General features: G+C 36.1%; 1 protein-coding gene and 2 non-coding genes across 3 annotated transcripts; 2 read left to right on the top strand and 1 right to left on the bottom strand.

Moving 5' to 3' along the window:
- Positions 1 to 22,294: 22,294 nt before the first annotated feature.
- Znrf2 (zinc and ring finger 2) lies at positions 22,295 to 127,235 on the bottom strand. The gene is made up of 5 exons (XM_063240169.1): positions 126,264 to 127,235; positions 83,198 to 83,293; positions 41,042 to 41,147; positions 35,127 to 35,206; positions 22,295 to 32,886 (listed from the first exon to the last, which is right to left on the bottom strand). Exons 1-4 carry the CDS (start codon positions 126,715 to 126,717, stop codon positions 35,149 to 35,151), a joined length of 714 nt encoding a protein of 237 aa, XP_063096239.1. The 5' UTR covers positions 126,718 to 127,235; the 3' UTR covers positions 22,295 to 32,886; positions 35,127 to 35,148.
- On the top strand, positions 50,136 to 50,242 carry LOC111756242 (U6 spliceosomal RNA). Its single transcript, XR_002790721.1, has one exon. It is a non-coding gene; the product is annotated as a U6 spliceosomal RNA (small nuclear RNA).
- Positions 76,056 to 76,189, top strand: LOC111756265 (small nucleolar RNA SNORA2/SNORA34 family). Its single transcript, XR_002790743.1, has one exon. It is a non-coding gene; the product is annotated as a small nucleolar RNA SNORA2/SNORA34 family (small nucleolar RNA).
- Positions 127,236 to 142,044: the final 14,809 nt, after the last annotated feature.

Below are 142,044 nucleotides of genomic sequence, written 5' to 3'. Positions count from 1 at the left end.
GTGGATTATCTCACTATATTTTTTCTTGCTGTAACAATTGCTTGACCACTTTGTCCATCTTTTCAATTATGTCACCCAGAGAAAGATGAAGTTATTTGGGAAGTGTTTTACTCAAACACCATCATATCTAAGAGTCTCAGGAGAGCACATTCAAGGAAAAACATGAAGACTACTAACATAGTGGATCTGCCTACTTGATGGAGATGATAAGCCTTCAGGGCAGTCATATGTATATTAAAGGTATCTGGGTAGAGTATCTTTTATCTAAGAGATCTTCTGGCTCAGAACAAAACATAAGAGCCTGAGAAAAGAACCAGGCAACCTTTCTTGTAAGATGTATTTTCTAAAAGGAAAAAAAAATGCCTCTATTCTTGATTTATACTTTCTTCTGGGCATCTACCACAGGAGACTAGAAAACAGATTTTAACAATGTGTCCAGAAGAAAATGTGAATTCTAGAATTCTAGAATTATATTAATACTGTTTTTTTTGTTGTTGTTGTTGTTCCTTTTTAATTATTATAATGTCTCCAAGTCAAGTTACTTAGTAAGGAAAAAATGGCCTTGAAAAATAAAAATGAGGCAGGATATTAGAGTGTGCAAGCTGTCTGGGGGCGTGGCCATGAGCTGTCAATCACATGACAGCAATGTAAAGAGTCCCCACAGCCCTGCAGGAGGAACTAAACAAAAAGAGTTATCTTTGTCCTGTGAAAGCCCAATCAGGTTTTTTATGTGATGGCCTAGACCTGACATCAGCCTAAGGAGTAGGAGGAACAAAAGACAGCTGTCATTTTCCTTGTGACCACTCTTTCACAGTGGTCCACTCTCACCCTGTAACGTATACTTCTTTTTCTACTTTTTAGTTGGTCCAAACTCGCTCTGCAAAACATGATTCTATTCCTTTCATATCTTTAATAAAGGTAAAAGCTTACTACCTTTTTACCTCTTCTTGACCAATTCTTTGTTCAGGACTGAAACAACCTAGAAACCACTTCTAGAAGGAGACTGTAGCACCTCAAAACCTGATAAATACTGTGGTGATCCAGGCAGGAGGTAAGGTCTTTAGGCACCATTTTATTTCTCTGTAAAATTTATAGCTGAGGTAGTTTGCTTGTTTGTTTGTTTCCCCTTCCCCCTCTCTCTCCTAAGAGAAATTTCTAATCCCCTTCTTACCTCTTTTCTTCGTGCAAGGCTCAGATCCATTTTGGTTATTGAGGAGAGCAGGGAATTAGATGGTGGTAAAAATGGAAGCAGGGGAACTCGGGACGTTTTTCTCACAGCTCTGCGGCGTTTCCTAGTGTGTCCCACCATGTGGGATGGGGAGGAGAAGCTCATGGCCTCTGTGTTTTTCCTTCCCATTTTCAGTCATTCACTGTGTGCTCAAGTCAGTAATGAGCTGTCAGACAACCAGTTATTAACCCAGTCACAGAACAAACTGTTCGAGTTCCATATGTGCCACCTAGCAGTTAGTATGCCTTTTTGTCCTCCTGTTTCTGATTTCCCTCTGCTCAGAATTTTCACTATTTTGGTAAAAAATAGCTGTTGGTAACTTGGTCTCTTGTTTGAATGCTATCTATCCCAGTTTATCCCTTCTTGTGTTCAAATTCTCATCTGCTTTTCTCCTAGGAAGATTTGGGAGGCAGGGTTTAATCACACGTGAGTTGCTTGCTCAGGGCCTTGTTTCATCCCTGTCCAGCTTTCCATCATATTTGGCAGCCATTTTGGTTCATCATGTGAATTAGTCACATGGGTTGGCTGTGGCAGCTTGGCGTAACTAATGCCATTTGTGCCCTGTATTTGACCCAGAAGAGTGAAAAATTACTTAGGGTACAAGTCCTAGGAGAAAAGCAGAATGAGCTGCACCCACAAGAGAAAAATTTAACCTGCTCAACAAACAAGCAGGATATAGGTGTCAACTAAAAATTAAGGTAAGATTCTAGCTAAATTGTTTCCAACAGGATGTTTTTTGGGTTTGTTTGTTTGTTTGTTTTTGGTGGTTTTCTGTTTCAAACGCTCTGTAACTTCCCAGTCCTGTGCCTCTTGTTTGGACTCTACAATAGGGGCCCACGGGTGGTCGCTGAGCTCAGCTAATAAAATTCCAATTTTATCAGTTTGGCTCCTTGGATTCCTATGTTGTTAATGGACTCACTTCATTGGCCATTTTCATCCATCCTGTGGATCAGCCACTCAGATTCCTTATATGGTGGCCATTTTGATTCATTGTGTGGTGTATGTTGTGGGTCAGCCACATAAATTCTGCCATGTTTGTTGATGATTTTAACTGGTCATGTGGGTCAATTATGTGGTTCTGCATGTTTGTTCACCATTTTCTCTTTTCCTTTTTTTTTCCTTTTTTTATCAGTACTGGGGATTGAACTCACGACTGCCTGCTTGCAAGGCAGGTGCTTATGCCGCTAAGCTAAATCCCCAGCCCCCACTTTTCCTTCTTTTAAAACAATCTCATGGTCTTCAGGCAACCTCATCCTTGTAGGTAAAAGATAAACCTCTGAGTTTAGGGAGTATATAGTATCTCCTCCCTTCTTTTCTGAATTGGGTTAGATCCCTTCCCCATTTATTTTCTCTAAAAGAAATTCAGGTAATTTAAGAACATACCCCTGATGGCCTGAGTAAAACAAAGGAGCAGTCCGTAAAAATCAACTCATCTGGTTGTATGTAAAAGTAGAGCCATCATTACTCTTCAAACTCTTCAAACTTTGTAAATTTTTTTAAACTTTGTTTAAAAAGAGGCTTCTATTGTTGTACTCTACGAAAATAGCTTCGTTATATGTGTATTATAGCAAACCTGCAAACGTGGCTTACTAAATGTGTTTTTTTATCCTTTTTCCCTAACTGATATGTTAAGTGACCTAATTGATATGTTGAGCAATACTCTCCTCTGTAAAGAATTGCAAGAATCTCACCTAATTGATATGTTAACCATTGTTGCCCTCTACAAACTACAGAAGTTGTGCTAAAACAAGCTAACAAGGGTTGTTAATCACTGTTAGGCGCCTCTATTCTCCTCTAAATAGCTAAAGAAAACTAGGATGGCCCACTAATTTACACTTGTTTAAAGTAACCTGCTTGTGTGCAGAGAGATTTGCATATGAGTTTAACCCTTTACCTGACCTTGACACATAACCGCCGTTTTCTGTTCTGTATGGCGCCTTATTGCCTCCCTCTCCCCTCACCTATTTATCTAGGCCATAAAGAATTTGGGTTTCTGGTGACCTCTTCCCGACCTGGTGATGATCTGTCATAAAATGAGCCTGCCCCAAAATTTAAGAACTGTTTAGCTTCAAAGAAATTACCGGGAAATACTATGGCCCAAACCCCAATCAGTGCTTTCCTTTTGTTCTGTATGCATCAAATGAGTTAGATATCAGATCTTTGTAAAACTTAAGTTTCAGCTTCTTGTAACTCTTGACCCCTTCACACCCACTAGCAAAAACGAGCTGTCCTGGGATAATTAACTGTCCACTTTCTTCCCCAAATATTGCCGCAGATGTGCCACTCCAAGATAATGTCAGTCTGTAGGATGGGAGTAATTTGAGAAACACCAGGAACTCCCGAGATTGTCAGAACTAAGTGGACAGCAATACAGTTTCCAGACTTGGGTCAACAAGTTTGATGGCTCTGCAGGTTTCTTTGTTTCTCCCCCCCCCACACCCTTTTCCTCCAGCCTCTTTTTAAAGTCCTCCCTTCAGTCTCTGGGACACAGTCTCCAAATTGGCTCCTGGAGACTTGTCACCAGGCCTAGAAATAAAGCCTTTGCTACCTAAATTTTCGGTCTCTTGTTTCCTTGGATTTTATACCGGGGCACAAGTTATAACACTATCACTAATGCATTATAGAAAGTACCAAAGTTGTATAATCGGTGTAAATGCAAGGGATATTGTTTCCCAGGTGGCTAAGGGAGCCATCTAGATAGTGCTCCACCCTGATCTCTTAAGAATTCACTGTTTCTAAAAGAGCCCTAGAGTGGACTTCGCCCTGATCTCTGGGGCTCAAAAGGCTGTGGGAACTCACGCAGGGCTTCCATCTTGATCTCTTTTGAGTTTCTAAGGAAGTCCTAAGGGGTGCTCTTTTTCTCTAAGAACTCTCACTAGGGACTCCTTAGAAAAGGAGTTTGAGAGCTCCACCCTGATCTATTAAAAGTGTCTTGTTTCTCAATTAACAAGGGAGTCTCTAGTAGGGGGGCTCCACCCTGATATCATGAGAGTTTCCCGGTAGAGGCTCCACTCTTCTCCCTAAGGAGTTAGTGAACCACAGAATGGGGAGCCCTAAGCTAAAGGAGCCTAGAAGTCTCCACTCTTACAGTATCACTGGTGCTTCTGCCAGAGCTTTGAGCTTAGTAAGTAATTATGTCTCACAAGCAATACTTTTTAAACTCAGTGGGCTTCCTCGTGCTATATGGAATGCCATCTAAAGGATCCCAGACCTGCTTCTCTCACTTCATAGGCCCCAAGATGACCCATGGGAAAAACTATGAATAGTACTCCACAGATTCCAATGATTTTGCAACTAGACCATATCCTTGATCAGCGGGGATAGTCTGAACCTGCCAATATGAAAAAGGAATGACTTATGCTAGAGTTTGAATCCAGTATGAGCTAGGGAATGGTGAGAGATGGGTAGAGGATGGCAGTTTAAGTTATAAAACTATTTTTAAGTTCTCTTACTTCCACAGAAGACAAGGAAGTTGATGTGAAATCAGATTTTTACTGCTTTATCTCTAGAAAGACAACAAAGGTATGATATTTAGAGTAGCTCCTGAGGAAAAGGGGATGATATCATTGGTGATCCTGTCCTCACATTCCCAACTTTCTCTCAGCAGGATATGAGAGGTCTCCTCCTTGTAGTCCTCAGGCAGTAAATCAGTTCCCCTACCTTTACGTCGTGACTCAGGAACTCAACCAAAGCCTTGTGCCCCAGAGAAACTCAGTATTCCTCAGCCCCCTCAGACAGCTTTAAGCTCCCCTGGATGGACTCAGAATGATGCATCTTACTCCGCTAACTCAGCCCTTGTCCTGCCTCTTGAGAGAAGTCCCAGGAGCAGAGGGGACTACTTGAGTCCAGGTCCCTTTTTCAGGTGCAGATATCCAATAAGGCAAAGAATGATTAGACTGACTTTTCAGAGGATCCCTGGAGATTTGCAGATGCATTTCAAACTTTGATGCTCACTTTTGAGCTATTGTGGCAATGTGTCCCAATCATCCTGGCCACTTGCTGCACTCCAGATAAAAAACAAAGAATCTTAGAAGAGGCTAAGAGTTAGGAAAATAAACAATGTGTTTTTAAAAAGGGAAAAGGAAGTTGTTACCCCTTCAAAAGGAAAAAACCAGAACTATACATATTAGTGATGGACAAGGAATGCTGTCTAACATAATAATGCTCTTACCATGGGAATAAAAAATATGCATTAAGAAATCTGTTAAGGACTTCCAGGAGAACATGGTGGATAGATCACAGCAGCCATGGAGGCTCTCTGAGACAGGCAGCTTAGATTCCAGGAATGGTGTGGTTTGGGGAGTCCTAAGCAGGGAGAGATATAGCCTGTTCACCCAGGAATGAACTAAGCTGAAAGAAACCAACTGGAAATACAATCCCGGTGCCACAACTGGAACAGCTAAAGTCTCAGTGTCGAAGCTGGAATCCATGCTTCTGGAATTTTCAGCTTGAATTTTCTGCTGCCACTGCTGCATCTGAATCGGCACAGCAGAGATAGAGACACGAAATCTCTGAGAGTGGGAATCAGTGAATTGAATTGACAGCAGAGCTGGTGGGGAGCTCTGCATCAACCTGCAGTGAGTGAGAGGAATGGGGACCCTTCATTAGACTAGGAAGCTCCAACAGAGGAGATTCTGGGACCTGGCAGACTAGCCAGAACAGGAAGCTGCAGTGACTTCAGTCACATATTCCCCTCTCAAGCAAGACTGGTGGGGAGTGCTTGACCTGGGTGACACTGCGGACTAAGACCCAGTAGGCTAGCCCAAACCAGGTCCCTGCATCTGGCAGTGCGCCCTAATGCAGTGAAGCCTTCAGCAGGTTGACTGACCTGGAGGGGCAGGCCTAGCATAGGCTGCCCAGGTCTGTGTCTCCCTAGTACACTGCAGTGGGGGGAACACCCAGCCGGCAGGATTCAAACAAACTGTAACCCACAAAGAAAAAAACTGGGCCGCCTATATATGCTTTTATGGAAGGAACAAAAAGTATGGAAAGAGGGAACAACAAGAAAGGGTCGTCAGTCCTCAATCCTGAGAATACTGATCTAGGAAATGTAAATGCAAAGGAGAATGAAAACAGAAAGCATGCAATATCAGGCACAGCACCAATAAAGCATTATCTCTCAGACCTCATAGATGAGTTCAAAAGTGAAGTATTTAACCAAGTAAAGCAAGGTATAAGTAGGATAGTTAAAGAAATGCTAAGCACCTCTCAAGAAAAAACATATGGTGGAATAGAAGAAGAGAAAAAAGGGGAGAATTGTTTGATGGAGAAAATAGAGAAAGCGTAGAATACATGAAGCAGGTTCAAAGAGATTACCAGGAAACTAAAAACTCTATTGAAAGCTTCCATAACAGCTTGAAAGAAACTAAAGAGAGATTATCTGAACTGGAGGACAGATTTGTAATTTGGGAGCATGAAACAAACAAAAAAACTTGTTAAAAATAACAAGGAAACAAGCAGTAACAATACAAAGGCTAGAAGATGATAAGAGGAGCTATAACTTAAGAATTAAGAATGTAAAGGAAGAAGCAGGGATACAAACAAATGAACTGCAAAGGCTATTCACAGAAATAATCAAGGAGAACTTCCCTAATATGGGAAAAGCTAAAGACACTCAGATCTATGAGGCATACAGGACCCCAGCCACCTACAACCCAAACAGAACTACACCCAGGCATATAATAATCAAAATTCCAGAAATCCAATACAAGAACAGAATGTTAAAAGCTATCAGAGACAAGAAATAGATCACTTACAAGGGAACATCCATCAGAATTACTGCAGACTTCTTGGCACAAACCATCAAATCAAGAAGAATGTGGGGCAAAATAATTCAAGCTTTGAAAGACAATAATCTCCAGCCAAGATTGATATATCCTGCACAACTGTTTCTAGAAATTAATGGAGAAACAAAGTGCATTTGCAACCATCAATTCAACTTTACAAAGAATACTGCAGGATATTCTAAAACAAAAAAATACAAAGATTCCAGAAATAGTGGCAGAGAGGCCACAATGAAGGGAGCAAAAAACAAAATGAAGAAGACAAACTGACAACTAATGACCGAAAAAGAGCTCAACAGAAATGAGGCAGAGAAGATTGGATGATAGGAACAGCTATTTTGGAGAAAATGATGTCATAATAGGTAATGCTGATTTAATATCATCTTGCTTTGAAGTCCCATCAAGCTTTTATTCTTCTGTCTCCATAGGTCTTAACATGTTGTATCTTATGGGATTTTATTATATGTGATAGTATAAACAAAAACTTTTATAGACAAGGAGATTATACAGAAACCATTGTTCATTTTCTGTTAGTTGATTCTAAATATCCTGTAATACTGTCATTCTCTTGAATAGTTTTACATTTTGATATATTTGATGCTACAGTATACGAAGTTATACTCAAAGATTTCAAGGAAAGAGACAATATGGTAACTACTTTTATGTCGGGATTATCTTGTGGTGAAACACTTTTGCTTAAATGGTTATGTTTTGATCTGCGCTGTTTTGTTGTTATGCCCTCTTCTATCTCAATCTCCATTTTATTATTTACTTTTTTATTTTTATCCTTTTAATTAAGGGAAAAATAAAAAAAAGCAGGATATATTATAGTAACCCACTTTGATTTTCTATTAACTTGATTTGAAACCCTGTATTGCTCTCACCATCTAGTTTTGCCTGATTTTACTCTATTCTGTTTTGCTTGATAGTACCAAGTTTGAGAGTACAGGCAACAACTGTAAAGACAATAAGATTCATTTTGATGCCCATTCTGATTTGACAATATCTTCTTTTGAAGTCCTGCAATGTCTTCAATGTTTTGGTTTCATTGGTTTTGTTCTTTACTATTTTGTTCAATTTTATTATAACTGATGACATAGGCAATTCTTTTTAAGAAAGCAAGAGGCATTATGGTAACCATTGTTGATCACCCTGTATTCTGTTTTTACATTATGTACTATGTCCATCCTTTTGATTTGACTGACTCTGTTTTGTTATGTCACATTTAGTTTTATTCTCTTCAAAAAAAAAGTGATAAGAACTGTGGGAGTAATAAAACCCAAAATGTGTAATTCTCGTAAAAAAGAGAGGAAAAGAAAGTGCTCTAAAGGATATAACTGCATGTATATTTAAGCATATAATATAGATAACCATATTACTGAGTTTTTGTTGGATCATTGAACAGAGCTGTTTGTAGTCTCACTGTTTGAATGTCCACTTTATATGCTTTAATTTTGTAACTTGAACAACTATTTCTAAGACGTCAATATGTAATCTATTAACTAGTGATTTCCTACTGTTATTTTTTTAAAATTCTGTATAACTTGTACCCTTTTTCTGTTTTTTTTCTTTTTCTCCTTAAATAAAATTTAAAAAATAAAGAAATCTGTTAAGATTGAAAGTGTGAGAGAGATCACACAAGGGAAAGAGGAAAATCCAGCTGTCTCCAATAGAAACCTTTCACAAATATGTACTGCTTCTCCTGAGTTTGGCAGGGTCCATAAGAAGTGTACACAACTCAGGGAGCTGATGCACACAGTAACTTGACCTTTGCCTGAGATAATGTAGAGTTTCTTCCTGTTCCCTATAAAGCCACCAATGCATGCTGCTCTGCTAAAGATTTGATATTCTTCCTGTCCTAGATGCTACCCTCCCCCTAAATTCTCCATTAAACTTATTCATATGCTGATTGTATAAATAAACATGATGAAATTGCCAGGAAATTCCTTTCATCAGGAAAAATGGACTCCACTTGACCTCAGCTTTTGTGTACTGATTCATGTCTTCTTCATTCCTCTCTCCATATCCTCCCTCCAGAATTTCAAGAGCTGCATTAGATGTGACACCCTACCTGTTCAGAGAAAACTAAAGAGATAGTTGAAGTAATCCTCAAAGAAGTTATTACCTGGTTTGGACAACCCAATCCCTTCAGTGACAAGTCATCTTTTACCTCTCAAGTAATTCAGGGGATGGCAAAGGCTTTAGGAATAAAGTGCCATCTTCATTCTATCTGGAGATCTAAGTCTTCTGGAAAGGTTGAGAGAACCAACCAGACCCTAGAGTGAAATCTGGTAAAACTTTCCAAGAGACTTGGCTCCAATTATTGCCAATAGGAATCATTAAAGTTCAAAACATTCCTAAAACTGGGCTAATGTAAGTCTATTTGAGGTGTTACATAGGAGACCTTGTCATGCTATGGTAGTAATGCAGAGACCATCAGACTTTTAGCCTGTTTTACTAATTAAAACAGGCTATCCAACTGTATGGGAACAAAGTTTTGCCAGCTCCTGGCCCAGGAGTAACATCTAGTGCCTGCCCTAGACACCCAGTGCTCAGTAAAACTTAGAAAGACGAGATTGCTGCAGACCAATTAAAACCAAAATGGAAGTGCCCCCTTTCAATGATCCTGGCCATACCCTCTGCAGTAAAAGTGGAAGAGCAAACATGATAGCTGGATTCACCTTTCTAGGAGAAAGCCAGTCCAGTTGAAATTTCTGAAGAAAAAGACCATCCAAAAGAACCATCCAAAGGACCATCCAAGAGATGTTCTTCTTCAAAGAACAAAACTTCAGTTGTGCTCCAGGTGCACATAAAGAGAGTCATAATGACCCTAATTCATCACACCTTAAATGGGCACCTGCATTGAGACTCCTGGTTTTAATTAGATCCATAAGATGGCTAATCTTGCTAGGGCTATGGCTCCCAGGCTTGTGATAATTTATCTAGCATCCTCCTTGCCAGACTTTCTCCTCCACAGGAAGTGCGGGGATATGACTACTCCTAGAGGATATTTGGGCTCTGTATCCCTAACTTAATAATAAAGTAACTCGATAAATTCATCAAGCTGTCTTCCATCAAACAGGCAGCTCAACAGTCCTTTGTATATAGCCAGTAACCCCTTTCTTATGGTTTTCTGATAGGTTTTTTATTTCTTCAATCCAGCTGGTGAACCACAACAGTCTCAAGTAATTGAAAGAAACATAATCTCCAATAAGTAGAGCCCATTCCCTCTTTCAGTAGAAAGCAGCTACAGCAAGATGCAGATCTTCACTCTCTCAGGCAGGGAAAGAAGCATGATTAAGCGAACTGGCTGGGGGAGTGGGTATGAACCCTCAGTCCAAAGTTCCACAACACATGTGCACAACAGTTCCCAAAGCCCTGCATGGGGAACCAATCAGCAATTAAGACAATGTAGCAATGTTTGAGAGACAGATACCCAGATCAATGAACAGAACAGGGTGCCAAGAAACAGAGGCACACAGGCATAGTCAACAGATTTCAACAAAAGCAGGAAAGAAATTCAAAAGAATTTTTTTTTCACAAAAATTATTAGAGTAACTGTACATTCAGGCAAAAAATGAACCTACACCTAAATTTCACATTTGATATAAAAAGTAATTCAGAGTGAACATTTCCAAATGTGAACATTAAAACCATGAATCTTTTAAAAGCTAACACTGGAGAGAATCTTTGTGCCTCAGGCCCAGGTGGAGTTCTTGGAAATGATAACAAAGTCATGACCCTTCAGAGAAAACTATCAATAAATTGGACTTGTCAAAACTAAATCCTTTTTCCAAGAAAGATCCTGTTATGGGGATAAAATACAATGTACAGACTGGGAGAAAATATATGCAATTCATAGTCCTGGTGAGGAATTTACATTCAGAAAACAAAGATCTCTACAGCTTTAAGAAATTTAGGAATCCAATTAGAAAAACATACAAAAACACTTTATTCACCAGAGAAGTTATTCAAATGGCAAATGATATTCAATGTTAAGTACCTGAAAAGATGTTTAACATTATTGATCACTGGAAGAACACAAATCAAAGTCATAACATGCACTTACTGGAGTGATATAAAAAAATATAAGCACACACACACAATGCCAACTGCTAGTAAGAATGCAGAGTGATTGGATATCTTATACATCAATGGTGGGAAGGTAACATGGTACTCTAAGAGTCTGGCAATTTGTTATAAAGGCTTGCTGTAAGAGCCAGCAATTATAAGTATTTTCTCTACAGAAATGAAAATATGTTCACTCAAAAACCTCTATATGAATGTTTATAGCAACTTTTTTTTGAACAACTGGAAACAACAAAAATGTTCTTTAATAAAGGAATACAATGCTGTGGTTCAGCCACAAAATGGAATATTACTCAGCAATACACCAAACAAATCCTTATATATGTAACAGATTGAGGATGTCTGAAGGGCATTACCCTGAATAGTGGGGTGACACCAATCTCAAAATGTTCTATCTATACTGGTATGGTTCCATTTATGTAATGTCATTGAAATGACAAAATTATAGTGATAGATAACAAATCAGTGGTTGCCAAGAATCATATTTGTGGAGAGGGTATCATTTAAAATGGCAGCATGAGAGTTTCTTTGTGGAAATGGAATAGTTCTATATCATGATGCCATGTGTCTGTGTATATGAATAAATTTCATAGAACTACATATAAAAATGTATACAATTTATAAAGTTCAAATAGGTCCACAGGTAACAGTATTATACACATGTCAACTTCTTGGCATTGATAATGTACAATGATTATGTAAGACCTTACCACTGGGAAGCTGGAAAATTACGGGTAAGGATACGCAGGAATTCTTGGTTCTACTTTTACATAATTATTTTTAAAACCACCTTTAAAAACTGGTGTACAAAGAGGCTTCTAAGTACAATCCAAACTCCAAGCCCTTTCCTGGAAGACAGTTTTAACACAGCTCACAAAAACATGAAATGCTTAAATTGCCTCACTTGTGGGTCCTTCTGAATGCTGCTCCACACTTGCCTATGTGTATCTCTCCTTTCTCTTCATTCTTTCTCCATCTTCTAAACTATCCCCACTACTATGACTCCCTTAAAACTGCTGCCTACATGTAAAGAGGACTCTACTATTTCCTAATATGTCAACTTCTAATGCCGACTGTACTCAGACATGGTGCAGTTGGTAAGGACTCCTCACATCCTGTCCTGGATGTAAAGTCTTAAACCTTTATTCAATCAGCGTATTTTTTCCTGGTGCCTTTGAGTGGTTATAAAGGAACCCTAGAGAGACTGTAGCATCCAAATTCCAATGAGTGCCTTAACCCCAGGGGAATTTTCTTTAATGATGAAAGGATGAACTCTCACCAACTTGACAGGGCAGGACTATAAAATCCTACAGTGTTTCTATAATTATAAATTGCTTTTTTAAAGAATTATAAAATGATCAGGTGGTAGTTTAACTTTTGCTCTGCTTGGAACTCTCCTATTTCTTCATTTTTCCCCTTCTTCTTCCCTTACCTCCATTCTTGGAAGAACTTTTCCAATTAATTAGGATATTTACATACTCATGATGGATAAGTTGGATAAATGAAAAGGACTGGACAAATTGAAATGATTTTAGCTTTCAAATAGCTGTGCTGTCTCATTGATTTTTTATCATGATGTAAAAATATTAATACAAGTACTTGTTTGTATGAGATTGGATTTAATGTTTTTAGGATTTAAACTATCTAAAACTAGTTTATGGGTCAACATAATTTAATCATACAGAATTATTACGCTATCACTTTAAAGGCTTAATGTGTAAATTGTAGTTTGCATGGCCATGTTTAACATTAAGAATTCAGGCTCTTAACAAATACAGTTCATTAATAAATACTATTTGGATACCTTGACAGTTTCTAAGTTAAAAAAATTCACAGAACTAGTTATTAAACATTGTTTTACCTTTGCCTCCTATTTTTAAATATTATAGAATAAATAGTAACTGAAATGAAAGCCTTATTTTTTCACTTTAAAAAAAATCTATGAAAAGATATAAAAACATGCAGTCATGGAGTAAAAATTTAGGTAGTTTTAGATGTTTCCAATATATATATCCTACACAGCATGATTTTTTTTTTTTTTTTAGGCAGTGTTTCACTATATGGTTCACGCTGGCTTCAAGCTTGCAGCAATCCTCCTGCTGCAGGCTCCCGAACACTGGGAGTAGAGGCATGTGCCACTGTGCCTAGCTACACAGTTTGTTTTCAGCCAACATATGGCAGTTTGTAAGATGTAGCTAACATAATGCATAGAGGAAAACTTTTAATATTCTATATAAACTCAGAAAATAAAAGAGAATGGAACAAGTCTTTCACAGGCCTCAATTTCCCAAAGATATATAAAAACCCAAAGATATATCAAACCAAAAGAAAATTACAGACCACGTTCCCCATAGATGTAGATATAAAAAGTATTTAACTAAGCATTAGCAAATTGAATAAAAATATAGAAAAGGGTGCCTCAACATTAACACTACACTTATCTTCTTTACAATCCTATGTTATTTATCTTAAGTTATGTGCCAGGCAGTTGTTAGGTCACACACATGGACACAGCAGTGCTCAAGACTATTACAGTCCCTGATTTCATGATGCTTATATTTTGGAAAAAGAGCGAAACAGCAAATGTAAAATTTCTCAGGTAAGTGTTAAGGGTAAAGTCATACATGGTCTTATGCTGTATGGCTATGGAAGACTGTCTGATAAGGTAATACTTGTGCCAAAACAAGGAAATGAAAGAGGAAGCTTATGGATACCTGGAATCAGTGTGAGAGGGGAGGAAGGGACAAGTGCTAGGGTTCTGATATAGGCTTGCCTGGTGTACGTTAGGAAGCTTCAGGAGACCAAGAAAGGGAGAATGGAGAAACCGAGTTAAAGAGGAAGTAGAGAAGTTGGGGTAAAAGGGAAGTACAGAGTGGCATGTATAAGTCTATGTGCGTACACGTGCATACTCCAGATGTTAAAGAGTCTTTTAGCTCATGGTAAAGACCTTGAGAAGGATGAAAGCCTTTGTGGCATGTGGGAGAGGCTGTAAAGGAGGAACATGACAGGGAGCAGCTTTGGGTACATAAGAAGCCCTGATCAACACAGAATGAGAGAAAACATTCAGTCAGCACTTGCCAAGAAACAAGCAGTCTAACATGGAGAGGATCCAGGGCCTTTTGGAAGCTCTATTCAGTATTTTCTAAAAAGATCTTAGTTTTTGATGACTGTTGGACAAACCATCGCAATCTCAGCAGCATAAAATAATTGTGAAATCTTAACTCTCATAATTCTGGGGGCTGACTAGACTGCAAGCTTCTCATCCAAGATTTCTGGTCTGGTTGCAGTCAAGTGTAGTAGGGTCTGAGTCATCTAGGCTTCCCAACACAATGTCTGGCAGTTGATATGACCTGGGCTCTCTCGCAACACAGAAGTTGGTCCCAGAGAAGATTCACTAGAGACAGGTAGACACTTTTCTTAACTAAGCTGAGAAGTCACATAGCATCATGAATTCTGCTGTACTTTGTAGTTAGGACAGCGGGCACACAGCAAGTGCTCAGAAAGGAAAGCTGACACTACTTAGTATCACATCATTATTACCACAATGATAAAAGAGCTAATGCCAAAGGCTGACATCAACAGCTTCATCAATATTTATCACGACGAGGTGTGGCCAGCCTATTGTCAGACAGTAGGTGAAGCCAGCTTTATTTTATTTTACTTTGAATTTTCTTGTTGCTTTCTTTTAACCTTATAATTTCAGATATTGGTTGCTTTCATACAACACTTCAATGAAAGTTAACATGCTGGAAAAAAATACCACAATGATATACTCCTAAAAATTCAGCAGGAAGATCTTTTGCAAATGGGAAGGCGACCAAATTTGACTTTATTCTCTCCCCCCCCCCCAAAAAAAGTAATAAGAACTAAGGAGTAATAAAATCCAAAATGTGTAAATTTTGTTGTAAAAAAGAGAGGGGGAAAAAAAAGAGCTCTAACGGATATAACAGCAAGTGTGTTTAGGGGTGTTAAATAGCTGACTATATTAATGTTTTTGGATCATTGAACACAGCTGTTTGCAGTCTCTCTGTTTGAATGTCCACTTTGTATTCTTTGATACTGTGATTTGAGCAACTATTTCCAAGATGATAATATGTAATCTATTAACAGGTGATTTCTTACTGTTATGTTTTTTTTCTTTGTAGTTCTGTATTATGTGTACTCTTACACCGCTTTTTGTTTTGTTTTGTGTTTTTCTCTTTTTCCTCTTAAATAAAATTAAAAAAAAAAAAGCAGATATAAGAACTAAGATATGGGTCGAGGATTTAGCTTAGTGGCATAAGTGCCTGCCTTGCAAGTGCGAGGTTTGATTCCTGGTACCAAAAAAACTAAGATGTGTTATGTACATGTGAATCAATGTTAATTATTATCTACTGCGGCTCGCTCCTCTGCACTTGACAGTGTCTGGCCGCAGGCCGGCCTTCATAACTGGTGGCTGGCCCTGGCTACACATTGGGGGCACAGACAGTGGCTGCGGGCTGCCTTTGTGGGCCCGTGAGCCACCGCCTGTGGTCCACCGTGGAGCCTCCTCGCCACTCCCGCCTGCAAGCAAGATGATATGCGAGGTGATGCCCACTACCAGTGAAGCAGAAGTCCCTTCAGGAGGAAGTGGAAGCCATGGATCTGGCTCCCCTTCACAACCAGATGCAGATTCCCATTTTGAACAGCTAATGGTCTCCAGGCTAGAAGAAAGAGACTGTCTTCTGGACACATTAAGTGAGACTCAAGAAACATTGGTGTTGACCCAGGGGAAATTACACAAGGGTGGTTATGAGAGAGATTCGTTGAAGAGACAGCTCAATACTGCACTTCCACAGAACTTCCAGGAGAACATGGCGGATAGATAACAGCAGCTATGGAGGCTCTCTGAGTAAGCCACCTTAGATTCCAGGAATGGTGCGGAGTGGGGAGTCCTAAGCAGGGGAAGATATAGTTCCAGGAATGAACTAAGCTGAGAGAAACCAACTAGAAATGCAGTCCCGGTGCTACGACTGGAACAGCTAAAGTCTGAGTGCCTCTGGCTTGAATTTCCTGTAGCCGCTGCTGCATCTGAATCGGCACAGCAGGGAAAGAGATGCGAAAGCTATGAGAGCAGGAATCAGCAAACCAAATTGCAAGCAGAGCTCACGGGGAGCCATGAATTGATCTGCTGTGAGAGAGAGGAGCAGGACCCTTCCATAGACTAGGAGGCTCCAACAGGGGACATTCTGAGACCATGCAGACTAGCCGGAATAGGACGCTGCAATGACTTCAGTCACATATTCCCCTCTCAAGTGGGACTGGTGGGGAGCACTTGACCTCAGTGATGCCATGGACTAAGGCCCAGTAGGCTAGCCCAAACCAGGTCCCTGCACCTGGCAGTGCAACCTAATTCAGCAGGTTGACTGACCTGGAGGGGCGGGCCCAGCATAGGCTGCCCAGGTTGTGTCTCCCTAGTACACTGCAGTGGGTGGGAACACCTAGCCGGCAGGATTCAAACAAACAGTAACCCACAAAGAAAGAAACAGAGCCTCCTACATACACTTGTATGGAAGGAACAAAAAATATGGGAGGAGAGAGCAACAAGAAAGGGTCCTCAGTCCTCAATCCTGAGAACACTGATCCAGGAAAGGGAAATGCAAAGGAGAATGAGGACAGAAAACATGCAATATCAGGCACAGCACCAATAGACATAAAGCGTTATCTCTCAGACCTCATAGATGAGTTCAAAAGTGAAGTATTTAACCAAGTAAAGCAACGTATAAGTAGAATAGTTAAAGAAATGCTAAGCACCTCTCAAGAAAAAAACATATGGTGGAATAGAAGAACAGAAAAAAAGGGGAGAATTGTTTGATGGAGAAAGTAGAGAAAACGTAGAATACATGAAGCAGGTTCAAAGAGATTACCAGGAAACTAAAAACTCTATTGAAAGCTGCCATAACAGCTTGAAAGAAACTAAAGAGAGATTATCTGAACTGGAGGACAGATTTGTAATTTGGGAGCATGAAACGAAAAACTTGTTAAAAATAACAAGGAAACAAGCAGTAACAATACAAAGGCTAGAAGATGATAAGAGGAGCTATAACTTAAGAATTAAGAATGTAAAGGAAGAAGCAGGGATACAAACAAATGAACTGCAAAGGCTATTCACAGAAATAATCAAGGAGAACTTCCCTAATATGGGAAAAGCTAAAGATACTCAGATCTATGAGGCATACAGGACCCCAGCCACCTACAACCCAACCAGAACTACACCCAGACATATAATAATCAAAATTCCAGAAATCCAATACAAGAACAGAATATTAAAAGCTGTTGGAGACGAGAAACAGATCACTTACAAGGGAATACCCATCAGAATTACAGCAGACTTCTCGACACAAACCATCAAATCAAGGAGTGTGGGGCGAAATAATTCAAGCTTTGAAAGACAATAACCTCCAGCCAAGATTGATATATCCTGCACAACTGTCCCTAGAAATTAATGGAGAAAGAGGGTGCTTCCAGGATAAAGAACTAGGGGAATTTGCAACCACCAATTCAGCTCTACAGAGTACTTCAGGACATTCTAAAAGAGAAAAATACCAAGATTCCAGAAACAGTGTCAGAGAGGCCACAATGAATGCAGCAGAAAGCGAAATGAAGAAGACAAACTGACAACTAATGACCGAAAAAGAGCTCAACAGGAATGAGGCAGAGAAGGTTGGATGATATGAACAGCTATTTTGGAGAAAACAAGACATCATATAGCTAGTGCTGATTTAATATCATCTTGTTTTGAAGTCCCATCAAGCTTTTGTTCTTCTCCCTTAACATGTTGTATCTTACTGGATTTTATTATATAATATAAACAAAAACTTTAGACAAGGAGATAATACAGAAACCATTGTTCATTTTCTGTTAGGTGATTCTAAATACCCTGTAATCCTGTCATTCTCTTGAGTTTTACATTGTCTTGATATGTTCGATGCTACAGTATATAAAGTTATACTCAAAGATTTCAAGGAGACACTATGATAACTACTTTTATGTTGCAATATCTTGTGTTCAAACACTATTTTGCTTAAATGGTTAAGTTCAGACCTGTGCTGTTTTATTGTTATGTCTCCTTTTATCTCAATCTCCTTTTATTAATTTTTTTTATCTATTTAAGGGAAATGAATAAAAAATAGCAGGATATATTATAGTAACCCACTTTGATTTCCTATTAACTTGATTTGAAACCCTGTATTGCTCTCACCATCTTGTTTTGACTGATTTTATTCTATTGTTTGCTTGACAGTACCAAGTCTGAGAGTAGAGGCAACAACTGTGAAGACAATAAGATTCACTATGATGTCCATTTTGGTTTGTCTATTGTCTTCTTTTGAAGCCCGGTAATGTCTCCAATGTTTTGGTTTTATTGGTTTTGTTCTTTACTGTTTTGTTCAATTTTATTATCACTGATGATACAGGCAATTCTTTTTAAGATAGCAAGAGGCATTATGGTAACCATTGTTGATCACCTTGTATTCTGTTTTTACATTATGTATAATGTCCAGGCTTTTGATTTGACTGACTCTGTTTTGTTATGTCACATTTGGTTTTATTCTCTTCCATAAAAAATTATTAAGAGCTGTGGGAATAATAAAACCCCAAATGTGTAATTGCCATTGTAAAAAGTGCTCTAAAGGATATAACTGCATGTATATTTGAGCATATTAGATAACTATATTGAGATTTTGTTGGATCATTGAACAGAACTGTTTGCAGTCTCACTGTTTGAATGTCCACTTTATATCCTTTAATTTTGTAACTTGAACAACTATTTCTAAGATGACAATATGCAGTCTATTAACTAGTGATTTCCTGTTTATTTTTGAAATTCTGTATGACTTGTACCTTTTGTTTTCTCCTTAAATAAAATTTTTAAAAAATTATGTACTGCAAATGTATAATAAAAATTTAAAAAATAAAAATGCTGTGATTAGCTTACATGTTATAGATGGGTATCAAGGCTCAAGGAACATGAGATCAGTAAGACAGAAAAGACCTTTGCTTACATGGAGTGCACATTCTACCAGAAGCGAGGGAACAAGCAAATAAACATAAGGTGAGACAGTGAAAAGTGCCTAGAATAACACAAACAGGAACCAGGATGCAGAACAATGGAGGCAGTCTTCAGAAAGAATGATCAGAACATCTGTATAGACAGGGTGGCCAGGGAAAGTTTTTCTGAAGAGCTACTTATGTGGAGATCTCAACCAACACTGGGCGAACCCTGTACAGATTTGAAGGAAGTACGTAAGTAATGTATGTGTTTACAAAAAAAAAAAAAAAAAAAAAAATACCTGCATCTCACCATTTGGAATCCAGCACTGACTCGAAGTCAAAAGATTAAGTATTTGACTTCCAAAAATAAAGCAAAAAGGACTTAAGACATTTATTTTTTCAAATATATTGAAAGGTAGTTTCAGATATATTGTCAGTAGGCTGATACCTGAAGATGAGTATTACTGTGGTGTTATTTCACTGCAAGTGATAGTTATAGTAAAAATATGAGATCTCATGGCCTACTAAAGAGCTTCACAATCACCACTGGTCCCCTTGGGAGTCACCAGAATTGCTGGAGAACTCCTCTAAGTGGACAGCAAGAAAGACATGTTTGTTTACATCCAGTGGAAACAGAGAATCCAAGGATCAGCATGAGGTCTATCTTTCCTCCCATGCACAGCTCAATAGGCATCTAATTTGTTTTTTAACCTTTGCTATAGCAGGCTGTTTGTTGTTATTAAATGGCTATTTTTTTCCCTTCATGTTCAGTTTGCATTGCAGTCAATAAAACCTTTTAAACATTATACAGAAAACATTCTATAGTTTTAAGTTATAATAGATTAAATGTTTCTTCAAATGAACTTTCAGAAGTAGCAGGTGAAAAGCTATGTAAAGTTAAGATGGGTAAAATTTTGTAAAGAATGATCACAAAGGTCAAAAACAAAAGGAGCTTTCCAACCTGACTCTCCCACCAGAATGGCTCCCACCAGAGTGGTAGTGAGAGTAACACAAATCGTGCTGTTTTGTCATCAATAAGGTGGACACTCAACACCCCAACACTTACAGGTGCATCCTTGGAGCAGAATTCAAGAAGTGTGCTCCAGTATGTAGCTCAGTGATAGAACACTTGCATGCAAGAGGCTGAGACACACATAGGAAAACAAATATGGGGGAGAGAAGACAGACAGACTTCCAGAAATGTGCAAGACAGACAAATCTAGAAATACACAGTTGTGCACACCAATGTCTTTGGCTAGGGATATAGCTCAGCAGCACAGTGCCTGCCTAGCAAGAGGATGGCAATGTAACAAATACTGGTAAGGATGTGGGGATACTGCAACACTTCCATATTGCTGTTGGGAATGTAAAATGTTACAGCGAAAAGATTTGGCAGTTTTCACAAAATTAAACTATTTACCCGATGACTCAGCAATTCTACTGACAAATATATTATAGCAAATTAAAGACACATTCATGCATAGAGTTGTCCATTAATGCTCATGGCAGTAGTATTTTTTTTTTTTTTTTTTGTATTTTTACAGGTACCAGGGATTGAATTCACGACCACACGCTTGCAAGGCAGGCACTTATGCCGCTGAGCTAAATCCCCAGCTTTTTATTTGCATTTCCATAATGATTAATCCTTGTCTTTCAGATTTTTTGTTTTGGTTTTCTAATTTTGATAGCAGTTAAGTTTTTACCCACATTGATTATAGATTTTTGGAAGTAATAATAGATGCATATGTAACTACTACAGGAATTTGATTGGTTTTTCTTCATGTTTTCTGGACCACACATGGATACAGAGGGCATTTACTGTGTTTTGTTGAGTCAAAACAATTATTTCAAAAGCTTGGACATTGATGAAAGGCATGCCACAAGCAAACATTTACTCAAGAAAGGTGTGGCAAGAGTGGGGACAACTGTAGCATTTGAGGCTGAGCCTGCTCCCCCCTTCTCCTCCTCTAGGATCCCCATGTCCTGTGGCACTGTAGTCCTACAGCTCTGTAGTTTTACCAGGGTAGAGTAGGCTGGGAAATTCTGCAGTGTCAGTGGAACTTCAGAACTAAAAACTCGTGTGTGTGTGTGTGTGTGTGTGTGTTGTGTGTGTGTGTTGGTAGTGGTTATGGTGGTACTACTGAAAATAATACTGATCAGGAAGGAATAATATTGATCAGGAAGGAAACAATCAGGGAAGATCATATGATAGGCAGCCTGAAGGTGAAATACTGGGTGGTGCAAATGAGGAACAGAACACTCAGAAGATAAGAGATCTGGGAAATAAGACAATACTAAGGATAGTGCGTAAGACTACATGTGTACAACCAAGCAATTCCACTTTTAGGTACTTACCTAAGACAAATGAAAACTCATTTCCAATAGACTTGAAGTGAATGTTCACAGTAGTGCCATATTACTCAAAATAGGTTTAAAGAAGTATAAACAATTCAAATCTCAGGCAAAATGTGGTTTAACTAGCCAACAAAATATTCAGTAAAAAATAATTACTAGTATAAACAAGTATACACTTGACTAGCAGCCACTTTATTTATTTTTTGTCTTTTTCCTTTTTATCGGTACCAGGGATCGAACTCACGACCGTACACTTGCAAGGCAGGCGCTTATGCTGCTGAGCTAAACCCCCAGCCCCCACTTTATTTTTAAATGAAGTCAAAAGCAAAAGGTATTTTGTATGATTCCACCAGTTGCTTAGACAAAGGGGAAAGGGCAAGTGATAACTAATGAGTAAGAGATTTCCTTAGGATGATGAAAATATTCTAAAGTAGTTTGTAGACTACGCAACTCTGTAAATGCACTACTTTTTTTTTTTTTTTTTTGCATTACCAGGGATTGAATTCACAACCTTACACATGCCAGGCAGGTGCTTATCCCACTGAACTAAATCCTCAGCCTGAACTGTATACTTTTAATGGATAGATTTTATGGTAAGTTATGCTTTCACCAAAAGATAAACCGTTAACATTCATTAAATAAACACAAACTGAAACTACAACAAAATACCACTACCCACCCACTAGAAAGGCCAAAATAGAAGACTGCAATACCAAATTTTAGCAATAATGTGGCAAGATTGCAAAGTTGGTAGGACTATAAAATGGGTTAGCCATTTTGGAAATCAGTTGGCAGTATCATATAAACAAGTATCACACAACTCGGCAACTTAACCGCTAAACGATTTATTGAAAAGAAATCACATTACACAAAGATTGTAAATAAATGTTCATAATCACTTTATTCATAATAGCCCCAAACTAAAAATAGATCAAATCCTCACCCATAAAGAGAATGGTAACAAAGTGTAGTACATTCACACAATGGAATTACTACTCAGCAAAGAAACTACAGGTTCAAGCAACATGGATGCTTCTCACAGATACTATGCTAAGTGAAGCAAGACTTACACAAATAAAATACACACTGATTTCATCTAATATATAGTAATACAAAGCAGATCAATGGCTAAGGTGGAAGGTGGATGGGTGGGAACTGACTATGCATATAGGAACTTGAGGTAACTTGTGAGATGTGTTGGAAATGTTTTGGTTGTGGTGTTAACACAGCTATGCATGTCTGCCCTAATCCGTCAAGATAGTACACTTGTACAAGTGTTTCTGTTGTATGTAAATTATAGCCTAAAAAGTTCCCTGGAACAAGCAGTGAAGAAAAAAAACTGCTAACATATATAATACTGTTCTGAGGAAATAGGCCTCTAAAAGTGGAATGGGGCTAACAAATCTGGCTGGCTCCCCTGCGATCTCAGATCTGTGTTTGTGCATCTGCTTTCACCTTTGTTTCCGCAGCACTACTACACATCAGTCTGGCACAAGACTGAACGCATCACCAGTTGCCCTCCTAAAGGGCTTTCCAGTGACTTTTTAGGACTATTTCTTGTAAGGTCTAACACAAATGCTTATTCCAGGACTGCTTCAAGTATTCATTTTATTTATAGCTCTAAAACTATCCTTTTTACTTATCAACATATATGCAGTTCCTTACATACACCCAACAGTCTGCAGTTAAATGCTAAATGAATGAACCAATACTTCAATTTATTTGCATTCCAGTTCCAATAATCCCTCACAATCTTCTTCAGGGTGAGGAGACTTTTAAAGACCACCAAAAGTCTAAGAATGAAAATCAGACTGCAAGTACTCACATTCTTGGGCCTCAGTGGCTTTACAATGACAGGTATGAGATTATTTTTATATCAATAACTAACATTTTTTATTTCTTGTCCTTAATTTCTTGCATCCCCAGCTACTAATGGGAACTTAATGACTCACCACTAGGAACTGCTTCAGGAGAGAAAAACGATGAGTACAAGTCAAAGATATCATTGCTCAGTTTTGAATTCCAAAGTTGACCTTTTAAATTTAAAGAATTTATTTCAAAGAAAATACAATTCCACTGTGAAAATAAATGATCAGATAATGGCTGCATCAGGTAGCTTATTCTATGAACCACAGAGTTAGGAAGAATTCATAATAATACCAGTGTACCTTTTTTAACACTAAGTTAAGATCAATTAAGCAGGAAAGAATTAAAGGGGATTCAGCAAAAGCTCGCCTACAGAAGCCTGAGACCGGCTTGGCATCTGTTTATTCCTCATGATTTGACACCCTATTTTGGCCTGCATGAGAAAACTCCAGATAGGATATACACTAGCCATACAACAGAATCACATCACAACAATTACCTCAGGAATACTGGGGTGAGGCTGGGGTCAAGGTCTTAACAGATTTAAAGAGCTGCGTCTGCGTTCTATTCTTCCCTCCTGAGTTAATGTTCTTAGAGCCAGGGGTTGAGAACCACTGGTCCCAGTCTGAAAGCAGAAGTGTGTAATGTCCATCTTCCCAGTATGCAACCTAACCGGGTGGACAAACTTCTTGTCAACCCCTAAGCCTGACTCAATTCACCATGGCGCTTGGGCACAAAATGCCTAGGCAGTCAGGCAGCTCCATTTTGTGACTACAAGTTTTATGGACAAGCTTCTACAGCTGGGAGATGTGACACAAAAAACTCAAACACAGCTCAACATGTAACAAAGCCAACTAGAGCTACCACCAGCACTGCTCAGAAACACACCAACTTCTATTACACTGACTAGTTAATTAAAGCGCCTGTGTCCTCACCAAAAAGTAGCAATCACGGTGAAAGCCAGGGTTACTGGTGAATGCACATAATGAAGTATTATTAGACCTTCATTCTTCTTTAAAGACATCTCCTGTTCTCAATTTTTAAAAAATTGAGAAATTTTCTCCATTTAGTAACAACATGGAACAAATTCTGTTCCCATGTAATAGTTAAATCAACTTTAAAAGAGACTCAAGAGTCTTACAATGTTGGAATTAAATAGCCTTCAGAAATATTCAGGTACAGATGGGAATGGAAAAAGCTTCCTATAGTCTGCTGGATCCAGCTGTACAGTAGAGTAGCCAGCAATTGCCTAACTCTTCAGCCCTTAAAATGTGGCTAGTTCCAAACAGAAACACGCTCTAAGTGTGAAATACACTTCAGATATCAAACACTGAAAAAAGTATTGAACATATCACCTGATAATTTTTCTATTGATACAATGCTAAAATAACAGTTGGAAATTTAAATTGTTTAGGAAGGCTTTGGCCATGCTTGAGCCCCAACAAAGATAAACTGTACACCATCTGACATCTGTGACAGTATCATACAATATATGAATAATTAATTCCTAGCACTAACCAATTTAATAACATTGTAATTATTGATGAGCTACCTTGAAAAATTCAAGATTTATATTTGATATCTTCGGAAATATAAATCTACATTGCTAACATTGTGCAACCAATCTACTTTCTTGTTACTTAATTAGCCACAAATGACTGAGCCAATCAGAAAGCATTAAATTCTCAAACTGACTTTGTTGGAAGGCTATTTTTTGGTTAAGTACTCTTTAAATCTCATAAAATAATAAACAGTAAACCCAAAAAGTTCACAAAAAATAGTATTATAGTAGTAAGGCACTAAATGGCAGAATTTAAAAACGTTTATAATTACAGTATCAGTACGACATTGCAGAAAGTCAATTTTAAACATACTATGTGGGAAATTAAATCATGTCACATTTATGAATAAAAGGTTTCCGAGATCCTAGGATATACATTTCAGGCATTAATTTACTGCTATTCTTACAGTCCATGCTGTCCTAAAGTCCCAAGTTATGTACAAGGGAACCTTTGAATTAACTTGGGAGAAACCTATAGAAACTTGAATTAGCGTTCTCTCGGATATGCTGCATTAGGTAACCTGTGGGCAGGGTTGTCTCCTTGACCCACAAGACTATCTCAAGGTTGTTGCTCTTCCAATAACTAAATACAAGCTTACCAGTTCTCATTTCCTGTCCTTTGCTAAAAGAGAAAGATCACAAAGTGGTCAGTGGCAACTCATAGTTTTCTAAGAAGTAATACATCTCTTTGGTCCTCTTCTTACTAAGTCCAACCCAACCTCTTTTTGAAAGCAACATCAGGGCAATAGGATTTATCTTTCCCATGGATCTACTTTTACAAGACTGTTTCCAACCATAGTTTTACTTTCTGCTGCAAAGAACTGAAAAGCTAGGTATAACGGAAAAGGGTAAGATAAATAAATACAAAACCTCAAGAATGTCTGGCTGCATCTCAGCATTTTGGTAAGCAAATCTGGGAAAGCATGGCACCATTCCAATAGGAATCTAGAGCTAACAGTAGAGGGGACTCCACGAGAGGTCCAGGACCACCAGGTGGATGCTGTTTTGTGTTTTTTTTTTTTTTTTTTTTTGGTCTTTTTCCTTTTTATCGGTACCAGGGATCAAACTCATAACTGCCTGCTTGCAAGGCAGGCGCTTATATGCCACTGAGCTAAATCCCCAGCCCCTCAGGTGGATGCTGTTAAACTAGGTTTTGTGTATCGTGCACTTACTCTGACAGTGCTGCCAATGTTTGGGACTCAGCCTCCTGAACTCTTAATAGCCTCCACACACATATATCAACTCCTGATTTTTCACAACCTGTTCACTAGTTATGTCTTGGCTTTGCTCTAGAATCTGATACTTAAAATCCAATTCTTTTATTTTAGAATCAATGCTCCCTTTCTCTGGTTCTCCAGAATATTACCAACAAAACCAGCTTTCACCAGATATGGATTCAATAATTCAGTAAGTGGGGGAAGTACAGCTAGAAGCTGTCCTGGTCTTGTTTCCCATCGCTTATATACAAAGTGACTGTCAGGATGAGTCAATTCGGTTTTCTAAATTCCTCTATTTTTGGCTTTCCTACTGTCAATGCTTTAGTTCTGTTTCTCATTATTTGATCTGAATTACTCTAAATTTCCTAACAGTTCTCTCTGCCTCCAGACCCATTCTTTCTAAGTTGAAATGTAAACGTGATTGTATTTTCCTGCTTAAAATCAGTTTAGCTTGGTGTACATGAATTTATCATTTGCTTACCTTTCTAAACAGAGTAACCGCCAAGAATGCCATACATCTCTCAAACTCAGTGATGTGCTAAGCCTTCTGCCTTGGGAATAACCATTACAAAATTCTCACTATGTTCCTTTATCCACATCCCTCCCCTACAACTATACTATACTTGTTTTTAAAGACTTAATCATTTGGTTTAGTCTGAGTTTCACAATTCTCTATACCTTCAAAATACCTTGCATGTATGTCTATAACAGCCATCTGTTACACTCCACTTTATGCTTGTTTACTTTACCTGTTAAAAACTAAGTTTGTAGGCTGAGGAGGATCATAATTCTGATTACTAGCTGGGCAATTTAGTAAGACCCTGTCTCAAAATTTAAAAAAGGGAACAGTTTAGGGATACAGACCTCAGGGATAGGAAGATCAAACAATTCAAAGCCCCATACCGCTATAAAAATTAAGTTTATAAATATCAGCTATCTTTCATGTCTATATCCTTGGTCCCTATACTGCACAGTATCAAAGAATGCTTTATATATAACTGTTGAAAGAGTAAACTCACTAGATTTTAGATTAAGAATGGAAATCAGAAACACTAAAGTTTTCTATTATATGTTAGCTTCTTTAAGGATAACAGGGTCTTAGATATTACTGTCATATTTCAGAACAGACAAAATAACAAAAATTATTCACAAAAAGACAAAGGTATTCTTATTTATGCTAACCACTAACATTAAAAGGTTATTATATAACTGGTCTTGTATACCTTTTTATAAACTTCAACAAACCTGATGTGTTAAGTGGTAATACCTTCTTTTTATACACAAAGGTGAGGTGTACAGAAATTACCTTGTCCAATGTCCAGAGATGGAAGACTAGGCAGTCTAGCTCCAGAACTCAAGTTTTTAACTGGTATACTACTAAGGTCAATACTTTCTGTGTCATAAAATCTGTACTTCCAAAGATCACTCTTCTTCTAAAACACCATGGCATGTTACTAAACATAACAAACTGAAAAAGTTATGATTACACACTATGCACTATCATTCCTACTCAAAATTTAATAGCTCTACAGTCACATTTCAATCATAAAATTTACAGCTAGAGTTTACATTAGAAATGTTACAGTATATCTCCACTTACTGTTAAGGTAATCAGGAAACCTTCTTCTATTAAGCTATGCTTTGAATTTAACTTTGTGGTAATCAGTATACAAAAAATACAGAGGATATAGTATCAATTAATGCATGAGAACTTGAGCATTCAGGTATTTCTTTTATTACATGTACTATAAACTTAAAATATTATAGAGGATATGACAATTTTCCTCAAAAGCATCCTCTTGTTGTCTGTTTCTAAGTAACAGAATTCAGCAAGATCATTTGGAAATATTAAAATATCATTAATAAATTATTCTACTTTAGTTTACAACATATTAACGCCAGTTGACTCCATATATTTTCTCTATTTCTTGTGATTAATGCTTTTGATATCTTACTTAACAGAAAAATATTTTCTAATACAGGAAACTAAGAAGTATCACAGAAAAGTTAGAAACTACAAGAAAAACAGTGGAGGGAAATATTATCACCATGACTTTCCAACATGAAAAGTCACAGCAAAGAAAAGTAATGAACTGACAAAATCATCCTTCGGTATCTCCCTATGGAGTCTGCTAATTGCACTATATACCTCCAAGTTCTCAAGATTGACAAATATGAACCATTTTTGAGATTCTACCACCAGGTTTACTGAAAATAGGATGCAACCAGAACTATACATTCACCAAACTTAAATAAATCAGTGCCTATCAATTTCGACATACTTCATCAGAATACGCAGGCATGAGCTCTTAATAACAAGAAGACTGAAGTCACTTCTGATGCCAAGATTTGGGATCCTGACAAGTGGTTCACTGTCCAGTACAGAGCTAAAAAACAATGGTGGTTAAGAGATACTACAGTATTAACTTTTTTTCCCACTTATTTCTGGGATGTTAGTTCACACCGTATTCTTTACCTCTCTATAGACAATCAATGAAAAATCTATCACTAAACTATTGATCTAAAATTGACGACAGCTTGAATATCTGAAAACAAAACTCTCCTAGCCTCTGTCCTCAGAAAATTGTCTGACTTAGAAGACCAAGTATTCTCCATTTAATACAGGAATTCTGTTTCTTAGCCTATTCACTGCATTCACAGAACACAGTACCCAACTCATTGCTGGAAAAATTACCAAAAAAAGTTTTACTAGCTGTTCCTGATCAGTAGTACAGTACAACAAATAGCCATTGCCTCTAAACAAAACTAATTAGCAATTCAGTTTCAGAATGAAAAGATGAGTTAAAAAAAAAGACAGTAAAAATATAGCAAGTTATTCACAACAGCAAAATAAAAAATCAGAAATTACATTCTTCAGGAACAATAGGCGACTGAGGCAAAAGTAAAGTATAGATTTTTTTTTTGAACTTAGAAAATATCTACACAATGACATTTGAACAAAGAATACTTTACAGTAAATCACTATCAATATATACTGAGTTTGCCTCAGGTTAAATCAAAATTGCAAGAAAATAACCCAAATGAACTAGAAAACTTCAGCAACAAACTATCCTCATATTTAATAAGCACCAATTACCTTTTAGTAGTAGTTTTATATAGTTCCTCAAAATCTGATTAATGTGGAAACTTACTTGTAAAGAATAAGATTTGAGTATTATTATCAATGCATAGTATGGATATCAATAACCTGTTAAATTCAATTATTCTTGAATTATAAAAAAAGTTTCATGCTTTGTTTAAAACAGCTTATTTTTATGAAAATTTCACTCTTTCACTCTCCAACTCAGCACATAAATGTACATAGTATTTACATTGAGTTTACAGTCTTAAAGGAATACCGCTATGTCGTAGAATAAAATATTTATCCAAATGATTGCTCTCAAACTACATATGTAAACTTTGGAACACAGGTGTGGTCTAATAAGCTTTGAAGAGTTCTGTCATTTTATTAATGGACTCAAACTAAAACCTTTTTTTTATTTTTTCTTTTTTTGAGACAGAGTCTTGCTATGTGTTTCAGCCTGGCCTTGAACTCACTATGTAGTCCAGGCTGGCCTTGAACTCACAGCAATCTTATTGCCTCAGCCTCCCAATTGCTGGGATTACAGGTGTGCACCACCAAGCCTGGCCTTCTTGAAATACTGCACATCATGGAGACATGCTGTGCATGGGCCTCAGTCATTGTTGGGCTACCTTCTATTGAAGTATCTAGTGCGTGAGAAATGAAATCATCATATAATAAAGAAATGTAAGACTTGTACCAAGAAACTAAAATCCAGGTATGTACTATGCAAGCTAACAATTAAGACTTTTTCAATGTTCTTTCTACTATCACAAAATCAGATACATTTCAGTCATAAACGTTGCTCTTAAAACAATCTATCATCTAATTTGTGGCTAAATCTGAAAAGCATATTAAACTTATGGCTAGTCAATTTCTCTGGCAAAAGCCCAGAGCAAGACAATAATTTTACTTCTCTTAAACATTCTGGGGGGTGGGGGTAGAACCATACCAAAGAGAGATGACTTACAATTGGCAATCCATTATGGACAAAAGTGGCACTAAAGTGAAATTTAAGCACATATTGCTTTCTATACACACAAGGGTAACCTTGTTGGAAGATGAGTATTTACAAGGACTCTAGAAAGCTATGGTGATCTGGATTACCTAGGATTTAAATCTTAACTGTGTCTCCACCACAGTATTTTGTCATCAGTAGTTTCACCTGAATATTTAAATGCCTAACTAATATCATGTAATGTCCTACTTCTACTATCCAGTGCCTGCATATAGATTCACAAATATTATAAGTGATATTATACAGACTATCACCTATATACTTTCCAGATAATGGCTCTGACTCGAATAAAAACTGGAGCATCTGAGCTTTAAAAACTTTTTTTTTTTTAAATTTCTAGATTATCCTCTTTCAGGACATTGCTGGAGACTGAATTTAAAATAAAAATGTCAACTCTGAAAATTCTAACAAAAAAGGTGTTGCTTTAAAAAAAGGTAGTAAATACTGTTCTAGACAAATGTAATTACCAAGTAGCACTTGATGCTGACAAACACTGAACCTTCTTCAAAATCTCAGGAGCTGCTATTGTAGCAGCTACAGCACAGAGCTCTATGACAGAGGCTAAAAAGGACGAGGAAAAGGGAAAGTTAACGCAGTTCAAAAAGTAAAGTTAACAAGCTACAACAGAAAAACAACTTCAGGACAAGGTAAGCCATTAATTATCACAGATGTAATAAATGTCTTCAGAATAAAAGACAACAAAGTAATTCCTACCATAGCAATATACCAATCATAGAAAATAAGCTATCCACATTCTGAGAGATTTTCCTTGGGGGAATTATGGTGGGAGGATGTGAAAGCTTACAAAACTGAAGATGTGAAATAAAATAGATACAAAATAAGATTTCATAACAGAAAAACTTTCCTTAAAATAATTTTCCTTGAAGGAAGAATAATTTTCCACAACTGGTTTATAAAGCACCTATAAGACTGTGCTGTCAGCTGTTACAATGGAGGTTTGGGATTCTTTTAGCAATTGCAGCATAACAAAAGGCATTTCACAGCATAACTTTAGGGAAAATGTTATCCAGTCTAAAATCACACAGAAAGCAATTAAAAATTAATTTAGCTATTCATAGTACACAAATTTTTCTAGGTAGCAGCAGCTGCTCCTGTACATGCCCTTTTAAAAAACAATATGAGACAGAAGCAATAGAAAAAGATTAAGAGTAGCAGTGTTAAATTTAGAAAAAAAAAAGCAGCAAATATTTAAGTATATTAAAGAGAGTTTAAAATAAGGAAACAGTACTGTGCAACTTTCAATTATACCAAGTAAAGTGCACTGCCTAAATATTCACTGATAACATTTTCCCTGTTGAAAACACACAATCTACTTAATCAGTATTTTTGATATTTTAAAAAAACATTCACTATTATAGCCCTGATAGCTATCTTTCAGTATTTTTAACCATTCAGATGTATTTTTGGGAAATATTTATTCACATAATTTTGCTTAATACATTTCTTTCTACATAAGATGAAATTAAAAATCTGTATAACATTTTCAATTACAGCAACATCAATAAATTATAAATTAACAAAATTTTTATATTTCCTTTAAAAAATCATTTATCAAATGCTAAGTTCCAGATTATCTGGAAAATTAAAGATGCACACTGCTATAAAATCTGGCATCCTAATTAAATTCTAACTTTTAAAAGTATATAAAATGTCCCTCTAATTATTCCAAATTCCACTCCAGAAATTTTTGACTCTTTTCATAAGTCACTAAGTTTACAACCTGCTAAACATTTTACCCAAATGTGGGAACTGAAAATGCAAAGCTTAACAAGATAATTATGTATATGAAAAGAACAAACAAAAATACCCGTTAACAGAAAGTTATTGTAGCTGGCAGCACATAAAATTGGTAATCATATTTAAAAGTTGCATAGCTGCAAGATGATTTGCTGCTAACTACGGAGCAGTTTCATTTAGAAAGAAAACAATATATTTCACAAACTGCAATTCTATAATTACTTAAAATGTAATTATGCAACTTGATTTGCTCTTTGGACAGCATTCTGGTAATATTAAACCTTTAATTTAAAAATATTAACATATTTTAGCTTTCCTATGTAGATATCTATTTTCCACACTTGGTGAAAAAAAAAAATGGAAGAACTTGAGATCATAGTCTACATTCAGAGAATGTTTTACTGCTTGATTACATTTCTTGGTTTTCACATTTAAGACTTGAGTTTATAAAGAAGTAAATTACGTTGTTTTAAATTTAAGAACAGATGAATGTTGGGAGAAACAGACCCCAAGCTAAAAAAAAAAAAAAAAAAAAAACCAAAAAAACAGAACAAATCAAAACACAGCTATTTGCACAGCTCTAGAAAACTGACTAAAAAGTAAATCAACTTTTTAATCAGTTAACTTTGGCGTCTGAATACAAAATGTTGATCAGTATTAACTATGTAGATGACTACTGAGGGATGTGCAGCATTTTCGAAATCCCTGTGTGTCCCTTATATGCAAGTTTGGTACACTGAGTTCTGTGGTTACTGTCCTCTCTTCAGCAGGGCTATTTTCTTTTATGATTGTCCATCTCTGTATTACCAAGTCTCCTAGAACTCAGATTTCTGGCTGAATAAGCCCACATTTTTATTTTTCAGAGACAGATCCTCAAGTCCTCTTAGATTTTTCAAGCATGTTGAAAAGACAAGAAAACCTGTGCAAAAACAGAAAAACTTAGCTTGAAACATGGTCCATAATAGTAATACACAAATCAAAAAACAATGTTTATTTCCCTATGAACATTGAATCACCTTTAGTTACTATTCCAAAAACTGTTAATATATCAAAAAGTCAATACACAATACTAATTCCTCTTCCATAACAAAAACTACACAAGTAAAGAGTATTACATACACAAATATTCTTATTTATTTATTTTTGGTACCAGGGATCGAACTCATAACCTTGCACTTGCCTGGCAGGCACTTGTGCTGCTGAACTAAATCCCTGGCCCTGTCTTTTAATTTTTAAAACTTTTCACAAATAACTAAAAATTCCCAAAATAAAAATTAAGCAATTTCCTAAGACCTCAAATATTTATGCATTTTTTGTTTTAGGCTGATAATTAAATTCTTATGTTGACAGATATATACTGCTTTCTTTTAAATGTTTTAACACTGAATCCTCTTCAAATCCATGTGCTTTTCAATGTGGCACAGGTGAAAGGATGGAAAGAATTTGTCACTTGACAAATATAAGTAGTCACAACATCAGCAAAAATGTGAGTGAAGATATTCCACATCTACAGATTCTTAAGAATGACTCTTTAAGGTCACTACAAACAGACCTCTTTGGTTCAATTTCAATGGACAGATGACTTGATAGTTCAACCCGCTGGATATACGTTCAAACCTCAGGTTCTCTATAAGAAAAAGACTATATACACTCCCCTACCCTGGGGTATTTGGGATTCAATCAGGTGCCTTACTATTGTTTTTTTAAATCGGTACCGGGGATCCAACTCACAACCACCTGCTTGCAAGGCAGGTGCTTATGCCACTGAGCTAAATGCCCAGCCCCCAGGTGCCTTGCTGTTAAGTTGCATGCTTAGCCCTTTTTAAAAATTCTATTTTGAGATAACTACAGTCCTACTGCCCCAGCCTCCCAAGTAACTGGAGTTACAAGCATGTGCCACCATGCCCAGCTGACATGTATTTTATGACATGAGTGTTCCATATATGCCCATTGTGAAATTAAAAAAAAAAAAATTTCAATGATGAGACTGTGAAAGAAAATGTTTTATACCATACAACTCCACTTTATAGAAAAAAATGTATCTACTGTGGTCTGAATGTGTCATCCCAAAATATGTATGCTGAAAACTAATCTCTAGAACAATAGTACTCAGTAAGAAGTGGGATCTTCAGGAGGTGATTAGTCTTGAGTGCACTGCCTTCAAGAATGGGACTGATGTCCTTATAGAAGATGGAGGGAGGCCAATGACCTTTCTGCCATCTCAGAACATCCAGAAGGGGCTGCAAATGAGGACCAAGCCCTCACCAGACATGGAATCTATGGTTGCCTTCATCTTAAGACTTCCCAGTCTCCAGAACTATAAGCAGTTAGTTTTTCTTCATTATAAATTAAATGAAATATTTTGTAATAGCAGTTTGAATGCAATAGGACTCTGGAGGGGGAAAATTATTTGTAGCTGATTTGGATGTATTTGGTACTAAGGCAAAAATTTCACTTTATTAATACTGGCTCCAAAGCAGAAATACGAGGGCAGATGAGTATGGTGGAAGAAATCTACTCAACTCATGGCATCCAGGGAGCAGAAAGCAGTCAGAGAGGATGGGACCAAGGACTAGAAATAGCTACCTTGGCCACATCTCTCTGACCCACCAAGAAGGTAATCAAAATGACCATCAAGATTAACCATTACCCCCTCCCAAAGATTAACCACCATTGCCTAACAAAATATCTAGCAAGTCCCTTCTTAAGCCACTTTATTCAGATAAGAAAACCTGTATATTTCCACATATTGATGAGTTTGGCACTTTTTTTGCACTTGTAGGTAAATACTCCACCACTAAGCTACATCTCTGATCCCTTCAATTCTTGCTGTCACAGAGCTGACTACTCTGATCTCCAGTTTCTCAATGGGAAGATGGGGCATGATGTGTACTTCTTGGGTTTCTAAACTAGAAGTAAATGGATTTTAAGGTATACCAAGAATTTAGCAGTTACTTAACACCTTTAATGTATTTTTAGTGTGTGTTTTCTACACAGTAGTCTAATAAAAGTACCTGAAATGCATACCAGTGTACACACACAAACACAACAGGCATCTAGGAATGTATCTCAGTGAACAAATGCATGAGTAAAACTGGTAGCTGAGGTGTAATTCAAGATATTTTAAAAAGCAATTACAACAGAAAAAGGAAGAATTACCTATTGAGCAGGCATGTGATGCTTAATCTGAAGGGTGCTCAGGGCAAGATCTATTTACTTCAAACCATTCATCTATGCAGCTAGAAAAGAACAAAACCAGAAAAATTTAAATATATACATCTAGTTTTTTATATCATGACAGGCCTAATAAAAATGCTTACTACTGAACTTCAGAGAAAAAAAGGTCAATTTTAAGGATCATATTTGGCATATAAATCCAAGATAAGCAAACATTTTGATTATTCTAAGCCATTAAGAAAAAAATTTGCAAAATAATGCTAAGTAGTTTAAAGCTTAAACAAAACAATTATTTCCTAATTTCAACTACCACTTTGCCAATATGAAAAATTAAAGCGCAAATGTCAGAAAAACTTTTCAAAATACAAATCTGTTCATGCCACCTTGCAATGTAATAAAAAAAGCTTCTAAGTTTCAATCCTTGAGAACATCACATTTACTTTAATTCTATCCTACTCTCCAATGCATATCCATATATAAGCACACCATCATCTTTTTACATTAATAGAAGAGCTTATGATCTTATTACTTAAATATTAGGGAACATATAATTATCTTCAATGTAGATCTGTACTGTCTATTGTAACAGTCAAGAGCCACACATGATTACTTGAATTTAAATTTATTAAGATTGAATTAAAAAGAATTAACGAATTAAAAGAACCCAATTCCTTTAGTCACTCTAGCAACATTTCAATTGCTTACGAACAACATGGCTAGTATCTCTGGTAGACTGCAGAGATATAGAACATTTTCATCACTATAGAAAGTTCTAATTCATAATGCTGTGATAGATAAAATCAAGGTCTTAAAAGGTTAAGTAGCTTGCTCAACAGTAAGTATTCCAAGTAAAGCGTTTAATGTTCTTTCTGATGACATATGTCAAATTTAGATATGCCGCAAAACTGTAAGACTTGCATAATATGTTCAAGGGCAAAATTACTATTTATCATTTTCATATCCTCACAGGTTGGTTGGGTAGTTAAAAATAATGAAAAAAATGTGAAATATCTCATCCACATTTTAAAAAAATATCTAAGATAATTTCTGTTGCCATTAAGACTTTTATACTCAAACATATCTTTGACTAGGTAAGACACTGTTTTCAGCTTGCTCTATACCATTGGGCTCTAAAGATTCCAGTCTACTAGAACATCACTCAAAAAAAGTACTGAGAACTAAACAAAGTACTCCAGAAGCATAAACAATTCAGAAAACATATGGATAGGATCTATGTGATGTAATATCCATTCATCAAGAGAAAGTAATCACTAAAACCACAGGTTCTTTTCAGATAAACTACCATGAATTCATATTTTTTCCATTTAAACTACTTTTATTGGTTATTTAAAATATGACATTGTCCAGCAGGAAATATCTGTCTTATACTTAGTGCTTTCCATTCTTGGGCATTTTCTTTCTCTATAATGATATATATATATATGTATTCTAAAACAACATACAATAGACTTCCATGTTTAAAAATTTATATAAATGCTACAGTAAATTATAATATGCTTTTTCTAAACTTGCCCTTTTGCTCAACTTGTAATTATACTCATTTTCACATTTTCATTGCATCAAGTATTTCTGTTGATAAGATTATTAGCATTTATGTATTTATACTTTTACTGATGGACATTTGCTTTTCTAAGGCACCAGGAATCAAATTCAGGACCTCGAGCTTGCCACCATGCTTGGACCAACTTAACAATTTTTGAGGCAGGTTTTTTTGTTTTGTTTTGGTACCAGGAATTGAACTCACGACCTCGGGCGTGTGCCGCTGAGCTAATTCCCAACCCCCAACATAACAATTTTTACAAATTTTCTATCTTGATTCTTTTTCTTATACTTCTAGAAAGTTATTATCTGGGTATTTTAGCTAAAAATGTATACATGCTTTTGACATGCCTTGCTTCTCATATAATTATACCCTATCACTAAAAGTACTAGGGTTTATGAGGGGGAAAAAAACCAGACTAAAGGTACATACCATTGATGTAACACAATTTTGTTACCAGAATAAAAAAACATGTTCACTTCTAATAAAAATACTACTGTACATACAGGGTTATTTTTTTTTTTTTATGGTAAAGTTTACCACCACAGAAAGTGGACTAAGGAAGGATCAAGACTGATAGGCTGTGAAGACAAAAGCCAAAGTACACACATAAGAACTGTAAGCTAGTACTTTCAAATCCCATAGCCTAATTTAAGAGTAAGAACATAGGGAGATACTATCTTTTCAGTAGTACTGTATTATTCTATGGCCTGCTGTGTTAGCATGTTTTCATTTGCTGTTACCTGATGCATCAAAACTTTAGTATGCTGGGAAATATTATATATGCAAAATCATGTCATCATACTGTCTTCACTCTTCCACTCATGAGCAATGAGTGCAATGAGTTAACACATTATAAAGCTGAAAGACAACACTATTTTTAGACACCAAACTATTGTTGTTATATATATGTACTGAAAGCCACTCTCAGTCTAAGGTCGAGATCTTATTTTTTCAATGTCGTGATGCAAGTAAGTTTAAAATTTTAATACAGTTATATTTATTGATCTTATGTTGCTATTGTTATGGAAGGGGTCTGTCTTAGCCAAAAAAATAATGGTTAGTGTGCATAGTGATACATGATGCCTAGACATAATCCCAGCCACTCTAGAGGATCAGAAGGATCACTGAGTTCAATATCAGCCGAGGCAACTTAGCAAAACCTTGTGTCATTTAAATACTCTCATTATAAAAATCTTCTAAATCTGAAAAGCACAACACCACCATGGTGTTCTTTGTAAGCATCCACATAATTCTTAGTTTTCTGTTCTTTGATCCATATGTATTTTATTTTTGCTGTAATGGAGAGTGAATTCAGGACCTCTGCATTGAGGTATATTCCTAGCCCTTTTTATGTTTTACTTTGGGACAAGGCCTTGCTAAGTTGCTCTGCTACCCTCAAACTTGTGATCCTCTTGCCTTAGCCTCCTGGATAGCTGGGACTACAGCTACGGCCACTAAACCCAGTTCGTATGTATTTCATAGAACAATCATGTCGTTATATGGAAAACTAGCTGAGATTTGGTTGGGATAATATTGTCTATATAGATTAATTTAAGGTGAAATGACATTTTTATGACATTGAGTTTTCCTATACATGGTATGGTAAATGTAAATTTACTTTAGATTTTCTGTTATAGTTTTTACCTAGATATCCCCTTTAAGCCTCATGTGGTCATAGGTATTCTTTGAATGCTTGGCACAACTAATTATCAAACTGTATCTGAAGGCCTGTTTTTTAGGATTTTCTTATTTAAGTGCTTGTTGTTTGCAAGGTTGGTTAGTCTTAATTACTTAAAACAGTTTGGTTGATTCGGGATTCCAGTTTCTTTTCAAATAGTTCTTGGTAAAATTTTTCCAATTATTTTCAATTTCTATCATTTCCCTCTTCCTTTCTCTACTATTTATTTATTTTTTCTTACAGAGGCAATTTTATTAATTTTTTCCTAAGAACCACTTTTGGTTATGTTGAATTCTAATGTGCCACTTTTAAATTTCATTGTTTTTCTCTAACCTTTAGTATTTTGTTTATTGCACTGACACTTTCTTAATTTCTCAAATACTTTATTTACTGATTTCAACCTTTCTATCAACTTTAACACGAAACATCCCTCCTCAGAATCATTCTAGCACATGTCAAAAATTTTTCAGTATTATTCAGTTCCCAGGGTTTTCTAAATTCTATCATGACTTCTTCTTGGATCTATAAATTGTTCAAAAGTACATGTCAGGATTGTTTCTTTTTACTACTGATGCCTAACAATATTATTCATACAGCAGTTTTGTGTGGTATTTTTTTGTAGTTTGTAAAGACTTTATTTTATGGGCTGTAGCATGATCAATATTACTCCATGTGTGCCTAGAAAAATAGTAAAACGTACTATAATTGCTGGTTGCACACATACAAATTAATTAGATCAAGCCTGGTTAACTGTATTGCTCGATTTTTCTAGATCTTAATTCATTTTGTATGTATCCACTTGACTAAAAAAGAACTCTTATTAAAGTTTCCCATTAAAACATAGATTTGTCAACTTCTTCTGGCAGTTTTATAAATATTTTGGGACCATGTTCAGTATACAAACGTAGAATTGTGGGCTGGAGATTTAGCTCAGTTGCATAATTGCCTGCCTGACTAGCACGGGATCATGAGTTTGATCCCAGGTACCAAATAAACAGAAAAAATAGAATTGCATGTATTTCTTATAGTGACTCTATTCCTTGTAACACTTTCTAGTTTACTTTGCACTTAGTTAGTTGAACTTTGTCTTTTAGTTAGTACACTACACCCCTGACCTAAAAACATTCAAGTTGTGAACTTCCAGATATGACTGGATCTCACATTATGAACATTTCCAGATATGAACAAATTGCGGAAAGTAGCATGTGTCTGCCAGGCACTGTCACAGTTGTGTTGCTCTGTGCTTATTGCACAGCATAATAATATACAGTGGTGCAGTGCTCAATCAGAGCCCAGGGTGTCTGGAAACAAGAGAAAACCAGTGATGATGTGTATGGGACTGCTAGGAAGTACAAAGCAGTAATCATGGAAATAATTGAGAGAATAAACTGAGGTGAAAAGACAGCAGACATCGCATGCTCTTACATGAATTGTTCAATCACTGGCACAATTCAAATCGTCAAGGGTAAGATCATGGAGATATAAAATCTGCTGTGCCAATGTGAAGCCAACAATAACATTTAAAAAGCATGCTAACTCTAACCTTACCCTGAAACAGTACAGGAAATGGAGAAACTTCTGTGCATGGATGAAGGATCAGTATCAACATCAAGCCCCACTCAGCTTAACACATATTCAAGAAAAAACTAAAAGCTTGCTGAATTCATGAGGAAAAAACAATTGAGCAGGATGCACCTTTTACCTAAGCCTCCCTTTACTGGACTTACTGTATTTGCCTAGAGAGTTTTCTACACTTTTACTTTCCTATTCCTTTACATTCTTATGTTTAATTGTATTGCTTTATCAACAACGCATTCCAAATTTTCAATTTTAACTTGGTGAATATGTTCATTAAGGACTTACTTTTCTTGTAAATATATTTGGATTTATTTTTACTTCTTTGCTCTCTCCATGCTTTTCTTTCCTATCCTCTAAGTTACTCCTTTCATGGATTTGAAAGCTACACTTTTCTGCTCTTTTTGTGGTTACCTTAGATAGTTGGGTTTTTTCCATTTTTAAAATCTGAAATCTTCCTTACATTATTCTGAAAGCAGAAAGAATATCAGAAACCAGATGAGAGTCAAGCACATTCCAGACCTGCTGAGATCTCAGCTCTGTCATTTTCTTTTTTCTTTCTTTTTTTTTTTTTTTTTTTTTTTTTTTTTTGGTCTTTTTGAGACAGGGTCTCTCTATGCAGTTCAGCCTGGCCTTGAGCTCACTTTGTAGCCCAAGCTGGTCTCGAACTCATACCAATCCTCCTGCCTCAGCCTTTCGAGTGCTGGGATTACAGGCATGAGCCACCATGCCTGGCTAGCTCTGTCATTTTTTAGAGATATAAACCATGGAGCACACTATTGCCTTGAACACTATTTTCTTAGTTACAAAATGTGGTTTTACAAGGCATACAAGAGACAACCTATGTCAGGACCTATGGACAATATCTGCATCATGGTAAAATACTTTTAAAATGGCAGCCTTTTGGATATACCAAATGTAATCTCCAGTCTGAGCCTAGCTGGGGAAAGAAGGCCAATACTGTTTAAGTTGAGGGGAGGAATTTCAACCAAGAAGAAATCTTTCAGTCTTAAACCACAATGATTGAAACTCCGAGCACAATCTTTTACTCCACTACCAATCTGGTTAATACAAACTTACCCTTTATGATATATGCATAGACATGGTAGTCGTGCTATAGTATCTCCCTGCTGCAATTCTTCAAGGCATATTGCACATTCCCCAGCATCTTTACTCAGTACATCCTCTGTAGAGAAAATATTAATTCAAAGAAATAACATTAATAGTAGTTCTACCAATAGCTGACATCCCTTTTATCGTAACTGTACAAAACTCAGCACCTATATTTGAAATACTATTCATAAATGAGTGAGTAGTATTTACTACAGACAGATAAATACTCACATTTCCATTTCCATTTTATTGGGGCATCACAGTAAGCAAGAATAGTACAAAATTCCCCAACTGCAAAAGTAATTGAGTTATCTGTAATTCATTTTCTTTCCCCTACGAATCAACATTAGTTTGTTGCCCAACACAGTTCAAAAGTTTAGAGTGTAATATGGGTGAAAAAGACATAATAAAACATAACTTAAAATACTAAAATACAAAAAGAAATCCTGAACTTAGACATATTTAAAGCTGATTAACTCAAGACAACACAAAGGAAGAGCAAAGCTTTTGTGTAATTGTTCGAAAACTTGAAAACTAGGCATGGAAGCACCGAGTCTTCCTAATCATTTTCCAAGGCAATGCTTAGCCAACTCCAAGCAGCAATTTCAGTGGCTTCCAGAGAGTCCTGCAGGTATTTCAAGGTTTTGGGATATATTTAAATTCTCTAAGGATAAACTTCTTATTATAAAGCAAATGTGCTTTTTTTAAGAAGTTCTTTCAGTTTAAATTACATTTTAATGCTATATTTTCATTTTTAAAAAAGATCTTACCTAAATCAGTGTTAGCCAGTTATCTTTTGTATCTCTTTCAAAAGGCAGGGAAAAAAATTGCCATTTCTAAAGAGTGTGAATAAGAACTATTCATGAGTATGTGCTTCCCTTGTAGTTAGTCATCTTTAAGAAAGCACATTGAGGAAACACAGACTCTAGTCAAGAAGGGAAAGTATAAGCTGGAGGTGGTAACAGGACTACTTCTATCTAAAGAAGAGGAAAAGACCATCGCAAGAAGAGTTTACCAGCTAAACCCATGCAATGTTAGGAGTTTCTTTAATTAACTACTGGGTAAATCATGAGCTAAAATTACAGTTACAGACTTTAGCAGGAAAAGATTTGTGGGTAAGTGAAGCTGAATAAACACAAAATGCCCTATATTATAACTTCCTTCAACTTCCTCTTCTCCATTATTCTTCTTTTGACCCAGGTTTCATTCACTATTCCTACCCCACCCTATACCCTATACCCCCAATCCATTTCTTTTTTTACTCTCCATTTTTTTTAGTATTCTGTGTATTTTTTGAAGAAGATTCAGATAGGGAGTCAGTTTAATATCAAACACCTATATAGGGTGAGAACACAGAGAACAAAATAAACGACTAGAAGGATACACTAACAAATCTTAGTAAAGGCCTTTAATTCCAAATAAAAGGTATGTTCACACAAACAATAAAATAACACCATAACAAAGAATTATATAAGTTCCATAATAAACCACCAAAAAAAAAAAAAAACCCCAACAAATAAACAAATAAAAAAAAACCCAAAACAACCACTGCTTCTTCTTTTAATGTCTTTTTGAGACAGGGTTTCACTATGCATTTCAAGCTGGCCTTGAACCTCACTTTGTAGCCTAAGATGGCTTCAAACTTGCATCAATGCTCCTGCCTCAGCCTCTGTGAAGTGCTGGGATTACAGGCATACGGCAGCATGCCTGGCCAACACATCAGTGAGTATGAGTTTAAAAAAACAAAAAACAGCAAAACACCAAATGGTAAAAGATGGCATCATCAAGCTGGCAACAACACTGATACTAAAAGAATATTTTCAGAGTTAAGTGTGACAAAAAAATATGTTTTACAATTGGTGGGCTACGGTATCATATTTTGAACTTTTTAAAATCCCTTACCAATGCACCCTGTTAAGTATTAATGACTCTTCAAATCACATTCTTTGTAAGAAAATGACATAAAACCATACTGCCACATTTTTGCCATATAAGCCCAAGTAATAGATTGCCAACTCTAAAGCAGAAACCACTAACTACAGACTGTTGAAGATTGCATTGCTGGAAGAGTAACTGTTTTACAACACTTCCACGGTGACATGACTGACTCTCACTTCTTCATTGAAATCATTATTTTAAAAACTTGGCTACTGTATTTCTTCACAGTAGCCCACCCTCTGCTGTTGGGTGTATTTTTATATTTTTATTTTTCCTTCCTTTTTCCTGGCTCAAACTTGCTCTGCAGAGCCCACTTTCCCCTTACTCTTGTTTTTTCCTACCTTTAATAAACTTTGCCACTGTTCATGTCTGTTTGGCTCAACTCTGTCCCTGTAAGAAAGGGCCTAGAAGTCACCTCTAAATACAGACCCTGGTAAGATATTTTGGCTTACCTATCAAGGAGAACAGGCCCCATGGTGCGCCAAGGAAAATCATATGCACCACACTCTGCAGATTCCACCAACTTTACCTAGGCTGCATCTTTGATCAATGGGAAAGATTTCCAGCAATGGAAAGAACAACTAAGTTGACTTTCAGAGGATCTTAGATAAAGGCAGTCCCACTTGAACTGTCTAAAGATAGACCACCCAAAAGAAAAAAGCTATTTCTTTGAACTTCTGGAAGACCTATGATTTTTCTTCAAAAAACAAGACTCCAGTGCTGCTACTGGTTCTTGCTAAGGTCATGGCTGTCAGGCTCTTAACAATTTATCTGGTATCACTCTCTGACTGACATAGGTTCTCCTCCAAGAATGCAAATGTGATCTGTTCCTTATATTTGGGCTAATGGTAAAGTTTATTTCTCCCATCAAAACAGGCTCAATAGTCACTAATTCTTTCTGCATTGTCATCTTTTTTTTTTTTTTCCTAGTCTGCAATGCAGCCAGGGAGCCATAATGCCTCAAGGTAGTTGGAGAGACAGGATCCCCAATAAGTAGGAATTACATCTCCTTTCAGTTGGAAATCTCTGTACAATGACAGAGATCTCCCATTTGCTCAGTACCTCATAAAGAATTACGGGTTATGAATGAGGCAGGAAGACAAGCTGGTTAAAACTAGCTGGGAAAGGAGGCATGACAAGATCTCAAGACACAGGTGCAAAATAATTCTCAGAACCCTGCATGTGAGAACTTCAACAAGCACTCAAACAGGTTTTTGATGGAACACCAGTGTGCAAAATAGAAAAAAAGGACAGTTGCTCTCTTACACATGTTCTCATATGTTCTATCGTGACCCTTCATGGTAGCCCACCCTAAGCTGTTGAGTATGTTTTTATTTTTATTTTCCTCCCTTTATACTTGGTTCAATCTCACTCTGCAAAGCCCTTTTTCCCCTACCATTGTTTTTCACCTTAAGTAAATGTGAAACTTTGCCACTGTTAAAAATTTTTTTGAGATAAGAACTTTAATACATAAAATCAAAACATTTTATTAATTTTATTTCTGAATTTATCCTATTTATAAGAAATTTGGTACAACAAAGACAAATCCAATCTGTACATGATTTAACAGATTTACATAGTACATTTTAGGAATATTATACATTATACCACTTTAAATTGGGGCAAGTTTTATCCATCAGATAATTTGTAGGAACTAAGTTTAAAAAACTCTTTTTGGTTTAATTTAAATACTACACTGATCATTTTAAGTTAAGCTACTTTGAAGCCTCAGTAACAAGAAATATGAGAACTGAATTTTTTGTATTAAGTAGACCTATATACAAAAGATAATCCTAAACATACTGATTTCAGGCAGAATCAACCCAATATTCACTGTACTTCTAGTAGAGTTATCAGTGCTCAGAAAATTAAAACCTAACGTTAACATATTATAGCCACTGTCAGCTGCATTATGATAAAAAACTTGAAAGACATTAATTCTTACTACATGATTACTGCCGCAAATGCTTAATTTCCAAAATATGAAGTCTTGCTTCTAATTAAAACTGTCTTAGTGTGTTTGGAAAACATTTTTAGTTTGGAAAATTCAATGCAATGTGATAAAATTCTGCTTACCTGAGGGTCTGTTAAGGGTAGTTACCTAACCTATCACTTAGGTGAGACCATTATTCTCATTCAATGGAGAGTTTTGAGCTTTTGCCTTTATCAGGGAAACCAGGTGAAAAAGTTATTGGTTGGTATGATAAAATCACAATCAAATAAAGCCTGAAAATAACATTAAATTTGGGGATTGAAGTACCTTCCAGGTAGTTGGGAAAATATTATTAAAAACCTAGAAACAGTCTATTGAAAACATTCATGTTGATACTATCATCTGGAATTAAGGAATCAACAGTTCAGGATGGGAATAGCTTGCTTTAGGCAGACTAATAACTAGGCAAATTTTATATTAGAAAAGGGAACACTAACAGATTTAACTACCATAGTTGGCTAGTTCCTCTCCTTCACTAGAAGTGATCAGTAAAGACACATGAGATTGGGAACAGGAAACTAAAGTTATGTTGCTTTTTCAATAAAGTGTTGCTCATCACTTAAACGTAGAGTAGTAAAGTTAAATCAATACATTGTTGTGAATCTAATTCTTTGTCTTATTCTTAAGATCTATGAGTTAATTTATACATATGGATATACAAAGATAAAAGACTGAAAGAGAGTAATGATTCTTAATCAGAGATGGACAGCTGAATCATTTAGGGGTACTTTCTGCCTCAACACAGAAAAAAAATCGTATGTATAGTACCAAAGTCCCTAGAGATTTTGTAATATATACTTGCCTCAGAAATGAGATTACTGTTAAAGACATAGCACATTGAAGTCAAAAGTGCATTTTTTTTTTTTTTTTACACTGAACCTGGAACTCACAATCTCCCACCTCAGTTTGAGTGGCTGAGATTATAGGTGCATGCCAGTATACTAAGGCTATGAGGTCAAAAACTTAGTATGAATTTCCATTCTTACTGCTTGTTATATAACCTCAAAAATGTTAGTTGACCTCTAAGGTGTGCTTTTATTCTTCTTTAACATTATTTTACACTATAAACATGAAAACTGCTATGTGATGTAGCCCCGTGGCACAAGTGCCTGCCTGGCAAATGTGAGGACAAGTTTGAGCCGCGATTCCAAAAAATATTTTTATTTTTTTAAATGTTACATAAAAGAATTTTTAAACTTATAAAAGAACTTTATAAGTTATAAGAACACCATATAAAATATTAGCTTTATTATGAAGAAATACTTTATAGACCTCTCCAAAAGAAGTCTTCCTATTTTTTTTCCTCCCCACTCTGGTGTTCTAGCAGTTTCAAATTTATTTATTTAAGATTACTTAGATGATTGTACTACTAATTCTATTAGTTCTAGCTGTTTCAAATTTACACAATGTTATCAAATAACTATCACAACCAGGAATCCAGCCACTTCAAGACACCTATTTTATTAGCCAGGCTGAGAAAAACTCATGCAAATTAAACTTACTAATTAATTTATAAGGGCTATGGCTTCATTTCATACTATAAGCATTACAAATATTCACTTTGTTATGTGATTTTAGACATAGTTAAATTTTAGGTTAATTGCAAGAGGTAATCCATTTTACACATAAGGAAACTGAAACAAAAAAAATTAAGTATCTTACCAAAAGTTAAAGTTAGTAAGCTCTCGGTCAGTATTCAAATTTAGGATAGCCAAGTCCTTGGCTTTTGCTTTATGAATTTTGTGAACAAAAAATAGTTTCACTTTAAAACAGCATAGATTCTGAGGCAAATGAATTGTGTTTAGACAACCTGGCTAGGAATGCCTACCTATTTAGAGGAACTAATCTCAAAACTGGTCACAAGCTGCACCTTCTAGAGGTATTAAAAACATTAGTATCAGAAATGAACGATCACTTAACTATCTGTACACTTTAAAACAATCTTGTACAATACACATCACTCTGACAAAGCTGTTCACAATAGTAGCCACTAGTCATATATGATCTAGTATTTTTAAATGTGGCCAGCTCAACTAAAGAACAATATGTTCAATTTTATTTTATTTTGGTAAAATACAAAACCTGATAATATATAATGAACATAATTTATAAATTATATTTTTGCAAATTGATGCTTCATTAATAGCCTCTGAAGCTCTTAAATTCTGCACTGACCAAAGAAATTACTTAGAATTCAAGCACCCAAATAAGCAAAATTAAAATATTTAGCAGGTCCAAGCACATATCCATACAACTATTGCAGATCGACAACATGTGAAAAAAAGCAGACAGCCAAAACTCTAAAAAACAAAATGAAACACAAATCAAGTAAGGCTGAATTTCTTACAGGCAGCCAAAAAAACTCCATGCGAATGTTTTATAGTCATCATACTTTTATTTTCAGATCAAGCATCCAAACAAGTATAGGCTCTTTTTAGCAAATACAATGCCAAGCACTAGTATGGATCAGGCATTTTACCTGACTTATTTTTTGTTGTTGAACCCTCAATGAGAGCAGTAGAAAACAAAAGTAGCTGAAATGTGAAATAATCCCTAGAAAAATCAAGAATTAAAAAAATTCCAATATTAGTAAAAAGCAATTACTCAAAGAATGAAAACTTGAGGCTCACAGTGTAAATTTAAATAAACTTTCAGAGATTAAGCTATCCCTAAATGGTTTAAAAGACGGTAGTGCTAATAATTCAGATAGCAGGTTCATGAGCTATTATTATATTTAAATATAACAGAGTTTAAAAATATTATTTAGCCAAGGAAGCTACCAGTTTAATTGTAAACTAAGTATATTAGTAACAACATGTGAATAACTTCTATTATTAATCTGTCTAAAACTGGACATTCCTGGTGCCAGCTTTTATTCTTCTTAGAATCTTATTATTCTGGTTTGACTAGGAATTACTGGCTTTTCTGCCTAGATGCCATCAACACAATGCTTTCTTTAGTTTAAATAAAGAATTAATTAAAAACGTAGCTGCCCTTCATCTCTGCATTGTTAAAAACAATGTAAAATTAGGATTCTTTAAAAAAGGAGAGAGAATCTACATCTCTTGATTATTTTTTAAACAGCCTGTACCATTGGGAATATTTTGGAAAATGCTGTATTGGTACCTTCTCAAAAACAAAAAATAGCTAAAATAAAACGTAACCCAAACTACAAACACTTCTGAAAAGATGAAATACCTAGATTATCAAATTATTTTGCAGCTTTCAAATCAAACTAAAATATTTTTTCTAGGCCCCATCTTTGTCACAGATCAACAAAAAACAAAACTCAACAATCGCACTGATTTGTTAAAACTTTAATCTTAAATCAGTTGTTCATATAAGGAAAAAAACCCGAGCTGCTATACAGAAACAAAACTAGGTAAACTACATTTAAAACTGTTTAACTTCAGGTTTGCCTTCAATCACTACAGAGAAAAACATTACAAAAACAAACAAAAAACTATTATATCTGATTTTCAAGCTTAATTTATTACTATATACTTCTAAAATTAAATTTTTATAAAGTATGTAGATTCTTACTGGCAATGAAAAATGAGTCAGGCAATTGGAGCAATATAACAAAAATCAAACCAAAAATATCACCCCATCGGTCATAGTTCTATATTCAAATTCCAACTCAATTACTGTACCTATACCCACCTTACAAAGTAACAGTAAGAATTAAATACTTCTTAATTATCTAGCATTGTAATCTGGCATGGGGCAGGTACATTCTGAATATCGACTATGTGAGTAATGGCAAAAAATAGACTCTTCCCTCAGTTTGTTTTCTGAAATCTAAAATGAAACCTGCTTGACTTGTCTCTCAGGACTCTTGTGAAGATCTAATGAGATAATGTAAATGAAGGCAGTCTCATGGAAAAAGAACGAGCTTGAACATGGGAAAAGTCATAAACCTCTTTGAGTACCATTTTCTCCAAATAAACTGCATGCCATAATACCTACATCTCACATGGTCTTTAATACTGATGATTAAAAGGTGATGAATGTCAAAATATTTAAAAGGCACAAAATGTTAGCTGAATGTAGAGAGAATTTTACTACAAGGCTGTGCTGAAATATCCTGAAAATGTCAACAATATTACAGCATACTTCAATCCATATTATGTTACATCAAAACTATTATTAGTTTTATAAACTAGGACTCTGTAGACAGTATCATTATTAGAATGAATTGCAGGAGAAATAAACAATACTATAAAGTATGAGACTAAATCATAAGGCTCTTTCTCTTTGACTTCTGTCTACAGGCTGTGAAATAATTAATAAGCTGACTGATAAATATCACACAAGGGTCACAGTACTAAGGGGCTACTGGGTGCTAAAGAAGAATGTCATGTGGTAATGAAGGTTCAATGCTGTCAGTGCATACTAAAGTAGGTGGAAACTTGGCTTTTCAGTAAAATTTCTCAGAAAGTTTGCATACTGTGTAAGGCAATAACAGATGTTTGTGAGGCAGACACAGATAATGCTTTACAACCTATATTAAAGAAACAGGGTAAATTCCATGAGAGCAGGGAAAGAGGTGTGTTCATTTAAGCATGAGGCATTATGTTTTGCACACAGTAAATGCTTGATAAATATTTATTTTAACAATGAATGAAATAAAAGGTCTCAGGAGATTAGAGAAAACACTAAGCAACAGGTAAACAACCAATGAACAGAAAAAAATGTCCCAAAGCATGAGTTTGTTGCCACCAGTGAGTTGGGCACTTAACTATTTTTTTTTTTCTGTCTTTTTCCTTTTTATGGGTACCAGGGATCGAACTCACGACTGCCTGCTTTCAAGGCAGGCACTTATGCCGCTGAGCTAAATCCCCACCCCCGGCACTTAACTTATTTTCAGTCTTGGGGACTCAGACCAATATAAACATTTTAATACATATTTTTATAATATATTGATTCCTCACTTTGAAACCATAATTTGAGTAAAATAAATCAGACACATAAATATCGTATGCTTCCTTATACATAAAGAGCAAAATAAAAGATAATAAGAAGTAGGGAGATAAACTTTTCTCATATGGAAAGGGATCAACAGATAGAGGGAAGGGGGAGGAAGAAGAGGAAAAGAGGATACAAAAATGGAATTAAGATGTGTTATGTGCGCTTGCTTTGGCAGCACATATACTAAAATTGGTACGATACAGAGAAGATTCGCATGACCCCTGCGCAAGGATGACATGTAAATTCATGAAGTGTTGCATATTTTTTAGATTATCTAAACTAGAGGACAGTTTTGCAATGTGGGAATAAGAAAGAAAAAATTTTTAAAAATAACAAGGAAACAAGCAGTAACAATACAAAGGCTAGAAGACGACAAGAGGATCTACAACTTGAGAATAAAGAATGTGAATGAAGAAGCAGGGGTACAAACAAAGGAACTACAAAGGCTATGGACAGAATTAATGAAGGAAAACTTTCCAAACATAGGAAGAGGAAATGATATTCAGATGTATGAGGCATACCAAACTCCAGCCACTTACAACCAAAACAGCTACATCCAGGCATATAATAATCAAGATCCCAGAAATTCAATACAAGAACAGAATATTAAAAGCCACCAGAGAAAAGATAACCTGTAACAGAAGGCCCATCAGAATAACAGCAGACTTCTCAACACAAACCATCAAGTCAAAAACAGCCTGGAGCGAAATATTCCAAGCCCTGAAAGAAAATAACTTCCAACCCAGATTGATATATCTTGCTAAACTGTCTCTAGAAATTAATGGAGAAACAAGATGCTTCTAAGATAAAGAGAAATTTGGGAAATTCCAACCACCAATCCAACTCTACAGAGAATACTGCAGGGCATTCTAGAGAGAGAGAAAAATACCAGGATTCCAGGAACAGTGGCAGAGAGGCCTCAGTGAATTGAGCAGAAAACAGAAAGAAGATAAGCAGACAACTGATGGCAAAAAAGGAGCAAAACAGAAACGAAGCAGAGAAAGTTGGTTATAATATCTAATATAGAGGGCCTTGATACACTAAATTAAAAAAAAAAAAAGAACCACACATGCAGTAGATCAGGAGGTAGGGTCCACTGAGATGTTATTTATAGGAAATATAATTAACATGAAAAAGAGTACATGGACTGAAAATCAAATATGAGAAAACAATGCTCTGTGTGACAGAGAACCAGAGAGTAATAGGGGCAACTAGACCAGTATTTGTGGATAGGTTGGAAAGACAGGCTTTAATAGGTAAAGGAATATAATTAGAGATCAAGTCCAGGAGAGAGCAGGTTTGGAACCACTTAGGTAAATAGCAGACTGCCCCCACCCACCGAATTTAAAACCAAGGGTCTTTGTCAGACCCCAAAATGCTCAGTGTACCCTGGGGAATTGAAAGGGGAAAAAGAGTCTTAAAAAAGATGGCAGAAGATATTGTTAACAGCGTATCAGGATTTAAAACCCACATTACTTGCACCACTCTGTTTAGATAGATTTTATTCTTTTTTTTTTTTTTGATATTTTATTCTGCCCCAGTTTGTCTACTTGCATTAGATTTGAGAGCACAGACAGCTATCCCTAAAACATCAGGATTTAGCACAGTAATCACCTTTAATTTCTTATTATCTTAATCTGGAGCCCTGTATGACTTACACTGTTTTATCATGACTGATCTTAGTTAAATCTGGTTTCTCTGATTGCAGTTTGGTATCAACAGATTTTATTCAAAACTGATATGATTGATAGTATCAAGTCTGAGAGTATAGGCAACTACGCTGAAGATGGCAAGGCTCTACAATACACATTCTGGTTTGATAACTGCCTGTTTTTGAAGTTTTACACTATATACAAAGTTCTGTTTTTATTAATACTGTTATGTACTGATATATTCAATTATACTATGTCTGATGATACAGCCAATTCTATTGAAGATAAGAGACAACACAGGAACTATGGTAGAACTCTTTGTACGACGGTCTTACATGTCTTTTTCGTTTCATGTGTTTATAGGAATATGTTTTAAAGTTTTGTCTTGCTTTATTTCTTCCTCTAATATAAAAAGGATAGAAATACATGTTAAGATTCGTGCATGTGTAGAATCTATAAACAATTTATGAGAACTGATTTTATGACACATGATGAAATGAACAGATACTTTGAAGAAAAAGAGACACTAAAGTACCCATTGCTGATCCTGGAGGGTCATGATGTGAAACCCAGCAACAATACTATTCTTTGTTCGTAGTGATATAAGACTACCTGGGTTTGTTCAATCTCAACATAATTGAAGATATGGATAACTGCATGTATGTTTAAGTGTATAAGATTGATAACCATATTTCTAAGTTTTTGTTGGATAGTTGAACAGAACTGGTTGCAGTCTCACTGTTTGAATCCCCACTTTATATGCTCCACTTTACTATCTTGAATAACTATTGGTAAGAGGACAATCTGTAATCATCAACTAGTGATTTCTTACTGTTTATTTTTTTCTTTGAAAGTATGCATTATTTCTACCTGTTTTCTGTTTTGTTTAGTCTTTCTTTAAATAAATTTTTTTTTTTAAAAAAGACACTACAGTACCCAGTGCTGATCCTGGAGTGTCATAATGTGAAATCCAGCAATAGTATTATTCTTTGTTCAGAATGACTTTAGCCTGCTTTAGTTTGTTTAATTCCAACACAAATTGAAGATATGGATAACTGCATGTATCTTTAAGTGTACAGGATTGACAACCATATTACTAAGTTTTTGTTGGATAGTTGAACAGAACTGTTTGCAGTCTCACTGTTTGAATTCCTACTTTATATGTTCCACTTTTGTATCTTGAACAACTATTTGCAAAAGGACAACATGTAAACATTAACTAGTGACTTCTTATTGTTCAGTTTTTCTGATTGTATGTATTATTTCTATCCTTTTTCTGTTTTTAGTCTTTCTTTAAATGAAAATTTTTAAAAAAAGACGTATTATGTATATATAGCAACTCCACACAAGGAATGTAAACATTATATAGTGCAAATATGTACTTAAAAATAAAAGATGTATCCAGGAATTCATACCAACCAACCAATCAAAAAAAGCACTGAGTATATGCTAGGTTTGCCATTAAGTACTTATATATTTATTACCATATATGAGTGAAATGTTAAATGCATGTATAAGCAGATAAGGTATTAAGTTAAGTGTGAACAGGGAAAATGCATCAGAAGAATTCACAGGAAACTCTTAATTCTGATAGAATGGAAGAAAACACACGCTAAATGATACAGTACTTATTAGTGTATATGGTAGCCAGCAGTGGGGAAAAAAAGGATGGACAGTAGAAATTGTGAATTAATTTTTTTGTAACTTGAACCACTGGTGGTACATGCTCAAATATTCCATTGAGCAGCTTGCACCACTGGTGGCAAAAATGAATCTAAACACTTCTGTAGGTCTTTTTACTAATGAAATTAAATCAGAGCCACCCAAAAGTGAGACATTCAAATAGTAAGATTGTCTCAAGACTGTTATGAAGATCTTCTAGGTAAACTCCATTGATCTGGAGAGGACAGAGGAAGAAAAAGTAATATACGTTGGAAATAAGAAAAGAAACATCAAATCTACCATTGTAATATACGTACATGTTGATGAACATAACATCTATTATCCAGTCTTAAGAAATAAACATATTTGCCATTAACACTAAAAAATATAGGGAAGCTGCAGTCCAAAATTACATGCAAAAATATAAAAGCTCAATTATGAATATGAAATCTGAAGATGGGAAAAAATTACAAAAATGAAGATAAAACTAGGAGGACAGGGACAAAATACTTCTGAAATCCACAGGAATGAGATAGGACAGAAATGGGAAAAATTAGTTGGTACTAAAGAATTAAGAATCAGAGAAAATGTTACCTATAGAAGATAAGAAGATCCAATGATGTGTACCTAGTGTGAAAAACTGTATCACAATTACTTGAGAAACTCAGGTGGAAGGATTATTTGAGTCCAGAGTACAAGACCAGCCCAAGCAACACAGAGAACACCTCCATATAAAAATATATATATATATCTGTATCTATATATATATGAAAACATTATATAAATAAAAGCATGTCTACATTTACATAGTTAAGGACATACAGAGTCCAAGAAAAACAACTGGCCCAGAAACTTCTACACTATTTTAAAAACAGTGTAGGCCACAGGTATTACTGCACATCTGTAGTCCCAGCAGTACAGAGGTTGAGGCTGGAGAATCCCTGCGAGCCCGAGGTTGGCCTGAGCGACATGCCAAATCCTGCCTCAAAAATCAAACATACAAACAAAACTACACAACAAATAAAAACCCACAAAGACTCAATCTAGGGAGTACTTGCTCAATAATACAGATTTCATTCCCAGCACCAAAACCAAAGATATCTTTGGATACCCTGGTGAAAAGATTAAATCAATTATTAACAGGAAAGAAAATTAGATTGGCCTCAGATTTCTTTGTAGTAACATTCTACACTTAAAAGTCTGAAACAATGCTTTCAATAACCTCAAGTATACAAAATATGACCCAAAAATTTCATACTCAAATTGTTATTCAAAAATTAAAAACATCCAAATAAGCAGTCTGTGAAAGAAACCTAGGAAATATTTCCCATGGGCCCAGCTCAAAGGACTTACATAAGCATGAACTTTAGGTAGTCCACATAAGCTCAAAGGACTTACATAAGCATGAACTTTAGGTAGTCCACATACCTAGACAAACTGAAACACAAGGACTGGCAGTAACAACTAAATCAATATAAGGGTACTGGAAACTATCATTAGACAATATGGAGAGGATACACTTAACAAAAGAGTAAGGGTGGAAAGGGCAGGAAGTTTCATTTAACCGTCTCCTTTATCTTTTAACAACTGGCTATCAAAGCCTCATTGGAAGCTCTCATAAGGCAAGAGAAGTATAAAAATATTTACCTCTACGAAGTAAACATTGAGATACTACAGTAATAAGGCTGAAGTTGTAGTTCAATGGAAACACGCTTGCTAGGCATGCTCAAAGCTCTGGGTTTAATGTCTAACACGAAGGGGAGGGAGGAAAGGAGGAAGAAAGGAGAAAATATGGAGAAATAGAAAATATATTAATTTCACTGATGTTCATAGAAATTAAAGTATTTCCATTGAAAGACACAAGGATTAAAGCTATGAAAAAGTTAAGGTTATAAAAGTATCACCTAAATAATTAAAATACAATTATTCTTAACTTTAAAAAAAAGAATAAAAACTGGTCATTTAGTGAAACTTTTTTTTAAAGCCATAAAACCAGAAACTATAATATAATGACAGAATTAAAACTGGTTCAGAGCTAGGGATTTAGCTCAGCGGCTTAAGCACCTGCATTGCAAGCACGTGGTTGTTAAGTTCGATCAAAAAAACAAAAAAAAACTGGCTCACCATCTTAGGAAGTATGGTCTAACCAAAAGAAAAAAAATTACACTGGACTGTATTTAAAAAGGGTACCCAACTTTAAGATTCAGGAAAGATAAAGACAAAAGGAAAAGCATTTATCTGGCAAATAAAAACAAAAGGAAAGATAAAAATAAAGAAATAGCCATGGTCCAATGCAAGACAACACTGTAGCTGAGCTCTTGCACAGATAGCATCAGTTGCTCTGAGACTGTGGATTCCATGCCCTGACCACAATAATGCACCAACTTTTGAGCCAGCATGGGATAGCAAAAGTACCAACAAACTGCCTGACCTGACTATGGACAGGGACAACACTTGGGGAAAGAAAGTAAGCCTGGAGGGTTAGCAGAACCAGATGTAAAAGATCAGCACTGGCCTCAACAAAAGCACACAGCTACTGGAAACTACAAAAATAGCATGGGTTTTACTCCAAAAGTGACTCCATTGCAGGCTAGAGTTGAATAAACCCAGTTAGTGTCCACCACATTGCCAGATAGTTTATCATTCTGAGAAAAGGTTGTTTGATAATGAGCCACAGAATACCTACCAAACAACTCTACTTTAGGGTGCTCACTGTTACTCTTCCACAGTGACTGGATGAGAAACAGTAATGGGAGACCACTCTGGAAAGATGAGCTAGACAGACCCTCTAAGAGCTTTAAGTTCAGGCCAGGAAAGACAAAGCTAGGCCTTACAAGTGTTACAAGTGTTGGCATTAAGTCCAATAGTCTTGAACCTCCACGCTGAGGCCTACATATTCAGCAAAGACCAGAAGGCTGATTGCTATTGTCACTTACCGACATAAGCAAGGACACATGAGTTTGGACAGTTGCTGCAGTCTGGGAATGTACAGCAGGCCTCATGCAGTAGGAAGGCTACCTTGCAAACTCACAGGTCTCAAAGCTAGGCAAAATAAAAATTGTGACCTGCTAGGTTCCATTCAAAACTGCAGATCTGGAAAGAAACCATTCACTGGTTCTGAGGGACTTGTGGTTTTTCTCTCTCTTTTTAAAAAATCTTTTAAACTCTTAAATTTTTCTTCCTTTTCATTTTGTTTATTTTTCTGTTTTTCTCCAGCATCTTTTTAGTTACAGTTCTCTAATATCATTAATTTTCTTTTACTCCTGAATAGGGTCCCCATCTCACTTTGGTGTTCTCCTTCCCATCTTCCTTCAATTAATTTTTCAAATTTTATTTTCCTCATTCTCTGGTTTCCACCCCCTCTATCTTTACTATACAACCAATAATATGTTCCTGTTGGCTTGAATCACAGTGGGTACATGAAGATCTAATTACTTTTATCAGTTTGCTTACTAATAAAATCAATAGTCTGTAAATGGACTGAATCTAGTTAGTTGCTTGAATCTGAATAATTACTGCCCAAATATAAATATTTCTACTATTCAGCCCAATTAAAAAGTATTGTAATAATCCACAAATTTATTTTATTAAATTAAAAAATGTATATTCAGAATAGTTTATCAGTAATCATAGTGTTACGTTGGTTCACAAACACTTTTGTTTGCTAATAATCTTGTTCACAAACAGAAGCATTTGGCAAAATTTTGCTTTTGTTTGCCAATTCTGTATCAAGTGACAAACACGTAACAAACACGACTGGCCATCCTTCCCACACAAACACACATAAGGCCATCTTTTCGAAAACTACAAAATAAATTAAGTTCATTGAACCAAGGTATCACTGTACTTATCAAAAATTTTACAACGTACCTCATGCATTTATAACTGCTGTACCACAAATTAGCTGTATTACAAATTTTTAATACTATTTTAATGTTTTCCTTAAGAAAGTGTAATATGATGACATTTGGTCTGCTCAATCAATTCCTTTCTTTGCATTATTGTAATTAAAGATATCCTGAAAAGCGGTACAAGCTCCCTAGTGGCATGGTTACAAATGTACCACCAGTGGTCTAACCCACCTAACAGGACAGTTAATAAAAATCAAAGCCACTTGGCAACAAGACATGAATTATGACCCTGTGGTGAATATGTTTTATGGAACAAGCTTTATGGATCTTTATTCTGCTACTGTTGAATACTGCTGTGTTATTAATGGAGATAAAGTTGTTCATTTATTAGACGTTTACTGTAGGTCAATATTTGATTTGTCAAATTGTTTATACTATAATTATGATCTTTTTCCTATGGTTAACATGTCCCGCTCAGCTTGAACCACTGGGTACATGTATAACTGTCCCGACTGTCCCAGTTGGTGGCCTATACCACCTGATTGGACTATCCCATGAGGCTTGATGGGACAACAGTGCATGTACCACCAGTGGTTCACCCAGGCGGGAATGTAACATATTCAAATCAGAACCACCTGACTGTGAGACATACAACTTATAGCCCTGTCATGAATGTGTTAATGTGTTACATTATTGGTTTTTTGGGTGTGTCATTATCATTGCTGCTCTTCAATACTTTACTATAGCCAAACTGACAGAGTTATTGTTATTAATTAGTTTATCCTGTATGGCAATATCTAGATTGCCTTTGTATCATTAACAATACTTACTGCAGAACTCATTCCTGAAGAACTAGCTACAGGGTCAAAAATGCTGCAAACTCCACTCCCAAATGAAAGAAAGGAACAGTTTCTCAAAAAGAGGAAAAGGGCCTTACATTAGGTGTCACCCACACCAGAGTACATCACTGAAAAACAGACACCAAAGAGATCTCCATACAAGTAGAAAGTCTTCCACTATCCATCAGCTAGCAGGTCTCAGCACAAAAAGACTTCCAAAACTTCTAACTCCCTCAAAGCAAATAATACATGGGACAGGGAAGTAGAAGAAATAAAAAACCACACAACCAAATCACTCAGAAGGGTAACAGAGTTAAGAAAAACAAAACGAAACAACACAGATCAATAAAATATTTAACAACCTTAAAGAAGATATAACTAAACAGATAATTAACATAAAGTGATAACCTATGAGTTTACAGAAGACACCAGTAGAAATCTAGCTGAATTAAACAAAATTACACAAAACATGAATGTTCACTCTGGAAAACAACCAGGACCACACAAAGGTACCAAACAGAAATTCAACACATTAAGAATTCTATTGAAAGCATAGGCAGCAGAAGCAACTAACGTGAAGGCAGAAGGTAAGAAATAGAAGATTGAGTTGTAGTCATTGATCATTACAGAGACCTTAAAAAACAAAAAAAAATAGATCCAATAGCTGCTAGAAGAGCAGAAAACACCAATGTAAAATTAATTGAAATTAGTGAAACATCAGAAGATAGTACACATAGCTAACAACAAAAACCCTGTTAAATAATGGCAGAGAACTTCTCAAATATGAGAACAGAATTTAATATCCAGATAAGTGACACATATAGACTCTGAAGTAACAAAGATCAGAAAATAACCTCTCCACTATACATTGTACTCAAAATTCCAGAAGTTCAACACAAGAATAGAATCTTTAAAGATTTTAGGAAAAAGTATTGAATTACTTATAAAGGTACAGCAGACATCTCAACACAAATCTCGAAAAACAAAGACTTTAAATGAATTGTTTCAAGCCCTTAAAGAAAATAATGTCCAATCCTGGCTGATATATCCTGCAAAATCACTGTTCAAGATTGATGGGAAGTAAGATACCTCATAATTATGAACATTTAAAGAAACTAATGACGACCAAAGCAGCACTCTGAAAAATTCTCAAGGATATCCTAGAAAGAGACAACGAAAAGAGCAATACCAAAAAGTGTAATATTGTGAACACAACAAGTAGGTTGATTATAGTGGGGTACCACAACATCCTGCTGTCATAATTAGATAATTGGTCAAAAAAAAAAATCAACAAAAAAGTATTAAGAGTTGAACCAAACCTTGGAACAAATGGGCTTAATAGCCATCTACAGAAATGTTCCACCCAAAACAACACAATACATTCTTCTCAGTAACACATGTAACTTTCTCCAAAACAGACCTTATACTAGCCAATAAAGCATGAATGAGTAAATGCAAATAAACTGAAATTGTCTCATGCATATTATCTGATCATGGTGCCATAAAACTAGAAATCATTAACAAAGAAACAACAGAAATTATGCAAACACATGAAAATTAAAGAATACACTCTTAAATATCAGTGGTTCACACACAAAAATCAGGCAAGAAAGAAGATAGTTCCTAGAATTAAAGGATAATGGCACTACAACATACTAGAACCTTCCGGACACAATGAAAGGAGTCCTAAAAATGGAACTTTATAGGCACGATCCCAAGAAGGGTCACTATCAAATACAGAACAGTGATATGGGAAATCACTCTGCTGCTGTTGCTCCTTTTTTTTAAAACCAGGGACCAAACTCACTACACCTTATGCCTGTCAGGCAGGTGCTTATACCACTGAGACAAATCCCCAGCAGAACTTTATAGCTATGAATGCTCACATCAGAAAATGAGACTGAGCACCAAGGTCCTAAACAAACAAGAAAAATCCAAATTTAAAGTACAAGCTGAGAAATTATAAAGGTCAGAGCAGAAATCAATAAAATTGAGATTACAGAAACAATACAAAGAATTAATGAACCAATGAACTGCAATGAAAAGCTGTTTCTCTGAAAGAATCAACACACAGGTCTTACCAAAAAAGGGAATAAAAGATAAATAAATGTAATAAGCAATGAGAAAGGTAGCTAGGCATGATGGCAAACTCCTATAATCCCAACACCCATTAGGAGGCTGACTGAGGCAGGAGGATCTCTGAGAGTTCCAGGTCATCTTGTACTACATAGCAAGACCCTGTCTCAAAAAAAAAAAAAAAGAAAAAAAAGAAAAGAACTAGGTGAAATCACAACAGATACTACCAAAACCCAGAAGATTAGTAGCAACTACATCACAAACATGTCCTAGTTACAAAGAATTATCAAAAATTTAAACAAGAAGATACAAAACCCTGAATAGTTCAATTACAGTCAATATAACTGAAGTAGTAATTTAAAAAACCTATCAACTAAGAAAATACCATGTCCAGATGGACTGCTGAATTCTGTAAGACTGTTAGGGAAGATCTAATACCAATACTCCTAAAACTCTTTAATGAAACTCAAAGGGAAGTATTCCCTCAACAGCATTTCTAGAAACTAGCATTACTCTGATTCCAAAAGCAGACAAAGATCCAACCAAGGGAAAATTAGGGGCCAATCTCTTTAATGAATACAGATGTAAAAATCCTCATCAAGATACTGGCAAAAAAAAAAAAAAACATGCAACAAATCATCAAAAAGATCATACATCATGACCACCTAGGCTTTACACCAGGGATTCAAGGATGGTTCAACACATCAAATCAATAAATGTAATATATCATATAAACAGGACAAAAATCACACGATCATCTCAACAGACAGAAAATGCTTGACAAAATCCAGTATCCACTCATGATAAAAACCCTGAGAAAAAAGTATAGAAGGACCTCATCTCAATCCAATGAAAGCCTTAAATGACAAACCAACTGACCAACACTTATTATAAGTAAAAACTGAACACCTTCCCTCTAAAATCAAGAACAAGGCAAGGTTGTTCACTAACACCACTCCTGTTCAATACAGTATTTGAAAGATCAGGAAGAGCAGTTAGGCAAGAAAGAGAAATAAAAGGGATATCTATAGGAAAAAAAGTCACATTATTTGCATATGACTTAATCCTCTACTTAGTAAACAAAAAACATTCACTGAAGACTCTTTGAAATAATAAATTCAATAATGCAGCAGGATATAAAATCAACACAAAGAAATCAGTAGCATTCCTGTACACTAATAATAACCCACTGAAAATGAAATTAGGAAACAAATATTCACAACAGCACCAAGGAAATTTAAATACTTAGGAATTTATTATGGAAATGAAAGGAAAAAGAAAATTGAAGAGGACATCAGAAAACAGAAAGATGTTGAGAACCACCTGGACAATTCTCCTTGAACAAGAAGTCATTATCTCCATTTTGACTAAACTTGGCCTTATTTCCATGTACTAAAATGTACAGAGCTGGCTAAGTAAGCCATTTCCTTTTCTCTTCAATTGGCTCTAAGCAATGTAAACAGGGCTAGCTAAGGTGCTGATGCATAATCTTTAAAGCTAGGAAACAGGTGCGGTTTCCCCCACTCCGTGACTCCTATCAAAACATGGCTGAGCCAGGCAGGATGCAGAGCCACTGCTCCAGGGCTGTCAACTTGTTGGAGCCTCAAGATAAGAGGCTATGACTTTCAAGGGTAGAAAATGTGCACACCAGAGCTGAAGCACCACCACCTAAACAAACATTAAATGCTACCTCACCAGTGTTATGGAGATTGGTCTTTCTGCATCTCCTCTTCTCTGCATATTGCACAGGTGCTTTCAGGTCTCCTAAATAGCCTACCTCACAGTACTCACATGTTCCCCACCATTCTCACAGTCACTCATCTTCAAGCCACTACGTTCTTCACAAATTAATAAAATCTGGTTAGGCCCTGGGTTGAGGTCTATGTTCCAATGAACCTTCATCCTGGACAGATGTTGGACCTCTTGGCCCCCTATAAGTATAAATATGTCTAAGTGTCTTTATTCTCACCATGGGCTGCATTGGAAGTAGTAGACTAGAATTAACTTGCTAGAATTCCAATAATCTTTGCATGGAATTACAAATATAAACTTCTCAGACCAAGACAAGGACAGGAAAGGGATCTCTATAAAAAGATACTGTTTCTCTAAGGCAATGATAGTGAACCTTTTATATCTTTCAATGACACCAACAGCCCATTGTGGCTTGCATGACAACACTTCTATAGGCAGATCCAATACTATCAAAATGGCCATACTTCCAAAATTGATATACAGATTTAATTAAACTCAATCAAAATACCAATAGCATTCTTATATAACTGGAGAAAATAATCCTAAAATTTATATGGGACCATAAGAGACCCAGAATAGCAAAAGCAGAATACAAGGTTACAGTTATAAAACCAGACATGAGGATCAATGAAACAAAACAATGCAGAAACAAACCCAAGCACATTCAACTACTTGATCTTTGGTAAGAGGGCCCAAAAACATATGAAGAAACTATAACCACCTCTTTAAATACTGTTGGGAAAATTAGCAATCCATAAGCAAAAGATCTCTCACTATCTCCTAAACTGAAATCAAAATGAATCAAGAACTTAATGTTAAAGATAAAATAAGTTGGCCAGGGATTTAGCTCAGCAGCGTAAGTGCCTGCTTGGCAAGCGCGAGGTTGTGAGGTTGTGAGTTCAATTCGCAGTACCACAAAAAAAAAAAAAAAAAAAAAAAGATAAAACAGGTAAAACTATTGAACTCATGGGCACAGACAAGGACTTCTAAAAAGAACCCCAGGGGCCAAAGATATAGCTCAGTGGCACACTGGCTGCCTGGCAAGCAAGAGGTTGAGATAGATTCCCAGTACCAAAAACAAAAAAAGTGAAAAGAATCCCAATTACACAGGAAATAATGCCGAGACTCGACAAATATTACCACGTCAAATTAAAAAGTGTCTGTACAGCAAAAGAAACAATCAACATAATAAAAAGTAAACTTACAAAACAAGAAAATTTTGTCAGCTATTCTTTGGACTGGAGACTAACAGCTAAACTATATACATAACGCATTATAACTAGACTCTTCTAACAAAGTAAAAGGCTCAGTCAAAAATTGGGCAACTGAAATGAATAGACTGATCTTTGAAGAAGTACAAATGGTCAATGAATATTTTTAAAAAATGTTCAATGTGTTGGCCCATTACAGAAATGCAAATTAAAACATTAAGATTTCATCTTAGTCCACAAAAAATAACTGTCATCAAGACATCAAATAACAACAAATGGTGATAAAGTGTTAGAGAAAAGGAACCCTGTTTCATTGTTGGTGAAAATGTAAATTAGTACAACTACTATTCAAGTCAGTATGGAAATTCCTCAAAAAATTAAAACTAGAAATTCCTCTTGACCCAGTTATTCTCCTTCTGCATATCTTCCTGAAAGAGTTAAAAAGACATATCACAGTGATACATACACACCCATGTTTACAGCAACACAATTCTCAATAGAAAATCTTGGAAGCTTATGTGCACCAACAGATGCATGGGTAAAGAAAATGTGGTATTTATAGACAATGGAATACTACTGTGCCATAAAAAACTCAAAATATTTGTAAGATGGATGCACCCTGAGACTGTAATGGTAACTGAGATAAATCAGACCCAAAAACTTAAATATTGCGGCTTCTCTTACATATGAAGCCTAAAACATAGAGTAAAATTAGTGATAGCTAATAGGGTGGAAGGATATAGAAGGTTTTCAAATGGGAAGAGGATCAAGAGATGATGAGAAAGAGAAGGAGGCAAGGGGTGTGCAATGAAAAAAAAACTGACAATGGGGAAAGATTATGTACATGTACCAACTCCCCAAAAGAAATATAATCATTATTTACTACAAGCATGTACTAGTAAAAAACACAAACTAAAAAAAATTAAAAAACAATATATCAGGCAAATAAAAACTAAAGGAATGAATGAATTTCAGTCTTATTATCAAGGAAGGTTGAACTCAAGGAAAAGCTATTAAAACAGTCAGGAGCTTTCATAATACTGAAAAATACAATTTATATTTAAGTTACAAAAACTGTAAATCTTTCTATCCAGTAACAGCATCAAATCCATAAAGCAAAAATAGTCGATGCACTAGACAAAAAAATACAAACATTAGGGGTTCTAGACTTTAACTCAAATCTTAGAGAGACCAAGTGCACCATAAATGGATATTAAAGAACATTTAAATTGATCACGAGTACTGAATATCTGTCAAAAATGGTCATGTATTAGGAAAATCATGGTAAATTTATAAAATATAGAAATAATACAGACATTTTCTGATGAAAATGCATTAGAACTAAAACATAAATGGCAAAACCAGGGTGTATGGCAGTGATCCTTTTAGAGCTTTCAATGATACAGTCTGCTGAGGAATGCACATGCAATAGGTTCACCAATGCCGGTGTAGTTTCTTAACATTTGCATATTAAAAGATATTATCAAATAACTTTTGTGTTAGAGAAAATATTCCAGAGCTAGGGAGTATAGCTCAATGGTATAGAGCCCCTGAGTTCAATTCTGCATAATGAGTTTAAAAATAAAGTGATGATAATCTTTTTTAAAAGTTACTTATCAGAAACTATTGAACAGAGTTAAAACATCTTCATAGAAAAGTTCTTAGCTTTACATACTTATGCTGAAAAATAAAGATGAAAGAAAATAACTAATACCCCCAAAACATTAAACTTAGAAAATGCAAATTGCCCCCAGGAAGGCAAAAGAAAGCAACTGTTAGCTAAAAATAAAAAGGATAGGGAGGTACAAACACAAATATGTAAACTAAGAATAAATTGGGAGCCAGGATCCTGTATCCTAGCACTCTCAGGGGTAAGACAGGAAGATTGAAAATTCAAATCCTGCCCAGGCAACTTAGAAAGACCTGGTTCCAAATTAAAAGGACTAGGGGTGTTGTTCAGTGGCTGAGCAGTTTCAAGTTCCCAGTAGGACAAAAAAAGGACAAGTTCAGGAAGTAATCACATTATGATAGAAATAAATATCCACTAGCAATGACTTTCCTGTGTTCTATGAGGTAATGAAGTAGACAGTTTTCTATAAAGAGTCAAAGATTTGTTTAATTTACAAAGTAAAACAAACACAGAGCAAAAATAAAGTAAAATAAACAGTCGTTAAAGAGGGATCTTTCAATAAAATATGAGGCCTAGATACTGCTGCAAGGAACTGTAGTAACACTTTTAAAGTATATGATTGAAATCCTATTTAAATAATTGTATTTCCAGAACACAGAAATAAAACCTTCTAAATTATTTTTCTGAAATAAGCATAACACTGAATATGATTCAAAAAAGATAATTTTATCAGCCAATAGATTTCTAGCACTATGTTAAGAAAGAAACAGTAGGGGCTGGGGATTTAGCTCAAGGGCATAAGCGCCTGCTTTGCAAACAGGCAGTCGTGAGTTTGATCCCCGGTACCGATAAAAAGGAAAAAGACAAAAAAAAAAAAGAATGAAACAGTAGAAGCACTCCCAATGAAATTTAAAAAACCCATTAAGAACGTCAACTATTATCTTCATGTAACATTATTCTGGACACACTAGCCCAAACAATCAAATTAATAAAAGAATTTCAAGGTATAAACATTTGTAAGTAAGAAATAAAATAATCTCTATTTGCAGATGACATGATTATATGCTTGGAAAACCAGATTATGAAAAACTATTACTGAAAAAGTTAAGAAATTAGTCACATTATTATTAATAAGTCAAAGGCCATTACTTACACAAATAATAATGTGTTATGATACCTAGGAATAAATTAAGACAGACATATATAGTGTTCTTGATAAACCTTAAAACCTTATTCAGGGGAGAAAGTGAAACTAAATGGGGCACGAAAATCATATTCTTACATAGAAATGCCTAATATCAAGTCAGTTTCCCAATCATGATCAATAGCTATGATCTTAATTTTAAAAAAACCAAGAAACCTTACCATTGTTTTAGCACTATGTTGCTACACATTTACCTACTGATTTTTAAAATGAGCTTACACAAAAACCTACATTTATGAATTTATAACAGCTTTGTTTGTAATAGTCAAAAACTACTGGAAGCGATCAACCAAGATTTCCCTTCATAAGTGAAGGTATGAACAAAACTATGGGATACAAAGGAATGTTATTTGAGATAAAAACAAATGAACCAATATTAAGTGCAAAATGATATGGATGTAACAAAATGAAAGAAGTCAACAGAGACACTAAAAACTGTATCGCTGTCAGGGGTACATTCTAGGATTGAAAAAGAGCAAAATATGAGAATATTTTAGAGTGGTGATTCTATTTTGCATGCTACATTATGAGTATGTGACACTACGCTTCATCAAAACACACTGAAATTTACAACATATCATGTAATTTAATGCATGTAAATTAAAAACATTGTTGAAATCAAAAAATTCAGAGCAAATATTATAAAATAATTTAACTGTATTGCAGTTGCATGAAACTGGGGGTTTAGCTCATTGGCTCAAGTGCCTGTTTGGTATGCACAAGGTCATAAGTTCAATCCCCATTACCAAAAAAAAAAAAAAAAAAAAAAAAAACAGAAAAAGAAAAGAAGCAATTTTGCTGAAAGAATTAGAAGAAAAAGATGATGGCCTTTTACTAACTCTGGAAATGAGTAAAGTCCACACAACAAAGGCAATAAATATATTAGAAGAGATTTTTACTTCAAAATTAGTTAATTCTAATTTTGCAAAGGAAGTATCAAGCAAAAATGACACAAATATTCAGAAAAAAGAAAACTGAAGGAAGAGTAGAATGCCTGAATATTAGGATGAAGTACAAAACTAACTTGGCAAGAACAGAATAACACTGGAACAGGACTAAGCAATTAAATCAATACAAGAGAAAAAGATGTCCATATAGAGACCCAAATATCTACAAAAATATATGATAATTATGGAAAATATAAACATCCACGACAAAGTAAGACTATAAGGAATAACCCCACATACTTACATACCTTCAAAATATCAAGAATAATGTAAAAGTCCATCTGTAAGAAAATGCGGTATACCTGCCTATGAAAAAAAGGTAACTATAAGGAAGAACAATGAAGATCATTTGGGGTAGTGGCCAGGATATAACAAATTACACACAGCAGGATAGCGGTATAGAAAATATTTAAGAAGAATATATGTACGAATGTTTGCACATGTATTAAAAATCTCTGAAGGCTCACAATAATCTGGTAGTATTGACTATCACTGTAAAGGATAACTGAGGAACTAAGGTGAGAGGGAGACACGGATTTCTCTGGATCTCTTTGGAACAATGGAAACACACAGTATTACTTATTGAAAAACAAAACTAAAATTAGAGTTAAAGAGAACAGAAAGAAGCAATGATGACAAGCCATGGCAAATAAGAGGAATTGTTTCTTGGGAAACAACTGTCATGCGTTTCTCTTGTTTCTGGACAGTTCGAGTAACTTTTCAAGGCTCTTTGAAGACAGTATAATAAATAGCCTTGGAAAGCAGAGACAGTTTCCACACCAGAGCAAAGAGCAGACCTTCTACTTCTCAAGATAAAAAGATTCATGTTCCCTAAGCTCAGGATTCCTTTTCTGTAATGCAAGTCGCTGAGTGTACAGATGTTATCTGGCCCTCTTCATAGCATGTAGAAACAGATGCTACTGGAAATAAGAAGCTATGCTTGTTATTGTTACTGTTACAAGTATTACAGGTCTTAGATTCTGACTCAGGAGTTTCATGCCTTCTGCTGGAATCTATGCAATTAGGGCAGGTTAACTTGTTAGCTTTCAAGCTGGCATAAAAAGACCCATCACAGTTTTAACAATCGTAAGTCAAAGTAGTATTTAGAGAGCTAAGGGTGCAGCTCAGTGATATAGCACTTGTCTAGCATGCGTAAACAAGGTCAGATATTTGATTTCTGGTACTACCACCAGCAACACACACACAAAGTAAGTAGTGGTGGTGATGATAATGATGATGACAATAAAAGAGATTATAAAGTTAAAAGTCTTACATGGGTCACACAAGAAAGTAGCATTAAAAAATTCAAGCCAGGCCGGGAGTTTAGCTCAGCAGCATATGTGCCTGCCAGGCAAGTGTGAGGCCGTGAGTTCAATTCCCAAGTCAAAAAAAATCAATCCAAAAAAACAAAGTCACACATATTTGTGATAATAACATAACTATAAGATATATAAAGCCAGCTGGCGGTTTAGCTCAGTGGTGTAAGTGTCTGCTTGGCAAACATGTCATGAGTTCAATCCCCGGCACAAAAATACACACACACACACACACACACACACACACACACACACACACACAGCCAGAAAAAAAAACTGCTTTAGGACAAATATCACCAAAAGAAGACTTTATAAGAAAAATTAGCAAAACCATAGACACAGTGTGGTTTAACAAGTTTCCTCTTAAATTTGTCAGACTATGTGAACTCAACATCTGTTCATATGCAAAAGAAGATACAGAATACCTAATTATACAGCCAAACTACATTTACATATAAAAAAAACACAATAGATCTTTCACTCTATAGAAAACATATTTCGCTTACGTTCACAATTTATGGGAATCAATGAGGTGCTTACCTCAAAGACAACATTAAAAACCTTCAGAAAAGTGGGTTTCTCTACTGTTATCAGGAAAATTACTTCCCATTAAATATTTCCTTTCCCATTAAAAATCAAGACTTGGAAATTATGAAATATTTTCCCTCAATCACTGAGTTAAGGATGAAATTATCTAGAAATCAACAGCCAAAAAGATGTATTTAAAACCTGAGGTAAATTAAAGCAATTATAGGAAAAACATTTGCCAGGTGTGATGGTGCACACTTACAATTCCAGTATTCTGAGAAGTTAAGGCAGGAAGACTGTTAAGTCTGCGTTCAGCCTGGACAGTTAGGGAAATTCAAAAATTTTTTACAAGTTTTATCCTTAAATTTATATTATTAAAACTAAAGACTGAAAGGAAATAAATTGATTAGTCTTCTTCAGCACTTACAAATAAATTTTAGCTTTATTTACAACTTTAACATATGTTCTTTAAAAATACCAATTAAAGCCGGGGATACAGCTCAGCAGCACAGCACCTGCCTGAAGTGTGAGGTCATGAGTTCAATTACTGGTACAAAAAAAAGGTACCAATTAAGAATTTTAACTAGTCTAAAACATAAAACCCAAAAATGATGGAAACATCAAAGATAGTCAAAAGATTAAAATAATTGTAAGAAATACGACATGCATAGACACTAATTAGGAAATTTAGAGGGAAAGAATTATTTTCTAGTGAAACATAAATAGTAGGACATGAATACACTAAGAAAAGACTCTCTTTAAAAGTGTCAAAGACCTATCTTTAATGTGTACAAGGTTCTAGAATTGCTTTATACCTGATAGGAAAAGAATAAAATGTCATGAACTATTCAAATTATTACATAGCAAAGATGGAAGCTTTCCAAGTTATTTATGTGCATTTTCTTTATGCATATCCTCAGTAGCAATTAAAAAAAATAACCATGTCAAACAGTTAAAAATCCAGAACATTAGAAATCAACTCAACTAGGACATTTGGAAAATCTTCAACATAATTTATCAAGTAAGAAAAAATTATTTAATAAAATGGTTTTTTTCCTTAAAAGAGAAGAAAATGACATACACAATAAAGATAATTTAATAAAATTCCAATCAAGCATCCATTAAATAGATTAAACACACAGTAATAAGACAGGCATGTCCACTGCATCTGACTAATATAAGATAGAGACAAAAATCTGTGCACAAAAGCATCTGAAAATACTATCTTCGTTGCACATGGCATTAAGCTAACCTAAGCAGTCATCTAAAACCAACAGCTTCTCTTTATTGCAGAAAAATTAGTTTGAAGTTTGTATGACAAAAACAATTACCATTCTCAACAATAACACTAGAAATCAGTTTAACAGTGAAAACAGAATTTCTACGAATCCAAACAAAGACAAACCATGTTCTTAAACAAGGATAAAACACACAAGGTCTGGGTTAGCCTTTGGTTAATGAACAAAATATACTTTATATTCATTATACTTACAGAATACATAAGCAAAAACCACCAGAAATCAATGTTAAATTTTGTTAACAAGAGTCTTCACTGTAAAAATTCTATAATATAGCTCCCCAAAACAGTTAACTTACTTGAAGTTACTTCCCCCTAAAGTCCATAAAAGAGAAACTTACCTCCGTTTCTGGAGTTTCCAGTAGCGTTCCCTAAATGCTCATTCTCATTCCCTAAATCTTTTAGATCTACCTGTGATACTGATAGTACAGTAGGACTGTGTGGTTCAAATTATATATATATACGCAACACAAAGAATGTTTTAGTATATCCTGGGACTACTTAAAAATCGGAGAGCACGCACGTTGTACATTAGAATTATGTGGCAGAAAATTATGTTGTATCATGGTGGATGGGACACTCATGTAATCCCAGCATTTGGAAGGGATCACTGTGAGTTCAAGGTCAACTTGGGTTATACAGTAGTTCAAGGCCAGCCTTCTGGACTACATGGCGACCCTGTCTCAAGAAACCAAGAAAGAAACAAAGATTATTTTGTAACTAATTAAAAATCTGTAATTAAAAAGAAACATTCCACAAAATGTATGATTTGCCTCCCTGCACTACACATGCAGGTCAAGCTGTTAAAAACTTTTCTCACTTGTCGATCACTCTGGAGAACATGGCGGACAGACAACAGCAACTACTGAACGCTCTCTAAAGGCTCGGCTCAGAGGCCAGGAATGATGCGGACTAAGGAGATACGAACCAGTAGAGATATGCTCTGCTGACTCAGGAACGAACTGGGCTGAGAGAATCCAACTTGGAATACAGTCCTGGCGCTAAAATAGGAACAGAAAAATCTCGGTGTGGAGGCTCGACTCCGCGCCATTGGAAACCGCGGCTTGGATTTCCCGCCGCGCGGCGGCCGGCCACCTCCACAGCGGCTCAGCAAGGAGAGATGCGACCCCCGAGCTCTGGGAACGGGCGTCTGGGAACGGTCTCGGAAACGCGACGGGCAGGAAGGAAGGCTGACTGGAGGCGAGGTGAGCGAGGAACTGACTCCCTACCGCAGTCTGACTCCAGCGGAGGATTTTCTGGGCGCGGGCAGTCCTGTAAGAGCAGGGCGCGGTGGCAACTGCAGCCGCGCATTTCCCTCTCGGACGGGATTGGTGAAAGGTGCCTGGCCGGAGGGACGCTGCTCGCGGACTCCCTAAGCTGGCCTAGCCCAGATCCCAGAGCCTGACGGTGGCCCGGAGGAGCGACCGACTTCCGCGTAGGCTGCCTCCTCCGCAACTCCCTGGGGCGCAGCGGTGAGCTGGAACAACTAGCCAGCGCAATTCGATCAAGCTGTAGCTGACAGGCAGGGAAGCCGGGCCTCCTGTGTAAGATTACATTTTATAAGGAACAGAAAATATGGGGAAGGGAAGCAACAAAAAAGGCTCCTCGACCCCCAATCCTGAGAATCAGGCAATAGTGGACACTGTACCAATATACATTAAGCGCCATTTAGAGAGCCTCATAGACCAATTCAGGAATGAAGTTATCAATGACCTGAAGCTAGAAGTATGCAGAATAGTTAGAGAAATGCTAAGCACCACCCAGGAAAAAGCAGATGGTGGAGTGGAAGAACAGAAAAAGAGGGGAGAATTGCTTGATGGAGAAAACAGAGAAAGCATTGAGTATGTGAAGCAGGTGCAAAGGGACTATCAAGAAATCAAGAAGTATACCCAAGACTGGCATAACAGCTTGAAAGAAACTAAGGACAGACTATCTGAATTGGAGGGCAGACTTGAAACATGGGAGAATGAAATGAAAAACTTCTTAAAAATAACAAAGAAACACACAGCAATAATACAAAGACAAGAAGATGATAAGAGGAGCCGTAACTTAAGGATTAAGAACATAAAAGAAGAAGTAGGGACACAAACAAGTGAACTACAAAAGCTACTCACAGAAATAATCCAGGAGAATTTTCCTAATTTAGCAAAAGGTAAAGATACTCAAATGTATGAGGCATACAGGACCCCAGCTACCTACAACCCTAACAGAGAAACACCCAGGCATATAATAATAAAAATTCCAGAAATTCAATACAAGAACAGAATATTAAAAGCTGTAAGAGACAAGAAACAGATCACTTACAAGGGAAGACCCATCAAAATTACAGCAGATTTCTCTTCACAAACCATCAAATCACGAAGAGCATGGGGAGAAATAATTCAAGCTTTGAAAGATAATAATCTACAGCCAAGATTGAGATATCCTGCACAACTGTCCCTGGAAATTGATGGAAAAACGAGGTGCTTCCAAGATAAAGAGGAACTGGGGGAATTTGCAACCACCAATCCAACCCTACAGAAAGTATTGCAGGATATTCTAAAAAAAGAAAAATACAAAGAACCCAGAAATAGGGGCGGGGAGGCCACAACGAATAGAGCAGAGACCAAAACGAAGAAGACAAACTGACAGCTACTGACAGAAAAAGAGCTCAACAGAAATGAGACAGAGAAGATTGGATGATAGGAACAGCTTTTTTTGGAGAAAATGACATCTTAATAGGTAATGCTGATTTAGTACCATCTTGTTTTGAAGTCTCATCTAGCTTTTGTTCTTCTGTCTCCAATGGTCTAAACAGGTTGTATCTTATTGGATTTTACTATGTACGATAGTATAAGAAAAAACCTTTTAAAGACAAGGAGATTATACAGAGACCATTGTTCATTTTCTGTTAGTTGATTCTAAATACTCTATAATGCTGTTATTCTCTTAAATGGATTTACATTGTTTTGATATACTTAATGCTACAGTATATGAAGTTGTACTCAAGGACTTCAGGGAGGGAGTCAATATGGTAACTATCTTTGGGTCAGGATTAGCTGGTGGTGAAACACTATTCTGCTTAAATGGTTATGTTTTGATCTGCCCTGTTTCGCTGTTATGCCCTCTTTTTTTCTCAATCTCCACTCCATTATTTACTTTTTTATTTTTACCCATTTAATTACAGGGAAAAATATAGCAGGATATAATATAGTAACCCACTTTGACTTTCTATTATCTCGATTTGAAGCCCTGTATTACTCTCACCATCTTGTTTTTGACTGAGGTCCCTATATTCTGTTTTGCTGGATAGTATCAGGTTCGAAAGTTTAGGCATCAGCTGAGAAGATAATGAGATTCATTATAACGCCCATTCTCGTTGACTTTTATCTACTTTTGAAGACCTACAATGTCTCCAATGTTTTGGTTTTGTCGGTTTTATTCTTTACGGTTTTGTTCAATTGTATTACAACTAATGATATAGGCAATTCTATTAGAGATAGCGGGAGGCATTAGGGTAACCATTGTTGATCACCTTGTATTATGTTTTTATATTATCTATTATGTCCACCCTTTTGACTTGACCGATTCTGTTCTGTTATGTCACATTTGGTTTTACTCTCTTCCAAAAAAGCAACAAGAACTGTGGGAGCAATGAAACCCAAAATGTGTAATAGTCACTGTACAAAAGAGAGGAAAAGAAAGTGCTCTAAACTATATAACTGCATGTATATTTAAAAGTATAAGATAGAAAATGATATCACAGAGTTTTATTGGATCATTGAACAGAACTGTTTGCAGTATCATTGGTGGAATGTCCACTCTACAAGCTTTAATTTTGTGACTTGAACAATTATTTCTAAGATGGCAATATGTAATCCATTAACTAGTGATTTCCTACTGCGCATTTTTTTATTCTGTAAATCTGTATAACTTGTACCCCTTCACTGTTTTTTTTTCTTTCTTTTCTTTTCTCCTTAAATAAAAATTAAAAAAAAAAAAACTTTTCTATATAGAAAGTGCTATTCATTCATTTTTAGGGACTACACATGCAGTATTTACTTTATACTTTGTGTTATAATCCAATACCATGCGGCCATATTAATTCTGTTGCTGTTTCAGCTTTAGTGTCCGAGAGCTCTTTCAGCTTGGCTCCAATGTCTCTGACATGACCTCAGCCTTTGGGTTTTTGAGCACTTCTTCCTTTTAGACACTATAAGGCGCTCAAGGCTCATCTTGATTTTCCCTGCCCTAGTACTAGAATCAGTCAGTCATTTTTTCAAAGGACACTGTTTGCTTTTACCAGACATGGTATTTAGAAACAAGATCTGGGTGCTGGGTGTTCAGTGTAAAAGATTTTTCAGTTATATAGAGATCTTTTATACCGAAAATAATTAAAGGAATTAAAGAGGAATGTGAGTTCAGATTAAGATAAAAGGAGACACAAGGAACAACGAACACAAGGAGACAACAAGGAACAAAAGGTACTGAATGAAGCCGAGAAGTCTGGAAACCCAAGATCAGTCTACCGAAAAATGAAAATTAAAGTAAATCATAAATGTATTATGAAAATTTAGATGACAAAAGAATGACATTATCTAGTATATTTTTCTTTATTATTTGTGTTTTACCTTAATACATTTAAAAATGTTAAAAGTTAAATACAATTTCCCAGAACAGAGAGCCACTGGCCCCATTGTAACCAAATACTAGACTGAATGACTTCGGGACTTGTCTCAAGGCGACTCCTGACACAAAACCTGTGTAATCATGACTATGGTGACTTTAAGAGCGGGCACTTTTTTTTTTTTTTTTTTTTGTACTGGGAATTGCACTCAGGACCTTGTGCTTGCCAGGCAGGCACTTATGCCACTGAGCTACATCCCAGACCAAGAGGAGGCACTTTTAAAATTTTTGTACAAATAGTAAATGATCACTGGAAAAACATTCATAATCCTTTTTTGTTTTGTTTCGACAAGGTCTTGTTCTATAATTCAGGCTGCCCTGAACTCATGGCAATCCTGATTTAGCCTCTTATGTGCTGGGATTGTAAGGTGTGTGCCACCACATCCAGCAAAAAGCAATGTCTTTAATCTTTTCTTAAAATCATTTTTGAGCTCAACAAAATACTCAATGATCCGTTGCAAAATCTGTACAACTCTCTTTTGGTAAAATTATGAAAACCACATTTCATAATTTTCACATTTTGTAAAGATCATATCCTTGGTACAATGTTTAGAGCAGTTAGATAGTCTCAAAATCTCTTTACCCCATTTTTAGTTACTCTAATGCCTACACTAAATCATTTCCAGCAGTCACTAAACCCAGATTCCACATTCTTTATATTCCTCTTTCCCTTCCTATTATATCACCTAGCCCTTGCAGGGTACTTACTATACCAACATAAATAACTGTACCATTCTCTAAACTGCTCATTAACCTTCCATATTCCAAAAAGATTTTTAAAGAATTTCATTACACAGCCCTAATCTATCTTCTCACCTTACTTTTTCTTATCACTTTTCCTTACTACCAAATACCCTACCCATTCCTATATAACCCTCCCTTTACTTCCTCTTTATCTTTTTAAGAAGTAAAATGCCTTTACTACATATCTATATATAATTTTGCGTAAGAGTAAAGCTGTTTATAGGTGGGGCTGAGTCCTAGCTTTCTTCAATAAATGAACTTAAAAAAATGAAAATACTTGTATTAGAATTCCTTTAAAATCAACACATCTTAAGATACTAATTGTATGCAAGAGAAGAACACTTTTTGCTTTGGAGAGCACTATGCTCTTTTACTTTGTCCCTCGCACTGCTGTCTCTGACTTTTTTCTTAAACTCAAATAAGCTTTCATGAAATTACAATATTGAAATCAGACAGACAGGAAAAATAATGAAACCCATTGAAGGAAAAGAACTCCAAAAAGGCAAAGTTTATAAAAAGTTCTACGAGATCAGACAAATTAAGTCATTAAATGAAATCAGAAATCTATCTCACAGCTTGAAGATCTGTGAGAATCTACAACCCCATTCCCACCCCCACATACCCCCCCACACAGCAAGAGTTCTATCACTAGCTACACTCCCAGTTTGTTTCTAAGTCTTATTTTGACAAAAGATTTAAATTTCCCTGGCCCTGAATCAAGGCCGGCAGCTTTCTGGCGCTGTTGGTTTTAAGCAAGAGCCTAAAGACGTATTTCTATGGTCTGTTGGCCATTTCAGAATTGGGCAGTAAAATGCTCAATTCATTAGAAAGAAACAGCTTAAAGCAACTGCCCATACACCCACCCTCCGGTGAGCCACTGTGAGCATGGCAGATTGTAGCAGGAGCCACTGGCGTTTACTGGGACCTGGTGAGTGGCTGTGAACATGGCAGGCTCCCGCAGCCCAGGACAGGAGCCATGGCATTTACTGGAACCCATGCCATCCTGGGACCTGGAACGCGGTGAAAACAAGCAACCTCTCCCCCTCTGCCGGTTTTGTTTTGTTAAACTTCAATATACATGAAAGTATGGTCTGCTATTTTGAAGAGAATTAAGAGACTCTATGACAGCCATTAGTGACTTCCCTATTGTCTGATTTTGAAGACCTAAAAACACATTCCTCATTCTGTTCAGATCAGTTTTATACTATGCTGTTTTGTATGAATTCTCTGTATGTGAAGACATGGACAACTATTTGGAAGAAAACAAGAGACAATATAATAAGATAGTGAAGATCTCAGGTTGTCTGGCTTTGAAATTTGTATCTCTACATTGCTTTCTTATGTCCTATTTTATTCTGTTATGCTATGTTTAATTTTACCCCCTTTAAAAGAAAAAAGAAAAGATTTAAATTTCCTAAAATGGATTTTAATTTCGATCCTCCTGTCTCAGACTCCCCAGTAGATGGGATAATGGGCATACATCACCATGCCCAAGTTGAACTAAGTTCTTTTCATTTCTTTGCTATACATCCTGTTTTCTAACAAGCCATTAAGAATATATTTCAACATAAACACGATTATTTATTATTTAGACAATTTTTTATAAAGGTTAACTTCTGCGATAATTTCAGTAAGAAGTGCTACCATTCATCAAATTGAAACTACAGATTTCAAATATACAGGCCACCATGTTGCTTATAAAAGCAGGAATAAGCCGGACGTGGTGGCTCACGCCTGTAATCCCAGCACTTTGGAGGCTTAAGCAGGGGGATCGTTGTGAGTTCGAGACCGGCCTAGGCTACAAAGTGAGCTCAAGGCCAGCCTGAACTGCACAGCAAGACCCTGTCTCAAAAAGACCAAAAGAAAAAAAAAAAAAAAAAAAAAAAAAAGCAGGAATATTACTTTTCCCTTAAGTGGCAGTTTTAAACTGTCACATTATATGACAGCATACCATTCCCTACTCTTTCATTATAGAACTATATGGGTTTTCAGTTGAAATTAACTGTAAGAGTTTCAAAAAAAGAACTGTATATGTTAGTATATTTAATAAGGCATCTACTTAGATGTAGATCTCAAAGTCAAAGGCAGTGTTTCTTAGTAATAATAATCTTAAGAACTATGCACATTTCGTGTTTGATTCTCAAAGTAACTCTATGAAGACTGGTACCATTTCAAGTACTAATTTTTATAGGTGAGTCCAAGACCAAATTTATGCAGCTATTACGTGACAGAACTGGGATTTGAATTAAGAAAGTTTGTACTTATACAAAGTACTACTACACTTTACAATATTTTAAACCCAAACTGGTACTATATTGTTTTGGGGCAGTTTACAGAACGGCAGTGAAACTGAATTATTGTTTTTTTTTTTAATCTGTACCGGGGATCAAACTCACGACCATGTGCTTGCAAGGCAGGTGTTTATGCCTGAGCTAAATCCCAGCCCCAGTAAAAGTGAATTTAAAGTCAATAAAATGGGCTTATGATTTTGGTAACTAAGCTGCTAAATCCAAATTACTCTAAAAAAAACAAGAAGCATTTTAAAAATGCTAATACAAATGGAACAAGAGCCATCATTTCATCAGCACATATATAAGTAGAACAAGATAAAATACTTTTTTCAGGTTATTTTAGCATTTTTCACTTTTTGTTCAGTACCTAATTTATAGTGCTTCTAGCTATGGATTTATTGTGCTCTATGAATCTGAGAATTCCTAGCTTTTAGCAAAATGTAAAAGATTCCTTTAAAATACTGCCTCTTCAATTCTATCTCTTTCCAGACATATCTTATATATACAATAAATGTTCTTACTTCAGGCTATATATCATATACCTCTCAGATTTTCCATTAGTCTTTATCTCTGCTACACTATACATTCCTCAGACCTATTTTATAACCTACTAATTCTACTTATAGTTCGATCTGTGCTGCTTAACCTTCTCAGTGAGTTTTTTCCCCGATGACTCATGTCTAAAAAGCTAAATTTCAATCTTTTTCAAATCTTCCCATTCTTCAGTCTAATTTTTTCCCTTATTTCCTATCCATCCTTTTAAACTTTTAATGACTTGAAAAATAAACATGTTTACAGTCATTTTAAAGTTCTTGGGAGTAGTAACTCCCAAGAACTTTTATATACACTGATTCTCATTCCTTCGGTATTTTTTATCACAAGTTTACCTTCAATGAAGATTGTATTTTTCTACAAGAATTCTATGTGGATTTTGTTTTTGATTTTATCAAACTCTTGGAAAGTTACCTATCTTGAGATTTCTATAATACAATATTAGGAATTTGACACTTTTCATCGCCTTCCATCTTATACTCCATGAACAACTATCAATTTGTAACATAGAGAATAACTTTACTACTGCTTTATAATGAATGCTTATGAAGTCATTTAAAAACACGTCTAAAGTAAAGCTCAACCAAAGAAACTACCAATCCAAACAAATGAAGAGATAGCAAATCATATTTACAGAAATCTTCCACAGAAGACAAAATTCACATATGATCGGGCAATCATAACAACCCTCTTCAATGGTGGCTGTCAATGTTTTGTTTTTGTCTTTGTTTTTTTGGTGCTATATATCCAATTTTGGGCCTTGCACATGCTAAGCAAGTGAATTAACCACCCTGTTTATTTCTTTAAACTTCAATGTGTAAAAGACACGCCAATTTTAGAAAAAATCCTGAATTCAGAAAGATTACAATGTGTGTGGGAGAAATCTTCAAACCAAGAAAATGTAGTTTGTAAAGCATAAAGCAAGTTCATACCTTAAAATGGAACCTGAAATGCCTGTGAAGCCAGATTATATCTACAAAGGGGAAAACATATTCATGCTAAGGGGAATTCAGATCATTAAAAGGCTGCACATGCACACTAGAATTAAGGTGCCAGCTACCTAATGCATCAATGTTTGAAACACCAAAAGTCCTTGACTATCGATAAAGCCTCCCATGGACAGTACAGAAGCTGGGTTCTTTCCTTTCCTTTCACTGCACAACAAGCTATCTATCAATCAAGTGTGTTTACTTTCACAGTTAATAGATCTTGCTTTCTAAAGAACTGGTACACTTCTGATGATTCTAAACAGCTACTCTCCTTTGATTTATTACGTAAGTTTATATCACTCTTAAGACACCTATTATTGTACTACCTCCATGTGCACAATACTGAGTGCAAGTAAATTAAAATTTGCTTAAATATAAAATTCCCTATTAATCAAACAATTCTAAAGTGTTATGGCTTGTGTCTAGAGGTCTCCCCCAAGCCTCATGCAGTCGCAGGGCTTTTTTAGAGATGGCTGAATCTAGAGTATGTGATGCTGGAATTAAGGGTTATATGGTTAGTAAATCAGCCCACAGATTGGTTTGGCATAGTTCTGGCTAGAATTAAGGGTATGAGTCTACACCGACCCCCGGGTGGGTAGTCTGCAAAGAATATAAGGGACAGAAAGAGTCTTGTCTCTCTCCCCTTGTTGCTTTTCTATTTTCCAGTGCCATGAATGGCTGTCCCTCTCAGTGGCAGGCCACGCCACAGTGGCATGTTCCACTGTGCCTTGCAGTCAGTGGATTCTGGACTGAAACCTCTACAAATTGTAACCTAAAATAAACCTTTCCTCCCTTAACTATGAGTGTAGGGTATTTTTTCTCAGCAATGAGAAAAATAGGTAAGACAAAAATAAAGAATTTGCTAATAATATTTAATTTTTTCTTTTGGTTTATTTTGAAACATTTTTAAAGATGCAAACAAGAAAATGAGGACAAATTCTAAATTTACAAAATTTATATTAGGTTCACAACCTACACAAGGAATTACTAGGTATAAAATTAAATAACAAAGCACATGAAAGAGGGAAAATACATGAAATGGGCAGTCCCTGACTTGACTTAAAGGCATACTTTATTCCTGAACAATCATGTGGCATTCTAATTTTTTTTCACCCTATCAAAATACTACCTGCAAGAGAAAACACTAAATACATTACCCACAGCATTTGGCATTCATTCCTGCCATGATTTCTTTCAGCCTCCTATGCAGAATCTCTGCTGAGCCAGCTATCATCTAGCAGGTAGGGGGGTGGGGTTTTTGCTAAAATTTGGGTGTTCAGACATATTATTTACTTTGAAAAGAAAATTGTGAGCTAGTATGAAAATCAAATCAATATTTAAAGTACTGTATCTGTGAAAATGAATCTAACACTCTAAATCACCAACTTATATACAAATTTCTGTAGCTCATCCTATTGGGGACTTTGCCTATAAATATATCCAGACTAAAAATAAGCCCAACTATTCTTGCTAATTGTGAATATTTATAGACAATTAAATTAATATATACTTCCTAAGTAAATTTCAAAACTTCAGATCTAGCTACTTAAGGAAAGGCTATAAAAGCTGTAAGTTAGGGGCCGGGGGATTTAGCTCAGTGGCACAAGCACCTGCTTGGCAAACGTGAGGTCTTGAGTTCAATCCCCCATACGTACCTCCCCAAAGCTGTAAGTTAGTAAGATACAAATTTCTTATTTGAGCATTTACACAATTTTGAGGTTTCATTTATTTGACTGGCAATCAGAATTTAGGAAACAAACAAGTATAGGTGACTAAAAAAAATGAGCTTGAGAGATTACCTTACTCATCTCATCTTTGCTTAGGCAAAGGTCAAGTTTTCATACAGATTCATCACCAATATGATGAGGCACCATGAGGGCTCTGCCCTTAAAACAAGAGTGTTTTAGAATTCCTATGTTCTCTAAGAGGTAGACACGAAACTAATCTGCCACCTTTCTGAAGCTTAGAAATCAATCCATTTAAACTCCTTTTTTCATTACTTAGTATCTGGCCACTGCTTAAGTACTAGTTTTAAAACTTCAAAAGCTATTTTTTTAGACACCAAACAAGTATTCTAGTAGACACAGTTTGAAAACCTAGCATGAAATTAAAATCTTTGTATCAAAACTGCATTCTAGAAGACTGTACACTAGATCTACTCTACACAAAGGAAATTTATAGAATACTAAGACTGTGTGAATATATTATTTCATTTTCAAGGATTAAGATTTAGGGCTGTTTACTTTAAGGACACCTACAGCAGACATAGCTATGGAGTATAGTGAGAAGTTAGTGGAGCAAGTATGGAATACAAGCCCAAACACCTCAATTTTGAGCCTGAATGAGAATGTAAGTAACTAAATTTCAACTACATTACAGAAAATAGACAATTTAATTTCATAAGACAAAAAGGTGAATATACAACAAACGGGTACATTTACTATTCAAAATAATTGCTAAAGCTATGGGGGGGGGCTGCCTAAATCAGTTTGCAAAAGACTCCAAAATAAATGCTCCTGCCACCATTGTTGTTACTTAAGAAGTCTCTGATTAATAAAGTGCTACCACATTTTTCATATAATACCATTATTTAACAAATCTTAGCTCAGAGAAATCAGTGACTATTAGTGACCATAAGCTCTATCATGTATCTTTCATAATTATACCATCACATCCTAATACAGTACCTAATACATTTAACAGATGCTCAAATGATTTTTTTTAATTCAATCTTTTAATTGGCCCCACTATTTACTGGTACTTTTTACTCAACTTATATCAAACCAAATTTAACAGAAAGAAATCTGTAATTTCTCTTAAATTTTGTTTTGTTGTTTTTTATTAGTATATTTTTTGATGTATAATAAATACACTCATTGTAGAAATTGATATATATCACACCTTGATGTCCTTTCAATTCCCATTCCTAATTATAAATTTTTAGAGAAACAAACTTTTTCACTCTTACTTTATTTTATTCTATTTATTTGTCAGGAGAGAACTGTTTGATTTTTTCCCCCAATTTTACTCCAAACTGTGCCAAGGGTACAGTGAAAATATTGTAATCTTAAATATCTAGAAATGTTTGTCAGGAAAAACAGCAGAGCCCAAAGCACTAGACCTAATCAAACTGGCAGAGACAGCCTCACAGTTCACAGAATAAAATTTGTATTTTGTCTGTGGAGAGACAGCAGACACACACATGATAGCTCAGATGGAATTTTGGTCTTTCACATCTTTCTTTTTCTCCATCAGCCTTCTATTTACTGTATTTATGAAATAAACTTTTGTTCTTAATGCCTAAGTATTCATCTTTCATTATTATACACTCTTAAGCAGAAGAAAAAGTTATGATTTCAACCATGCATCCTGACTTTTGAAAATGAGTCATCACAAACAATACTTTTGTAGGCCTGATATAGAATATTTTATTTCAGTGTAGCAATTCTCAAAATATGGTCCAAAGAATTTCCTGGAAAATGCAGTGAGGAAGTCTTTGAGAGTCTTATAATTTAACAAGGCTAAAAAAAATCTGTAATCATACCAACCCTCATTTGCCATTTCCATTTCAATCTTATGCCTGTAAGAGTAGGGTTTCCCAGGGCATATGTGACATGCCATCTCACAACAAGCTGAATGCAGAAAAGATGGGGGGCACTGTCACTGAACCAGATAATTAAAAGTTTGAAAAATATGACAATGCCATTAAGTCAATGTCGTTAAATATTTTTGGTCTTACAAAGAAACCCTATTTTTCACTTAAAAATTGTGTCAATATGACATCTATTATGTTTAAATTGTTAAGTAAAATTTTTAATTCCTCCTAAAAATTGATGATAAAATCTAATAAACAAAAACTCTTTGAACTTTTCAATAATTTATAAAAAGTTTTTTTAAAAAGATGCAGAGACCAGAGTTTGAGAATGATTGCTTAACAGATTAGGAAGCATTTAAATTATGAAAATTTACAAACTGTAAGGTAATTCTAAGTACTATTTTAAAGAGTTGGACTTACCATTATAGGTTATTCTTGGCTTTGTTAAACACATTACAAGATGCAAATCCATTTCATCTGAGGGTACAAATTTTGAGCATACAGGGCACTTAAATCCTAAAAAGTAAAAGAAACCCAGGTTATTTAACTCTTCAGAATATCCGATTATGAGTTTTAAAAAGCATGGAAGGCCAAAAGCTTTCTGAACTTCCTAATGACACTTACAGTAATGAATTATAGTACTTAATGTGCAATTCAAATGGGAAAGAAATGTTACTAAATTTTGGACTTAAATCACTTTATGAAGATCATCCCATCATCAAAACAAGTCTGAATAAGAAAGGCAAACTCCAATACAAAACTCCTGTATCTCTTCCTAATGTACAGCTCAGTCATTCTTTTTTGTAATTTTTTACATTTACCAATACATATAATTCTATGTAATACTAGCTATTACCGTTCTTGTGAAAATCACCTTTCTCAACCTGGTATGATAGACTGTAAGTTTAAAGTTTTATAGCTACACAGTTCTTAGAAAGCATTCTACCTAATCAATATTTAAAAATTTGCCTTGTGAAGTGGAAGCCATCAGAACAACAAAAACAGGTCTATAATTTAAGACTCCTGGTGTTTACAATTCTGGTTACTATGGTTTGGATATGGTTTCTGTTTGTTCTCCTAGAGTTATGAGTGGGAAGCTTCATCTCCAATCTAGTAGAGGTGAGCTGGTATGACCTTTAAGAGGTGGGGACTATGGGAGATGGGGGGGGGGGTCAGCTAAAGGGATAAAGTATCTCTCATGGGACTCTAGTTTTTAAGAGAGCAAGCTATAAAATTCTGAATCTGAACACCTGCCTTGCAAGGCTGTCGTGAGTTTGATCCCCGGTACCGATAAAAAAAAAAAGTAATAATTTTAAAAATTATCTAAAAAAAAATTCTGAGCCTGATCTCTTCTCTGGCTTCCTGTCTGGGAATCTGATCTTTTGACTCTACACATGCTCCTGTCACTGTAGTGCTACTAACCAGGCCACAGCCAGATTGATGCTAGTGTCATGCTCGTGAACCTCCAGAACTGTCAGTTTTGATGAACTGTGAGCTTTTCTTTATAAAGTTACCCGTATTGTGAATTTCGTTATAAAAACAAAAATATGACTAATGTAGTAGTCTTTCTGTCACAACATGCTACTAAAGTCAAAATGCAAACAGAAAATAGCTCCTAATCAAGGCAAGTTTTGCAGTCAACTTCAACCCCCCTAAGCAGCTTTGCTCTGCTATGTCCACCTGTCATCATTTTTCTGCCATGGGGCCAGTTCAACAATCTACTGAATTCCCTGAAACCATAAACCAAATAAACTTTTAAAGTGGGAATGTCTGGAATTTTGATCACACTGATGAAAAGCTCATTAACACAGTAAGATTCACCTAAACTGAAATACACACACACACACACACACACACACACACACACTAATCATAAAACACAGACTATATCAAACATAATGAAATCTGATCAACCAGAAAAAGACAGATCCACAAAGAAGTAATTAGATTTTAAGAATAACAGATCTTTTCTTGTAATAAAAAAAAAAAAAAAAAAAAACCTTGCTTTACTGAGGACAAGCAGCACTAAAAAGGAGAGAGATACCCATTTACAGCTACTGACAGGGACCATCTGAGCACTAAGGAAGACTAAACCTAAAAAGCTTCTTTGAGAGCCACTGACTCACCCACAGAATAGTAGCTATGGAGAAAGAACAGTATTTACACAGTACCATCTTGGATTTCTAATTCATATGTGCTCCTTTCCGCTCCCAAACCTACTAAAATGAGAATAAAATTTTTAAAGATAAGATAAAGAACCAGAGACATCAGCAACAAAAGAAAACACATGAAGGAATTAGTAAGCTTGAGGAGCGATATCCTAAGAATTGTTTTTAAAAAAAGTGATCCTCATTACATAATTCTCAAAGGCCACAGGAATATACAGCTCCACAACTTAAGACAGTTGTGGTAAGGTAAAAGTGGATTAATTGAAGGACTATAAACAGATCTCCAGGTTCTCAATCCAGAACATACAGTCAATCTACTATCATAAATATACCCTATTGCCTAAATAAAACAAGAGATTTACTATTTACTGAACCAAAGGAGTTTCAGATTGAAGAAATGAGGCAAAACAGTAGGCAGGGAAGAAAACAGAAATAAAGATCTGCATACTGGAAAAGGCCCTCTCTACAGCCTCTACCTCTACCCATTAGGAACGGAGTACTCTTAAATCAAAAGTTCAACAGGATAAAACATGAAGGATTATGCCTACTGATAAGCCCTAGACTTGCACATAAAGTTTCCAGGCAACTTTTTAGGGCCTTTCTCTTAACTATCATGCAACAGAAACACATTTACAATGGTAAAATATAAGAAGCAAATTCCAAAGACAAATGATAAAATATCTGTAAAACACATTAAGCCCCAATGAACACTGTATTTAACGAGCTCTTGTAACTAATCAAAGTAAGCCAAATAACATTAAAAAATGGACAGAAGTTCTAAACAGACATTTCACCAAGAAAAAAAAAAATATGCACAAGATCTACCTGCACAGCACTCAAAGAAACACTTTCCTCTCAAGTTTAGTGTACTTCTTTATTCTTATTTTAGCAAGTTTAAAGGGAAAGAAAGAAAAAAAATTTTTTTTTTGCTTAATTCACTGTGTTAAACAGAAATCCCAGTGGTTCTTTGTATAAGGACAGTTTTCTATTCCCAGGCTTTACTTTTGTCTACATGAGCTACCATTTCTCATCCCAGATAGCCAAAAACTCAAAAGCTGGTGAGTAAATATGGACATTTTAAAATAATACATGTAGGTATTCTACATTCTCTATGGAAGGGTAATTTGCCATTATCTAACTAAACTCCACAAGTACTTTGCTTTTGAACCAATTTTAAGACCTACCCTAAAGTTACGATCTTCAACAATACAATAAAACAAAACATAACAAAACGAAAAAACCAAACACCAAAAACATGCACAGTAATTTACCAGGGCATTGTGTCAAATTGCACAATATTGTAAACAATTTAAGTGACCAAACAACATACAGAGACTTGGTTAACCATGGTGCATCTATACCATGGTTGTATGGAGTTGTAAAAAAAAAAAAAATGAGGAAAATCTTTATAAAGTAAAAAGTGCTTGAGGAGATATGTAACAATTATATATTATACCTTTCTAACATATGTCAATAAAGAAAGAAAGAACTGCAAAAAAACAAAAACGGAACAAGAATAAAACAAACAAACAAAAAACCTAATATGGACATATAAAAAGGCAACAGAAGCCAGCTTGAAAGGAGTTCTTTGGGCAAATTAGAGAATCAAACTAAATGAAATACATAGTATGTTATAGTTTTTAAAGAATACAAATAGTACCTATAATTATTCTAAAATAATTACATTCTAAAAATAGTATCTACATTTTAAAAACATCAACCTAACATCACTTTGTTAACAAAGAGAAAAAAGTACTTTTGCAATGGAAAAACTGGCTTGTATCACCTTAAATGTTCAAACTTAGTCTCACCAAAAAAAAAAAAAAAAAAAAAAAAAAGGTTAAACTCACATCACATACTCCCTGATATGGCAAACAGAAAACATGGTACACACGTGTACACACACACACATTTCTACCAAATACTAAGAACCTAATTATAAGAACATTTGGAAAAAGCCCCAACACACAACAGAAATGGCAAAACAAAGAAATATGAGGTTTGGTCAAAAAAACATTTAAAATTTTATTTTATTTTTGGTACTAGAGATCGAAACTCACGACCCTTCACATGCCATGCAGGTGCTTGTGCCATTAAGCCAAATCCCCGGTCTAACGTTTAAAGTTTTAAAAGAAGTTATTACAGTAAAAGACATATTGCCATTAACTGCCCTTGAAAAGACTCTACTTCAAACACATATTCCATCATTCTTGCCAGTCTGAAGCAGTTCTGAAGTCTTCTTTCCCAAATGTCTTTAGTTGCACTATACTGGCTGCCTCGGTGTCTAGAGGCAATTCAGAAGATTTATGGTGGTTATTTTAATTTTGGGGAAAAGCCAGAAATCCCATGGTGCCAGATCAGTGGGTAAGGTGAATGAAGACACACTGCAATGATTTTACCAGTCTGCTCTTCCATCAGGTGGTACTTGGCAGCAGCATTCATTGTATTTTTCATAAAGACCCTCACAAAAGAGGACTTCAGTGCTGTCCAATAAAGTGCCAAGTGAGTGTGAAGCAGGTGAGTAAGAGATTAACAACATCTTTTTGTAATATTTTTAAAAATTTAAACATTCACACAAAATAGAGCTATAAATGCATTAAAGAAACAAAAGGAAACTTTAACAGTGCCTTCCGCCCACCCAAATATTATAATTGTAAGATTTCTATTCATTTGGAGTTCTTTAAAAAGTTGATTTTGTTTCTATTTGTTTTGGTTTCCATCTTGTATGTTAAAATCCTACTGCAGATTTCCTCAATTATTACAACAACTGAAGATGATAGCACATCCATTAAACAAGAACAGACTATAAAATAGTACCAGAGAACAAGAAAGTTCTTGAAAATTAATAAATCATGTAGCAAGCTGGAATATTAATATAAGGTATTAATGCTGCCAAATTATAAAAATAAACATTTACTATTTATCAGGAATTTATTAAAGTACTTTCAATGAATTAACTGACTCCTAGACATCCTTTTAAGCACTAATATTTTACAATGAAAAAGAGGAAGGATAACTAAATTATGTATCATTGTGTAACTAGAAATCAGTTACAACAGAACTCACACAACCTTGACGCTAGAAGACAAGTAACATTAAAATTCTGAAGAAAAACTTATTTTGTAAGTGAGCAAATAGATGCCTCATAGGAATATGGTGAAAGGAAATCCTTAGATAACTGTGCAATAAATCTAGTGGTCTGGGTTTGAACAGCACAGTATAGGGAAAGAGGGGAGTAGGGAGACCTAGGAATTCTTCACTGAATAATTACTTGGGACACATTGGGCAGGGGTGCAGCACTCCAAACTCTAAGGAAAAGAAACACAACTCAAGATATTCAGACTCAGGACCCAACTAAGAGATAAATCAAAACAAAAAATTTAAGAAGAGCCAACCCACAAGTAAGTATATAACTATGCCACAACACATACACATAATCCCTTTGTGCTCCTATGTCATCACTCCTTTTTGTCTACCCTAAAAAACCCTTAAGACCGTCGTAACAAGAATGCTGCCACTCCTTCTCTTGTATCCTAAAAAACCCTTAGACTGTCACCAAAACTGGCATCTTACTCCAGAATCTTTCTCTAAATGTTCCATGCCAAAGGAAACCATTCCCTCCCTTTGTGTTTCTTCCATACTTTGACAATACTTCTAATACTGCACTGCATCACATCATGTGGATTATTTACTTACATATCTATCTCTTTCTTTAGTCAGTCATCTAGTAAAGATAAGGATTTTTGAATCCCAAAAGACCTGGGCACAAATTCTCTTTCTATTTAAGCTAAAGCATTACAATCTTTCAGGCCTGACTGCTTCCATGTAAAACACTGGTAATACTACTTACACACTGGCAATCCAATGAAGACTAAAGACTATAATGTATAGAATGTGCATGAAATGTAGTATATATTCAATAAACAGTGGCTTTTCTTTATTGAAATTTCCTTCAATATTCAAGGCATTCTTTAACAACAAAATTCAAGAGTCCTGCAGATTAAAAAAACAACTTCCCATGATGATGATCCACATGCGCTATATCAAAGTAATTCTATGGAGCACTGGTGCATGTAAATACCAAATACTTTTTTCCACTGGTGATGACTAAGGCAAAAAGATTCTTTTATTTCTAGTGACCCAACCCTACTTTTCCTCAGTGTTTATACATTGTTTTCTCCTAGAAACCAAACACAAGCAAAAAGACACTGAACCTATACCTGTGCTGGTGAATATATCTATAAACAGGAAAAACAGAAGTAATTTTTTTCATTGATAGAAAAATTGCTTCCAGAATCAGAAGCTGTTGGCGAATTACAGAGAAAAAAAAAAGTACGAGGTCTTACTTATAAGATTTACATATAAGTCATTATTCTATCACCACAAACATTATCTAAATGCCATTTAGTTGTAAGAATTTCTAAAAGTTATAAACAAAATAAAATACCAGAAAGAGTCTACTAAAACAGCCATCCTCTGAACACTACCAGAGTCCAGAGAGAAAGAAAAGAAACATAATCAAGTATGGTACTATGCTGGCTGCTGTGGAGATAGAACTGATTGCTAAGGATTTGGACTCTTTAACTCTAATCTTTTATAACAGTCCAAATGTTCTGCCCCCACCCCAGAGGTCATCAGCCTCTTATTTCCCACTGGTTAATAATGTCCTGTACTCAATAATGTCCTCTATTCAGAGTCGGTAAAACCAACATTCCCCTAATCTGCACTGCTCTTTACACTGTTCCTGCAACAGAACTTACTCTATTCTACTTGGTGTCAGATAATTTAGTAAGACTAAAATTTTCTAGCAGTAAATAAATCAACAAGTTTAAAGCTTCCATAAGTATATATGAACTGAATATGGCAAACAATAGGACAAGTTAAAGACAGCTATATTTAGATTTTTGCAATGGGTATCTTCCATTTGCTACATCAAGTCATGCAGAACTCCTCTGGTATGATAGTGGCAAATTCCTATCTTCAATAATGTAACTAAAGAATAGCAAGTAAAAGGAACCTACATACAAACTCTCTTGGTTAGAATGCTTACTTAAAGAGACTATAGGTCTCAGTGGAAGGAAGTAACAGGTAATAAAACTCAGCTCCCAACCATTCTGCCATAGCATTCTGGCTTAGTCCTTTTTTTACATCACACATACATGCATTTAGTACCATAAACACATGCACGGCATTCTTCCTTCTTACTTCCTTCCAGCATCACTTCGTGTAGCCACTGAATCCTTTTTTCCAAGAGAACATGCCCTTTACACCAGTACACTTTTTTCCTTTCCTGATCAGGAATCAAACTCAAGGCCTCATGTATGCCAGGGAGGTGCTGTGCCACACCTGTGCCATCCCTGGCCACACCTGTACACTTGATTAAATCAAAGCACTTTGTTTTTCTCTTATTAAAACTTTATACCCATTCTTTTTTTTTTTTTTTTTTTTGTCTTTTTCCTTTTTATCAGTACTGAGGATGGAACTCACGACTGCCTGCTTTCAAGGCAGGCACTTATGCCGCTGAGCTAAACCCCCAGCCCCTACACCCATTCTTTCAAACCCAGATCAAGTCTTTCTGTTTCAGTAAAACCTTTTAAAAGAACTCAAGATTAAAAATGACCTTCTATACCTATTATACTCCTTGATAATATTCATGATATATCACTAATATTTCTTTCATATAGATCTCTTAAGATTGATTTTGAGACAGACATTATATATTATAGTCTATCTAACTTTCCCATCTATTTAGATCTATACTCAACACTAAGTATCTACAAGGATGCATAAATCGATTTTGTAGCTGGCCTGACTTCTACGAGTTAAGTAGTACAATTAAAGAAAGACAGAATTCTAGCTACCAGTAATCATAATCACTACAACTAGCAGAGCCCTAAACATTGTTCATAGGAATAAACTGCATTTTCTTTGAAATTCTTCTTAAAAGTATACTTGTTTTAAACATACCAATAAAAAGAAAGGTAAATATGTCAAACTATAAGCAAAGAAGTTTCAGAAAAGCAATACTCACTGTATAACAAAAGGTCCAGAGTCTAAACAGTGAAGACAGGTATCTCATTTGCTGTTAAGACCTCAGAGCTTGACAACTATAGGATTGTCTGTTAAGAAAATTTTCTCCAGAAAATATAAAGTAACTAACCTAATTACAGGCAGGATAAGCATCAAGAGTAGCTATGTAGTCTCTAAACTATCATGATTTTTTACTCCTGCTTTAAGAAAATGTGTTCAAGAGGCCAAAAGGAAAGTACCTAAGTAAAACCTGTACTGCTTAAAAGTAACAGGTTACTTATTATTAAAGAACAAACATCTCTGGCAGGATAGTAAAAGTTCCAACAATATGAATACAATAGAAAACAAGGTAGCATATTTCATTTAACTCTGTTCTATAAGCATATTATCAGTCTAAATATCTGATTTTAAATAAATAACCCAAAGAAATCCCTATGAACCTACAAACATCAGCATCTACCAATTTTCAAAACAGACATTCTTGGACTAGTTTACATTACCATCATATTCTAACAGGCAAAGTCATTATTTTTGTATCCCAAGTAGTTGGGATACTTTTTCACTTTATTCTTATATCAAATATGATCACTTGAAAACTACCACTTCTGAAGAGAATGAAGAGAGAAAAAGAAAGATGCAATTTTAAGTGAAAATTGTGATCCACTTTATATAGCCCTAAAGCCATTAGCATAACTGTTCTGACATACCCCTAACCATTCAAATATTTAAAGGGAAAGCTATCCAAATAAATAAGGTTTTTTTAAAAACAGGTTTAGGCATGCTGAAAAACTGTTCAATAAACATCATAGCAATGCTTTTTAAAATACGTCCTAAAAATTTACAAGGTTTTTTAAAAGTAATTTCTTTTTTCTTCTTTTGGTCCCTGATGAAAACCAAAATAAATGAGAATTACTTATGGGATCAGACACTTTAAGTGCACTCACCAATACCTTCAATGTAGTCCAAAAAACAGATACTTCTTTTTTGATTCACAGTAATTACTCACAGTTATTACTCTAACTCCACAACTCAACTTTGTAAGAATGCAAATGGCACCTAAGGGAGCATCTTTTCCAATCTCCTTTAACAGATAAGAAAACCAAGAGGGTAAAAAAGTCGTGAAACTAGTCAGTAGTCCGCTCGGAACTAAGACTCATTTTAACATGCTCTGTAGGCCTCTTGGCTCTTTCACCAGACATCTTATAAAGTTCTGTACCAAACTTTAATTTATAATGTTATACATAAAAATGTTATACCCATGCAACTATCAAAAAGGTCTATCCGAACACAGTTTTCAGATGGTTCCTTCGCTGGTGTGGTGCTGCATGCTTGTAAACTCAGCACTCAAGAGGCTGAGGCAGGAGGACTATTGGACTTCAAGGCCAGCCTAAACTACCTAGTGAGACCTTATCTAAAACACAAAACAAAATAATAGGAAACAAAGAAGTGAAAAACCATTATTTTTAAACGGCCTCATATTCTACTCAGCCACAGGAAATGAGGTCTGTGAAGATACGAAGGTACACATTCATCATTGTAAATAATCATAAAGTCTTCCTGATCATTAAAATATACACATTCTTAAAAAGCAAGGAACATGGGAAACTGTATGTTTTATTCTTGAGAACTTACTTTTTAATAGTAATCTGAAAAACTTTTAGTGTACACTGTTTGTAAAGGTAATGGCCTATTATCACTCATCCAGATCAACTAAATCTTAATGATTCATTCTGTCACATGGAATTGGAGACAAAGAATATTCCCTAAGAATAGTTACTTAAAGAAGCAAAGTAACAAAACATTAGGGTTCAAATTGAAAGGTAAAAAAGCAAGAGGAAACACAAGACTGGTATACTGTTAAAACTAAACTGTCACAACATGAATGGAAAAATAGAAAGATACAGGAAAGAACAAAAGTAATACATCCATATCTCCCTTCTCATTACATAATGCCAACAAAAGAAAAAAATATTTTCATTGGAATTATTTTAAAGATTGAAACTACTGGGCCACAGATAACATACACTGGTGAGAACATAGAATGCGAAAGATTTACATTTGGTAAGCTTTTAGAATTGTATTTAAAATATCTTTGTATCATCTGAATTGTATCTTACACTTATATAAGTAAGTCTATAATGTAGTTAGGTAAGGTTCTCAATGTACTAATGTTATCAGTATACTAATCTGAAATATGAAGAGAATAAAAATTAATTACAAAGAGAATAAAAATAAAAACAAAATTAATTTTAAATAGCCAGAATATTAAAAATATGACCTAAATATTCCTGCTTTCCACTAAAATTTGGTTTTGACATTATAAACTATTCTTATCAGCAATAAATAATATAGTAATGCACAAGAAGTTTGTATATTTAGCACAAATTTATTTGTTGACAATGTATTTCTTAGCAATATACTGTTTTTAGATACCTAATCAAATGCAAAATGTACCTCACAAAATTTGACAAGATTTTTTAAATGCCCCTTTGACAACTGAGCGCTTAAAATTTAAGTGTCTTTAAAGTATTTTCTGCTTTCATCAGTATTTTTTTACAATCACCATAACAAAAGGTTAAATATGTTAATAGTTTAGTATCACAATGAAAATCAAATCCAAGTATAGCAGTTGGGAACCACAATCAGTACTGTTTACCTAGATAAAACTTTGCCCACTATTTTCTCACACAAATACTATAACTCAATGCCTGTCAGTGTTTAATATAATGCACACAAAATTTAATCCTTATGACTTATGTCAAATGTAGAACTAAAGAGTATGGTTTTCAAGGTTAGTTTTAAAGGCAAGCCAACTCCTAAGTGGAAATTAAACTACTACCATTAAACTACTACTACTACTACAACTCTAGCATCTTGATTAATATATTTGTATTTTGTCTGCAAAGGTTACTTTTTTTCCCATAGGGGTTGACCTCTGGAAACTACTACTCTTCAATATGTGTTAATTACCTTCTTTAAAATAATGCTTTTCTAGAAATTCATTCTGCATTAAATATTTTTCTAGCTATACTGGGTTTCCTGGCAGTTCCTTGTTATATCTTTGTCTCTTGGGTGTTCAAACTCACACATGGGAGAATAAAAATGTAGCACTATAATGTTAAGTTATTCCGACAGTAAAAAGAGTATCTTATGGCCTATTTATTATTTACCTTAAATTTTTTGTAAAGAAAATAGCACTTGGGCCAGGTATTTAGTTTAGCAGCATAAGGATCTGCCTTACAAGCGTGCGGTCTTGAGTTTGATCCCCCGTACCAAAAAAAAAAAAAAAAAACCTAAAAGAAATGGCACTTGGAGGTATTTAGGGATTAGTAAGCTATGTGTTTTTATACAATCCTTGTATGAAGAACATTTTTTAATGACTGAAAAAAGTTTAAAAAAAAATTTGTGACATTCAAAATTGAAGCCCATACGACCAGTAGAAAATTTTTATTGCAGTACAGCCACACTTATTCACAATATAGATACAAGTGACACAGATCAAAAGATCTGTAAAACCTAAAATATTTTTGTGTGGCTCTTTATTAGAAGTTTGCATACCACTAGTGCATTTTAAGTCATAGAATTGTTCGAAATACTAAATTTTGTTTCAAATGGGGAACAAGGAAACCTAGTTATGATGAAAATTCTTGTTTTTAAGCTATCAGTGAACTCGACTAAAAAGATTAGTCTCTCACAGGGCGGAGGTACAATGATGGCCATCTGGTCAGACCAGTACTATCTATCACTGCTTCCTTCCGGGTCACCACACCTGACTATTAGCAAACCATTACCAAACTGGCAGACTTTTTTTTTTTTTTTGGTACCAGGGATTCAAATTCACAAACCTGCGCTTGTCAGCCAGGTACTATACTGCTGAGCGATATGCCCTGGCCCACCTGGTAGACATTTAATCTCTAAATTGTCTTGTCAAACTAAACTTCCTACCACCACCCTTAATTCTATTATCTTTTCCTGAACTACCACAGTAACTTGTAGATGCATCTGCTCTTCTCTTTCTGTTCCCTCCAATTATTCTCAATTATTCCAATTATTCTTATTCTTATCTTTAAAAGACAAATTTGATCTCATCATTTTCCTGCTTAAAATACACATAAGCATTTTTTATTCTTTATACAGACTAGACTTCTATCTTCCTCCCAACTCTAATTTACCTTCCAACTTAATCCTCATTTATTGTTGTAACATTTGTCACATACTATATGTCTATAATTTCCTTGCCAGCATGGTTTAGCATTTAACTGAAGTACTATAATACAAAAACAATCAAAAAACTACTTGACATATTTTAATTTTTCCCTTTCCACCTACCACGTCAGCTTCCCATTAGTAACTTCTCTCACACATACAGTTCTTGCAACCCTGCTTCAGCCTTCTGAGTAGTAACAGGGAGCACAGGCATCTGCTACCACATCTGGTTATACTTTCATTTTTATCCAACAATAACCAACTTACTAGACTCACTCAAAAAATACTGTTTGATTCATAAAACAGTATGTGCTCAATACTGCTGCTGTTAGTTGAAATGAGAACATGCCGAGTCAAGATACCAAACAGTCTGATTCAAAAGCAAGCTGGTAGCAGATGAAAAAGACTACCTGTCTGGGATTCTAAAGAGTTGCTTCTAATAAAGATTCAGAGTACCTTTGAGCTATGTACCCTGATGATTAGGACATCATCATCACACATTGAGTTTTATCAGAAAAGTGATAAATTTCTGAGTACTCTAAAGTAATGTCTTCTATGCTAAACAATCACTTTAAGAAACATAATTTCCGACTATGTTGTTGAAACAGAAAAGTCATTATAATCATCTGACTAAATTCATTACAAGAGTTCAGAGAATATTTAAAAATTATAATACAAAACCTGCCACTCATAATATCCAAATGATAAAGCAATACATATCTTAGCATTTTAGCATTTTCACATATTTTACCATGTTACTTTCAACTATTAAAATTTTTTAAAAGCCCTCAGTAATGAACACACTGCCATCACATAAAGAAAATGGTATACAATTTAGAAATGCATGATCAATTACACAGGGGTAAAAGACAGGATATCTGAAATCAGTGGAACAAGTATGACAAAATATACTAAACTGTCAAATAGATATCAAGTTTATTAGCTCACTGTACTATTTCTGTTTCCGAGTACATTTGCAAACTTTTCTAGTAATATTTTTAGGAAGTCTTTACCAAATATAAGTCAACTTTTTTCCAAAGTTAACCTGAAAATTCAAAATTCAACTATATGTAATACAGAACTCAGTCAAAAAATACTCGAATTCTAATTTTAAAATATCAACATTAAAGTAAAATTTAAGGACATTAATTATTGCAAAGTAAGCAAAGACCCACAGACTCTCAAGTAGAAAGTAAGAACTGATATAAACTATTTGATAATATTAAAACTGAAGGTATACGGGACTGGGGATTTAGCTCAGCGGCATAAGCGCCTGCCTTGCAAGCAGGCAGTTGTGAGTTCGATCCCCGGTACCGATAAAAAGGAAAAAGACAAAAAAAAAAAAATTTAAAAAACTGAAAGTATACATAATCAATGATCAGCAATTCCACTTCTAGGTACTTATCCCAAAGAGGGTTCTCAAACTTTAATGTGTACAAGATTCACCCTAACAGCTTGTTTTAGTTTCCTGGACCTCATCTCCAAAGATTCTGATCGAGAGTAAGGGCTGTGAATCTGTATTTCCTGCAAGCTCACACAAGTGACAAAATCAGGACTGCTGGTGGAAGACCACACTGAGAAATACTGTCCTAAAGGAATCTGTAAATATAGGTACTGGAATACATGTTAACAAAATATTTAGTGTTCTTAATAGCAAAAGCGAAAACAAAAACCCAATAATAGAATGGTTAAGCTGAATAAATTCCGGTGCATTCATAGAAGGGAATAACATAGACTTCATATTACAACAACAAAGACCATAACTATCCACAATGTAAATACAGCTTATAAAGCAATACTGGGGGAAAAGCATCAGGACCCAACATAACAGTATGATTCTATTTATGTCAAGCTGGAAAAATTAAACATTTCTTTAGAAATATATATATATATATATATATATATATAAATAACAGAAATAAACAATTATAAAAATAAAGATGACTAAGAGCAAGATGAAGGTCTGTAATCAGAAAGACAAAGGAACGTTTCTGGGGTTGGGACAATGCTCTACTTCTGCACACAGATTACAGCTGTATCCGTATTCACTTTGTAACTATATTCTTCTGGGGTTTTTGTGTTTTTCTCACTTATATTTCACTTTTCTTTTAGACACAGTCTTGCTACATATTTATATTGTCTAGACTGGTTTTGAACTCCAAGTGATCTTCCTGCTTCAGCCTCCAAAATAGCTGGGATTACAGGAATGCTTACCAAAAAGATTTTTAAAGACATTTTTCATTTGATGGTAGAATAGAAAGTTTGAGGCTAGGGGCTGGGGATTTAGCTCAGCAGCATAAGCGCCTGCCTTGCATGCAGGCAGTCGTGAGTCCGATCCCTGGTACCGATAAAAAAAAAAAAAAAAGAAAGAAAGAAAAAGACGAAAGTTTGAGGCTATAATTGCAATGACTCCTAAAAATAAATTTCTACTTTAAAAAAATGCTTTAAAACTTCTAGTATTTTAAAACTTGAAATGAGACATAACATAACACAGAATTGATCAAAAATTTAGCAGAGGTAAGAGTCAATGGATAGAGCCAGGCGTGGTGGCACATGCCTGTAATCCCAGCACTCACAGGAGGATCCCGGAGTTCCAAGCCAGCCTAGGCTACCAAATGAGTTCAAAGTCAGCCTGAACTACATAGTGAAATGCTGTCTCAAAAAGATCAAAAAAAAAAAAAAAAAAAAGTCAATAAGTACAAGTATCATTCAGTGAATTTAGACTCAATCTGTAATCCTGCTCAAGTGAAGATACTAGTAATTATGTTTTAAATGTGTAAAAACAAACACCTTACAGAAATCTAGCTGGCAAAATGTGGAATGATTACAAATGCTATAGTGAAAACGAAAGTAGTGCGGGGAAGAAAGGATTTTCTCTTCACCACAATTGCCCTCCCCAAAACAAAAATAGCAGAAAGGGGGGGAAAAGGTGCAAACTGCAAGAAAAACATCACTATGAAGCACACAAACAATGAATGCCATTTGACACAGCATGCAAGGACAGGAGTACCTCAAAACTAAAACTTTATCAGTCTACACACAAACAAGGCAACAATGAAAACCTGGGAAAACCACAGAGACCATCTGAAGTCTACAAAGTTTTCACCAAGATAGGTGAGGGTAAAAAAATCCTCACTAGGTCAAAAACTTTGTAAATCTTATTTTAAATACTTACCATTAAACTACTGGTTCCAGAAGGAATAGAGGTAGCACAGTAGAAAAAAGAGGGAAAACCCAATCAATACTAAAGATAAAAAGCAGCAACACAATTTCAAATCTAAACACCTAAAATAAAGTAGCAAATAAATATGAAACATAAAGTTAGGCAGCCAACTTCTAGTACTATTGAGAGGTGGATTATCAATGTTCCCTCTTGCCTTTTATTTTGCTTTATTATTTAGAAATAAGCTACTTAACCACTGTTCTAAAAATCAACTATTCCAAAAGTAGAGAATGCCTGAAATTGCAAGAATTCCTTTATTAACTAAATTCTACAGCAACTGGACTTACTATTGTAGGAAAATCATTTCTATCTGTAATGTACTTAATGTAACTACCTGCTTAGAATTCTGAGTAAAATTAACGCTCCTTTTGTTTGTTTTTGTGGATATGATTGATTCTTAGCCATTACCCTGAAAAAGGTGAAAGGCAGCAATACTTAATCTCTCAATACTCATATGTACAACACTTCATATGCCATAATATAACTTTTACTTTTTTCAATGTTTTTATTAAATATTTTGTATCATCTTTTACTTATTAGCTTTCATACATATTATTTAAGGAAACTGGCAATAGAAGTTACTATTTTGATAAAGATTAGGTCATATTTGAAGAATACGATGAACAACAAATTTCACTAAATGCTACAGTATTTTATCTAACCTTCAAAATCACAAGACAAGTATTATCACTATCATTACTTTAATACCGAGAAGTCACAAATGCCTAACTACAGATCCAAAAATTTAACCACTCTACTAAACAGACAGTATTAAGTGATAAGGAATTTAGAATATTTTCAGTATCTCAGTTTTATGTTCATTGCTTTAAGTGCTACAAATATATAACCAATAAATGTAGTGAGAGTCAAAAGTTTTATAAAATTACTGATTTTCTAGAGTACCAGAATATAAAGACACTAAATATACAAACAGGAAAGTATTAAATACCATTTTACTGGGAAAAAAGTACAATCCTAGTCCTAATTAAAATACTAGAGAAATAATTGGTACTAACCGGTAAATCTCATCCATTACACTACTATGAAAATTAAATAATGCACAAAACATGTCTGCATGAAAAAAATGAAAAATCTGTTCCTTCTTGCTACAATGAATTCAAGAATTGAAACTGCTTACAATAAAGTGTATGTGGTTATTTGTTTTAAGACTAGAAAACAAACTGGCAAAAACACTGTGTAAAAGCTAAATAAAACAAAGCACATCTTTCCATAAACTGAAATTTTGTTTGTTTGTTTGTTTTTATACCAGGGACTGAACTCACGACCCTGCACTTGCCAGGCAGGCGCTTATACCACTGAGCTAAATCCATGGTCCTGAAAATATTTTTTAAAAATTCTAGCAAAACCAGCATAGTTTGCCATTTTCCTAGAACAATTAAATTTTACATAATAAATTTCCAAAAATTCACAAAATAAGTATCTTTATAGTAATAAAATACAGTTAGTACCTAACCAGTAAAACGGTATATCAAGCAGTTTTCTGGAAGATGTTTTAACAGTGTTCTCAAGGGAAAAAGATAGTAATATTGTTGACTTGGATGGTATAAATAATTACAAGTGACTGCAAGCTGTCAATGTGTCTTCACTGTACAGAGTTGGAAAAGATGTATAGTAACAAAGTTACACAGTATTCCCACCATAGATACAGTAGATAACATCAATGTCAAGAACACAGACACAGATCAAACATTCCTAATCTCAAACTCTGAAGTCCAAATGCCCCAAAATCCAAAATTTTCTAAGTGCAACCTGATACCAAAAGTGGAAAACAGCACACCTGACCTCATGTGACAGATCATGATAAAAATTCACACATAATTTTAATACAGTGTGTGTATATATATATATATATAAATCTATGTGAAAAATGAACTGTGTGTTTAGAGACAATTTCATTCTCAAAACACCTCATTACCTACATGTAAATACTCCAAAATCAAAAAAATTCCAAAGCACTTCAGTCCCAGGCATTTCAGGTAAAGGGTACTTAACTTGCATCTGTAAATAAAATAACTAGGCTATGAGTTTTGAGTTACTTGTTATTTTTTTTATAAAATTTAACTGTAAATTCATATACTTGAATTTTAACCATGGTTGTTTTTATCCTCTGTCTTGCCTAATCCTGCAAATGTATTGCTTCCCTAAAAAACTGGTTCCAGTATCTCACTGGCATAGTTCTTTTTAGTAAATTCATTCTAACCCTTCATTTCCTATATTTTCCTACCATATCTTGATGGGTTTTCAAGGACTCAAGGAAGAAAGTCTTAATATTTTCCTCAACCAGACTTTTTAATGATTTCTCTAACACTTACATGTTTCTTCCACCCATCCAGCTATCCTCACTATTCAACCCAATGCATAACCTCAACATAATAAACTGGTAACATTCACTTTACCCAGTCCCATTTCAAGTGAATGAAAACAATGTGTTTGCCACTTGTGTTTGCTGTAAATATACTTCCCTTTACCTTCTCCCTCAACAATATCATGACAATTTTTGCCTGAGAAACATTTTTAGTTTCCTCAGAAAAGTAGTAACAATTTACGTTTGTGTCAAAATCATTTATAACCGGGGCTGGGGATTTAGCTCAGCGGCATAAGTGCCTGCCTTGCAAGCAGACAGTTGTGAGTTCGATCCCGGTACCGATAAAAAAATGGAAAAAGACCAAAAAAAAAAAAAAATCATTTATAACCCATGTCACCCAGGATGGTGTGTTATTACTTTATTTTCTGCCAATTTGACAAGCACAAAGGACTATAATACTACTTCAGTTTCCATTTCCCTAGAAAGCAATCTGGCAAAATCTACTGAATTCAATAATCGAGAATGCTGATGCAGGAACAATTTAAAATTTGAGATTAAAAAAAAAAAAGTTTAAAAAACATTAATGAGCTGGCAGGAAAGTTACAAATTCCCTGGTCAGAAAACTAGTAGCAGATAGAAACCTAAATGGCTATTTTAGGAACAGTATCAGAAAGCTTTTGCCTTTAGCCCTCAAAGGGCAGTAAGTTCAGTGTTACGGTGAACTCCTCTCCTTACCACCATCACCCAAGTAAATTCAAGAAACATCTACTCAAGATTGACATTAAGGAGGAAAGGGGCAGAAAATCACAAGAATGTGGAACTACAACCAAAGAGTTTGTTGCTTTTGCATCCTAAAGGCAGAATTCCCAAGGGGTCTAAAATGGGTGAACCTGATACTCCCACAGTTAAGCATACATCGTAATCAATCTTCTTTTACAGTTGCTGCCTTCTCTCTCCCTCTCAGCATTTAGTAGCCTATGGTGGGCCCAGGTAGGTGAGGCTCCCACTGCTGATAGAACCACAATTTGCCAGAACCACTTAAGTAGTGATCTAGGTACCCCAGGCAACCAGGGAAAAAATTATAAATACATATACCTATGTATAATCAACAGATATATTAAAGACAGCACCACAAGGTGGGGGGGGGCTGGCTTATAAATGATGCTTAGTATAAATATGGAAAAACATAAGATTGCACCCTCATCTTACTTCAACTTCATAAACAAAAAAAAGGTACCTGGAGAACCAAAGTCTTAACACAAATTCAAGCAAAACCGCAATGCTTGTATTACTAATAAAGAGTATCTTTAAAACCTTAGAATCAGCACACAACGGTATATGCATGTAATTCCAGCACTCTAGGAGGCTGAGACAGGAGGACTGCAAGTTTCAGCCCATACAGTACCAACTTAAATAAAAAATAAATATTAAAAAAGGGATGGGAATAAAACTCAACGTCAAAGTCCTAGGTCCTGTTCCCAGTAGAGAACAGAAGAAAATCTTGAATGGAAAAGTCTGGGAAAAAAACCAGAGTGACAATAATATAATTAACTATTTCCATCACAGGGCTCTACTGGAAAAGACATGTCTGAAGCTTGCTTTAAAATATATCAGGAAGAAAGGCAGAAGACAGACATAAAATCTGCATGGGTGAATGCTGATTAAGAATTTAATAAGTTTGGAATTTATTATACTATTTTGTGTATATTTCCCCTTATAAAAGTAAAAAAAAAATAGTATTAAACTCAGAAGACATTTGAAAGATACAAAAAAAAAGAATACTTAATGTATGAAGAACTATGGATCATTGTGAAAAATACAAACAACTCAATAGAAAAATAATCAGAAGACACATTCACTTCAACAGAAGAAATACGGCCAACAAAAGGCCAGCAGGGGAAAAACGTATTCTAGTCACATTGAAATATACTGCTACTTTTCAACAAAATAGCAAAAATTAAGAAGTCTGGTAGAAGTAAACGATAATGAGGATGTGAAATAACGGCTATTTATTCACTGATACTGGGAATATGAAATGATATAAATATTTCAGGAAAACAGTTTGGTACAATAGCATTGTCCAATAATGTAAAGATTTACCAGCAGTTCCTCTGATCCTGGAGCAACGCACCTTATAACTGAGAACTAATGACTATATAAGGCATTAATTTTTAAAGACTCAACTTCCACAAGTAGTTTTCCTTACACTAATTTAAGAAAGTGTGAATAGTATTTCTCCTATGCTAGATCCCATTTCTTTTAAAAGAAAGCCACACCTCTCACCAATCCAAATCTTATTCTGACACACTATAAAATGATACATAAAACACACAGGACACCAGAGAAATACTTGACATTTCCATTAACCAAAGCACCCTAAAACACCACCCCATCCTCAGTCCATCTCTATATTTCCAATAAAATTCTACTTTATATTATATGTTAAAATTTAAATTATTTTTTTGAGACAGTGTTTCACTACACTAAATTACAATCTTTCTAGTGAAGCCTCCCATAGACCTGGGATTATGGATGTCTATACTATCACACCCAGTGTTTGAATAATTTCAGTATTATTTTTATTATGTACTAAAAGAAACAATAAATGTTTACTGTCTAAGAGACCAATGGCACAATAAAAATTTCAGTTCAACTGAAACTATATGAAATTTTACGTGTAAATGTATTACTTTTATAGTTTAATGGGCATTATTTAACAGTATTTTATTTTTAAAACATCAGTATTTTCAGTATTCCTGAAATTATATCCTATGTAATATAATGATAAAAATGTTGGGGCTGGGGATTTAGCTCAGCGGCATAAAGCGCCTGCCTTGCAAGTGCGTGGTTGTGAGTTGAATCCCTGGTACTGGTAAAAAAATAAAAATTAAAAAAAATAAAAATGTTGAATGTCAAATGTACAAAAAGGTATTTTTTCAAAAGTTATTTGAAGGACTAAAAAAAACTTTGAAGACTACTCTCTAGTAAACACATGTACAAATGTTTGTGTCATCATTTTATAATACTATGAAACTGGAAAAAAAACCCTATCAATGGTACAATGAATACTGTTTAGTGTATTCATTCAACAGAATGTGTCCATATGAAAATGAATAAGGTAGTTACAGACAACGTAGATGAGACATGTAAATAATGCTATCAAATATTCAGAATAACTGGCTTATGTAACATTTGAAACCAAGCCTATAGTTTAAGGAATTTTACTCTAGGGATATTAACTGAGTGGTAAAACTATAAAAAACAGTGATTCATCATGGGGATATACAGAATACAAAAAAGAGAAAATAAAAAAAAGAAAGAAAGAAAAAGATTCTAAGGAACCAAGAATGTACTTCTTAGCATGGGACGTAGTATATAATAAAACACTTTATTTATTATTCTTAAGATACATATATATTTTATATATGCTTTTCTGCATGCAAAATAGATTACACAAGTAATTTTGAAAATTGTCCTTCAACCCAGATATTCTCTTGTTAATTTATTCTACAGAAATAATAGCAGCAAAATACAAAGAAGATAGAAACAAATTGTAATAGCAAAAACTGATCATCAACAAAAACAGAATCAATGTCTAACATTCTCACCATGGAATACCATGCAGCCATTAACTAATGTTTTAAGTGACAAAAGCAGGATACAGATAGGTTATCTATAACATAATCCAATCTTTGTAAAATAATGATTATAAAATTTCTATATATATGTTTACTATATTCATGCATATGATAACAAAGGATGAAGTCTATTTGGAACAAGGGTTGTGAGGGCTAAAAAAAACTTTCAAAAACTGTTCATGTACACATACATGTACAGAGCCATACTAAAAAGTTATCAGTTTAATGATATTTTATCTTGAGATGTAAATTTTAAGATATTTATTTTGTCATTTCAAGAAGAACACCATACATTACTTTACAGAGACACTGCCAAAATTTATTTACACTATAAATAGATAACACATATTCTAAATAGTAACACTGGCCCTGGGTAGCCAATTTACACAATGAACAATTAACTGTACTTAAGCCCTATGCACCTTTTTCAAACATGCATGCATGCATCAGCATTCCCTATATTACTTCTTATATAGTAATGCAAAAACGAATCACCTAAGCATATTTTGAAGCAGACTGTTTCAGCGAATCTGCAGTGAGATCTGAAACTGCATTTCTAGTAAGTTCCCTGCTGAAAGTACCACCATTGATCCATATACTATGTTTTAATTAGGAAAGCAGTGAGCACTTGGAATGTGCTTGTCTTGTTACTATGTACTTTTGTAAACATTTTTCATTTAATCCTGTACAACCTTTGGAGGCAGGTTTCATCATTTCCATCAACAAGTAACTAAACCTAAACTCACAGGAGCAGCAGAAAAAATACTTTACAAGGGAAATAATGTTATTCAAAGTAATTTAGTTAAGGAACTCCTCCCCCTGAAGTTTTTTCTATGAGAAACGATTATGTCCTACTTTTAGGCATCTTTCTTCAGCAAGAAAACAGTAAGATCATAGTCTATCACTAGGATTTCAGGAATTTACATCTCAAGACAAATGGGACCATGTTACCTATTGAAGGGAGCAAAAGCTAAGACATCTGTGAGAAATTCACATTTTAAATCAGAAACTCCCAGAGTGGGACCCAGCCTTGAATTCTCATGGTCATTAGACAGCCAGAACCAGACTCAAAGGACATCAACAGAAAGATGGGGGTGGGGTGTAGCTGTAAAAGTAATTTGGGGAAAACTGGATTAAAATGAGTTACCTATTTCTTTATTGAGTAACTTTAACAGGTTACAAACGTACTTTGTAGAAGACCAATGTTCTACAAGAAAAGCTTTCCAAGTGGATTTTGTCCCATGGGTCCTAGCAGTTTAGGGCACACACACGGAATCAGATTTTGAGCTCTGAAAGCATCAGTAGCAAAACTAGTTGTTACCTTGTCTTTCTTTATATACACGCTAATTTGGTAACAAAATTACCAAAACAGACAAAATCCATACCTTTTTTAATATAATAGTTTCTTTCCAAGGCTCCCCATTGGACTAGATGTGTCTTAAGAACAACAGTTCCTCTTAATCTTTGCATTCCCAATGCCAGAAAGCCTATCTAATCTATCACATGTATTAAAACACTTAAATGAGTGAGCAGCAAAGAAAAATCAGATGCAGAGACTAAGTATGATAATTAGATGACACGGCAAGTTTCCATCATGTTCAATTTTAAGTGAGCTAAGGCAATGAAGAATATTTAAGCCCTGTGCAGCTTTTGTTGTAAAAGTACACTGTCTCATATTCATAATGTAGAACATGGAATGTATTTCTCTACTTCTTGCTACACATACTATAAAAAACAAGTCTTTAAATATATGAACACATAGCTAAAGCAAGAATAGGTCAGTGGAGTAGAAGACAATTTGGCAAAAGATCTCAATTTTCTAAGTACTAACCTTGTCAAATTTCTCAATTTCCTCTAGAGTTCCTAACCCTCAATCAAAAACTACTCATCAAATCTCAGGAAGTGAAGCTGACAGAACTAGTTTATCACCTTCTAGAAACATAAAACTACTCCTTTGAACAAGCAGCAGCACGTTCTTTTCTGCAAGTACTCTCATGACTCCTGTTGTAGTCATGGTTTACAAGGGAAAAAGAGTTTCCCAGATCAAATGCAATAGAGTACAGGAAATCTATCCACACGCTCGAGAAACAAAAGAATCCAGCTAAAGACCTAGTACCCATGGCAATGCCCTTCACAAGTCCAACTGGAGGCCCTTGGCTCATACAAATCTGCATCAAGGATCTGCACTGGGAGGGACCAAAGATCAGGGGCAAAAGCTATAAAGTCTGTGCTGACAGGATGAAGGATCTGTGCCAGCAGGCTGAGGGATGTGCACTAGCACCAAGAAACAAAGCAATACCCAATGCTTCCCAGAAAAGAACCATAGCCAACCTCAGCAACAGCAAGGAACAGCAGAGTTCATATCAGGAAGACCAGTGTGACAGCTTCTCCAGGTGAATCATCAGCACCATCTTTCCCTCCAGTTCTCTTTTTTATGCTTTTGGCAACAATCTTCAAGTGGGTCATCCTCATCCAGCACCATGCAGATTCAGTTCAGATGGATGTTACAAGTGGACCATTAACCCACCACAACTCTCCTCAGTGCACTAGCCTACAAGAGGGAACTTCTCCAGACTGATTATATCGTACATTTAATAGCCCTTTTGGAATTTGTTATAATAGGATTTTGCCTGTACTAGTATATTATATAGATAAGGTTTCTGGTCTTTAAAACAACCTCATCATTCCCTAAGTCCAGCTAGGAAACAGAAATCAGAAAATAAAAAGTGTGTTCAAAAAGCTAGCCTGACTGACTTCAAAAGTAGTGCTGTTCTTACCGTATCTAGTGCTTCCTCCAAAAATAATGTATCAAAACTGACTGCAGCTAGCCATGACCCCAGACTGTTTTCAGGACTTTTAGTCCAGACCTTTTCCTAACTTTTAAGCAACACTTTCCTCTCCACACAGGAAAAAAACCCAGGAAAAGTTGCAGTCATGCTAGTGGCCTCCCTCACTGCTTGAAGCTTGGTAAGAAAGCCTAACAGCAGACCAGCTCCTTCTGTTCCGATCTCTGAAGAATGTGGAGCCCACATTTATAAGTTTTTGTATAAATCTGAAATTTCTTTTAGCCTCATCTGCTTTTTTCAGGATCTTTGATGCATTTTCATTTAAATTACATACGAAAACAAAACAGAAAACTATACCTAGTCACTATCTAAATTTAAGACTCAGACTAAACCAAAAATATAAAAGTTTTCATGACTGTTAACTACTTTTCTACATTCCTTGGACAAGTAAAAATTTCTCCCATATTTGAAAAATACTGATCCTAAAAATAAGGTTCCCTGAAGTTTATCTTTTTTGAGTACTTATACTTTGCTATCAACCACTATATTCACTTGTGTAGTGAATCCCATCTAAAACATTTAATAATCACTCACAAACTTTGGTAATCAGATAATTTAAAATTAATGAATTGACAAACCAAGGATAAATTAAATGTAATTTAAATTAGTTCCACCTTTTACTAGAAATGGCTAAATACTCAAGCCTACACTGTGTATGATTAAATATTTTGGGTATTCTTAGTTTCAGTGCCCATAAATTAAGAATACAGTGTTATTGGGGCTGGGGATTTAGCTCAGTGGCATAAGCGCCTGCTTTGCAAGCAGGCAGTTGGGAATTCGATCCCTGGTACCGATAAAAACAAAAAAGACAGAAAAAAAAAAAAAAAAGGAATACAGTGTTATTGTGCAGTACTGGTGAAGTGGATAGGACAAAGGAAATAGGAACAGCAAGAAAATTTTCCATTAATGCTTTCAATAATCCCCATTTCTATGATGGGTTTGGTTTTTTTTTTTTTTTTTTTTTGGTCTCTTTCCTTTTATCGGTACCAGGGATCGAACTCACGACTGCCTGCTTGCAAGGCAGGCGCTTATGCTGCTGAGCTAAATCCCCAGCCCCAATAATCCCCATTTCTAAATGCATCTATTTTACACTCAGCCAAACTCTTGAGAGGGAAGAATAGATGCTGTATTTACTTAAAGTCCAATAAGGGGTAAAATTATGGTTAAGAGAAAATGATTAATACATATTAATCAGTCTCTTGGAGTATAAAGAGTAGTAATAAAAAGAGCATAAAAAAATTTGAGAATGAAAGTATTTCCTCTATTTCGATAATGTGTTGGTTTATATTATTTGCTAAAATTCTTCAAATCTGAGCTAGGTATGGCAGTACATGCCTGTAATTCCAGTACTCAAGTGGCTGAGGCAAGAGTTCAGAGTTGGTCTGGGCTCAAGCCATTTAATGACAATTTCACTGTGATAGTGAGACTCTATCTCAAAATATGCCCCCCCAAAAAAACTCTTCAAATTCTATAGTTAAAACCTATCCGTTTTTTACTGTATACAAATTAATCTTCAACTTTAAAAAAAAGCTGCCCCCACAATTTATAATAGCTAAATCCTGGAAACAGTCCATATGCCCATCAACAGATGAATGGATAAAGAAAATGTGGTATTTATATAAATAGACTGCTACTCTATCATAAAGTTGGATAAATTTAGCCAGGCATGGTGACACAAGCTGTAAACCTAGCACTTGGGAGGCTGAGACAGGAAGGTTATCTTGAGTTTGAGGTACAACACCACCTTATCTCAAAAAAAAAAAGGAGCTAAAATTGAGTCACTGAGGATAAACTGATACACTTCAAGATGATAATTGTAAGTGAAATAAATAAGACAAACAAGCTCAAATATAACATTGTTTCTCTCTTGTGTGGAAAACCCCTAAGAGTAAAAAAGGAGCAAAATGGAGGATATATTTTGGGAAGTAGGAAGAACACGTTCAAATGGCAAGGGGAACAAGGAAGTAAAGAGGGAAGGAAGGGAAAAGAGACTAATAAAATCAAGAGTGGGGGGGGATTAAAACAAAGCTTCTGTAAATGTAGACAGGAAGAAAGGTTGAAGGAAGGGGAGAAGAATGGTGAAAAAAAGAATTAAAATGTATTATGTACAAGTACAAATTCCCTATGATGAATGTGGCCTCTATGTATGGTAAATATATACTTAGAAAAAATTTTAAATAAAATTAAAAAATTTAAAAGGAAAAGCTGCTGCGCTCTTCCCAAAAAACAGTATCCAATAATAAAATCAGAGAAGGCTCAATTTTAAAAGAGTCACTGTGGTGGTGCATGCCTTCCTAATCCCCACACCTGGGAGGCTGAGACAGCAGGAGTTCTAGGCCAGTTTGAGCTACAAAATGAAATCAAAACCAGTCTGAACTATATACCAAGGTCCTATCTCAAACAAATAAAATCACAAGAAAAAAGTGACAATTATCAAACTCTGAAAATAGGGCTAATGGCCACTACCTTCATTCATTACTATTACCACCTAAAACTTAACGAAAGTTTAGTAAGATTTTATATAAATTTTCAAATACAAAAGAACTACACAAAAGCATACGAGGATTCCTCCCCCAAAACTTAATTAGATATGAAAAGAATTCTTAGATCAACAATTCTTAATTTAGGGTCATAGATTCCCCCTTGAAAATGTGATGAAAATTATGGTTTATTCCTTTAAAGGTTAACATAAACCACAAAATTCTATATAAGTTGTCAAAGTTAATGGTCAGTTATCTATGCACTTCTACTACTATATTCTAAGAAACTTTTTATAACTAGACAACACTTATTTTTTTCATTTCTACAAGTCTATCATTTATATTCCATTTCATAGCAAATCTAAAACATACTCATTTAACTTGAGTTTAGATAAAGAACTCATAAGCTGGTGTAATAGGTAATGCATCATTAAAGTTTACCTAAATAACCTTATTTTTTTTACAATTTATGTCTCATTCACTTTTGTTTTTCTTCAGTAAGACACTAATAGAAAACATGGCATTTCCCTTATACAATAAGGCTATTTCAGAGTTATACTATGATAGGGAAAATAGTCTCCCAAAGATGTCTAAGTATCTTAATCTTGAGAATCATGTTAGGTTTCATGACATCAAAACTGCACGTGGAATTAATCAGCTGATCTTAAAAACAGATTATCTGGGTAAACTCTATGTAATCACAAGGGTCCTTAAAATGTGGAAGACCCTGGCAGAAGAGTCAAAACAAGAGAGACAGCTGTGTGAAAAAACACTTGAAGCAAAGTTGCTGAGTATGAAGACAGAAGGCAGGGCCTTAAGCCAAGAAATGTAAGTGACCTCTAGAAGCTGTCACCGACAAGGAAGCAGCGTCTCCTCTACAGTCTTCAGGCTTCTGACCTCTACAACTGAAGAGTGGTTTCAAGTCACTATACTTATACTTATGGTACTCTGTTACCCTTGCAAAAGGAAACTAGTATCCACGGCAAAATGAAAAGAGCACATTGAGTCAAACATCAAATGTCTTAATATCTCAAAAGTCTTAGTTTTCTCATTTATAAAATGAGGAAATTTTATGTTTGTGGCTTCTTGAAAAGTCTAACTGAAGATATACACTACGTGGATAGGAGCTAGTAATGTTACACAAAGTATGGGCAAAAGAATACTCATATACTGGCATATTAACATGTACTCACATATCATATGCAACTAAAAGTTCCAGAAACAAAGCTGCATTAATATTTTCTAAAGCTATGTCAAACTATTTTGGCCTTTAAATCTTTGGGAAATCTTTCAAAAACTGACAGTAAAAGTCTAAATAATAAAAACTAAGTCTTCTATTACAAACTTCTATACTTCATACAAATTACAAAACACAATTCATAAAGACTTTTAAAATATGAGAGTTTATAGATACTATTTATAACAAATTATTGTAAGAGATTATGATATTTATAGAGGTACATCACTTGGAGTATGACATATAAAATCAAATTTTATAAAATAGGAAGAATAAACTAAATACCACCCACAGCATGTTTAGTTATTTTCTTTGATTTTTGATATCATTCTCTTTTTTCTACTTCTTTATTACTCTGAAGGAGTCCAAATGGTCCAAACAAATGAGACACACAGGTCATATCTGAGCTAGCTAAAGTAGAAAGTATCTCAGCAATAAAGGCGCTCTTTCTTCATTTAGAGGAAGTAACACACATAACATTTCAATTTAAATTCATAATCCTGTACATTTTTAATTGACACAATAATCCTAATTCATAAAATTATATGTCAGTGGCATGGAAGCAAATATTTAAAATACATAAAAACCAGTATCTGTACGTACTACATAATAAACTACATTATAAAATAAAAAACCCAACCAAAAACTGGGCAAAGCAAATGAAAATGCCAATTCAAAAGGTAATACACATGCCTATAAGCCCACAGAAAATATGGGAAAATGCCCATTTTCAGTAGCAAACAGGAAATGGAAAATTATCTAACAAACAGAAGAAAACTAATAGAACTATATCTAATAATAAAGTATAGCTCCTAAAACCACAAAATTACTAGAAATTATACTATTGGTGGAGAAAAACTTAGCTTGTGTGTGGAGGTGTTCATTATCTATTAAAGTATGTGTTCTACACAACTAAAAAACTTTATTTCTAGGCTGTTTTATAATTAACTACTTGTTTGTTTCCTCAGGTTTCTGAAACAAATCTTCTAAAACATTTGGAATTTCCAGGTGACAGCAGTGTCTTTGTTGCTTGAGTTCCTGGGATCATAAGGGATTTTATGCTACAAAGACTATTCAAAATGGAATCTACTCACTAGAGAGAACCACCACATGGTTAGTGAGTTGGATCTTGAAGTCAGCTCAAATTCCAAGGAGAGGTGGGTTGAAGACTAAGTTCAGTTGACTGGCAAATTTTCAATCAACTATGTATATATAATGAAATTCAAATAAAAAATTTGTACACTTAGGCTGCTCTCTAGTTTGTGAACACACCAATGTGCCAGAAGAGAGGTGCAGCCTGATTCCACAGGGAAAAGGAAAAGAAGCTCTGCTTTCAGGATCCTTCTGGGCCTTGCATTATTCATCTTGTTACGTGGCTCGTCCTATCACTTATAATAAGGCAGTAATAAGTACATTTTCTAGAGTTCTGTTAAGATATTTTAATTATACATCAAACCTGCGAAGTGATGATCCCCATCAAATGGTAACTGTTACATTTAGGACATTAGGATCACCAGAGAGAAGACTAAAAATTATTGCACTTTATCTGAATTATATAAAGTTTACAGGTATCGAATCCTCTGTTCAGCTACATAGGAATTCAAGCTAAAATTCATTTGGTTGAACACATTTATGAGTCTCTGGTCACTCCAAACATCCTACTAAAATGCTAAAAGTATAATTTTAAAAGAGCAAAAGTTGTACTGGAACCAAAACAGAGCAGAAGATCAGTGGATTGGATTAGAAGATACAAACACACTCAACCCCCTTATCTTTGATAAAGGGGCCAAACATGTTCACTGGAAGAACGACAGTCTCTTTAATAAATGGTGTTAGAAACACTGGCTCTTCATATGCCGAAAACTAAAACTAGACCCATGCTTATCACCATGTACTAAAATAAAATCTAAATGGGTCAAAGATCTGAATATTAAAACAGAAACACTAAATCTATTGGAAGACAAATTGGGTAAAAACCTTGAAGACATAGGAGTAGGTAGAGAATTCATGAACAGGACTCAAACCGCTCGGGAAACACTTCACAGAGTCAAAAGAAATCTCCAGCATAGTGAAAAGAAAACCCACAAACTGGGAAAAAATCTTAGTGAACTGCCCCACAGACAAAGGACTTCTGTCTAAAACATATAAAGAATTTTAAAAAATCAGACCCCCAAAATTCAAAGACCCAATCCAAAAATGGGCATCTGAGATGAATACACACTTCTCAGATGAAGAAATACAAATGGCAAATAAATACACGACAAAATGTTCATCGTCAGTCATTCGAGAAATGCATATTAAAACCACATTGAGATTCCATCTCAGTCCTGAAAGAATGGCCAAAATCAAGAAAACCAACAACAACAAATGCTGGAGAGGCTGTGGGGAAAAAGGAACTCTCCTGCACGGTTGGTGGGAGTGTAGACCACTAGTTGGTAGGTGCAACCATTGTGGAGGTAAGTCTGGAGATTTCTCAGAAAGCTGGGATTGCAAGCCCCATTTGACCCAGCTATTCCACTTCTAGGCATGTTCCCAGAAGAACTGAAAACATCATACCACAGTGATATATGTGCACCCATGTTTATAGCAGCACAATTTGTAATAGCCAGATCTTGGAAACAACCCAAGTGTCCATCAACTGAGGAATGGATAAAAAAGTTGTGGTATTTTTATACAATGGAGTACTACTCAGCTATAAAGAATGATCACATTGAGATATTTATAAATAAACGGACACAGCTTGAGACCATACTCATAAGTGAAATAAATCAAACTCATATGTGTAAAGACCGAATAGTTTCCCTAGTGCAAGACATGATAAGAATACATAAAAGTATGTGGTAATCATGATTCCCAATCATATTGGTGTGAAGCCATATGTTTTCACTCATTAATTAGAATGGTTTTAATCTGGGTTGTTCCATTTTAGTATCTGTGATAGTACGAATAGCTATCTTGAAGAAAACAAGACATCATAATAGCTAGTGCTGATTTAATATCTTATTTTGAAGTCCCATCAAGCTGTTGTTCATCTGTTTCCATTGGTTTTAACATGTTGTATCTTATTATATTTTACTATATGCAATAGTATAAACAAAATTTTTTATAGGCAAAGCCATAATATAGAAACCATTGTTCATTTTCTGTTAGCTGGTTCTAAATACCCTATAATTCTTTCATTCTCTTGAATGGCTTCACACTGTCTTGATATGTTTGATGCTATAGTATACAAAGTTATACTCAAATAATTCAAGGAAAGAGACACTATGGTGACTACTATTAAGTCAGGTTATCTGGTGGTGAAACACAATGATGCTTAAATTGTTCAGTTCTGATCTGTGTTTTTCTGTTACTATGTCCTCTTTTATCTCAATCTCCCCTCCCCTTTTTTTATTAATTTATTTTTTCTTACTTTTTTAATTAAGGGAAAACTAAATTAAAAATTAGCAGGATATATTATATTAACTTTTTTGCTTTCCTATTAACCTGATTTGAACCCCAGTAATGCTCTCCATCTTGTTCTGTCTGATTTTACTATATTCTGTTTTGTTTGATAGTATCAAGTTTGAGGGTATAGGCAACCACTCTGAAGGCAATAAGATTTACTATGATGCCCATTATGGTTTGACTATTATCTTCTTTTGAAGTCCTGTAAGGTCTCCAGTGTAGGTTTTATTGGTCTTGTTCTGTACTGTTTTGGTCAATTCTATTATACCTGATGATATAGACAACTCTTTTTAAAATAGCAAGAGGCATAATGGTGACCATTTTTGATCACCTGGTATTCTATTTTTGCATCATGTACTATGCCCATCCTTCTGTTCTGATTCTGTTTTGTCACATTTGGTTTTATTCCCTTCAAAAAAAGTAATAAGAACTGTGGGAATAATAAAACCCAAAAAGTATAATTGTTATTGTAAAAAAGGGAGGAAAAGAAAGTGGTCTAAAGGATATAACTGCATGCATATTTAAGTGTGTAGGATAGAAAACCATATTATTGAGTTTTTGTTGGATCATTGAACAGAACTGTCTGCAACCTCACTGTATGAACGTCCACTTTGTATGCTTTAATTTTGTAATTTGGACAACTATTTCTAAGATGATAATATGTAATCTATTAACCAGTGATTTCTTACCGTATATTTTTTCCTTGAAATTCTGTATTGCTTGTACCCTCTTACTGCTTTGTTCTTTTTTTTAACCTTTCTTTTTTCTCTTTAAATAAAAAAAAAAAAAGAGCAGAAGTCTTTGAAGGAATAGAAAAAAAAATGATATTGTTACACTTTAGAAAGTGGTAACTTTCATTGCAGAACCAATACAGAAAAGTAGCAAACCTGATTTACAGCAAGCAAAGACTTCCCTGCAAGCAGAAGTGAAAGCCTGAAAAAAAAATACTCACTGTAGGTCTAAAAAGTGATTAGCTGTCCCCACACATCCTCCCTGACTTTCAACACCCAGGCAACTCCAACCTGTCATTAGCCTAGAGGCCTGCTATCTGGAAAGGGAAAAGTTTCTGGAATAGCCAACACTAGAGGTACCATATTGAGAATAGACATTAAACCAAAGTATCATATCGAGTGTTAAGACATCAAACCTTACCACTCTGCTTCTAGAACACTGGCATAAAAAATTGTGTCTTCCGGGTAAGGAAGTCATTTCTGAAAAAATGACTAAGTACAAGACAAAAGGCAATAATTTGCTTTACCTAAGAAAAGGACCCAAGGACAGATGACTCTATATGCATAGAAAAGTTCCAATGAGTTTTTTTAGTGTCTTACTTTAAGTATGAGTAATCACCCAAAGGTTACCATCTGAGAAAAATATCTATTGGAAGACTGAAGTCAAATAGCAAAAGCAACTGGGAAGAAATAGTAATCAGGAATAAAAGGAATATATATACGTATATTTACATACACATAAACATATATATTAATCATAAAAAGACAGTGTGCTTATAGAACAAAAATGGAATGTATGGGCGGGGGACCCTAATCCCAGCACTTGGGTGGGTGAAGCAGGAGGGCTGCTGTGAGTTCAAGGCCAATCTGGACTACAAAGTGAGTACAAGGCCAGCCTAAACTTCATAGTGAAACTCTGTCTTACAAAGACCAAAAAATAAAAAAGAAAGAAAGAAAGAAGGAAAGAAAAGAACTCTCATAATAAAAATAAAGCACAAGGAGAAATTTTTAAAAACATTAAGAATTACAGAAACGGGGCTGGGAATTTAGCTCAGCGGCATAAGCGCCTGCCTTGCAAGCAGGCAGCTATGAGTTCGATCCCTGGTACCAATAAAAAGGAAAAAAAAAAAAAAAAGAAAGAATTACAGAAACAGCCAAAAAAAAAAAAAAAACACCTCTGAAAGTTATGATATTATAGTAATACACAGTGAATGAAAACAAAAGTCTACCCCAATACATTAACAATGAAATTTGTTCAATGTTAGGGACAAAAGTCCTAAAAGAACTCTTAAAAGCTATGGGGTAGGAGAATAAGGGAAACAGGCCCAAACACAGTCAAAACCCAGAATGACAGCCCTGTCAGTAACACATTTAAAATTCTGAGGGAAAACAATTTTCAACCCAGAATACCAGGTTAAGCCAAAATATCCATCAAGAAAGCAAAGTGTTGGGATGGGGGAATTTCAAACACTGAGATCTCAAAAGGTTTTACCTTATACACATTCTTTCCAGCTGGACAGAGAAGACTGTGTTCCACCAAAAGCAATGGACAGTATCAAAAAAGACAAGATGTGAGATCAAGGAACTAGGAGATAGAACATGAGAGTGAAGCAATAGAACCTCCTAGGAGATATGATGGTGAACAGAGATCACACGTGAGGAGCCATTCACCAGATGATCCCAGAACAGATTTTAATAAGATGAACTTCAGAATACTTAATCCATACAAATGAACTCAGAGGAAATTTTTCACAATCGTAAGCCTGCTAAACTAAATAATCTTTTGAAACACTAAAAACAAATTTTTCAAAATACAAAATTGCTAAAGAAAACAAAAACAGCCAACTATGAACATGTTTCTGAATTACTAAAAGAAAATTAATTAGGTTCCATACAATTTACAACTAAGATACAGAATAAACAATATTTAAGTACTGTAACTACAAGAATTTCTTTTAATTTTTCCACTTCCAAGCTCATCTCCAAGGAGATAGTTCTTGTGACTTACTTTCCTAGTCCATAAATTATCCTATGAAACCAATGCTATTAGCTTAGTATGTATTATGGCATTTTTAAATGACCTATATTTTTTTTTCTTTTTATTGGTACTGGGAATAGAACTCACAACCGCCTGCTTGCAAGGCAGGTACTTACATAGCTGAGCTAAATCCCCACCCCCAACCTATAATATTAAATATTCTTAATTTTAGTTCTAGTGTGTATGTGTTTAAAGAAACTAATAGTGATTTTCTGAAAAACTCTGTAACACCATACGGAAGAAAGAGTAGACAAGAAGAGTTATTAAACAAGTTGGCTTTCAAAGAGATCAAAGGTGCTGTTTTATTATAACCTTACTACAAGGGTTACACACATCAGGAAATCTGGAGAATTCTAAATCGAGACCTCAGAGTTCTCAAACTGAAGGATATCAAAGCATCAGCAGAGCAATGAACTGCTTTATTAAATGTCATGTTATCCAGCCCAGGTTGCCTGCTATGTTCCGTCATGCAATTATAAAAAAGTTTAATTTGCTCAATGATAAAGCACTTGCTCAGTATGTGCATGGGCTTGGTTTCAATCTTTCAGGGACTGAAAAAATTTGGACATAGAAAACATGCCACCACTCTCAATTTCATAGTTGATTTAAGGAGAGACCATAAGGTGGGGAGGTGCTAAGTTTTTCAGATTCTGTCCAGCAAAAACAGCATACTTAAAAAGACTGAGTTGCAATCATTTTAATCATTTCCAACCACCTACAAAAGATATTTCAGATAATCTCAGGATATTCGGTAGCAAATTCAAATGGCTACAAAAAAATGCTCTAAGCATAGTATAATTTTATTCCTATGGCAATGTTGTAATTGTTTCTATTTGTATAACCTCCATTACATTTATTTTCTTCCGTTCAGAAATTCAATTTACATATATTTACCACAAAAAAGACCGAGCATACTACTGGTTCTTTCTGGAGCAACGCTTTTATATATGATTTAAATATAACAAATAATTTTAGTAACTAGTAACCATTTAAAAAAATGTGGTTATCAACAGTTAATATCACAAAGTTTCTACAAGTGAGCTGTAAAACTTAAAATTCAAATGTTCAAGGAAGAATCTTTAAAAAAAAAACATAATAAAAAATAAAATTGGATTCTTTTTGAAAAATCTAAGATGCTGACAAGGGAATATGACCTCAGAGTAAGGCATGTGGCTTTGATGAAAATGGAGAGTGGGACATGTGTCTAGGATGATTTCACTTGTGTTAAAGAAACTTAAATGCTAGTTTAAAAATATTAAGGTATGAAATAAAAAAAATTAAGGTATAAAATAATTTAACCCCACAATACTACAAAGTGGTTATTATACACTGATTTTAGAGGTAAGAAAGTGAGGTACTGAGGGGCTAAGTCATTACACAGACAAGATGAACTTGACCCAAGCAGCCTGACTTGAAAATTCTAACTCTTTGCCATGGAAAGAGAATTCATCCCTAGATACAGAGAACATTCCACTGACTTCATTTTCTCGATTTATGCACAGACACAGGACACACATTAAGTTAACTGGAGTCCTTCTGGATGAGGAGAGAAACACTCCCTTCAGGCTTCTAAGATGACTGAGGTGCAACATCAGGCTATCAGTATAAAAGCCTATATTCAACAGAACATAACAAAGCTAGGTGAAAAGTAAAATGTCAGAGCACCTGTATATGTACAAACAAAAAGAGAATTGCTATGTTTTAGCTTTAGAAGCCTTGGGTCCTGTACCTGTTCCTACCATTCTGTGAGTTATCCTAACATCCTTTGCAGTGGTTAAACACAGTTTTCCTACTTAACAATATTTTGAGTTGTCTTTCTAGCATTTACAACTGACAGTCTTAAGACAATAACACAACTACAGGACGTGATCGTAAGCATGTAGTGAGAGGTAATCATGTTTTTATTATTTAAAAAATAAACAGTAAATGAGGCTGGCCATGGTCAAGTACAGCTGTAATCCCAGCATCAGGTTAAGGCAGAAGAACTACAGTGAGTTCAAGGTCAGCCTGGGATACACAGTGAATTCAAGTCTTGCCTTGACTGCACTGCAAGAATCCGTCTCAGAAAACTAGGAGAAAAAAGTAAATGAATGTCAACTTACTGGTGAGGTCAACTCTAAAGCCCTACATAAAATAGCAATCATGGACAAATCTCTACTCTGTAATCGCTATCTCCTTCTACACTTCATTTTTCTCTATTAAACTCACCCTCCTATGGCACTATATATTTACTTGTTTACTGTGCCTCCCACACAGAATGTAAGGCTCTGAAAGCAGGAAATGTCTTATTTCTTCATTGCTTTATATCCCTAGTGTGTGGCTGAGTAGGACCTTAAATATTTGCTGAGAGAATTTTTGGAATACTGAGTGGTCATTACAAATGTTATTTAAAAAATTAATACAAAGCTAAAAAGTGAAGTGAGAAGAGTATGGTATCAAAGAATAATCCATGGATCAAAGAACAATCATAAAGGGAACTGAAAAGGGTAATGTTCACTAAATGTTAACAAAAACCACTTCAAACTGGGATTCGGCTCAAGCACTTCTTAGAGGAAAATGTATACCTTAATATTCTGTATTAGAAAATCAGAAAGAGGCCTGGGAATATAGCTCAGTGGCACAGCACTTGCCTGGCAAGCACGAGGTCCTGAGTTTGATTCCTGATAGAAAAAGAAAAGAAAAGAAAAGAGAAAAAAGAAAAAAGAAAATCAGAAAGATTTAAAAGAAAACAGTAGAAAAGTGTTCCAAATTTTGTATCCAAAACATACATGTATACATACATACACATACATCAATATTTTATTCTGGTTATTTCTAGTGTAAGATTATGACCTGCAATTTCTTCTATAAGCTTTCCTGTATTGGTCGCTTACTGTCTCTTAAAATTCTTACCCTCTGGACTCCACCCTTGCTCTTTACATACATTAGTTATCACTCATTTTTTAGATCCTCTGGTAATCTGCAATTAATGATTTCTCAGTTTCTTGTAATGTCCTGAGATAGAGACTCATACCAACTTAAAGATGCTTCTATCCAGATGGAAAGCCTATAGTTACTCAAATTTAGCAGGCCTAAAATAGTTTATCATCACTCCCCAAAATATATCCTGTTCATCTATCTGTATTTTTACTTTTTGTGTGTGTCAAACCTAGGGCCTCCCACAAGCCAGGCAAGCACTTTACTACTGAGCTATATCCTCAACTCCTATAAAATAATTCTAGAATAAGATCTCCCTAAATTGCCCAGGTTGGCCTCAAATTTAATATCCTCCTGCCTCAACTTCTCAAATAGCTGAATTACAGGCGTTCACGACTACACAAAGCTCCATTTTTAATACTGGCTAAAGATATCACTATGTACCCTAGTTCTTAATTACCAGTTAATTATCTATGAGTTCTACCTTAGAAGTTTCAATCAAATCCATTTTCTCTCCTTCAACAATGACATGATTGCACTTTAGGCATCTTCAATCAATTTAAGAGTTCTATTTTGTTTTCCAGTTACTACCTCTCCTAAAAAATGTAATTCTGATCAGGGTTTACAGTTGAAAACCTGAGCAAACACTACTAGAGAAGGTAATTCATGTAAACTATGATTGTTAACGATAAGGCTTTCAAACCTGATTAGACAAGAGCACTATAAAATCCTTCAACATTTGGCCCAATTTTCTATTTTACTTTTATATGTTTATCATTCTTCCATGCACCCAACAATCAAGATACACCTTCGAATAGACCCTGACAAAATTCCAGGCTTTGTGGATTTTTTAAGTCTGTGGTGCCTTCTGAATAAAAATCCTGAATCTTTCAAAATAGCTCAAACGTTACCTTCTTTTGTGAGGCCTTCTTTTAGGCTACCCTGGACAGACAGAGCTAACTCACTAAAGCATTTTATTACCAATCCTACAGTAAAAGCTGTTATATTATATTATACAATAATCGCATGCTACTCTATAATTCAAGGAACTGAGCAAGAGCAGGAAAAAAACCTCAGGTTTGTATCCTTGACACCTACAATGCCTAACTTCTAAAAGAGGCTCACTATATGCTTACTAATAATACACCCTCCATGCTCTCCATGTGTATTAAAATTATTAAACAGAAATGAATTTTCAAATAAGTACACGTTTACTTGGTCAACCTAAGTCTAATAATGTGGTAGAAAAAAACTTTAGGGCCTCCCACAAGCCAGGCAAGCACTTAGGGTGACCACTTTTGTGTCCTTGTTTCCGGTGTTGGGGCTGGGGATTTAGCTCAGCGGCATAAGCACCTGCCTTGCAAGCAGGCATTCGTGAGTTCGATTCCTGGTACCGATAAAAAGGAAAAAGACAAAAAAAAAAAAAAAAAGAAAAGAAAAGAAATAAAGCTTTGAGAAATTCCCTCCAACTGAGTAGAACCAATATACAAGTTGCTTCTAACCACAAGAAATGCAGTAAAGTTAACAGGCTGGGCGGGGCCTAACAATTATACGGACACAGCAGGAGCCCATTGGGCTTTTTTTTCCTCTTTTCTCTGCTGGTTTTGAAACAGGCTGCATGAACTTAAGAGTCACAAGGAAATGAATTCTGCCACACAATCTGAGGGAGTCTGGAAGTAAATCCTTTTCCAGCTGAGCCTGTAGGTAAAAATGCAGTCCTGGCCAATACCTCGACTAAAGTTTTGTTGAGAACACAAGCTAAACCATGATCTATGGAAACTAAGAAGTATCTTTTGCTTACACAACTAAAGTCACAGTTTGTCATAATTTGACAATGAGCAGCATAGAAAACCATGAGAACATAAGATACTACTGAACCCTTATTCACACAAAGGGCTATGTTTTCTCCAATTTCTAAACATAAACATTAAATCAAACTGAGTACATGGCAAAACTATTTAGACTAACATTTCAATTACAGAGTGCTCAGGAGTATTTATGTAATAAAGACTAGAAAGTATTCAGCTACATAAAGCAGTTCCTTATTTTAATCCACTTGCTTATATGCCCATATTTAAATATATTGTAAGTATATTAATACAATTTTCTTCATAAGCAAAGCTGTATAAGAAATATGAAAAAAATGTGTATTTAATTAAGGATATTGGTAGCCAGAAATAATCTACCTAATAGTCAGTAGGCAAAGCAATCAATTGGAAGAATGTGGGGGATTTGCTGGCAGGAGAGACACCATGACAGTAAAATAAGGGAGCTCTCTCTTGCAGGAACTACAGCAGCCCGCAACACATACAGGTACAGTACTTAGGGGAAGTCACTTTCAGAACTGATGGGGGCTGTGCTACTCACACCACTCCTCTGTCCAGCCCACCTAGATTATACTTTCAAAAAAACCTCAAAGCAGAAATTTCCATGATAAAGGCCACATTTTAGCATGCAACGTAAGTTATCCACTGTCATGTTTAAAGATAGATAAGATTACAGGCAAGAAACACTAACCACCAAAGTTCCTCTTCAGAGGTGGCAGGGATAGTAATTAAAAGTATCATTTTCCCTATGAAGAAGAAGCAGTCAGACATTACTCTTCTGCCATTCCCCATAAAAGCCTACAATTGAATAAAAGAACATTGAGGAATAGAAAGCATATTAATTACATATCTTAAACTCAAATATTTTGGCACATATTTTCCTAAGAAGCAATGATTGAGAATAGTTTAATAATCGTTAATTAATGATCCATACCATAAAACCTCACATCTGTGTTGAAAATTAAAGTAAGTCTTCCTAGAAATACAGATCATATTTAACATAGAGGTAAAAAGTAACCCACAGTTTCAATATAAGGAAAGAAGTTTTACAACTAACAAAAGGCACCTGAATTAAAACCAGACTACTGCCATACTCATAGGCAAACCAAACAAACTCAAAACAATTAGGCAGCCCAAAGTAGCAAGATCCTTCTGGTTGCTGTAATAATTTACTTTACATTTTAATTTCTAGTCATGGATACATTCCAGAAATCCACATAATTTCTCTGGAAATAGCCTCCATTCATTGGTGTATTTTCATTGTCTTAACTTCCCCATCCTGTTGCATTAATGAAGGCTATTTTACTATCTCATATTAACTGCTTCTATGAATATTAGCACTAAGTGGAAAAAATGTAGACACAAAACAAATTCAGGGATTTTAAATATTAGCCTACGCCACTAAAGACCTTTTTATTTTCTTGTCTTGATTTTTTTTTTGAAAAAGGATCTCACTAAGTTGTTCATGCGTGCCTCAAACTTATGGTGCTCCTTCTGCCTCAGTCTCCCAGGTGCTGGGATTATAAGAGTGCGCCAGCATTCCTGCCTCAAAGACCAATTTCAAACAAAGGTAATGGGCAATATTAGCAATAATCACGAAAGAGCATCTGTTCATATTAAGAATATTAAACTCACTAGTCTGGAAAGAGTAACAAAAACAACAGACCTATTTCATCTAAAAACTTCTGTATGAATTCTAATCTTAGTCTGGTCCAGAGACTCCATTCCATGAAATTTTCTGCACACTAGAATACCAGATTAGGCATCTCTCTTCCAGTTCTCTGAGACCTAAATAAGAATGCATACACCCAAAATATATATCCAAAATAAAGCAAGACATAAAACTACCACCAAAAAAAATCTTCTTCAATTTAGCAATTGTGATAGAATTACTAGTAAATCTACTTGTTAAATACTTACGATTAAAATTTTTTTTAAAATAGTACTAGGTTTTCATTTTTATGACTGCCTACAAGGAAAAGGTAATTTTGAATGTTCATCACCTTTTCTTATTGGAAACCACAATAAAACAATTCATTTTATAACATTTCAGTAAGAACTTTCTATTAATTTAGAAATACTTTTTCTCAATTTTCAAATGAAATGCTTATATATGCCCAAATATTTCTTTACTTTGTAACTTAATAAACACATTAACATTGTGACATACAACAAAAGTGAAGTTAATGTAAAATGTAAGCAAGTTTGATTTTTAAAATTATAAAGTTCATCATCCAGCTCCCTAAATCTCAAAATGATGAAAAGTATGTTTCTACTCTTCATGAACCCATCCACTGAAATACAGGTGAAAAATCTCATTAAAGCCATGCTGCTAACAGATGAGTTTTTACTTAAGTCTACTGCATCTCACTGGCTCAACAAGGATTTTAAGGTCCATGCACTCTGACCTGATCTCCTTAAGTACGGGTAATTTTTCTGATCCTCTTCCAGAAACCTTCCTCAACTAAGGTTTCTCCCATGACTCAGGAAAACATGGAAAACTGAATGAATGTTTTCGCAAATGTCCCAATAATATGTAACTAGAACTGTTCTAAATATTCAATAGAGAGAAAAAGTTAAATTCACTGGGGAATTTGGGAGCCTGAGGATATGCCCGCTCTCTGCTCCGCAGAGACTTACATATGCAAGAATGCCCCAAGTTTTCATTGTTACTCTCACTGTCCTGCTCCCAGTGTTCCTAATCCAACTGCACTAAGAACTGTGTGGCAAGTGCACAAAGCTAAGTGTTTAAGTTTTTTTTTTAAACTGCTTTACTTTCAATTTTCAGTAAGGAGGTCTTTTCCACTTCCTAATTTACTATGAGTAGCCTGGTTGTCAACTGTTTGCCCCCCTCCCCATCTGAATGGAATGCATTTACTTTAATAAAATAAACCTACAAATATACTCTTTGTCAAGAAAAACTATCAACTCTTGAAAAAAATGAACCAAACTACTTACACATGTATTAAATATTAACAATTTAACAAAGCTTTTCCTAGTCTTAGTCTCTACCAAGCTTTTATATAATCGTATCATTTGAAAATAACTAAATGCAAATTTTCACTTAAAAAAGTATTTCTTCAAAGTTTATTCTCGAATTAACCTCCAATTCTCTACAAACTGCTTTACAGCCATGTCAGCTGTGATCAAATCACAGGAAGGGCACTACTGGGTCACCATCTCAAAAACAAAAGCTTTTTAAAAGATGGTCCAATTTTAGGCACTCTCAATATTTTTATTTACATAGCAAAATGACTATAAACGAGTAATTAAACTAGATAAAATCAAATGTTATCCCACACTGAATGTTCAAAGTGGCACTAAAAAGATGAAGCAAATTAAACACCACATTCTTATATTTAAGTTATGCTACTGTGAATGGTGATGGAACATCAGAACAGATAAATTACACACCGATTTACCAACACCCGACTCAAAGTTCTTACATTCATAAGTGCCTGAGTAAATAAGGGGTTGGTGTTACACTGCTCTCGTGTTCTGCCGTGAATTAATATGAGACATCAAAGCAATGATATGGGAATGTTTATCTTCCATATGGAGAGAAAGTGGTCTACATTCAGCATGAAACACAGGGAGTTCATTTTCCTCACAGCAATTCACCCTCTTTCCTGTCCTACATTTTAAAAACATTTTGCTATTAAAAGTCTTTTTCGGCAGTGCCTTTCCCCAGCTCTACCTAAACTGCTCTTCAAAAGGACGTTGCCAATTACTGCACCTCGTGAGCAGTCATAATTTCCATAGTATCTCCTGAAGAAATTGTTTTCTGCTGCTTGAATGCTCCTGCTAAGCAGAACTGTCATTAACCGGTAGGTAAAGTAGCAGTTTACCGGGATTAAAAAATACTTCGATAACACAAGCATCCAACGAACGACCCTACACAAGGGAGGAGAGACTATTTACAAAGACTTGAGGACAGTCGCTTTGTATTAAAAGTCGGTTCAATGGAGAAAACTTCCTCCTTTTTCAAATACTTAAATGTCCATCTGACTTTTGGCCTTTTAAAACTGCTCACCTCTCACTCCCCAGATAGAACTACATTTAGCAACGGGTCTGTCCTGCTGACTTCCTGATACTGAAAACCACAACCACGAGGGCTGTTTCATTGGTTTGTTTTACAACAATGCTTGCTCCCTGCACCTCATCGAGAAATAAAGGTCTTTCCCTCCCGAGGACCCCGGCCCGGGGAGGGCGCTCGGGTGCGCGCCGGGAACCGTGGGGCCGCAGGGCTAAGCGCGACTCTCCGTCCCCTCCCTCTCCAGGGGCCCGGCGCACTGGGCTCAAGGAGAAAAGGCCGAGGGTGAGGATCCCCGGGGCAAGGAGCCAGCCAGGTGCCGCGCGGGGAGGGGGGCATACCTCCGAACATGTGAGGCGAGAGGTGCGCTGGGAGCGAGCCGATCACCAGACGCGGCCCGCCGGAGCCCCCGCCCGCCGGCCGGTCCCTGCTGCTGCCGCCGCCGCCGCCGCCGCCTCCGTCCTCGGGGCTGCTGTGCACGGAGTCCTGCGAGCCATACGGGCCGCTGCTGCTGTTGGGGATGCTGACACGGGTCCCCGAAGCCACGCTGCCTACGGCCCCGCCGAGCGAGCGACTGCGCGGGGCCGCCGGGGCCGCCGAGGCCGCCGCCGCGCCGCCCGAGGCGCCGGGCTGGGGCACGCTGGGCACCTGAGGCGGAAGCCTGGCCAAGGCCCGCGCCCCGCCGCTGCCCGCACTGCCCTCGCGCACTCCGCTGCTACCAGAAGGCAGGTCCGAGCCCGAGTACGCGCGGGTGCGGCCGTTAGCGGCGGCCGGGCCGCTTTGCTTGGCGCCCATGTCCTCCCTGCTGCGGGCCGGCCCGCAGGGCCCCCGCACGTCCGGGGCCGGCCCGGCGCGCTGTCCTCCTCCGGGCGAGGCGAGGGGCAGAGGAGCCTCGGCCGAGAGTGCCGCGCGCTGCGTCTGCGGGCGCCGGCTCAGGTGGCGGTTTCGGTTCTGGTGCGCCGCGACGGGCCGCTGCCGCTCTCTGCCGCCGCGCTCTGCACCGCCGGCCTCGGCACCGCCTCCTCCCGGGCGGCCGCAGCTACCGCCGCCATCCTCCGGCTCCCACGGCGGCTCGCGGGTGAGTGGGAGGTGCCCGCCCAGGCTCCGCGGGGGCCACCTTCCCTCCGCCCCCGGCCGCCCAGCTGTGATCAACAGAGAAAGAGGAAAAACGGGCGGCGCGTGAAGGGACAAGGAGGAGGGCGGGCGGGGAGGCGCGCGCTCTCAGAAACCGTCGCCCGCGGGGTCCGGGCCTAGAAGCTAGGGATGCCCACGGGGGGAGGGTCCTCGGCCTAAGCACCGGAAGGTCGAAAGGCAACACGGCCCAGGCTGTGGCCAGGCCCGAGTGTTTGGGTGGCGCGCGGTGGCCCGCCCCGCCCCCTCGCGCCTCCCTACGGATTGGCTCCCGCCTTCCTGGCCCCGCCTTCCCTGGCCGAGGCCTGCCCACAGGACTCCTCCTAGCCAAGGTAAGCTTTGTGGTAGGCGTTGGCACCCGGGGACTCGGTGATGGACAGGTCTTTGGCCACACCCTCTCGGCCATAGCGCGCCCCCATCGCCACAGAGAGACACAAGCGGATTGGAGAGAAGGAGCCCTGCGGACGCCAATCAGAAGGCGGCCCCTCCTCCCGCACGTGGCCTGCGGACGCAGGAGAGGAGCGCGTTTCTTTCACCTTTTCCTGACTGGGCTTCTGTCCTGTGTCCCAAGGCTTTAGGTTTAGGTGCGTGCCACCCTCGTTGATGTTGTTCCACACTTCCATTTAAAAAAAAAAAAAAATTCAGAAACACCAGTTCTGATGATGAAAGTAAGAGAACAGCGAAAACAAGAGATACCCAGGAGGCTGAAGCCCAACTGGCATAAACTAGGCTTACTCTTTTGAAAGACTCCTACTGTAGTAAGTCCAAAATGAAGAGACTGACAGTAAACCAGTTTGACCTTCAACAGTTCGGTAAAAACTATGGCGCTGAGCGCGGGGCTTGGTGGCGCTCATCTGTAATCCTAGCACTGGGGAGGCTGAGGCAGGAGAATTACCGCAAATTCAAGGCCAACCTGAACTACACAGCAAGCCCCTCTTTCAATAAAAACAACGTCTGAGATGCAGACAACTGGAACGGATTTGACACCTGGCATCTGGGCCTAAAAACAAACTAAATTACATATGTCAAGCAAGTTTATTTTACTTTTTTGGACTTTAGTTTTTTGGAGGGTTTTGTGTTGCTTTAACCTGGAATGCTCACATTAAATTCCTGTGACACCAGCAGCTTTAAAGTCCTGTAAATTTTCTAAAATGGAATTGAGGGCAGGCATGGTGGTGCATGCGTGTAATGCTTGCCTTAGGGTGGCTGAGGTAGGAGGATTGCCACAAATCCGAGGCCAGTCTGGGCTGCATAGTGAGTTCAAGCCCAGCCTGGACTGTGTAGTAAGACTGTTGTCTAACATAATGAATAAAACGGAATTTAGTAAAATCTTTGGCGTATAAGACTGTTGTCTAACATAATGAATAAAACGGAATTTAGTAAAATCTTTGGCGTATTCCTAGCTGTAACACATAGCCTAAGTCTAGATATCTAAAGGATAGCTCACTTTGATCCTTTCATTTTGAAAATGCATGTTGTGTCATCTACATGAAACAATAGCAAGGGGTTCTCCTATTTTTAAAAAAACTATCAATATACTTTTTTCACCATATTTGCAATGAGACATGTATGATCTTGTCACTCTTTGAAAAGGTATGCCAATCAGGCTTTTAAACAGAAATACATCCCAGTGTGGTGGTACAGGGGTGTATTCCCAGCTCCTCAGGAGACTGAGGCAGGAGTTGGAAGCCAGGCTAGGAAACAGGACAAGACACTGTCTTAAAACAGGAGCAGATGAATTTCCAAAAATTGGGAAAGAAAATGTCTGTCTGTCTGCCTCTCTCTCTCGCTTTCCCTCTCTCTCTCTCTTTCTCTCTCTCTCTCTCTCTCTCTCTCTCTATATATATATATATATATATATATATATGTACATATATATTCATTTAAAGCTTTGTAAGCACTGTGTTCACATATGTTCGCCATTTGGTAAAGTGTCTTTGAGACTCCCTTCCCCATCATCACAGGCCTTCAATGTTCCAGCTCAGTGCCATGTGACAACTCATCCTAGCACTGATTGTGTGGTTGTTAGACTTCAAAACAGTGAGCTCCATGGCGGTACCCAGTGCCCCACACATTGCCTGGCACACATGGCAGTGTGATAAATGTTCAATGAGTGACACATACATCATCACCAATTCTACCAAAATGATTCTTTTGAATTCACTCAAAAATTGACATGTTTTCATTGTCCTTAACATTGCCATGTTATGGGGGCCCCACCTATCTCCTCTCTGGGTGGACTTTTCACTTTTTTCCCTATAGGACTCTGGAGGTATAAAATCTTGTCCACCTCTATTCTTTCCTTGGCTTTGTTTCCTCTCTGCTCAGCCCTCTTGTCTCTCTCCAAATTGTAATCCCCATGAAAATGATAGTGTGTTTTATTGTCAACCAAACTGTCTGGCTTCACATAACATATGTAGCTTCTTTATTAGTCCCTGTTAAAAATTAAAAGGGTTATTTTGTCCAAATCAGCACATACAAGTAAATACTCCTATGTAGAACTGAAACAAGTTTCCCTTGGTGTACATTCCCTTTTCCAGTCTACTCCGATTTGCTTCCAAAAAATGCTGGTCATTGCCCACTGAATTGATTGCACAGCCCACTAATGGATTATAATCTGCAGTTTGACAAATGATGGTCTAAATCAGTGCTTTGCAAACTTTATTGCACGAAAGCCTCATCTGGTGACTTTGCTAGAGCAGGCTGATGATGTTGGTGCTTTCACTAAGTCTCAGGCCGATTTTGGAGAAGCCCTGCTCTAACTGATTCTTTCCTTTCTGCCCATGAGCAGAACTGTTGCTTTAATGTCTCAGTGACTCTTCAAGGACCTGAGCCCCAGCTCTTTAAAATTTCTAATATTTGAAGAATTTTCTTGGGTTTGTTTGTTTGTTTGTTTTGTTTGTAGTACTGGGAGTCTATCCAGAGCCTTGAACATGCTGGGCAAGCTTTATGGCCAGCCCTGAAACTTTTCACGGACTGTACTTTTCTTCCCTGTTATATAGTTAAATGATATTTTGATCATTTATGCTGAAGTATCTTGCTAGTCTTCAGTATCCTACTTTTTCACTCATTATAGTTTTTAAAAGATGGCCATAGTTTTGCCCTTTAGAAAAACAAACCAGGTATGGTGGCACATAGCTGTAATCACAACACTCCGGGAGGCTGAGGCAGGAAGATAATAAATTCAGGCCCAACCTGAGCAACTCAGTGATTTAAGAACTTGTATCAAAATAAAAAATGAAGGGACCGAAAATGTAGCTCTGTGCAAAGACCCTGAAATCAATCCCCAGTACTATAAGATAGACAAGCAGGAAATAAAGTATTCATACATTACCTGGTCTTCACCAAAATAGGACTACATATGTAATTATTTATCCTTAAAAAGAGATTTTCCCCTATTGTTATATTTAGAAAGAAATGAATGGACCATGTAAACATTATTTATTTTCATGGTGGGAATGGTGGCACACATCTATAATCTCAGCACTTGGGAGGCTGAGGCAGGAGAATTGCTATGAGTTTGAGGCTGGCCTAGACTACCTAGTGAGACCCTGTCTCAAACTACCCTTCCCCCAAAATTTATCTTCATAAATTCTACAAAAACATCACTCAAAATGTTAATGATTAGAAACATATCTTAAATTCTAAAACTAAAAGAGTATTTAGCAGTCGCATTCATATAATTTTTAAGATAACATCTGTAACTTATATAATGCCTTTAAGAAAAGTTTTTTCCCTTCCCTGTTCCTGCATTGGTTATCTAATGATCAGCAAGGGACAGGAGCCAATCATACAGAATTATAGACATACACCATGAAGTAGGTGAATTCAAGCCAGGGTTAGGCCCTGGCTGTGTCTGACACTGGCTGTGGGATTTGGAGCAAGCCACTTAACTTTGCAAAAATTATTTCCTGTGGAAAATGCACATGATCATAATTCCAGCCTCACAGAATGGCTAAGAGTCTCAAAAGCTCAGTCTTTAGTGGAGAGTACTTTGCAATTTGTTGATATACAAATATATTTTGATCTCAATCTTGTTAGCAGGGTGTAGTAATTTGCATCTTACCTGTAGCAGTTTGTGACAATGTACAGCTTAATATATGCTAATACTCTCTAGAACTGATTTTACTATTTTGTGTAATTTTAGTGCATTACTGACCCTCTAAGATTTATTTGTAATAATTATTTATAGTCATTTACTAAGTACGTCCATCACTGTAATAATAATGATGATAGCATGATAAGCCATGATGACAACTCTAGGTTTATTTTCTATTATAGGGTAGATGAATGTACTTGTAGAAAAGTTTGAGGAGAAAATATATCATTAGCTATTTAAAACGTCTAATATTAAAAGCTTTTATTTAAATTTCTCTTGATTTCTCAGGACAAATAATGTTTAACACAGATTCTAGAATTATTTCCATTTCTAGAAACAGTTGAGATATAATGTCAGCACTTGCTAATAAAAATAGCATAATTCTTGCTTATCAAAATAGTCCAGCGTATTAATAAGGATTAAATACTTATGTTCCATTCTCAATTCAGTTTGGCTTGCAAATAACATTTTAAAAATGTTTTCAAGCTCTTATTTTTAAAACCCTTAATACAAAACCATTCAATCCATGATATTTTTTCCTAAATCATAAAGAAAACTCAGAGTCCATAAACAGTGTTTTAAAAGGAATTTCAGATCTTTTTGGAGTACACTGTTAAAAAGACATAAAATTTAGTAGAAAGATGTATAATGGAGCCAGTACTAAAAGGATTTTTTTCCCAGCCTACAGAAGTGAAAAGTGACTTGGAGGAAAAAATAGCTCTCTGCTGCATAATGCATGTGGTCCCTCCTCCAATGAATACGCTCCCTCCTGTGGTCTCTTGTCACTTGCTTAAATCACTATGGTTATACATGAATGATTAACAAGTATAAGATGTTTTCCCTTACCACCTTCTCCCTTAAGAGTAGCCTAGAGCCCCACTGAAGACAGGCCTCAAATTTTAGGCCTGTATTGTGTAAGCCTCCAAGTACAGGAACTCTATTTCTACTTTATTTGTAAGCCCCCAAGGTGCCTGATTCTAAGGAAATCCAAGATAATCTGCTTGCAGGAGGCTTTCAGTTGACTGCTGCAGATCACGAGGAGCAGGTAGCAGTGACCAATGCATACCCTGGGTTACTACTGACTTAGCAGACTTTCATTACCACGGGAAGTTTTTATGTCAAATTTGTTGCCTTTTACGTTTTTCAGTCAAGACAATCTATACTTTAGGCAACCGATTCCTTTTAAGTGGCTGTTAAATGGTCTCTGACCCCAGGCTAGGCCAAGTGGGAAAGGCTAAATTCATAACTCCCTCTGGAATAAGCAAAAAAGCAATGCGGTAAGCAGTACTGGTCGCCTGCCCCACCCTGTCTCTAGGAAGCTACCTGGGCTCTGACTGAACTCTAGGGATGCAAGTCTAGACTGGGTAAGTTTTGGAACATAGCCCTGAGCCAGGTCATCCCTGGTGCATGGAAACATCAAGATTCATTAGGACCCACACTGCAGTGTCTTCCTTTTTTTAAACAATGATTGCACATCTGCAACGTGCTTGGCCCAGTGGATGCAGAGTTAAAACTGAACAACGTCTCTGCCTTTAAAAATCTTGTAGTTTATAGTCAGAGGTTTAGATGGAAAGAGATGACTAGAGTGCAGTGTGACGCATGCATACTGGAGCCACGCAAAGGGACGAGTTGGGTGAAAGACAAAGATGCAAGCCCACAAATGACAACAAACTGTCTTGAGAAACAGCCATGGTGCGCTAGGCTGAAGAAGCCTGATGCAAGAGGGAACTCCGAACTGGAATTAAAAGAAGGAAGCAAAGAAGTCTTAGAACAGGCTGGAAATATATGTGGGGGCAGAGTCTAACTGGTCTGGTGTGCTGGGCTAGGACGCTGGAATGCATCCAAAAGGCAAAAAGGAACCACTTTCCTAAACAGGGGAGTAGCATGTTGGTATTTATAGTCTGAAGGAAGCTCAGCAGCATTTTGGAGATGGGTTGATGGTAGGGGGGAAAGCACAGAGAAGCAGCGTTGTCAGAAGGCTAATGTGGTCGTTCAAGCAAGAAGTGAAGAGAAAGAAACTGAATTAGAGCTATTAACCTTTTGAGACTGTAGTCTCTGCATGCCTTACACCTTAAAGGGCTATTTGCCTGGCCAAGGAGGAAGAGACAAGGTGGCACATAAAGTTTCTGATGGCGAGAAAGAGCTTGCTTGAGAAGGGAGGAAGTTGAATTTGGCTTTATGTAGGTAGCAGGAAATCAGGCATGGGGTTAAGTTCAGTTGGCTTTGTACACACAGGCTTCCTGGTCTAGTTTCTCTGAGCACTGAGTTTCATTTTGGTTAGTGTCCTGCACTGTGTGTGCTCACTCTGAGTAACTCAGCACTGTTCTTGAGATACACATCCACAAGGCGCGGCACAGTTGGTGCATAGTCATGTTGCAGGGTGGCCAGATTGTAATACTGGGTGTGGCAAGTTTATTCTTCATTGTTAACATTCCATGAGTGAAGGAAATATAGACCTTGTTATTTTCCAACACAGTGTATTTTCCAAACAACAGTTGTCTATGACACTGAATCAGCCTATTAAAGAATTCATTACCTGAAAAATTGCATCATTTATTATTTTTTAAAAAGTGACTGTCCATCCCTAGTCCTCCAAAATGCCCAAATCCTCATCCTTGAATTCTGTAAATATGTTGCTTTATATGGAAAGAGAGGCTTTGCAGGTGTAAATAAATCAAGGGTCTTCAGAATGAGAGGTTATCCTGGATTACCTGAATGGGCCCGGTGTAATCACAAGACTTTTTGTAAATAAAAGAGGGAGGTAGAAGGGGCAGGGTTAGAGTGATGCAAAGAACAGCTTAACTGACCATTGTTGGTTTTAAAGTCAAAAGGGGCCACTAGCTAAGGAATGCAGGTGGCCTATAGAAGCTTGAAAGGCTCTTTGAAGCCTCCAGGAGAAACAGCCCGGGTAACTCCTAGATTTTAGCTCAGTAAGACTCATTTTGGACTTTTGATCACCTGACTCCTGAGATAAATTTTTTATTGTTTCAAGCCAGTAAATTTCATGATAGTTTATTACATCCACAATAATAAACTAACACAACACCGCTCTTTAAGTTTTCAAACTCCCCTGATTTACAAAAAATTCTGGTAAACAGGACCACTAAATCCTTATATGGCTAATACATACTTGGTTATTTTGTCTTAGCTACCTGGTCCCACTCATAAACCGTGGAAATTCAGGATGCCTTGGTTCCCTGAAAGTAGGCCTGAAGGGAACTGGCTTAGTATTGATGCTTCCAAGACCCTAAATGGTACTTTCCATTGCCTGCTGGGCCCATCATTCCAGATTGTCTTCCACACAGAAGCACTGAGAGTAAAAGGTCACATTGTTCAAAAGAAGGACCTTTTGGTTCAGAGTTTCTGTTTATATGTTGTAAAACTCTGAACTGTTAGGAAAACAGCCCTGGGATTGCTGGGACTTGGGAAAGGCCCTGAAGCGATCTTGTCAATCTTAAAAAGGCTTGCAGGTGGTGGCTGGAAAAGTCCACACTGACATCTAGTGATACAAAACTGCACTGCCCAGGGCTCCAAATGAAACTGCATCTAAGGGCTGTCATTCCTGATGCACCTACTGCCTCCCAAGAGGGCTCAGGACTCAGTGCAGACCAGTTGCCCAGGGCAGCCTGGTTGGGGCCCAAGCAGTTTGGCTTCACTGTGTTTGCATGCGCAGGTACACAGTTTAACTATCTGAAAGTTTTGCTTCTTAATTTTTGAAATCATCTTTTTTTTCACATATTTGAAAGCTAACAGTTAGTTTCACTTATACAAGACTTTTCAGGTGACCAGATTCATTAATACTAACTGAGTTTAAAGAGCATTTATATTTCTGTATATTTATATTTATTCTGTACATTTCTGTATATTTATATTTCTGTCTCAGGACAATCATTTGGGCTGTGATGTCCTAAGGAAAGAATAACCTCAATCTGCTATGTAACATGTCCTTCCCCTTCTTCGATCTCAGAAGATTGGATTTGGTTTTTGGTAACTCAGAAGCCAAAGGCACCAAAGAAATCACACATATTTTATGTGTGAGAAACCATAATACCTCATTTATTCACTGTTTCCCCTCCTTCCCTGCATGTCTGGGTTGTAAGTTCCCAGACAATGAGGAGGAAACCTAGGGAGAGCAAGTACTTTGGAAATATTCAACAACCAGCCCCACACAGCTTTCCTCTATCCTTAACATCAGCTTTTAGCTCTGGAATTTTAGTTTTGATTTTAATGTTTCTTTCCTCTTTAGAGGCAAGACATTTAATTATTCTGAGTCATTGTTTTCTTAAGGAAAAATTGAAGGAATAAGATCCAAGTCTTTCGAATTTTGGGTAGATTATAACCCATTGGTGGGGGCAGAAAACCAATATATATATATGTAATATATTTATACATATTAAAATGAAAACAGTTTATTTTTACTTGTGATACTGAGCAACCTGGGGATGCTAAGCCAGCATTCAACCACTCAACCACAACCTCAGCCCAAAAAAATAATTTTGAGTGACTAGAAAAGATCAAAGTGTGTCCCATTGGATGAAAGTAAACATTGTTTCATAGAATTTTATATATTCTGAGACATAGAATATTTTCCTTTTTTGTTTTTTTCTATTTTATTCTTTTTAGAATATTTTTCGTAATATGCAAAAAATTGAAAATTAAAAGATTCATCAAATAGTCCCTATAATGTGTGATAGCTGAAAATTCTGTAAAACTCAGCACAGGACTCTCCTTCTGTCCACACCAGTGTCGCATCTCCCTCTAGAAGCCCAAGAACTCCCCTTCGTCCTTGAACCTGCCATCCAGGGGTGTGTTTCACACAGTCCGCTGTGACTCCTTCATGCAAATTGAATGTTAGTTGTTTCTTAGCCCCTTGGATAACGCTTTGCCCAGTATTTGTCATACTACAGAACGGCAACTGTGGGTCCATTGCCCCAGCAACGGTGCCTGTACTTCGTGCGGGTGGCGCCACATAAGAGAGGAATGCAGGAAAAAAGCAAGGAAACAACAGCTGTACTGAACCATCTGCAGATCTCAGAGTTTCCTGCCGCCCTTCCCCCCAGGCCTGAGGCTGTGGAGATGGATGGCCGGGGTGGAAAATTCATCTTACTCTCTGTGTCAGCGCATTATACCTCAGCAGCAGGACTTGTTTTTATTACCCGATTGAGTTCACATGGGTAAGTCTTGGCAGTAGCAATTATTCTCCTTATTACTCTACAGATGAAGAAGAAATAGATTTGGCTGTGACATGTTGGATTTTCTCAAGCAAGTCCCATATGGAAGATAAAAGCTTTTAATTCTAATCAGAGCCAGCCAAAAATACACTTGGCTTCCTGCTTCTTTAAAGCCTCTCTTTCAAAACACTTTGAGGACATGCCACATGCCAGGTGTTGCACCAGATTCAAAGTGGAATGCGTGACAGAGGTTTGGACAAATTGCTACAGGATCACAGGGGAAAGGGGTGCTCCTGACAGATGCTGAGGAGGGTTGACAGGATGCTACTTCACGGAAGAGGTGCTGAGCAGCAAAGAGTAAGCAGCTGACAAGTGAGAAATGGGGGGAAGTGTTTGGTAAGACAGAACAGCAAGAACCATGATGGGGGTGGGGTGCAGTATTTGGGGAATGGCAGACAGGTGGGCAGAGTGGAAGATGAGCTGGAGGCCAGTTTGTAAATCAGGTTGGCCATGATAATTAACCATCCAAACGGGTCACTTTTGGGAGTACCATGCTATTAGGCAAAAATCAGCACTGTTCCAGACCAACGGGGCCATATGGTCACCCTAACTTTGAGAGACTTTAGGGCCTGATGCTGATCAGATCAGTGTATCGCAGAGGGAATTGTAGCCACAGTGTGGATTTGAAAAGAGAGCGGGAGACCGTTAAAAATGTAGGTGATGAAAAGTAGGAACAGATTTGTCAGAAAAAATGGGTTGACCATGAGATGGGCGTTTAATGGTGACTCAGCATTTCCAGGCTGGCTGAGCTGGGTGCTGGGAAGATAAAAGCAGTTTGCATCATTTGAGACAGGTTGAGTTGGAGATACTTGTTATATACTAGAGTTAGTAAGAGGCATGAGGCTCACAAGGGGGAGATTAGAAGTACGATCAGGTTGTTATGATATGTAGCATATGCTGCAAATCACCAAGGGAAAAGAGGGGAAGAAGGAGAGAACAAAAAATCTAGTACTGGCTTCCAGGAAATAACAAGGAGCTAGGAGGGGAAAAAGACGTGGAGTCAGAGTTGTAGGAGGAAAAACAGAAGATTCCCAGAAGGTAACAGGAGGACAAAATGGGGGTGGGGTGAAGCTCACTCTCCCAATATTGTCAAAAGTAGCCAACAGGTAGAGAATGGTGAAAACTGACAAGAGAGATTTTATCATTAATCTTTTTAAAGAGGTAAGGACAGAAAGCAGGTGCTCCTTGATGTGAGCTCCAGGGGAATGACTACCTGATGGCAACAACAGACCACACTTTCTGCAAGGAACAGAACGGAACAGGGGGAGTTACAGCAGCTTCATGGGGAGACAAAGTTTCCTTGCGTTTTTTCTCATGCTGTTCACATCTAAGTCTTGTGTGAAACATGTGGGAAATTTAAAAAAAAGGCAGAAAACCCTGCCGCAGGTCTCCTGGGTCTCACTTTTATAGTCTTGAGTGCTGAGCCTGAAGTGCTTTTCACAGTCGTGGTTGCTGAGCCAGAGTGATGGTGGCATTCGGCAATTGTATGAAGAATGTTTTGCAGCCCCCAATCGTGATATCTTGGTTTATATTCAGATCTAACTTGGCACTAGCCCAGTTAAGACGTTTCAATGTATAATGCGTTTTGCACATTACTGCTGTAAGCTGCAGCGTTAGTGATCACAGCTGTTATAAATTGTGAAAAGATCAATTAAGAGAATTTTACATGATGAATACTCATGATTCTGTGTGTGAGATAACGGATAGTTAACTCAGTCCCCTTAAGCCTGCAGGAAGCAGTGTCTTTCATAAAACAAAGTAATGGAAGTGCTAAGGGTTTGGATAAAGCTTGTCTCCAAAAGCTCATGTGTTGGGAGTTTGGTCCCTAGTGTGGTGCTACTGAAGAGATGGGGTTTAGTGGGAGGTGAGTAGGTCGTGGGGACTCTGTCTCATGAGCAGATTAATGCCAGTTCACAGAAACAAGGCCGAGCTGGCAGGAGTGGTTTAATTTCCTTGAGAGCAAGGACAGGTTGTTATGAAAAGCAAGCTTGACCTTCCCTGGACTCTTGCTTCCTTGCTCACAAACGTGGTCCTCCAGCAGGCTGCTGCCTCCCTTTCTGCTTCTCCTTGTTGTGACATTGCCAGGATACTGGCATCACAGTTTTGGAAGCCTTGAGCTGCTAGAACTCATGAGCCAAATAAGTGCCTCTACTTCGTAAGTCTCTTTACTTTTACACAAACTCTCAGTTATTTTATTATAAAAACACAAAGACAATGTAATGTGAAAACCAGTGCCATGCGCAGGCTGCTGCAGAAGTGGGAACAGCCAGACCACAGCCTCTCTCTGTGAGTCAGCACCATTCTCGGACTGCAGGGCCGGGGAACCAGACTTCCATAGGAGGTGATCCCAGCCTGGAAACCAGTGAGCATGCATATAGCCCTGGCTCATGTACAGCTCTGTGTACGCGTGTGGTCTATTAATTCCTCAGGAATATATTGGAGCTATTAAAAGTTCGCTTGGACATCTCATTCACCAACTTTTTCTTTAAGATTTTGTTTAAGCCTATTGTTTGAAAACTGTTATCCATGACCTCATACAGCCTTGAAATTGCACCATTGTCTCCAAATATTTTCAACAAATGCCCCCAGAGAAAAGTGTTTTCATACAGGTGGCTTCCAAATCATGTCAAATAAAGACTGCCTTCCAATTGGGATCTTCCAGAGAGCTTCCAGACAGGGTAAATCCTGACAGCTCTGTAGGAATGAGGTTTGAAGAGGCTCCTCCAGTAAGTGGTCATCATTATGCCTGTGGGCTGTGAATTTTCAAGGCTACCACTGAGCTGGGAGTGGTAATAATGGGAATAGACTATGTTAAGCTCTTTGTTCTTAAGGAGATTCAACCATTGTTCTCTAATAATCATTCCCTGCATTGCTACAAGACTTAGGTAAATTTTCAGAGTTCTGCACAAGCTACTTCTATTCTTTTGCCTATTTTCTTATGGCTTTTATGGATAAGAGACTTTCTGGAGATCTTTATTTTATCATTTTTGCTAATATTGCTCTAAAGAAGTCCTTTAGAGCTGGCGTTGCTCACTGCTGAAGGTGAAGTTGTTTTAACTGGAGGCAGAATTTAGGGTTAAACCATGGGGAGGGAGAGCCAGACTAGAGAGCAAGTGGCAGTCACTACTACAGGGGAAAAGGACAGGTAGAAGGATGGGAGGCCAGGCTGATGACAAAGAGTCCAAATGACGCTGAAATCTTCCCAAATGATGATTTTGCTTGGGAGCAGGAGACTGATCCAAGTGCCTAAGTCACTATGTTTGAGTTAACTGAGACTGATGGATGATGACAGGTATCAGTATTAAGAAATGAAAGGTGCTACCTCCACAGCTAGTATGAAAAATAATATGTGGATATACTTTGGAGACTAAAGATGACCAAGAAATTTTAAATATAATTATGATAAGTGAATGGAAATTATGCCAAGGTAAGAAGAGAGACTACTTATCAGTATAGTTAACAATGGTCTGCCAGCAGGAAACTTTCTTAATGCCAGCAGACAATTTTTAACAGGACCTTTTGCTGTAGCACAAGAGGGTCAGTCTTCGGAAGGGAGCGCTCCTAGTCTAACCCTGTCAGCAAACAACTTTCACTCATCCCTCCAGCAACAGGAGGTAAAGGGAAGATCGGCAGCCCTCCATAGTAGCATCTTCTTGTGGGTCACCCTCTCTCTTCTTCTTTCAGGGAGTCTTCTTTATCTGAGTCTGTATTATATTTTTTACACGACGTCAGAGCCTACAAGCCTCTGTTGCTGGAGATGACTTACTCTGAGGTCCAGGTGAGTGACTCGAATATCCTTAGAAGGAGAAAAGTAAACTCCTAGTCCAGAGTATTACTCCAACTTTGTGGTTTTGTTTTTTTTTTTTAAAGAGGATAGAACCAAAGAAAATAAGACAGAATAAACCAATCAAAATGAACCAGTGTAAGTGACACAGAACTTCAAAACCTTACAAAATCAACAGTAGTTACCGTAACGCCTTTTGTTGTCTTCAAAATAGCTGCAGATACCTTTGGACATAGTAAAATTCTAGCAGAACAGAACAAAATAGAAACAATAAAAACAAAACAGCGAATGCAATAAAGGACTTCAAAACAAGACAAATGTAAATCCAAAATGGCTACCATAATATGTTTTGCTATCTGTTAAATAGCTGCTCATACCATCAGATTTAACATAAACAAAACAAAAGAGAATAAAACACAACCCAAAAAAATAATGAAAACGATATGGTTTCTAGGTGAGGATCACCTGGTCCTCTCCTCCCACAGTCTGTGAATGGCGCTGACTCGTGGAGAGAGGCTTGGGTATGGCTGTCCCCATTCTGGCAGTGGCTCATGAAAAACCCGAGCAAGTCCCAAAACTCCATTTCTGTGCAGCCTTACCTTGAAGCTGTAAGTTGACACTGAATGCTGAGGCAGAGTTTTCAGCTGCTTGACTAAGTTTTGAGGCACGTCCAGCATGCCCAGAGACCCCCTTTATAAAGACCAAGAGACTTGTAGGTTCCTGGTAATAAAAGACATCTGAAATTATCACCCGACCACTAAGCTAACTGCACCGAGACTTCAGTGGCCAGACATGACTAAGAACACCGATTCTACAAAGCATTTCAGAAAAGTCACTGAACAAACAAACCCTAGATAGGGAGGAGAATTTAATTTCAGCTATTGCCAATATCATGGTTAGTCCCCTGTATCCATGGTTCTGCAATCATGAATTCAACCAAGTTGCAGATAAAAAATATCCTCCCCAAGTTGCCTTTTAACAACTGTTTACATTAGCATTTATATTATATTAGAAATAACCCAGAGATGTAATAACCCAGAGATGACTTAAGGAATATGAGAAGGCTGAGAATGTAGTTCAGTGATAAAGCACCTGTGTAGCATGTATGGACCCTGGTTCAAGCCTCAGAAATACAATACTAAAACTAATACAAATACAAATAATAATAATACTAATATTAACACTAAATGAATATACATAGTTTATATCCAAACACTGTGCCATTTTATATAAGGCACTTGAATATTTTTGATGTTGCGAAGGGCATCCCAGAACCAACTGTATATATAATTTTCAATCAAAAATCATAACATTTTTTTTCTTTTAGGTACCGGGGATTAAACTGATGACCTTGCACTTGCCAGGGGGGCATTTATGCCGCTGAGCTAAATCCCTGGCCCCTCATAAGACTTTTTTAAAAATGTAACTGATACAAAGGGAGAAAGTAATAATGTTAGGAATCCTCGAATTTAAAATATTCTTTCACACACACTGAAAACAGTTGGCCACCCTATGATCAGTTAAGGTGACACATAAAATTGACCCTCATACTTTCTAAAAAATGTATTAAAAAACTCACACCCACTAAGATGTGTATTATTTAAAGATATTAATAAATGTAGAGAATTTTGGATCCTGGTACATTGATGTAAAATGTAAAATGGTACTGCTGCTACAAAAAATAGTATGAAAACTCTCAAAATTATACATATTGAGAAATAGATTAATGTACAATACTTAACTATTGTAGATGATTGACCTTTGAGAAATTCCAGTTGCTTTTGTCCTGGACACATTATGTTTACAGAGAGCTGGGAAGGCTCTAGAAAAAGGCTTCTTGTGATCATGTTTAATCCATGGATCCCTGAGTCCAGACT

Source organism: Cavia porcellus, unplaced genomic scaffold (assembly GCF_034190915.1).
Source record: "Cavia porcellus strain 051 isolate PalLab524CR breed Dunkin Hartley unplaced genomic scaffold, mCavPor4.1 scaffold_2, whole genome shotgun sequence".
Classification (NCBI taxonomy): domain Eukaryota; kingdom Metazoa; phylum Chordata; class Mammalia; order Rodentia; family Caviidae; genus Cavia; species Cavia porcellus.
Note: the sequence above shows the minus strand (reverse complement) of the source record. Positions and strands in the feature narration are given on the sequence as shown.

Excerpts from the sequence above, each read along its gene's own strand:
- Znrf2 (XM_063240169.1), bottom strand. The coding sequence starts at position 126,717 with ATGGGCGCCAAGCAAAGCGGCCCGGCCGCCGCTAACGGCCGCACCCGC. Across the intron at positions 83,294-126,263 it reads CTCGCCTCACATGTTCGGAG|GATTTAAGTGCCCTGTATGC; the intron begins GTATGCCCCCCT and ends TTTACTTTTTAG. Across the intron at positions 35,207-41,041 it reads CTATGCATATATCATAAAGG|CTGCATAGATGAATGGTTTG; the intron begins GTAAGTTTGTAT and ends GTTCTTTTCTAG.